This window comes from Globicephala melas, chromosome 9, assembly GCF_963455315.2.
Source record: "Globicephala melas chromosome 9, mGloMel1.2, whole genome shotgun sequence".
Classification (NCBI taxonomy): Eukaryota; Metazoa; Chordata; class Mammalia; order Artiodactyla; family Delphinidae; genus Globicephala; species Globicephala melas.
The window spans coordinates 80848631-80992809 of record NC_083322.1 but is presented as its reverse complement, the minus strand read 5'-3'; the positions used below and the strand labels follow the sequence as shown (position 1 = coordinate 80992809).

At 35.0% G+C, this 144179-nt stretch overlaps 1 protein-coding gene across 1 annotated transcript; it reads right to left on the bottom strand.

Annotated features, from left to right (window-relative positions):
* Positions 1–39577: 39577 nt before the first annotated feature.
* On the bottom strand, positions 39578–121437 carry HGF (hepatocyte growth factor). The gene is made up of 19 exons (XM_030834270.3): positions 121329–121437; positions 120937–121060; positions 113072–113237; positions 101251–101363; positions 99645–99759; positions 94140–94282; positions 88057–88177; positions 86543–86661; positions 71879–72053; positions 68043–68170; positions 59420–59522; positions 55210–55343; positions 50138–50176; positions 48823–48919; positions 46224–46298; positions 45224–45370; positions 44589–44695; positions 44322–44467; positions 39578–41715 (listed from the first exon to the last, which is right to left on the bottom strand). Exons 2-19 carry the CDS (start codon positions 121019–121021, stop codon positions 41539–41541), a joined length of 2190 nt encoding a protein of 729 aa, XP_030690130.1. The 5' UTR covers positions 121022–121060; positions 121329–121437; the 3' UTR covers positions 39578–41538.
* Between the last annotated feature and the right edge of the window lie 22742 nt (positions 121438–144179).

The window sequence follows — 144179 nt, the reverse complement described above, 5'->3', positions numbered from 1 at the left end:
CAACCCTTCTGATTCTTATTGTGATTACAGGATGTACCTCAGCAACAACTATCAGGGAATTTTGAAAAGCAAGTTTTATTACTCACAGGTCCTGGAGGGTACACAGGACACCTAGGGCCACTCAGCTAAGTCACAGAGAAAGACAGAGACATAGCAATGACCTAGGGTTCTGCCTTTATTGGGGTTGAGGGTGGGGTGCCCAGGATTTTGTGAGTTCACTCTTTATCAGTGAATTTAAAACATAAGAATAGGAATTAAAGCATGGGAAGGGAAAAGAGGGATCACTCAAGGGGTCAGTTATCTAGGTCACTCAGGGCTTTCTAAAAGTAACTTTATGGGTCGGGTGGCCTGAATCTTTATTTAGTTGTATAGCTGGCAATATGTTTATTTGAGATGAATGTCTTTGAAATGAATGCCTCAGCAATCAAAAGCTTGATGTTGGGCACTTACATTACAATAAAAAAAGCTAATTGTCAGGCACTTACACTAAATTACACTACCCTCATCTTTACTCAGTGTTATGTGGATCCGGTTCCTTCCTGTCAAGACAGACCTGCAGTGTGTCTAGTTCCTATGAGGAGACTGTAGTACTTACATCCCGTGACACAGCCTTATTGCCCTGCACTACCAGCTGAGGATGGTAGCTGCTTCCTGCTGTTGCTAATCTCTCTGTCCCCTGTTTGGACTCTCCTCCAGTTTATCCCCTGTGTAAACAATTTTTTCTATTAAACTCACTTTATTAAAACATGATTAGAGCAGTTTCTGTTTTCCTGTTTACACCCTGACAGTTATCTTGCTGAATTTCATATATTTCCATATAAGGTATCTTATCAATAAATCTTTTTGGAACACAGCAGAGTCTGGATAAAGAGGGAGAAAGGAGAGAGAAAGACAGAGAGAGAGAAAAAGAGAGACAGACATAGATTCAGGAACAGAGACTGTATAAATATTCTAAGTTTGTAATGGTTGTAAACAGATTTCTAAGGCACAATTGCTTTCAAAGTTGCATTTCATTATGTAATTCATTCAGGTTTTTAAATTCATTTTTACTTTATGTTCTTTATAAGATTGTCGTAAAAGGATGTTAAGGAATCTAATTTATGAAAAGAAACAATTAACTGTTTTTTGCATGACTGAGAGTAGCTGCAATTTTTTAATACTTTCCATTTCTCATTTGGATTTATTTAAAGCATTCTTCAGTCTTGGCTAAAATAACACATCTTACTTACTCTTACACTTTGAGTCAATTCAAAATTAATGTGCAAAATCTGATTTTTTCAGAGAAAGACACATTTGTTTTCTTTTTAATGTCATGAATAATAATCACTCCTAAAAATTCCTGATATTAATATATGGGGATTATAATGAAGATATTATAAATCTGTTTCACCTTAAAAAAGCAACCTAATTGCTCTCTTATTCCATATGTGCTCCAGATATTTTTCCAGAATCCTTTAATGAGACCTAGTTGTATTATTATGTACCCCTGATTTTAATGTGCTTCATAGGAGTTTATATTTTTTTAATTTTTCATCTTTTTAAGCATTCCTTTCTGACATGCCGTTTGTCAAGAAAAGACACATGATGTGTGAGTCACAGCTCTTCAGTAGCAGATGTATGTTCGTGAGAGACTTCAAGTTTCTTTTTGATAAATATTTATGTGACTTTAACACCACAAACTAAACTCTCAGCAGGCCACACTGATTTTTTTTCCTCCACAAAAATCATTTTTTTTTTTTTTTTTTGCGGTACACAGGCCTCTCACTGTTGTGGCCTCTCCCGTTGCAGAGCACAGGCTACGGACGCGCAGGCTCAGCGGCCATGGCTCACGGGCCTAGCCGCTTCGTGGCATGTGGGATCCTCCCGGACCAGGGCACGAACCCGTGTCCCCTGCATCAGCAGGCGGACTCTCAACCACTGCGCCACCAGGGAAGCCCCACAAAAATCTTTATATAATAAATACATTGACAAAGACAGCTACTCTCTTTTTTGACAATTATTATCAACAAAAAATCAGCAATTATTACTAATTATAATTTTTAACTTTTGAGACAAAGACCCTCTTCTCTCTTAAAAGAGAAGCTAACATTTTTCATGTTGATAATTATGATTTCCATTAGTAATTATTGTATATATTACATTGCAGGATTTATTTCTTTTTTCATGGTTTTTTTTTTTTTTTTTTTGCCTGTTTAACTTATTCAATGAAAGCCTTTTTTTAATTGAAGTATGGTTGATTTAAAATGTCCTGTTAGTTTCAGGTATACAGCACAGTGATTCAGTTTTATATATATGTGTGTATGTATGTGTATATATATATATATATATTCTTTTTCAGATTATTTTCCCTTATAGGTTATTACAAAGGTTGTAATAAAATACTGAGTGTAGTCCCTGATGCTGTACATTAGGTCCTTGTTGGTTGGAAGGTTAATCCCAACCTCCTATTTATCTCTCCCCAACCCTTTCCCCTTTGGTAATCATAAGTTTGTTTTCTGTCTGTGAGTCTTTCTGTTTTGTAAATAAGTTCATTTGTATCTTTTTTTTTTTTCAGATTCTGCATATAAGTGATATCAAATGATATTTGTCTTTCTCTGTCTGGCTTACTTCACTTAGTATGATAATCTCTAGGTACATCCGTGTTACTGCAAATGGCAATATTTCCTTTTTTTAAGGCTGAGTAATATTCCAGTGTGTGTGTGTGTGTGTGTGTGTGTGTGTGTGTGTGTATCACATCTTCTTTATCCATTCATCTGTCAATGGACATTTAGGTTGCTCCCATGTCTTGGCTATTGTAAATAGTCCTGCTATGAACATTGGGGTGCATGTATCTTTTTTTTTTTTTGCGGTACGCGGGCCTCTCACTGTTGTGGCCTCTCCCGTTGTGCAGCACAGGCTCCGGATGCGCAGGCTCAGTGGCCATGGCTCACGGGCCCAGCCGCTCTGCGGCATGTGAGATCTTCCCGGACCGGGGCACGAACCCGTGTCCCCTGCATCGGCAGGCGGACTCTCAACCACTGCACCACCAGGGAAGCCCTGCATGTATCTTTTTGAATTATAATTTTCTCTGGATATATCCCCAGGAGTGGGATTGCAGGATCATATGGTAACTGTGTTTTTATTTTTTTAAGGAACATCCATATTGTTTTCCAGGAGGGCTGTACCAGTTTGCATTCCCACCAACAGTGTAGGAGGGTTCCTTTCTTCCACATCCTCTCTAGCATTTAATATTTGTAGACTTTCTGATTATGGCCATTCTGACTGGAGTGAGGTAACACCTCATTGTAGTTTTGATTTGCATTTCTCTGATAATTAGCGATGTTGAACATCTTATTGTGGGCCTGTTGGCCATCTGTATGTCTTCTATGGAGAAATGTCAATTTAGACCTTTTGCCCATTTTTTGATTGGGTTTTTGGGGTTTTTTAATTAATTTTTATTGAAATATAGTTGCTTTACAATGTTGTGCTAGTTTCTGCTGTACAGCAAAGTGAATCAGCTATATGTATACATATATCCCCTCTTTTTTGGATTTCCTTCCCAGTTAGGTCACCACAGGGCACTGAGTAGAGTTCCCTGTGCTATACAGTGGGTTCTCATTAGTTATCTATTTTATACATAGTAGTGTATATATGTCAATCTCAATCTCCTAATTCATCCCACCCTCCCTTCCCGCCTTGGTATCCATACGTTTCTTCTCTACATCTGTCTCTCTATTTCTGCTTTGCAAATAAGTTCATCTGTACCATTTTTTCTAGATTCCACATATAAGCGATATTATACGATATTGATTTTTCTCTTTTTGACTTACTTCTGTATGTCAGTCTGTAGATCCATCCATGTCTCTGCAAATGGCATTATTTTGTTCCTTTTCATGGCTGAGTAATATTCCATTGTATATATGTACCACATATTCTTTATCCATTCCTCTGTTATGGACATTTAGGTTGCTTCAATGTCCTGAATATTGTAAATAGTTCTCATAGATAACTAATGAGAACCTACTGTATAGCACAGGGAACTCTACTCAATGCTCTGTGGTGACCTAAATGAACATTGGGGTGCATGTATCTTTTTGAATCATGGTTTTCTCTGGGATATGCCCAGGAGTAGGATTTCTGGGTCATATGGTAGCTCTATTTTTAGTTTTTTAAGTAACCTCCATACTGTTCTCCATAGTGACTGCACCAATTTGCATTCCCACCAACAGTGTAGGGGGGGGCCCTTTCCACCACACCCTCACCATCATTTATTGTTTGTAGATTTCTTGATGCTGGCCATTCTGACTGGTGTGAGTTGATGTGTCATTGTAGTTTTGATTTGCATTCCTCTAATAATTAGTGATGTTGAGCATCTTTTCATTGGCCATCTCTATATCTTCTCTGGAGAAATGTCTATTTAGGTCTTCAGCCCATTTTTGGGTTAGGTTGTTTGTTTTTTTGATATTGAGCTTCATGAGCTGTTTGTATATTTTGGAGATTAATCCCTTGTCAGTTGCTTCATTTGAAAATATTTTCTCCCATTCTGAGGGTTGTCTTTTTGTCTTTTTTATGGTTTCCTTTGCTGTGCAAAAGCTTTTAAGTTTCATTAGGGCCCATTTGTTTATTTTTGTTTTTATTTTCATTACTCTAGGAGGTGAATCAAAAAAGGTCTTGCTATGATTTATGTCAGAAAGGGTCTGCCTATGTTTTCCTCTAAAAGTATTATAGTGTCCGGCCTTACATTTAGGTCTTTAATGCATTATGAGTTTATTTTTGTGTATGGTTTTAGGGAGTGTTCTAATTTTATTCTTTTACATGTATCTGTCCAGTTTTGCCAGCACTGCTTATTGAAGAGACCATCTTTTCTCCATTGTATATTCTTGTCTCCTTTCTCATAGATTAGTTGACCATAGGTGCGTGGGTTTATCTCTGGGCTTTCTATCCTGTTCCATTGATCTATAATTCTGTTTTTGTGGCAGTACCATACTGTCCTGATTACTGTAGCTTTGTAGTATACTCTGAAGTCAGGGAGCCTGATTCCTCCAGCTCCATTTTTCTTTCTCAAGATTGCTTTGGCTTTATGGGGTCTTTTGTGTTTCCATACAAATTGTAAAAATTTTTGGTTCTAATTCTGTGAAAAATGCTATTGGTAATTTGATAGGGATTGCATTGAATCTGTAGATTGCTTTGGGTAGTATAGTCATTTTCACAATATTGATTCTTCCAATCCAAGAACATGGTATATCTCTCCATCTGTTTTTGTTATGTTTGATTTCTTTTATCAGTATCTTATAGTTTTCTGCGTACACTTCTTTTGCCTCCTTGGGTAGGTTTATTCCTAGGTATTTTATTCTTTTTGTTGCAGTGGTTAATGGGATTGTTTCCTTAATTTGTCTTTCTGATCTTTCATTGTTAGTTTGTAGAAATGCAAGCAATTTCTGTATTAATTTTGTATCCTGCAACTTTACCAAATTCATTGTTTAGCTCTATTAGTTTTCTCATGGCATCTTTAGGATTTTCTATGTTTAGTATCATGTCATCTGCAAACAGTTGCAGTTTTGCTTCTTCTTTTCTGATTTGGATTCCTTTTATTTATTTTTATTCTTTAATTGTCGTGGCTAGGACTTCCAAAACTATGTTGAGTAAAAGTGACAAGAGTGGACATCCTTGTCTTGTTCCTCATCTTAGAGGAAAAGCTTTCAGTTTTTCACCATTTAGAATGATGATTGCTATGGGTTTGTAGTATATGGCCTTTTTTATGTTGGCATAGGTTCCCTCTATACCCACTTTCTGGAGAGTTTTTATCATAAATGGGTGTTGAATTTTGTCAAAAGCTTTTTCTACATCTACTGAGATGATCATATAATTTCATTTTTCAGTTTGTTAATATGATGTATCACATTGATTGATTTGCATACATTGAAGAATCCTTGAATCCCTGGGATAAATCCCACTTGATCATGGTGTATCATCTTTTTAATGTTTTTTTGGATTCTGTTCGCTAGTATTCAATATATTGTTGCGGATTTTTACATCTATGTTCATCAGTGATATTGGCCTGTTATTTTCTTTTTTTGTGATATCTTTGTCAGGTTTTGGTATCAGGGTGATTGTGGCCTCACAGAATGAGTTGAGAGTGTTCCTCCCTCTGCAATTTTTTGGAAGAGTTTGAGAGGGATAGGTGTTAGCTTTTCTTTGAATGTTTGATAGAATTCGCCTGTGAAGCCATCTGGTACTGGAGTTTTGTTTGTTGGAAGATTTTAATCACCGTTTTAATTTCATTGCTTGTGATTCATCTGTTTGTGTTTTCTATTTCTTCCTGGTTCAGTCATAGAAGGTTGTACATTTCTAAGAATTTGTGCATTTCTTCCAGATTGTCCAATTTATTGGCATAGAGTTGCTTTTAGTAGACTCTTATGATCCTTTGTATTTCTGCGGTGTCAGCTGTAACTTCTTTTTCATTTCTAATTTTATTGATTTGAGTCCTGTCCCTTTCATCCTGGTGAGTCTGGCTAAAGGTTTGCAAATTTTGCTTATCTTCGCAAAGAACCAGCTTTTAGTTTCATTGATCTTTGCTGTTATTTTCTTTGTCTCTCTTTCATTTATTTCTGCTCTGATCTTTATGATTTCTTTCCTTCTACTAACTTTAGGTTTTGTTTGTTCTTCTTTTTCTAGTTACCTTCGGTGTAAGGTTAGATTGTTTATTTGAGATTTTTCTTCTTTCTTGAGGTAGGATTGTATTGCTATAAACTTCCCTCTTAGAATTGCTTTTGCTGCATCCCATAGGTTTTGGGTCATCATGTTTTCATTGTCATTTGTTTCTAGGTATTTTTTTATTTCCTCTTCTATATCTTCAGTGATCCATTGTTTATTTAGTAGCATATTATTTAGCCTCCATGTGTTTGTGGGGTTTTTTTACAGTTTTGTTTTTTTGTAATTGATTTCTATTCTCATAGTGTTGTGGTTGGAAAAGATGCTCGATATGATTTCAATTTTCTTAAATTTATTAAAGCTTGATTTGTGACCCAAGATGTGATCTATCTTGGAGAATGTTCCATGTGCGCTTGAGAAGAAAATGTATTCTGCTGCTTTAGGATGTAATGTCCTATAAATATTAATTAATCTATCTGGTCTAATGTGTCATTTAAGACTTGTGTTTTCTTATTAATTTTCTGTCTGGATGATCTGTTCATTGGTGTAAGTGGGGTGTTAAAGTCCCCCACTATTATTGTGTTACTGTCAGTTTCCCCTTTTATGGCTGTTAGCCCTTGCCTTATATATTGAGGTGCTCCTATGTTGTTCTTGGATTGATCCCTTGATCATTATGTAGTGTCCTTCTTTGTCTCTTGTAACAGTCTTTATTTTAAAGTCTATTTTGTCTGATATGAGTATTGCTGCTCCAACTTTCTTTTCCATTTGCATGGAATATCTTTTTCCATCCCCTCACTTTCAGTCTATATGTGTCCCTGGGTCTGAAGTGGGTCTCTCGTAGACAGCATATACACAGGTCTTGTTTTTGTACCCGCTCAGCCAGTCTGTGTCTTTTGGTTGGAGCATTTAATCCATTTACATTTAAGGTAATTATCAATATGTATGTTCCTATTGCCATTTTCTTAGTTGTTTTGGGAGTTTTTTGTAGGTTTTTTTCTTCTCTTGTGTTTCTATATGGGCTTTTTTTCTTTCTATATTCACAATGTATTTATTTCTCTCATCTCAGTTTACTCATCATGCATACTCCACTCTCTTCCAATAAGATTTTGGGAAGAATAAAATTAAATATACAGGAAAAAGGGAAAAACATTATGAAATTTAAAAATAAATTTAAGCCACAGATATAGGAATCATCAAGCCCTAGATTAAAATTTACCAATATTGTTATAAATGATTATACATTTTTGAAAATCAAGGCCAAAAAAGGCAAACAGATATTGTACTACTCACAAATTATAGTAATTCACATGTAAATATACATCTTTTCCTCAGAAATCAACTGGGAATTTTACTCCATGACATTTAACAATAGAGTAGAAAATATCTTTAACTATCACAAAGGTGTCTTAATTAATTTTAATTATTCTAGTAATAACTTTTTATAAAATTTTCTAGAAGATGCAGAATCACTGTTTTAATGGCTAGGACTTAAAGAATTCTTCTATGACTTACAGGGTATTATATTAAATCAATATAGAAGACTGAAACAGAAGGTCCAGACACTTTTTTTTATGTACTCTTAATACTGGGATAGAACTTGGAAAATATTTTCTGATGGATATTAAAAATGTCTTGTAGGCTGTCCTCAAATGTTAGTGTCTTAAAAGAGTCTTTGGCAGGTATTGAATGGCAGTAGACATGAATGAATCCCCTGATAAGTATATTTCCTTCACATATGTTGCTAAAGTGAAATTCAGTTGCTTTATATAGCAGAAGCAAGGGAGGGAAAGTCATCATACTTTGAATTTTTAAGAATTGGATGTTTAATCTTAAAGAAAATTCAGAATTGTTGCAGGCATTATGCATCATCAGTTAGATGCAAATCTGTACTCAGAAGAGAGCTTTGGCTCTTAAGTGCTATGAGAAAATGTTGGATGTATGAACTTTAAACCACAGGAGATATTACAAAGTGAAAACAAAAATTACGAAAGTGTTAGTAGCTCTGTATAACTCATAGAATGTCTAAATTGTATAAAGGATTAGGCCATAATAAACCATGAAGCCAAAGGAAAGTTTTGATGCTATCATTTAAGTCTACTGGTTTAAATGTTGGAGAACACACATGGAACACAAACCATTTTCGATTAAGTGGAATAGATACTGAGATGCCTTTCCAGTCATGAATCAGTCATGAAGCGTAATCTCAACACAAACCCACTACCAAAATGCAAGAAGTATGAGGGTGTTGCTTTGTCCTTTTTGTATTTTCATAGAGGAAAGGCATTTATTAAATTCACTAAAAGATCTAGTAAGTGATTATAGATTAAATAGTAAAAATATATGAGGAAACAGCCATTTGACAATTTAAGGTTGGGATTAATGTCTGGGTATAAGTGATATGGTAATGTAAGCATAAAAGTAACTAGTAAAAATTAAAAGAATAAATTAAAATTTGTACAGAAAAATTAGAATCAATGTTTAAAGAATCATCCTGATAAACTGTCCTCTGTTTACTAACTCTGGGAACTAGTTCAAGAGATCTCTGGGTATTATAAATAGCCAGAAGATAACAAATAGCTTGTAATGTTTCCAAGAGTAATTTTGGTTTAAACACAAGGCTTTACATGGTAACTGCCCCAAAGTACCTTGTTCTACAAATCTTAACTTCTAACTGGTTTGAAAGACTGAAAGAAGGTAGACCAATCCATTAGGTTGGATAAAACTCTTTCTGAAACTATATTTACTTACAATTATAACTCACTAGCGATTTTCCTCTTTGAAGATCTCTATTTTCTAATGAAGTAGTTGGAATTGGTATATATTTAACACCTACTAAGAGTGTGATTATTCAATGTATGGAAGCAGAGTGTTAAGAAAATTCAAGTCCTTTTGAGGGGAGGGAGAATGCCACAATTTAAAGAGGAAAATTACTTTAACAGCTCAGTTTTGATGACAGTAAGTCTTAAAGACTTCTCTTTAAGGAATTATTCTGGCTTTCTTTTTCCTGAATAAATGTAATTGTCTTATAGTCAGCTCTCAATTTCCTCCACCCAATCTGAGTGGAACAGAAATGTCCTACCCCTTCACGGCTATCTGTTGTCACTAATAATCTGAGTTAGAAAATCATAACTATGAAATGCATGTTTGTGCCAAGAAAAAGATTTCATAATTTTAAAGTAGTAGTATTACTTGAATTCATCTATTATGTATTTCTATGCTATGAAAACTGGGACCACAACTAAAATATGATACCAGACACAAACTCTTATTCAAAGATTGTAGCTCTCCCAAAGGATAAAGATAAAGCAAATTGATACCTTTAATCTCAGCATCAGCTATGGAGATTGTTAGTAAGACAGCTGAATTTACCCAAGAAAACCCCTAAAGTTGAAGTTATTTGTTCATATGCACAGTGCAGAATCCTCACATTTCAAATTTCTAACAAAATTTAACACTAATTCTAAAGTGTACTTTAAAGTTAATTAAAGGTAAAATGTCTGTCTTTAAGCCAAAGCTGAAAGAGTTAAAAAGTACTACAGTAACTCGGAAGTCAAACTTGGTGACTTCCATTCTGTGAAAGGGCAGAAAAATGATTCCTTGGCACTTAGATTCACACAAGTGTATATTATAGTTTAAGGCAAGTTAGCTTAATTAACCACTTGATCTTAATGTAAGTTAGTTAAAATATAGATACATATATTTTATAATAATTTATTTATAGGTAAGAATAATTTTTGCTGAACTGTGGTAATGTTCTCTTTTGCTCTGACAAAGAAAAAAGAAAAGAAGGAAGAAAGGGAGGGAAGGAGGGTGGGAGGAAGGAAAGAAATTTGAAAGTTATGTTAATAAGCCAACTTGAAAATACACTATATTTTATTATGTATCAGCCTAGTATTTGTGCAAGAGAAAACGTTGTTACCTAAATATCCCAAAGGATAAGCATTAAAAAAGAAAAAAGAGCCAATTTGTGTCAGCAGTTCAGTCAGGGAAGTCAGAACAGTGAGCTAATTGGAGCAAGGGAAGGTAACAGATTGGGATGACAATTTTCAAGTTTAAAATGTATTCGTCTATCCCTCATAATGCAGAGATATTTGTTTACTTGGTGCCTTCTTCACTGTTAGGATTTATCTTCTTCTCTTCTTCCGTGAATTTCTTTTTTCCTTCTGTAGTCCCTTCCGAAAGGGAACAGGAACGCTGCTCTTCAATTTCCTTCCTCCATTAAGAGCCAAAGTCTACTCTGAGAACCTTCTGGGGAACTCCCAGTTGCTGAGACATGAGTTAAAATCTAGCAAATGGATTTATTGATTGTTACAAAAATAAAATATAGATGTTTATAAGCTTAATAGCCTTACTACAACATTAACACTACTTCCTTGATCATATTAATGGCACAGACTGGACATTATTTCAATAGCCACCTTAGTTCTAAAGCCAAAAGAACTTAATTTATAAAATGGCCTTTTATTTATAACAGATAAATGTGCAGTACAGTTGCATTTGCACTTGATTGAAAGCTACATTGAATTATATGCCATTCTTTGGAGAGAATTCTACTTTAGATTTTTTTTTTTTTTGGAAACAATCAAACAGCTGCTTTTAGTTTAAATAGTTTATTCTTGCTAAAAGCGATGGCAGTCCAGAAACATTTTTCTATCAAGGTTTATCTCCACTTGTTAAAGTTTAGATAAGAGACTGCCAGATTTTCTGCTTCAAAAGAGATAAGAACAACTGTAACCACAGACACTGCTCATTTATCACTAGCATGTATGGTTCTGCAGAACAAAGTAAAAATGCATCTATCTCTGCTTAGAAAGAGGATACATTTGTATTAGACCAAGGAAGAAATATCAGATATTTAATTTCAAAAGATAGTGACACAGTTTTTGTGCAAGAGAAGAGAATAGTTCATAACTAATACAATAAAGAAATTTTAAAGATAAAGTTGATAAGTTAGTTTTGAACTTCACTAGATTCAGGTGTTTTTAAGGGTTTTTGGAGAAGAGTGAATGTGTAAAATTGTCACTTATTTTTATGCTAATGATCAGGATTGAAACATAGTGGTTTGTCTATTCACGAAGATTTGCAAATATTTTTAATGACTACATAGTATCCTTTTTCAATTCAGCCTCCAGTACTTATGTGTACTTAAATAAATAAATTATTGAGGATTACTAATTATTACAAACAAAATAATTATTAGCAATTACTGTTTAGGTAGTACAGTCTAGGCATGATGCTAACAGAGAATTAAAAGACAACAAATAAAGAATTCTAGAGGGAGAAGCTCTAAGAAAAATACAAATAATCAGAATATAGTATGAGAGGGATTATGGGAGAGCAATGAATAATTAATTTATGGATAAAGCAAAATTCATGGAAAGGAGGATATTGGACCTGGGACTTGAAGAATAATCAGGATTATACCAAATAGAGAATAAGAAAGGGTAAGGCATACTATTTAAGGGGCATAAGCAAAGGCACTGAATCATAAAATATTAGGAGTTTAGGGACAGAAATACAGTATGACTTGATCATACATTACCAGGTGCTGAAATGGTCTGGCAGGAAACACGTAGGAAATATAGATTTAATGAAGAAAATATAATTGAAGCTCTGGCAGAATTGCATGGTACATTTTTGTCATGGCAAATACATCACTATGGCTAAAATATTTTTGGGTAACCAAGGAAAAAAGAAGCAGATAAAAGCCTGGAGAGATATGTTTGTAGCAAATTGACAAGCACATCACATCATGTTGTTTGTATTTAACTTGAGGCAGTGAAGGATCACTGAATTTAAGCTGAGAAATAACGCCATGAGATGTTAATAGAGAAAACTACTCGTAATGCTGTGTAGTATAAGAATGTGAAGGAAGTGAATTGCATAAGACCAGGGTCATGTCGATTTTGCCTTCCCATCACTCTTCTTCCCCCTTTTAGTAAATGCGCCTTTTCTTTTTTTCTGAATCTGGAAAGAAGGAGCATCCTACCTTACCCTGGCTGGGTTAATTTATCATTTATCCATGGCTACAGCTAAAGGACCAGAGAAGAGTATGTATGCCAGCTGCCTGACAGTTACAGATTAGAGGTGAAGAGAAGAGAGAAAGAGACTAATTCCTGACAGAATTCTATCACCATATCTAATCTCTGAAAACAGCTCCATCCCATTTCCAAATTTTGTTTATGTGAGTATAGTATATTGAGTGTGAAAATGGCACCAACTCTTCCTCTCTCTCTTTACCTGTGCCCTTTGCAATGTGAATTTTCATCTCCTTCCATCAAAAATAGCATCTATTTCCCTACACTTTAAATCTAGGATAGGCTGTGACTTGCTTTGACCAATAGAATGAGGAAGAAGTGACTGTGTTCCAGTTGTGAGCCTTGGCCTCAGAAGGCCTACGTTCCCTTGAAACCCTGCCATTGCCATAAGAACAAACCCAGGGCAACCTGCTGAAGGTTGAGAAACCATATGGAAAAAAGTTGAGTCAGCCTAACTACTAGGCAGCCAACCTGCCAGTCTACCTCAGACACATAAACTAGCACAGCCAAGGTTATTCAGACCCAGTCCATGTGAACAGAATTGCTCACCCAACTCACAGACTTACAGAGCAAAATAAATTTTAGTGTTATATTCCACTGACATTTTATGTTTTTTTCTGATGCAAAATTATTGTGGCAGTACATAGTTGATACAATAAGCCAACAAATTTCCCCTTTTTTGAGTAAGTTACCTGGATTTGAGGTTCTGACACAACAGGTTAAGAAGGCATTTCGATATCTAGGTGAGAGTTCAAGCCAGAAATACTGTGGAACGCACAAGTCATTAACATTAAAAACCAATCTAATGAGTAATGCACAAAACATTTATGCAATTGTATATGGTTTGGGACAAAGTGGGAATTATTATGAATGATGCTAAAATTTATATCTAGAAAAATTGGATGATTTATAATTAAAATGGAGAATAAAGAAGCAGACCAGGGCTTTCCTGGTGGCGCAGTGGTTGAGAATCCGCCTGCCGATGCAGGGGACACGGGTTCGTGCCCCGGTCCGGGAAGATCCCACATGCTGCGGAGCGGCTGCGCCCGTGAGCCATGGCCGCTGAGCCTGCGCGTCCGGAGCCTGTGCTCCGCAACGGGAGAGGCCGCAGCAGTGAGAGGCCCGCGTACCGCAAACAAAAAAAAAAAAAAAAAAAAAGAAGCAGACCAGATAAATGTGCCCTAGGAAAACAGTAGTGTAATAAAGGTATTTTGCATCTGATGTTCTAAGGGAAGTGAGGAGAAGAGTGGAGTTAACATTTAATGTTTCAAATGTTTATGGAGTTCAGATGGAGTCTGAAATGAAGGCATTGTGTTTGATAATTAGCAACGCATGAAAGGTGGAACTTTTCAAGAGGAATTTCAGTGAAAAAAATACAGTTAAAATGTAGTAGAAAGTACAGTCTGTGTAAATCATTAACAGTGATTGTTATATTCTCTATATCTACACATATATATTTTTGAAAGGTAGGAATACATATGTATTTACTCATTAATTTAGCCATTCAACATTTATTTATTGCCTGCTCTGTGCTATGTTTATTGCTAGGGATGGAGATAGAGCCTCTGACCATAGTCTAATGGATGAGATAATTTGTGCATATACACCTGAAAAACACTAAAAATAAGATGAGAGAGGAAAATATTATATAATATAAAATGTCAGATTATCATAGAGGTAAAAATAACCAGCTCTACCTTTCATAAGACTTCCTAAAAGATAACAAATTAATTAAGTTTTAAAGTGTGCATGTAAATTCTCCATTTGTGTTTTTGTTTGTTCGTTTGTTTTGTTTTGGGGGATTGTTTTGTTTGTTTTTAAGCTTTTTTATTAAAGTATAATGCATACAGAAAATGCGTATATCATAAGCATATAGCTCAATGAATTCTCACAACCTGAACTTACTCAGTTCAAGAAACAGAACATAACCAGAACCCCAGAAGCACTCCCTGTGCTTGCTTCTAGGCCTTACTGTCCACCTCTCCTACCCCCCAGGTAAACACTACCTTGACGTCTAACAACATGGATTAGTTTTGCCTGCTTGGTATTTTATATAAATTGAGTCAAAGTTATATTTCATATTTTAGTAATATACTTTAGTGTCTGTCTTCTTTCATTCACCTTATAAATGTGAGATTCATCCATATTAAATGTAGTTGTAGATAAATAATTCTCATTGTTACGTTATATTCCATTGTGTGAATATTCTACAGTGTATTTACCCATTCGGAATAGTGCTGCTATAAATACTTCAGTACCTATCTAGTGGTGAACATGTTTATGAATTTCTGTTAGGTATATATCTAGGAGTTGAACTGCCAGGTTATAGGGTATCAGGATGCTCAGCTTTATTTTATAAAACTAGTTTTCCAAAGTGGCCACACCAATATACACTCCCCCCAGCACAGATACAAGTTCTAGTTACTCTATATCCTTTGCAGCACTTGATATTTACCATCTTTTTTACTGTAACCATTGTGGTGGGTATATAGTGACACCTCAGTACAATTTTAATTTTTATTACCTTGTCCTCCATTCCCACCGTAGTGTCTTCCCAAGACAGTTGACTGATATCTGAGACCTGAGACCCAGGTCACCCTTCACATGACTGCACCATTTTACATCCCACTAGCAATAGTAAGCAATTAGTAAATTTAAATCTTCCCACACAAAAAAAAAGCCTAAAGTCTGATGGATTAATTGGTTAATTGCATTAAGCATTTACAGGAGATATAACATCAACACTCCACAAAATTTTTCAGAAAATAGAGGAAGAAGGAACACTTTTCCACTCTATGAGGCCAGTACTACCCTGATACTTAAGCCATAAAAATATACCACAAGGAAAGAAAGCTATAGACTAATATGCTTTATAAATATAGATGTAAAAATTTTCAACAAAATATTAGCAAATAGAATCCAGCGACATATAAAAGGTTTATACATCATGACCAAATGGGGTTTATTCTGGTGATGCAAGACTACTTCAACATTCAAAAATCAGTCAATGTAATCTACCATATTAATAGACTAAAGAAGAAAAATCACATGATCTACAGATTCGGTACAACTTTATCAAATTTCCAGCAGGCTTTCTTTCCCAGAAATTGATGAACTAATCCTAAAATTTATATAGAAATAGAAAGGACCAAGAATAGCAAAAAGGAATTTGCCAAAAAGCAAAGTGGGAAAAGAGTCACCTCCCAATTTCAAAATGATTATAAAACTACAGTAATCAAATTACTATGGAGATAGAAAGAAGTAAAGATGAGGCTGGGGTACAAAAACAGTCCAGATAACATGTTTTTCAACCATCAGTTATTTCCATAAAAATCATCAAGATTTTTTGCATATCAATGTATTACCTATATATGTCTTTACTTATTGCTTTCTTTTGTATCAACTTGCTTTAAAATTCAAACCTATTCATTCAGAGAGAATACTTATATTATCTTAAAATAAAATAAATAACTATTTTTTTATTTATTCTTATATGCAATCTAAAATAATCTTCTGTACTACTAGTGGCGTGTGTACAACTTAGAAAACAATACATTATCATTCATTGGTAACAAAAAGGAGAGGATAGAGTTGACAGACAGCAAGAGAAAGATTCACCAAGGCCTGGTAACTGATTGAATGATGGTGGGAATATTAGCTAATTTTATATTAGACACTTAATATGTGCTGAACACAACTGTAAGCACTTCACTGTGAGAATACCATTATTACCTCCATTTTATGGAGGTATCCACATTTTATAGATGAAAAATCAGGCATGGAGTCTAGTAGGATACTTTTCAGATTTCTCATCCTGTTGATTTTCTCTAAAGATTCAGATGGGTAAAATAAAGAAAAATTCAACATTATTGTGAATAAGCAAACATTTATTGGGCACTTGTTTATTATTATTATTAGATATTATAATCAGATTTTGATGGTATATGTTGATAATTACATCCAGACACAAAGAAATAACCATATTCCCCCCTGCTTATGAAAACTAACCACTTGTCTTCTACTACCATGTTAATTTCCCTGTAGAATTATTCTTAAAGAATGGCAGCAAGTTAAAGATTAAAGTCCCCATTGAGACAGTGTCTATAATGCCAAGGGAGAACTCTGGTGAACTTGAATTGAAATGTACAACTTGGGCATACAACCTTCCGCTGATCTTTTTTAATCCCCCGTTCATGTGGTAAATGAATACTGGGTACCTGGTACACTGTGTCAAGTACTAGGATTATAAGATTAAACCTACATCTCTCTACCTTCCTGGAGTTTATGTTCCATTGAGAGAAGAGAGACGATTAACAAGCAAATTACATTTTCAGTATATTGGATGATCATAGCTGGCATGGGGGAATAAATAAAGCAGCGAAAAGCAATAGGGAGAGCCAGAGGGATAGGAATGCAGTTTGTAGTGAGGGTGGATGAGGAAAGGTCTCACTAAGAGCTGTGCTCTTTGACAAAGACCTGAGGAAAGTAAGTCATGATATAACCAAAGTAAAAGTATTCTAGGCAGAGGTAGAGAGTGAGGGCTGGAAGGCTTAGCTAGGGTCTTATCCGTTCAACCACCTACAAAGAGGAAGTGGAAGAGAAAGAACCGAACAATGGCAACCACCCTTTAAGTTATTGTTACCCCATTTGCTGGTTATTGCGGTTGATGACATCTTGTACTTGAGCTCTGATCAGAGACCAGCAACTAGCTCTTCCCTGAAGAAAAACTGAGAATGGGTTTAACAGAGGCAAGCATGACATGAGAAAAGGGTAAATGTATTCTTCCCAATGCCAATCTCAGATTATTGATAGATGAATAGAGTGTCTTTGAATAACTTCAGTGTGTGCCAGATTGTGTTCAAAGGATTGCTTTTCCAAATTAACTTCCCTGTGTTATCATCATGTATGCATCTACTTGACTTAATTCATCGCCGAAATAAAGCCAATCCTATGCTTAAATACAATAGCTGTTTTCTAGTATATTATGGAATAATTGAAGGTAAGAAGTTTAAACACTATAATAATGCAATTAATCACTATTTTGGTAGAGTTCTCTCACTTAAATGTAATCTTATTTTTAATAAAGTATTGACTTTCAGTTTATAAAAATCAATACCTCATTGGAAAAGAATTTTATGATAGTATAAATATGTGTTCAACCAGTAAAGTTGCTCATAAGAGGAAAACAACCTTCAAATATAGGATATTATTGAAATGAGTTTCTTATATCTGCACTGGAAAGTCCCTGTTTCTAAAATTGTAAGAAGAGGGTGATTGTAAATATGAATCAAAAGCTGCTGAAATGTCAGCAAACTTCAATAAAAGAGACGCTAGTCTGGTTTTCCAATATGGCTTTACCAGAACTGGAAAATTATAAATGAAGAAGGTATAGCTATCATGAAACGGTTTGGTGCCTTTAAAAGGAGGCCAAAGGGAGTCTTCCCTCAGGTCTTCTTCTTGTGGCCAGCAAAACAATATACATGTTTTGGACCTAATACCATAGTAAACTCTGGCAATATCTATTGGCTTCTTTGAATTGTCCTATAGTGGAAAGACATGTCTGTCCAGCATTCTGACCTTTTTCATATCAGCTCTGGAGTAGAATAAGCCACAAAAGTGATAAGTTTTAGACCATGATCAGTATCATCCACAAGGTACAAAAATACACTCCCCCAAAAGATGCAGATTTACACTAAATCAGTATTCTTTTTGTAGATTTAGTAATTTCTTATTCTGTTGTCAGAGTTGGTATATAACCTTAAAATAAGTATTTCATGAGATTTATTTAGCTCTCATTTCTTAAGCACTGACTATTCTAGCCAGTAGGCTAGACTGTTGGGAAGACAAACAGAAGCCTCAAACACAGATCTTACTTTCCAAAAGTCTGTGTTCCAGTGGAAATAAAAACATAATTGTGCTCTATTATGATATGTACTATGGTAAAGGCATGCAAAAATTTTTTTAGTAGCTCCTAGTAGGAAGTGATTTTTTTCTCTGAAGAAGTCTAGGAAGACTTCCCAGAGGTAGTGACAATTCAATGGTATATGAAATATGAATATATGTTCACCATTTGTAGAAGTGAAATGAGATAGCATGTGAGAAAGCATATGCAAAGTTGTAAAACAATATGTCATGTTTGGTGAATGAAAATTAGTTCAGTATGATGATGGTATTGGGAAGCAGGGGACAAATGTTTGAATGGCTTTTAAACATTGTTGATAATTTAAGACTAAATCCTTTAGAGAATTTGAAGACATTGAAGGTTTTTAAGTAGGATTATTACATTTTATTTTAGGAAGATAAAATGTGGAGCAGTGTAAAACAAATATTATTTATTACTAACACTTAAATAAGTGACATTAAATGGTTTAATGGAAAGATTAAAGCCTATGTATTTATACAGACATGTTCATATACTATCACAGCCATATTATCACCTTTACTTTTTAACCTTTAGAGCCAGTTTTCCCTCCCTTTTGTAAAATGGTGATTATATATCAACTTGCATGATAGCTGGAAAAAATTCACACAGTATCAGGTACATGGCAGGTGTTCAGTAAATATTTTATCACCAATGGCTTTTATTCACAGGGTTGTTATGGAGATAAAAAAATAATTTATACACTTCAAGTTCCTAGTATAAACCCTGGCACATATAAAGCACAATGTTTCATTTCCCTTTCTCTTTCTTTTTAAACTGAAATAAGAAATTTTTGATGGTTATGTTCACAAGACAAAACAAAAAATAATAACTCATTTTGAAGGTGCCATAAGCAAATCTTGCGGATTGAGCAGTGTGATTAAAAAAAGTGACATAATAAAGTTATGTGATATCCATTCAAACAAAAAAACGAATAGTTTTCAAGTGAAATGCTGACATCTATGTATAAAACTAAAATATAGAATGATTTCAGATATAAGAGAGATAATTTATCCATAAATGTGATCATGGAAACATGCACATGATATCGTGTTGAGCATACAAAAGTATATAGTATTATATGCATAAGATACAATTTGAAAGATACATGCCAAACTGTTAATATAATTTCTGTGATGATTGGTCACTTTCAATTATACCTTATATTGTTATATTGTTCTACATCTTTTGCATTTTTTATAGTTGTAGGCATGTTTTACATTTTTATTATAAATACGAAACTCGGTAATACAAACACACACAATTTATTTTACACTAAGATAAGACACAAAATATGGCATTAAAAATCAAAACGCCAATTCCTTTTACAAAGGGATCCAACTCACAAAAATGTAAAGGGGAAGTAGTGGCTTTACCTCAGTGATAAGGTTGACAGTGAGAAAGTCCAGGGGAGGGTAATTGAAGACACATACGGAGCCATGTTTCCACTCGTTTATGGTTGGTTACTGACTACCAACACTGCTGCCTTGTAAGGACCGCAGAGGCAATCTGTGTGGCTTACAATTAAGTAAGTAAAGATAAATCTCCTCCTTTATTCAACACAGAATTAGAAGCAAAAGGGGTCAGGGACTGAGGTGATAAACAGCATGAAATTAAACTTCAGTATATGGCACCTACAGTGACACAAGAAATATCTTCAGAGACTCCAGCTAGAGTTAATAAAGTTTTCATCATTTTCAAATGATAAATTGATAGTGTAAGATTATGAAATGGGTTAATATGGAGTTACAGAGAGTCTCGTTATGAGTTGCATAAAAGAATGTTGGCAATGTTAAAGGGGAAAATGCTATTTTTCATGTAGATGAGCACTATGATTTTCTCTTTTAAACACTTTATGAACATCTTGCATTTGTAATAGTATGTTTTTCTGATTAGAAAGCCCAAGGCTGAGAGGGAACATCTGGAAAAATACAAACTAAAATTACCTGCTAATCCAGTACATCATGTTTAATTTCTTTTCACCCTCAATTGAATCTTGTCTTTCTAAGATCAACTATAACACTCTACCTGCCAAATCCTATAGCCCCTATTTCTTCCTTTTTCAAATGTGTGTGTTTGCATACACTATAGAGTAATAAAAATTAGTAAAAAGTAGCAAGAATAATTTGAAATCACTCCTTTGTTCATCATCTTATGACTATAGTTGTCACCATTTTGGTTTCTTGCCATCCCACAGTTTTCTTTTTCACTTTTATTTTTACTGTGCTATATATATAGACTTCATAAGCAGAAGCATTTTACATGTAACCTCAGCACATATATTTTAATAGCAGCAAAATATATCTGTGAGTTTGTACTATATATTACATCATTCTCAAGCTGGCTATTTAGGGTTTTTTCAGTGTTGAAATATTACAAAATAGTTAAATATGATAAATACATTTGCATGCTTTTTTTCTCTATATATGTAATTGTTTCCTTAGGCTAGATGAGTTAGCCTTCTCGGCCATGCTATCAAGAATCAATAATAATACTTGTAAATAACTCCCTGACACCACTCACCCTGGCCGAAACCAGAGCTGCCTATGAGAGGTAGGTAAGCTCTAAGTCAACACCTCTTTATTTGGAGTATCTGCCTAGCTAAAATTTAATTTTGACTTCATACATGAAACCACCATTTGTTTTCTCATTCCATAGAATCTTTTTTCTTTTTTTAGCTTTATGGAGGTATAATTGACAAAATTGTCATAGAATCTTAATGCTTATTGTGTGCTGTTGCTGACTGACCTTTCAAGTAGGGGTCTTAGTGTATCTTAGTTGCTATCCTCTGACGCGTAATTCTGTCAGTCAGGATAGACTAGGTTATGTCATAGTAATAAACAAAATGAATATCCTAGTGGTTTTCAAAACAAAGCTTTGTTTCTTTTCACCCCACATATCCATTGCTAGTGGAAAGAGCATGGAAAGGGACATCTTCGGAGTGAGAGAGACTTGGTGGGGGTTGGGGGGCATTGAAACTCTAGCTCCTCTTGGAAATCAAAGTTGGAAAAAGTGTTCCTATTGTGCTATATGAAGAAACCAAAACACATGAAGCCAGAAAACAAACTACTCATGATGCTCCAGTGACACTTAAGTTTTCATATGTTATTGATGGACGTTTAAATTCATCCAACCCAGTGTGAAGGCAACTTGATTATATGTGTGAAGAGCTTCAAAAATAATTATCTCAATAATCCAGTGATTCTTTTTCTAGAGCTTTAAATAGAAATGTTGACCTGTTTGTCTGGCAGATATGTCTGTTACTGAAAGAGCTGGAACTTTGGTGGGGATTTTTGCAAAATTGAGAAAATTTATTTAAAATCATGTGATTTAAATTCTGTTATATGTATATTTGAAATTTGTTTGGGTGGCACAGAGGACCCTCAAAGTAACAGCTATTGTGGTACATTATGTTATTATTCATAAATGTTCCCTCCCACTCCCTGGGGAAGGACGCTCTCATCAATGAACTGAACAGAGAATTGAAATGTGTTACCTGTGGGCAGCAGCTTTAAGTCCTTTCTGCAGTGATATCTGGCAGGGGTCCAGACTGAGGCTTTTCCATCAAGCTGACTAGGCAGAGCTTCCTATTACGTTTAGAATAAACCCATACTCCTAACCATGGCCTACAAAGCTATACATGATCTGGCTCCTGTCTACCTCCAAACCTCATTTCACTACTCTCCAAACTCTCCTCCAGACACTCAGGCTTCCTTGGTGCTCTCATTCTCCAAGTACTTGACATTTCATGTCCTTTATTCTGTCTTCCCTCCCCATGGAGCACATCTTTTTCCTCCCTATATTTTCTATCTCTACTCAAATATGATCCTCATGAAGAGAGAGTTCTTCCCTGATTATAGGTCTAATACTACAGGCTTTTCTTCTTGTTTATCTTCCTACTCTTTTATTTCTCAGTTCTAAAACCATTGTTTTTATATTTTTAAAAATCTGTTTACTGGTTTACTGCCTGGATAGCTCACTGCTGGGTTCCCAGTGCTTAGAAAAGTACCTGACATATAACATCTGTTCAATAAATACGTGCAGGTTAAATTAATTAACAAATGTAACTTAGAGCAGGACCAAGGTTCACATTCTTGAATAAATTGTTTGTTGTCTTGCTGCAAGAAATTATCATGAATATCAACAAGCAGAAAATAACTTAACTCCTTGAAACATATACTTAAAACCCAGGAAGGCAGACCATATAAATACAGCAACAACACTAGTATATCTGTCAAAATAGATGTTTTAGCTATTTCATCCTGATATTATAAAAGACTGAGAATAAAGCTCATGTCATGGTAGAGCAAGATGAAAAAATCTGTGGTAAAAAGCGCAAATTGGTTGTGAACACTTAATAGCTATCAACCATGCCTACTTTCTAATGTTCCATTAACTTGCAGGTAAAATGAAGATATACAGATTATTTTAAAGATTAAATTAGAAAACTATATTATTTCTTACTCTAGTGTCTGTCATATAGGAAGCACTCAATAAATATTAGCTGTTTTATATTATCTTTAATAAATATGCTTTAAATTTTTGGGTATATAACACATCACTATTTTGAAGTAGATTACCTAATCATATTTTCCAAATCAAATGTCTATTTAATAATGAAAAAGTAGGCATTACATTAGATATACACTTTAACTTAAGAATTTGACCATTGTAGAATAAAACTTTCTTCCTCATAAGTACATAGACTCCATAAAAGAAATTCCTACAGTGTCAGGCTTTGGTGATATTTTTTTATCTACTACATGTTTTATCACAAGAATATAAATATGTTTGATTTAAATTGCAACAGCTGGGCTTCCCTGGTGGCGCAGTGGTTGAGAGTCCGCCTGCCGAAGCAGGGGACATGGGTTCGTGCCCCGGTCCAGGAAGATCCCACATGTTGCGGAGAGGCTGGGCCCATGAGCCACGGGCGCTGAGCCTGTGCGTCCGGAGCCTGTGCTCCGCAATGGGAGAGGCCACAGCAGTGAGAGGCCCGCGTACTGCAAAAATAAATAAATAAATAAATAAAATAAAAATAAAATAAAGGTCATATATGATAAACCCACAGCTAACATCATATTCAATGGCGAAAAGCTGAAAGCATTTCCTCTAATATTAGGAACAAGATAAGGATGCCCACTCTCACCACTTTCATTCAACATAGTTTTGGGGGTGCTAGAGACAGCAATCAGAGAAGAAAAATAATTATAGGAATCCAAATTGGAAAAGAAGAAGTAAAACTGTCACTGTTTGCAGATGACATGATACTACACACAGAAAATCCTAAAGTCGCCACCAGAAAACTACTAGAGCTCATCAAAGAATTTGATAAAGTTGAAGGATACAAAATTAATATACAGAAATCTGTTGCATTTCAGTATACTGGCAATGAAGTATCAGAAAGAGAAATTAAGGAAAGCTTCCCATTTACCATCACATCAAAGAGAATAAACTACCTAGGAATAAACCTACCTAAGGAGGCAAACAACCTGTACTTTGAAAATTATAAGATGCTGAAGAAAGAAATTGAAGACAGCACAAACAGATGGAAAGGTATAATGTGTTCATGGATTGGAAGAATCAATATTGTTAAAATGACCATACTACCCAAGACAATCTGCAGATTCAATGTAACCCCTATGAAAATACCAGTGACTGTACACTGACTGTACAATACATTTTTCCCCAGAAAGTACACATAATAAGAAGTAAACTGTATTAAAAAGTGAAATTTTAAGACTACGATCAGATGAAAACAATAAAAAAAAAAAGAATATAAAAGGAGAATGTGGGGGGCTACGAATTTTCTTTAGCATATATTCCCATTCTCAGTCTGAATAACATGGAATACTTATTTGAACTCCTTACGAATACCTGATTGTCCCTTTCAGAGCCTGATCCTGTCATTTAAAGAAAATGCTATTATTAGTGAGTTAGATAATTATGTCAGTATTCCTCTAAGTGTTAGAATAATGCTAATTTGTTATCTTTCCACCCTTCCCCTCTAAGCCCTACTACACAAGGAAGAGAGAGCTATATGTTAAGCATTCTCCTCAAAAAATTTAATTTTTTCCTTAAAAAAGTAAATCCTCCCTATCACAGAGTTTGCTAGCATTCCCCAAATCTGTTCTCCACTTCTCCCTTAGTAATAGCGTCTGCAGTATTTAGCTTGGCACATGGAGTCTGACCACATTATCCTAGTCACAGTTTCAGCTCAAGTTTGGCCATGTGACTACGTTATGGCCAGGGGACTCCTGGGAAGTGCTCTTACACGCAGGGTGCCTTTCCATCCTTCCTTTCTCTCTTCTGCTGTCTGGGACACAGACTTGATGATAGAACTTTGAGCAGCTATTTTGGACCTGAAACAGAGCTGAGTACTGAGAATAATGCAGCAATAAAATAGAATCCCTAATGATTTCCTTAATTTACCATGCCAACACTGGACTCCTACCTCCAGATTGCTTTTATATGAAACAGAAATAAAGTTATTATTTTGAATTTTTGTCAGTTGTAGCCAAACCTAATTTTAACTGAAAAACCCACACCCATGGGGTTTTCTTTTGTATTAATAAACAAAAATATTACTATCAGAATACTTGCAAACTATAACAACAAAAGTATCAAAAGTATAGACAGTTAATTACTTAACTGAAGAATTAGGGTGATCCAAACTACTACTGATTAACTAAAAATCTAAAACTAAAACAAACCCAAGGTCATAATTATTTTAGAAAGCATTTATGTGTATTGTTTTCTAAATTCCATTTCATGGAAGGGAAAGCAAAAATATCAGAATCTATGGTTCATTGATAAACACCTGTTTCCCCCTGCAGTTGTGAGCATATTAGGTGACATGATGTGGAAACAGAAGCTCCAAGGAAGAGGGATCAACTGTGAGAATAATGTCACAGGAGTTTTACATTTGACTGTTGTTCAAGCTCCAAGGGGCTAGGCCCAGCTAACAACTACAGAAATGAGATTCTGTTGCTTCAGGGAAAATAGGTTCTTTAAGGATATCCATCTGAAAACAGATGGAATTGATCTAGAGCAGTGTTTTGCTCCCAGACAACAGGGCTGGCAGAAACTGAACAAGAAAGTTGGACCCAGACAGTCAGCTGGTTGGGATAAAGGACAAGAGGAGGCTACACCTAGGGTCAACCTCAAAACTTAAGAAGTTAGCAAACCACAGAGATGGTAGGCAGAACTATTTCAAGAAGACAGACCATGCCAAAGTTATTGAGGAAAGAAACAAAGGAACAAATAAAAACAAACAAACAGTAAAACAAAACAAATCGCTTCTTTAAAGCAGATACCATGCTATCTGTTTGCCTGAAGCAGAGTTAACTAGGAGGGAAGAGGGATGGAGTGAGCTCTGAGGTCACTCAGAAGCTTGGGGTCTGCATCCTGGCAGATGGAGAGTCATATGTGTGTTCTGCCTTTGTCTTATGTGCCTTTTAAATGGATCACTCTATCAGGATGGAAGAGGATGGCTTAAGGGAGAACCAGTTTGGATTTAGCCTTTTAGGATACGGAGGCAGTGGAGGGAAATAATGAGGGCTTCAACCAGGGAAGAAGAGGTGAAAAGGAAGAGGAATGATCCTTTTCAAGGCATAATTAGGTGTTAAAATCAGCACACCTGGAGATCTGAGCGGTGGGGAAGGGGGAGAAGAATGGTATGAACCAGGGCTCTCACTATAAGAAGCCAGGGCTCTAGTTTGGTGGGTTTGCAGATGGTACTGCCACAACTGGAATAGAAAATAGAAAATATTGGAAGAAAATCAGGTTTAGGGGGAAAGAACCTGTTCTAGGTTTGGAAGATACTGTTTGAAGTACCTATTGGACATCCAGGTGGAAAGAGGCACAGGAGTTTTGTCTTTCTGAGTAAACCTCAAGAGAGCATTTTGCACTCTTGATACACTAAACTCAATGTAATGGCCAGTTACCCAGGTTTGGCTGGGGCCTGTGACAATGGCAAAATGATAAGACTACCCTTTCTTGGTCATAGCTATGGCAAGGGTCAGAGCAACGATACAGTGTGAGAGAACAACCGCTATATGCAGTCTATAATGCATTACAACGGATGGGAGACATTATAAAAGGCCTATGTGAGTCATCGAGCAATGCAGAAACCCACTATGCAGGGTCTAGAAGAGCTGTGCACGACATACAGGACCCCCATCGACATTGATAGTGACCAAGGAACCCACCACAAAGTTCAGGAATGGGCCTCTAAAAATGACATATGCTGGCATTTCCACCTGCCCTACAACCCCACTGCTGCTGGGCTAATTGAAAGGATGAAAGGACTACTTAAGCAACAATTGAGACAGGAAATCTATAACCGAACATTCCAGCCGCAATCATCCCAGGGCCTATGCCACGTTAACCCAGAGACAACTAGTGAACACCATCCGAGTTCAACTGTTGACCACCAAAGGACCACTGCCAATTATAGGTCAGGACAATAACTCACTTTTGCCCTTACCACAGAATCTTCCCCCCGAGGAACATATTATAAAATGGCCCTGGGACTGGCAGTATTCGACATCAGCTGTGGGGACTGAGTGTGGACAGGTGGTGTGGTACTGCAGGCCCGGACAAAAACCACAGACCACTATGGATACTGAAATGATTTGAGACGAAAGCACCTGCCAAGACGGTGTGACTCAGAAACATAAAAAGAAACCTGATGACCAAGGAGCCTTCATAGCAGCTTTGTATGAAGACCTTCAGCTCTCTTTCACATAAGAGAGAAACAAAATTTGTAAGTCATTTTATCGATAGTTTCTTTTATTTGCAGAAAAAAAATGTAATGCTATGCATTACAGTGCATAGCACTGTAAGAAAAATCCAAAAAAATTCAGTTGACTAAAATGTGTGGCACATTATTGTGAGGTTAATAAAAACATTTTTCAGTTTGTCATTACTATTGCCAAAAAAACTCCACAAAACTCAAGCTTAACCAACTCGACATCATTGACCATATGCTGAAGTGATAAAACTTGAAATGATCCAGAGGCCACATTTGCCAACCCTACCTCTTCCCCCAACAGGACTATTACATGATGCAGAGACTGCACATTTCCGAGGCAAGATCACTACACTAAAGTAGGCCTTTGTTATGTTTTTAGACGTGAATGTCCTGAGAATGCTCATGAGGTACATAGAGGCAGAGTTTGAAAATTCAAACTGATGAATTAAGGTAGCTGAGGAATATATAAATCATGTGTATAATATTGGGAATTATAAGTACTATTTTAATAAGCCTTTAATCCCAATGTATAACTTTGTATTTGGGAAGTTTAGAGCTAGAGTTTCAAACCCATCTCCTTAACAGGTTGCACAACCACAGAACAGCCCTGACCCTAGAGGAGGAACTGAAAGCAATTCTAATCTGCAAATAAAGCCAATCTTTTAAAAACTGCTTTAAAAAGTAAAATCTCTGGGTGAGGAACTCTTATCAATTTCTGAATTGGTTAGCCCAGTAGGTTTATTTCCCCAGGGGTTGGAAAGGACAGTCCTGTGCACATCATTTCATTTTATGCTACTGCTTGTTAGCATGTGTTTTTGCTTCTTCTGCATTTCAGTTCCATTTTTGCCAAAAAAATAATCCCCCAGCTTATCCTTAGAAGGCTTCTTCCCAGTCAGAGAACGGGTCAGATCACAAACTGAGCTAGGGAAGGAAGCCGGATGACATCCACCTTGGCTTACTCCTTGTGGTGGAGTTTTCTAGATCTCTACCTGGGATGGCCCTCTCTGCCAGGAATTAGGCCAGATCCCTTTAGGCTGTAAAGTAAATTGGACGTCACTTTTACTTGGGCAGTATTTTAAGTTTTTGTTAACCTTTCTTTTAAAATTCTTTTTAAGTACTGTAATTCTTTTGAGGTATTGACTAAATTTCAGTATTACGTATTTTATGACCTCAGTTCAAAATACGTAAATAATAAAACCAAGGTTTTGAATTTTAAAAACGAGTAGATTTTGTTTCCGGGATAGGCTCTACCTCTAGATGTGTGACCCTAGATAAGTAATTACACTTTTCTCTTTTGTTTCTCTGTAAATTGACAGCCTTTGCAGCTATCAAAGTCTATGGTTTCATGGAGTATAATGCAAAAAATATATATTAAATCAAGTTTTTCCCAGGACCGCAGTGGCCCTTTGTAAAAGATTATAATTTCCTTTGACGGTTTTTCCCTCTTTCATATAACACCCTCTGGTATCTGCAGTAAAGGACAAGCACCATTACTACTTTTCTTTGTTTCAAAATAAATTCTGAGTTCTTTTTCCCCATTGGGGCCCCTTTGAATTCTTACCACTACCTGTTTCTCTATGGTTCCTTCTATTTATATCTCACAAGGCTGTTGTACTTTTTTTTGTCAATAGCTATATCCACCTCCCCCATCAAAGATAAAGAAACCTCCCCTGCTGAACTAGCTCCTTACCCCACTGACCTTCAGCTCCATCGTAATTAGCATTACAAGCAACTCATATTTTAGCCATTCATATTTGAAGGTGAGGAGGCCATGCTCCTTTAGCTGATGCCTCACAGAGATTTGGGCAAGGCCTGCTTGAAAAGCAATTTGACCCCTGAATAGCTTTTTGCTCATATAGTTCCCAGATGATGGCAGCGTTTTCTTGTTTAAATAAGAGTTTCCCCCTTTGCCCTCCTTTGCTGGAAAATAATTAAATTAAATACACATTAGACAGGCTAGAGTGAAAGAGTCAAGCAGAATTAATATTGAAAATCTGCCCATAAGTATCTTCTTATTACAGGTTACTTGAACACTTCCTTTTCTCTAAAATGAATATAAAACCTGCCTATATAACTTTGTAATGATGATTAAATGAGATAAAACAGAGTCTGGCAAATAGAAAGCACAGAATAAACATTATTTATTTTTATTAGATCATCTTCAAATATAATTAAACACTTACCATGATAAAACATTTATCAATCTTGCACTAGCAAAAGAAACCTTTATAATTTCATCTCTTAATATTGTTAGTGTTCTCTCCCTTTGAGAACTTACTTTATTTCCTTGATAATAAATGCATAAACCTCTCTGAGTCTACCAAAAGTGTCATAAGAGTAAGGAATGTAAGGAAAATGGGGCAGAATTTAAAAGATTAGGAACCTGGAAAACTGAATAAAAAGGGGAAAGATGAAAGAAAAGGAACTGTAAATTTAGTTAAATAATTAGTAATGCAAGAGAAGCCACTGCAATGAGAAGCCCACATACAACAACAAAGAGTAGCCCCCGCTCACTGCAACTAGAGAAAGCCCATGCGTAGCAACGAAGACCCAACGCAGCCCCCCCAAAAAAAGTTAGAATAAAATTTGCAATATCACCCCTATGCTCAATGAGTACAATTATAAATCCAATAAAATTCTTCTGAAGTTTTGCATCAAAAAAATAATAATTAGTAATGCAATGATGGAAATGTTCATAAAATAGAAAAAGCTAATATTCAAATTAGCAGGATTTAAAGCTACAACAGTATAGAGGAAGATGAGCAAAAAGCTCAGTGAAATCTTACCATATGCTCCAGAAGTTATTCACACTTCTCAGTTAACACTTTCAGGTTCTTGTTTTATGCTTATCTCCCAGACGTGCCTGTATTTAGAATCAAGGTAGAGACCAAGTTTTATTTATTCACTATTGTATTCCCAGCACCTAGCCCTATCGTAGTAGGTGATCAATAAATATGTGCTGACATGAAACAGAAGTGTATGACAGAGGCCAGTAGAAACAACCTCCCCAACACTACAACTGAAGCAATTTGGAGATGTTACTATTTTAACAGCAAACAAAATTTAGAAATTATAAAGAGATTGTATTTTGGAGTTGAATGAAAAATAAAATATCCTGCAAGCAGATAATTACTGATACATTGACTTAAAAAATGTTTATTATGTAGTACTTAGCTGGTACTGAAGGTAAACGTGTGAAGAATTTAAATCTAGCCCATGTTCTCATGGAGCTTACAATCTAGTAGGAGAGACTATGCAAATAACAATTTAATTAACTGAGATAAGTGTTCTGAAATAGAAGTGCATCATACTTTAAGATGTGTAACTTGGTCAGGAGTGGGGGGGGGATAATTTGTGACATTTAAGCTGAAGGATGAAGCTGGCATTAGTCAGGCAAAAACTGGTGGGTGGGGGGTAATCCCAGGCAGAAAGAATAGCAGATGCATAGGCTTTGAGAAAGTAAAGAGTTTAGCCTACTCCCATAATGGAAAGAGTCTGATATAGCTGAAATACAGTGGACAAAAGGAAAAGAGGTAATGGATGAGTTAAACAGTCAAGGACAGTTCATATAGACATTTGTAGACCAATAGGTAAAAAGTGTCTTTCTGGACTGTAGTTTGTGCAAACCAGACTGATGTGCCTTTTATTGAAAAGAAGATTGAGGGGAAAAGAGGGAGTAGTGTTTAGTTTTGGATGCATTCAGTTCAGATGGTGAGATCACATCCAAGTAGTGATGTCAAAGGGACAGTTGAACTTTTGCATTTGTGCCTCCATTTGATACCTCAGTTCTTTCCTGTTGTGCAGTTTTGCTGAAGGTCCAGCCAAGTTCACTTGTATGTTATGGCAGAGGAGAAGATGCTAAAGCCCTTGAAGGTAAGAAGGGGGTTGTAATATTTTACAGAGTAACATTAATATATTGAGAATTTTGTTTTTCCCTGTTGGGTCACAGGTAAGATACAATCGAGGGAGGCAGCAAGTGAAAAAGGAATAGAGAAGATGAGAGAATAAAAATGGGACATTGACTGTGAATGTAGACAATCTATACTCATACTCTGTGTTTGTTAAGTTTAGGTTGACTCATTATATTTAGTTTTTACAAGTGGATTTAGGAAATACAAATGATTGTGACTAAGAAGGAAAGGGGATAGTAAAGAATAATGCTTTAGATGAAAAACAAATACCGTATGCTAACACATATATGGAATCTAAAAAAAAAAAAAAAAAGGTTCTGAAGAACCTAGGGGCAGGACAGGAATAAAGACGCAGACATAGAGAATGGACTTGAGGACACGGGGAGGGGGAAGGGTAAGCTGGGACAAAGTGAGAGAGTGGCATGGACATATATATACTACCAAATGTAAAATAGATAGCTAGTGGGAAGCGGCCACATAGCACAGGGAGATCAGCTCAGTGCTTTGTGTCCACCTAGAGGGGTGGGATAGGGAAGGTGGTAGGGAGACGCAAGAGGGAGGGGATATGGGGATATATGTATATGTATAGCTGACTCACTTTGTGATACAGCAGAAACTAACATGCCATTGTAAAGCAATTATACTCCACTAAAGATGTTTAAAAAAAAAAAAAAAATGCATCCCAGCATCTCTAAAACTTGTTCAAGCCCCAAACACTTTGTTCTCAGCACAGCTTTTAGTGTCCTGCAGAGTGGTGGTCCATGACAGACCAGTTTGGGTAAAGCTTACCCAAGTCAATGATGAAATATTCCCTATTTTAAGAAACGTCCATAGTTAAGAGGTTCTCAGTTTTCTTATTCATTTTTGTATTCTATAGTCTTCAGAACTAGGGAGTTCTACCTGATACTTAAACTGTCTGACAGAAATATCAATCTGATTTTTCCCAAATTCTTACTTTCTTAATCAGAAAAATCTAAGCATTTATTTCCTCTCAGAATGACTCTGAACAGCCAAAGAAAGCTGTTAAATCCTATGTGCACCTTCTCTTCTCTACTTTAAAGAGACCTAATTAACTTTTATCCATGGTGTCAAATTTCTACTTTTTAGATATTTTATTATTATTCTTTTATAGAAAATAAAGTTTTAGGGTATAGTCTTATATTCCATACTGTCATTGTATTTGGATTTTAGTCACCTAAAAAACAAGATATCTGAAAAGTAGACAATATCTTATAAAGTGCTAAAAATATATGGAAAAGAAACACAAAAATACTTATCTGCTTTTTCTCCAGTTCATTTTATTGTAACATATTACCTGAGTAGATTTGTCTCAATTAAGAAAGCTCATCAAATGAAAATCCTTTGCTAATTAAGTAACAATATTGTGAAACTTCTCAATGCACAGCAGATGGCATATTTGCACGTAAGTATTGAGTGGACTGTTGTTGAATCAGAATTTTTTTGCAGTAATTGACATAATCCTTTTCCCCTAAAAGTTATGACATCAAGGCTTCATAAACGAAAATCAGACAGTAAAATATTCACCAACATAATCAACATTATATTAGGTTGTATGAAGTAAATACCTGTATCCGTTGGCAAACTAAAATCTAGTTTTCCATTTTTATTTTAATAACTACATTTACAAATATAAATGTAAAAACTCTTAAAGTTAATAATTCCTCTCTTTTCCAGCTGTATGTTCTAGTGTGTGAAGTACAATAAACTATTTTTAAATAGTCCCACTTACTAATTCAAATCTAAATAATGCAGTTAAATATAAAACCCCAATTTCTTAACCTTCAGTGAGAGTTGCACAATTTTTACAAACACTACAAAATCTCTGGATAATACTGATAAGCCCTCAAAAAGAGGATGGATTATAGAATATTAATAATTATAAAATATATATTGGGTATTATGTGTAAGCACTGTGCAAAATAACGAATATACAAATATTAATAACAAGACATTGCTGATACCTAAGTGTATATCGACAGATGAATGGATAAAGAAGATGTGGCACATATATACAATGCAATATTACTCAGACATAAAAAGAAATGAAACTGAGTTATTTGTAGTGAGGTTGGTGGACCTACAGTCTGTCATATAGAGTGAAGTAAGTCAGAAAGAGAAAAACACATACTGTATGCTAACACATATATATGGAATCTAAAAACAAACAAAAAAAAATTGTTCTGAAGAACCTAGGGGCAGGACAGGAATAAAGACACAGATGTAGAGAATGGACTTGAGGACACAGTGAGAGGGAAGGGTAAGCTGGGACAAAGTGAGAGAGTGACATGGACTTATATATACTACCAAACGTAAAATAGATTGCTAGTGGGAAGCAGCCGCACAGCACAGGGAGATCAGCTCAGTGCTTTGTGACCACCTAGAGGGGTGGGATAGGGAGGGTGGGAGGGAGACGCAAGAGAGAGAAGATATGGGGATATATGTGTATGTATAGCTGATTCACTTTGTTATAAAGCAGAAACTAACACACCATTGCTAAGCAATTATCCTCCAATATAGATGTTTAAAAAAAAAAAAAAAAAGACATTGCTGATGTCTCCAAGGAGCTTAAACTGAGTGGAGGTGACTGCACATTAAAAGCAAAGCAGAATACGTCAGCTGACTTTATGCAGAAATTTTTCATATAAAATGATGAAAGGAAAAACCTAAAACCAAGAATACTGTACCTGCAAAGCTATCATAGAAATAAAGAGGATTACAGACAATAAAATGCTAAAAGAATTCAGCAGCACTGACTTTACCACAATGTTAAAGGAATTTCCCTAAGGGAAAAAGAAAAGACCAAAACTAGAAAGATGAAAATAATGAATATAGTTTAGCGTCCACAAAAACATGTGGATGCTAAACAATATGCTACTACATAACCAATGGGTCACTAAAGAAATCAAAGAAGAAATTAAAAAATACCTGGAGAAAATGAAAACAAAAATACAACAATCCAAAACCTGTGAGACACAGCAAAAGCAACTCTAAGGGGGAAGTTTATAGTGATACAAGCCTACCTCAGAAAACAAGAAAAATCTCAAATAAGCAACCTAACCTTACACCTAAAGCAACTAGAAAAAGAACAAACAAAACCCAAAGTTAGTAGAAGGAAAGAAATCCTGAAGAATAGAGCAGAAATAAATGAAATAGAGACTTTAAAAACAATAGAAAAGATCAATGAAGCTAAGAGCTGGTTCTTTGAAAAGTTAAATAAAACTGATAAACTTTTAGCCACATTCATCAAGAAAAACAGAGAGAGGACACAAAACAATAAAGTCAGAAATGAAAAAAGGAAAGTTACCATCAACATCACAGAAATGCAAAAGATCATAAGAGATTACTACAAACAATTATATGCCAATAAAATGGACAACCTCGAAAAGATGGATAAATTCCTAGAAACAGACAATCTCCTAAAAGTGAATCAGAAGAAATAGAAAATATGAACAGACCAATTACCAGTAATGGCTTTGAATCAGTAATAAAAAACAAATCCCCAACAAAAAAAGTCCAGGACCAGATGGCTTCACAGGTGAAGTCTACCAAACAGTTAAACAATTAATACTTATCCTCCTTAAACTATTCCCAAAAATTGAAGAGGAAGGAACACTTCTGAAATCATTCTATGACCAGCACCACTCTGATACCAAAACCAAAGACACCATGAAGAAAAAAAAAATACAGGCCAATATCACTGATCAACATAGATGCAAAAATCCTCAACAAAATATTAGCAAATTGAGTTCAACACTATATTAAAAGGATTATATACCATGATCAAGTGAGATTTATCACAGAGATAGAAGGATGATTCAATATCCACAAATTGGTCAACGTGACATACCACATTAACAAACTAAAGAATAAAAATCATATGATCATCTCAATAGATGAAGAAAAAGCTTTGCCAAAATTCAACATTTATTTATGATAAAAACTCTTAACGAAATGGGTAGAGGGAAATACCTCAACATGATAAAGGCCATATATGACAAACCTACAGCCAACATCACACTCAATGGTGAAAAACTGAAAACATTTGTTCTAAGATTAGGAACAAAACAAGGGTGCCCACTTCTGCCACTTTTATTCAACATAGTATTGGAAGTCCTAGCCACAGCAATCAGAGAAGAAAAGAAGTAAAAGGAAACCAAACTGGACAGAAAGAAGTAAAACTGTCACTATTTGCTGATGACATGATACTAGATATCGAAAACCCTTAGACACCAATAAAAAGCTATCTGAACTAATAAATGAATTTAGTACAGTTGCAGGATATAAAATTAACAAATAATTCTAAAATTGTATGGAAATACAAAAGACCCCAAATAGCCAAACCAATCTTGAGAAAGTAAAACAAAGCTGGGGGTACAGTCCTGCATGATTTCAAACTATACTACAAAGTAATGGTAATCAAAAGAGTATGGTACTGGCACAAAAAAAGACACATAGACCAATGGTTCAGAACAGAGACCCCAGAAATGAACCCACGCTTATATGGTCAATTAATCAATGACAAAGGAAGCAAGAACAGCCCCTTCAATAAATGGTGTTGGGTAAACTGGACAGCTATATGCCAAAGAATCAAACTGGACTACTTTCTCACATCATGTACAAAAATAAACTGAAAATGGATTAAAGACTTAAACATAGGCCTGAAACCATAAAACTTCTAGAAGAAAACATAGGCAGTGTGTCTTTCACATGGATCTTAGCAATATTTTTTGATATGTCCTCAAGGGAAACAGAAGCAAAAATAAACAAACGGTACTCCATCAAAGTAAAAGGCTTTGGCACAGTGAAGTAAACGATCAACAAAATGAAAAGGCCAACTGAATAGGAGAAGATATTTGGGAATGATGTATCTGATAAGGGGTTAAAATCCAAACTATATAGAGAACTCATTCAACTCAACATCAGAAAAACAAACAACCTGATTAAAAAATGGCAGAGGACCTGAATAGACATTTTTCCAAAGAAGACGTCCAACAGGCACATGAAAAGATGCTCAATATCACTAATCATCAGGAAAATGCAAATCAAAACTACATTGAGATAGCACCTCACACCTGTCAAAATGTCCATTTTCAAAATGATTACATATAACAAGACTTGCCAAGAATGTGAATAAAAGGGAACACCCATGCACCGTTGGTGGGAATGTAAGTTTTTACAGCCATCATGGAAAACAGTGTGGAGGTTCCTCAAAATATTAAAAACAGAATTAACATACGATCTAGCAATTCCACTCCTGGGTATATATCCAAATAAAATGAAAACATTAATTCAAAAAAATATGCACCCCTATATTCATTATAGCATTATTCACAATAGACAAGATATGGAAGCCACCTAAGTGCCCATGGATAGATGAATGGATAAAGAAGAAATCGTAAATATATATATACCATGGAATATTACTCAGCTGTAAAAAAAAGGAATGAAATCTTTCCTTTTGCAACAACATGGATAGACCCTGAGGGTATCCAGGGTATCTATCTGATAGAGAAAGTCAGATAGAGAAAGTCAGATAGAGAAAGACAAATGCTGTATGATTTCACTTATACGTTGACTCTAAAAAAAAAGCAATCATAATAAAACAGAAACAGTCATAAATACAGAGAAAAATTAATGTTGTTGCTGGGTTAGTGGGGGTGGGTAAGGGATCATGGGGGAAATAGCACAGTATAGGTTTAGGATAGAATGGAGTTTTAGAAAAGAGTGTAAAAAAATCAAAATTTAGAAAAATCGAACAGGATATACATTTGAAATATTCTTACTGACACCAAAAAAGATTGAGTACATATATTCTGCTTGGACCATAATCATCAAGAAGATTAAGTATTTTATAATGGGCTCTAGAATTAGATAACATTAATCATCACTTGAGATAAGTATCTATGCCAGAAAAATTAGTAGAGCAACGTTTTGTTTTTTTTTTCTTTTGCGGTACGCGGGCCTCTCACTGTTGTGGCCTCTCCCGTTGCGGGAGCACAGGCTCCGGACGCACAGCCTCACTGGCCATGGCACACGGGCCTAGCCGCTCCGCGGCCTGTGGGATCTTCCCGGACCGGGGCACGAACCCTGTCCCCTGTATCGGCAGGCAGACTTTCAACCACTGCGCCACCAGGGAAGCCCAAGCAACCTTTTGGAGGGAGAGGCAGTATAATATAACTTGAAATAGGCAATGGTGTTACAGAATTCTTTTTGTTTAGATCAGTTTATAATTAGTTCTTCCAATTTTGCTTCCAATTTGAATGAAATGAGTGAATTTGATTCATATTTATTCTGAATTTAATGCATATTTTGAAGATATATTCCAAATTGATTAATTGAATTATAATTCCCTTTGTAATATATAGTGATATGGTAAAGAAATTCAGATGATCATTCATGATGACACTATATATATATATATATTTATAAGCAAATTATATCATAGCACCACTCTAGCAAATATGAAGAATGAATAATTATATTTTGCAATGGGAGAAACTGAAGTGCATAGAGATTAATAGTTTACTGAAGACCACTGATATTACCATAGATACAAGTTGGAATAGAATAATATTTTTTTGTCTTAGTTCTATAGACAGGTTACATGACATTTCTTGCAACAAAGTATATGTTATTTCTGTCAATGAGATAATTGTTGTTTTCTGCGTTAGGCTCTAGAGCAGATTCAAATATATCCATGTATATAACTAAAATAAGAAAAAGCATTTTGATAAAATATTTTATTATTATTAATAATAAAATAATCATGGTTATAAAAATAACAACTTTATTAACTACAGAAAATGTATATACACGTCATAACCACAGTGTTCCCGTTTTGGGTAAGCGTCCAGCTATACCACTCAATAGGCAGATTATCTATTTCCTATTTACACACAAGACAGTCATAACATCCACAGTATTCCATTTTCAGTTTCCTAAAGACAGAAACTTTCTGTGCAAATGGAAATGAACCTACTTAAAATTACACTGTCAAGATTTACAGGGTCCAGAGAATTTTAACATCTTTTTTTGTATTAGTAAATTCTTAGCTGAAAATTCAGTTGAACGTTGAAAGATAAATTCTTATTGGATTTTATTGTGAGAAGTAATTTATTCACATAAAGACTATATCTCATTTAAAATAACTTTATTTCTCAAATGAGTTTGTCTATAAATATGGGATATAATTGATTGAAAGTAGTTCTTTTTTGGACCAAGTCAATTTAAAAGTTTTTTAGTATGAGAGTTTACTAAAATTCTTTACCTCATGATCCCTATATTGCAAAACCATTATTTCTTTTTAAAAAATGTTTAGAAACAACAAGAAAATTCCTGACAGCAATTTCTTATTTCTTGACAGTGTTTTTTTCAAGAGAATATTGTGGCTATAACATTCACTTTGTACAGTACCATTGGTACCAACAAGAAATATTCACAGGAATAAGTGAAATACAATTTTGCTATCACATGTCATTATTGTTATTTTTCTTGCCTTCCAGTGTCTCACATTTCCCATAGTTTGAAACACTTAGATAGCAAGCAAGAGCCTGTTAATACTAGAGATTGACTCAATATAAACCATTGTACTGAGGACCTGCCCACAGCAGATAGGTAAAAGTCATTACACATTTTACAATAAAATTAAAGAAGTATACAAAAGGATTATCATCCCTTCTGCACGGCAGAGGCATTATGACAAATATTTTAATTTTACATTACTATTCCTGGTAGACATAAGAAAATGTCCACAATTATAACAGCATATAACCATTATTCAAACAGCCAAAATAAAAATAACGTTGAAAACTTCTAATTTAAAAGATCTTTTTTCCGTGACTCGAAAGGGATTTTTAGATAAATTGGATTATTTATTTTTTTTTGTAGTTTATTAAGAAAAGAATGCCCAGGAAATAGTATCTTTCACCAGAGAAAAATGACATGATTATTCCCTGTTGTACCACCTAAAATAACATGGGTCTTGTTCATCTTGCTTTTATTATCAATTCCATCAATCTCCTCCTATTAAAAGGAAACTCTCAAAGAAAGAACTGCATTTTACACGTCTGATGGTTTATTGGTGGTCTTGTTTTTACCCTTTAATAAAATGGAAAACACTGAGTTCAAAATGTCTATAAAGTTAGCTTCATTTTGTATCTAGGTCATCCCTATCTCTCTGTGGAAATTTAGAGGAAAAGACATAAAAGAAATATTTTAAAATGTGAGTATTTAAAAGAATTACAATTCAGTAAATGTTTTACAAATATCATTAATATGTGACAATAAAATTTTGCCATTTAGCAAGAAGAAACTGAAAAATACTTTAATATTTAGACAATATGCCTTTGAAATTTCTGTATGTTGATTATAATGGTATAGTACACAAGGGAGAGAGAAATACAATCAGGTAAGCTGGTATGGACTAGCAACTTGTTGGATCTCTCTTTGCTTTCACTGTTTCTTGATACCAGCACGTATCTTATGACAGAGAATAAATAAATAAAATGGCACAATTTGGAAAAACATTTCTGGATTTGCTGCCCTATACTCTGTGGACTAAGCTCTTGAGTAAAGTTAAAACCGTTTTACTCAAGATTGAACATTGTCTTAGGGAGAATTTAGAGCATCATTTGAATCCCTGGCCTTAATTGAGACTATCCAAAAGAAACAAATTAGAGAAATGGAAATACTAGATTCAAAATATTCAAATAATTATTTTTAGAGAACTTTTATACAGGAATATTTTGTGAAAATTCAGACCTATCCTATTACTCTTTGTTATTTCATTTCTTGGCAAATACATGATCTTTAGCTAATCATGACTAATACAACAATAAGTATGATTTGGTTGTTATCATACAGAATACAAAATCTGAATATTTCCCATGCATTAGGAAAGATCTATGTAAAATAAAGATAAAATGAAGATATTTTTGATAAAATATCTCATTCAGCAGATTTAACTGTACTTTAAAAAATAACTGAATACAGAGTTTAGACAAGCTAGTTCCTTTCCTTTCCTTTTACATTTTTTTTCCTTTACTTGACTAAAGTTTTATTAGGCTAAAAGACTTCCAGGTAGAGAAAAGTGTTCTGACTTCTTTCTTCAATATATATTTTAATGCATAATTTGATGAAAAGCTGTTTACAAATTTTGGAGACATGGAAATTTTCCTCTTAAATATTGTTTTTAATTTAAAGAAGGTTAGATAGAAGCCAATCACAGCAGCAAGTCTTAGAGTTAAGATATTTACATACATTTTAAAGACCAAAACACTTTTAAACTTCAATTAGTCATCTCAGAATTTTTTAAATACTTTAGGAAAAAAGATCTAAAAACATCTTGCATAAATAATTGTCCCTAAATTTGAAGGAAAGAAATAATACTACTACACATATTAGCCTCTTCTCTTTAAGAATTAGAAACTACATAAAATAACTTGGATAATAAATATATGTAAGAACCTAGGTTAGGTGTTATTTAATTTCGTAGGTCATGACCACACCTCACGTGCCAACCAGTAGAGGTCATCTGCAGATTATGGATGGAGGATGATCTAGTCACTTCTATCTTGCACCTTTCTTTAATATTTCTACTGGTCTTTAGAATTTTTTATATTTTTATTAAGGAAAAACTATAAGTACACAATTTCAGAACATTTAGGGGCTATATTAGATACACTACAATTTGAACTGTAGTGCATGCACATGTGTACCCAGGCATTTGTGTATAGGTATATGCGTTTATAAAGGAGTATATGTACCAGTATTACAGGATACATGGTGAGGAGAAATGAATGAAATATAATGTATGGCATATTAAAGGTAATATAATTTAATATAGAGTTACAATTTAAGGACACAAGATATAAATTGTTTTTGTGAGGTTGAAATAATGTTTAACTTATGGCTTATTTATTATTGAGAAACTAACCTTGGAAAGCAGCCGAGAGAGATTAGTTGATCTTTTCCATTATATCTTTAGCATCCAGCAGTTATACCTTTGCATTTTTTAATCCATTCAAGTATCTTCAGGAGATATGTTACTACACTTGCATGTACCTTAATTCACTTCAACATTTACAAAATAACACTGACAAACGAAACAACAGAAAACACCCATAAATATTAGTGAGTATCTTAACAAACATGACACTCAAGTAGTTGTCTTGGGATTTTTTAAGTTACATTTTAATTCCATGTTCTCTGAAATCTTCATGTAAAGGAGAGTTGTATTATTGGAAGCTTCAGACACAGTTACATCAGCTACGACTGTGGTACCTTATACGTTAATATAATTTTGTGTATCCATTTTGCATAATATGCCACTCGGACAAAAATACCAGGACGATTTGGAATGGCACATCCACGACCAGGAACGATGACACCAAGAACCATTCTCATTTTATGTTGTTCACAAACCAGTGGGCCACCATAATCTCCCTAGGAAGAAGACATGCAACAATAACAACAACAAAGTATTATTTTAGAAATAAAAATTGACAATTCATTAACATTTCCTGTATCGATTTATATCTCAAATATACATATATGCAAAACAAGAGAATAACTTCCATTGAAATATGAAGACATAAAATTGATGTACTAGGCCATTGGTTGTCTTTCTGTTGGACTGAGATAAGTACAAAAGTTCAAAGTGTTCTATCATGTGTAGTTATCATTTAAGTATGACTCACGTTTTAAAGTGTTTTTTGCCTTTGTTGAATGCAGACTAATTAACACGTGACCATTGATAGCTCTTTAAGAAGGTAGATTTCATATTTATTTTGACTTACTTCTGATGGTCAAAGTATGTTCAATATAGAAAATTTGGAAAATGTAGAAAAATACACGTATCAAAAACTCACCTGTAATCATACAGTTTTAAGGATTAACCCACATTAAGTTTTCTCTTATTTCTAATTTTTTTCCTTTCCCTCAATCCTGCCCCCAGAATGATTTTAACAGTTAAATAAAAACTTGTAGGTGGTAAAATAATTCTGTTTACTATGTGGAAATTGCTTTCCCAGGCAGAAAGAAGGAATGTTTCTCCACTTAGTCTTAGTAGTTAATATAGTTATATTTATATTTTTTTCCCCTTTGTGGAAGGTAGTCTGTGACTTCATGGCATTTCTTGTATGGTAATCCTGTTGTATCATCATATATAGATAGGTGATAGATGAAAGATGAATAGATTGATAAAATGATTCGTGTGTATATTTTTATATACATATATGTTTATACATATTGTTATATATAATCATTAAAAAATGCTGCATCACTTTTTTGGGCAATGTAGCGTTCCTAGGATTGCAGTGACTAATTTTTGGCATCTTTGTATTCAGAAGAGTGCTTCCGACTATCTTAATTTTCCCCCAGTACTGATGTGATGAGATAAAACTAAACTACTGCAAAATTTAGTTCTGTAATACAGGTGGAAAGAAGAGAGCTATTAACATTCTGTGACAGAGAAAATCAAGGTGGGGGTGAAATAGAAGATAAAACACTAAGGAAAATAGTTTATTCAAAGAGACTTCATATAAACTCTGCCACAGGTGTTAATCTGTTTTTTTTTTTTTTTTTTTTGCGGTACGCGGGCCTCTCACTGTTGTGGCCTCTCCTGTTGCAGAGCACAGGCTCCGGACGCGCAGACTCAGTGGCCATGGCTCACGGGCCCAGCTGCTCCGCAGCATGTGGGATCTTCCCGGACTGGGGCACGAACCCGTGTCCCCTGTATCGGCAGGCGGACTCTCAACCACTGCGCCACCAGGGAAGCCCTGTTAATCTGGTTTTTAAATTAATGCACCAGTGATTACTGATATGAACTCTTCAAATCAATTCATTTTGAGAATTGATTTTGAGGGACTTTCACTAAATGTGATGCTATTGCTATTATACAAATGTTTAGGAGATTTTTTTAGGTGTCTAGATTTCCCTGGTTTGATTATTATATTACCCTGTTTCAAATATCAGTGATGCAAAAAAAAAAAAAAATCCTGGAGGATGAGTGCATTTTTGAGAAGTGGCTGAATCAATTTGATTGATTATATAGATAAAAATAACTATGTGATAAATTTTTCAGTGCTAAAGTTAGGAATCTAAGAATGTATAGATGACAAACCAGATTATAGGCTATTCCTGAAGAGCAGATGTCAAAGTAGTAATGGCAGTAGGGCTGGGATAAGTGCAAGCTTTCTAAATATCTCAAAGATCTGGTCTAGCTCAAAACTTGGTGTTTACAGAACTCAGTAATAAGTAAACAAACAGATAAATAAATAATTCTTTCTCCTAGTAGATTTTCATTTGTGATGAAAACCTTAGTGATACTGATTTACTGGAAAAAACACCAGATTTGAAAGTGGTTATAAACACATAATCAGTTTTTAATCGTATCATTTTAATGCAATTTTAAAATTCTTTAACTGAAAAACATCAAAAATAACAGTTTAACAGCTTGTGTATGTGAAACAGGGATAGGAACACTGCCAAGTGGAAAGAACAGTTGCTTAACAAATGAAAATGTCCAAGCTCTTAAAATCATAAACTTTGACCTTTTGGTTTTTTAAATAGAATTTGTTTAAACACACACACACACACACACACACACACACACACACACACTGGCTTAACCAAAAACATATTTAAAAGTTTAAAAGCAGGCATGTATCTCTTATTAAAATTAATAGAGTTAAGTTAGAATTTGGGAAGATCAGATACATTTAGAAAAACATTAGAAAAATGCAAGCTATTGTATCAAACTGCATATTGGATACTTCTAATTTGAACAGCTTTCTCTTAGAGTTTTGGCTGTATTCTTTTCTTGTTTCTTGAGAGACAAATGTCATCTTAGTTTGCTGCTAATGAAACATGGATTGCTTCACTATTTAGCTAAAAAATTGTACAAGGATAATAAGGGTTATCTTTTTCAATTCCTCTCTCTTAGAACAGGTTGGTTTATAATGATTCTCATTTGAGAAAAATAGAAAATATAAACACAAGAAACTATGCTATCCATCACATACTCCTTACATAAAAATATCTGTTTTTACCTCGCATGGTCCTGATACAATATTTTCAGCCCCAGCACATATTTCAGACTCATTCAGAGTCACCTTCCCTTGATGATATTGGCTGCATTTCTCATTCCCCATAATATAGAGATGTGCTACTCGTAATAGACCGTCCGAGTTGATCACTAGAATGGCGCAAAATATGTACAGTTAATGAGCGCAGGGTAAGGTGAGAAAAATAAAGAAATACAAAATATTTTTACAAAATACATATGATATTGCCTTATCTTTCTAAAAATAGCTTACATCCAGTGTAGCCCCAGCCATAAACACTGCAAGTGGTTTTTTCAGGAATTGTGCACCCATAATTAGGTAAATCAATTGTACTAACAAAGTCATCCAGAACAGCAGGCCTGAAAAGAGAAAATATAATGGTAAGTAACCTTGATTGGATTCAACACAAAATTAACATATTAAAATGTAGTGTGAATGTTTAATATGATTCATTTAGAGAGAATAAACAATTGTGCTTCGGAGTAGGTAGTAGAGAAATGAATATTTACTTACAAATATTTAAGAACAAATGGTCACTGCTATTTTTTTAATCATTATTTTACCTGTTAAAGTTATCATATAATTGCTCACTAACCTTTGGTTTTAGAGCAGGCTGATCATACTGTTGGTCCAATTTCATTTATTCACTTTTGAAAAATTTGAAAATGCCCCTCTCTCTGCCTCTGAACACACACACACACACACACACACACACACACACACACACACACACACACACACACACACACATACACACACACCCCCCATGTGACATATGCTTTTATAATACATCTACATGAGAGAGAAAGAATAAGAACATAGTTGAAGAAAAAGCTTCAACAATTCCAGTCTATATTAAAAATATGAAACTATCTAAAGGAACTCACCTAGCAAGCTTCAGTAATACCAGATCTGATCCTTCCGGCCCATATACCAGTTGGGTAACATTTAGAACCTGTTTGCGTTTCTCATCTCCTCTTCCATGGACATCATGAATTCCAAGCCAAGCTTCATAATCTTTCAAGTCTTTGTTTCTAAGTAAAAAATTAAAATATAAAAAATAACTTTAAAATATGTAATATTAATCACATATATTGTTATATTAGCTTATAAGGGCAGATAAATAACCTAAATTTAAACTTTAAAATATAATAAAGAGCAACACATTTGTTATGGGAGATTCTAAATACTACAAGAACATATAAGCAGGAAGAACCTTTAAATTGCTGAAATTCTAAATGGCTTTTTTTTTTGAAAACTTGCTTATTTTTGCTAGAGAGTAGGTCATTTATGAAACATTCTCAGGTAAAGCACATTACATGAGTTATAATTTATTGCAAATTTTCCTTTTTATCTCAAATGTGTGTGTTTGGTTTGTTAATAGGGATTGAATATTTATACTAACAAAATCAATGTGACCTTAATGCGAATCAAGGAGTAAGCTTACAAATGCTACCTCCTTATTTTTTCCTTAGGCTAATTTCCATTGAAAATTATTCTCAGTATTATTCTGAGGCTTGTTCTACATAAGAAAGAAGTGAGGATTGAGAGAAGTTTGTTGATAATTCAGAAAAAGAATATCTAGAAATATACAGTGCAAGAAGGAGGTTGGGATAAAAATTATTAACATAATTCTAGCAAATTTTTTCCTCAAATGAGAGTAGTGCCAATCGTGGAAAGAGGTGAACAGAAGTAGTACCCATAAGTAAGTATCAATTAAGTCAAGGTAAATTTTATAAGCTAAATCTAAAAAAAGAAATTAATTTGTTCACCCTATGCTGGTGAATCTCTGTTAAATGAATACACATTCTTAAGCCTAAAAGCTAAATGGAAGCCATACATATTTTTAAATGCTCAAAACAAATATTGGTTTCAGAAATACTTTACCGAGAAGGGAAACACTGTCTTGCAGTAAGAATCCAACTTTCCTTTATCAATGATCCTCCACAGATATGTTTATTTCTAAGAGAAAGAGGAAAGAGAAACAAGTAACCTCTGTGCAGAAAGGGTGCCTGCCAATTAATGCAAAACCTTTGGCTCCATTTGTTAAACACATTGAGAGAAAAATGTAGACATTAACCCAACTAGAATAAAACGAGTAATCCTTTTATCAGAAGGATGATATTTGATGATTATAGCATTAGAACTTTTTTCATAATGTGATTACAATTTTATGAAAGCAACTTTATTTTTGTATGAGGAACCCTGTCACTACACATGAAGATCCATTCCCAACACATATGTTCACGTGTGTGTGTGTCTATTCTTGTGTGAGAAAGTATGTGCTACAAATATAGGATAATTAGACCTATTTTAAATTCAGTGTTTGATTATGAAAACTGCAAATTTGAGTTTTTATTTAAAACCGAAAAACCATCTGGTGGTAACCATATATAATATTTATGTGCTATTCCCTTCTTTCATTACCATTATGTAGTTCTGATATATTAACTTAGAGTATAACTGAGTTTGAGTAATTTGTTTGTTCAGCTTAAGACCAACAATATAACATTTATTTATAAAATCCAAACAATTTTGCAAGAGAGATCTAGGAAATTATAAAATATTTGTAGAGAATAATAAATACTAGAACATTTATTTGATGTATCCAAAATCTGTAAATCCATTATTTTTTGGCAGACACATGGAAAAAAGTACAACTATTCACAATTTACATTTCCAAAGAGTACAGATGTTCAGTGCTTCAGAGGGTAATAGAATAAGATTCCCAGACTAAGACCACAGTTATTTATGGCCTGTACCACACAGGAGGTTAAGAATATATATCGAGTTTGAATTTCTATTCCTCTCTGTGAGTTTTGGAAGAATAGCTAAACAGCTGTTGTTACTAAGAACTTGCATTTAAAAAGAAAAGTACTTTTTAAAAAAAGTTTATACTACTCTGATCTGATGAAAAACAGTTTCACCTGCTTCTCCAAGGATGGTGACTTCCAAAGGAAGTCTCCTTTGAATAAGAATAAATTGAAAAGTATTTGCCTTTTTTTTTTTTTCTCGAGTAATGAGATTTGCAAAGATCCTCTAATTAGTTCAAAGATGTAGATTCTTGGAACATTTTCTATAATAAAGAAAATAACCCCCCTCCCCCCAGTTTTACAGCCTTCATTATGTCTTCATATTGCACAGCAGCTTTAATATTCTGGTGAGTTTCATAAATCTATTTCGGTACTACACACCCAGGACAGCTACCCTACAATTATCAACATAAATATTTATAAAAATTGATGAGTTACTCCTTGGAAGAAAGATACACTAAAAGAGAACTTTAGGCCATCTTCTACCTGGTATCTAAAGTCATATATATATCAAAGTATTTAAACTTCATGCTTGTTAAGAATTGACTTATTTAAAAAACACTTCAGTTTCAAGTTGTCTCTATTCTAATTTAATGCCACTGTGATTTGGTTATGGTTAAAAAAAATGGATATTCTTCCTCTATTCTAGGAGGCTAGAGGTAAAGGAACAGGGAGGGTTTCCAAAAAGAGGAGATATTACAGTTAGTATTTAAAGAATAAAAGATTTTCCAGGCATAAAATACAGAGGAAGAAAGCTACAACATACAGTGGGAAACACAGCACAAAGCCTCAGAGAGAGAAACATGGGGTGTCTTGAAAACAAGGGAAAATGTGGCTAAAATTCAGGTGCACTCTGGTGTATGTTGCATGATGAGGCTCCAATACAGACAGATATAGACAAAGATATTTTAACATTCTGATTACCATACAGTACAATATGTGTAGTACATAGAAAGTTGTATGATCAGGTTTTAAGCTAACTCCTGTTTTCAATATTTAATTCGTACAACATAATTACTAATCTTAATTTTGTATAATAGTATATTTTGAAAAATTTTACATAGAACATGGCATTGATCCTTACAACATTGAGAAATAGACATGTCAAGAATTTTTTTATCCACACTGAATATTATAATTTCAAGACTGTTCAACTATCAGTATAATTTGTTAATCTTTTCCTTAATGATGAAATGTCCTAGAATTTTAAATTATTGCTATTTTTCATTAGAATGACAATTAAAAAGTCAGAAATTAAAAACAAATATAAAATTTTTGATATGATTGTACATAGACAAGTTAAAAAATAATCTCATAATATACTAGATTGGGAAATTAACAACATAAGTATAACTATATGGTGATATCAAGGTATAGGTAGGTTCTCTGTGTAGTTGTCGTTTGCTTTACGAGAATTGAAGTGCCATATCAGGGACAATGCAAACACGTATGGGACCTTTGTAAGCATTTAAAATGGCACCATCTCTGGAGGCACAAATTGCAAAATCCATGGCTTTTGGCAAGCAGAATGTGATTAGTCCCCTCTTGTGCCCCCCCTCATACAGGTGCCTTGTGGAGGGCACAACCTGCACGACTACACGTGGCCATACTGCTGGGAATATAACTTTTGCAAATAATCCAGATATGTGTGATTTGTGTCTATTAATAATTACCTGTATTTCAAACTAACCATCCATCCTACATTTGTTCGTGTTGGAATCCCATTTACAACTCGCAATTGTTTTGTTTTGGCGCAAGATATTACAGGATCTAAAAAGAGGACCAAACATAACATTTTGATAAAACATTTTGAAATAATCCGTGCCTCTCAGCTTTCTTTAGTGCAATGGTAACTACACAAATGTAACTACTGTAATTGTGTCAGAAGAACATTTTGGACAAAAGAAGGTAAATAGCGTAACTACAGTGCCAAATCAGGCCCAAAATGTTTGCTATCCTCATCTAAGTAGATGGGTAGCACAGAAAAACTAATCAACTCAAGGTCAACAGCATTACCATGATAGTGACAGTGGCTTTGCTCACTAGGTACAAGTTCTTCAGGTCTAACATTAATTGTATTTCCCTTAACAACCTCAACATAAAATGGAACAATGTTATTTACAGTGCTTATTTCTAAATGTCAATGAAAAGCAATAGCCTAAGTGAAAATAAAAAAACTATATTTGGTTTATTACTCATGAATTTGTATAGTAAGAATGTAGAACCATTTTGCAACATGTTACCAAAGTTATATTAATTGAAATTTTAATCCAAATGACATAATTATGTCTAAATCATTATATCCAAAAGATATAATTTAGAATTCTTTGAAGTAAACTTCTTCCTGACCCTCCTTGGTGTTCCTTGCCTTATCCTTTCCACTCTTGTCCATGGTCTAAAATAGATTTCCATTTGCTCTTCAGCCTGGGACACAGCAGGTGGTCTCTTAAATCAAAACATTTGAGTAACTTCCTTCAGCCCAAGAAATGTGTGAAAATCGGATACAAGCAGCTCCCAACAGATTTCCTTAAGCTGAGGATTAACTGAACCTCTCAGATTGTGTCATCTTTTGCCTCGTAGAGCATGCAAAGAGCTTTAAAGATAGAGCAGGATAAAGACACTGCATAACTTTCCAACCTTCTGGTTTCATTCTTTCTGACTGTAGCATCCTGATTTAATTTAAAGGATGGTGAAAGTCCAATGGATACCTTCTGCCCCCAATTAGGTAAAAGCAATATACATGCTTTTTTCAAAGTTAAATATAACATATTTTGTGACAGAGCATTGAATTTTGATATTCAGTATGCAGTTGCCTTTGTAACACCTTTACACATGCACACAGAAAAAAAATGTTCAAATAAAATAAAATAGATTATTTTATTTTTATGATGGAAGTTTATATAATGATAAGTTATTTTTCTATGAAGAAAATAATGACATCACTTCTGACACATAGAGACTCATATATTATTTTGAAAGATTACTTACGGTCTAAATTGACTATTGTAGGTGTGGTATCACCTTCACCTGTAAAAACAAATATATAGGTATATACATAATTTTTACATACATATTTCTGTTATATAGAACCAGAATTGTGTATTGAAATCCAAATATCCATAAATGGATAATTTACTACAATTCTTTACATTTTATTCAAAAATAAAATGCAATAATACTCTTTTGAGTAATTATGTATCACTTTTAGACAAAGTTGAAAGCATGCACCTACTGGTAGTGGGTCATGTGAGGAAAGCCCTGTTTTATGACTGTGAAGGTTATCAGGTATGTGGTTTGATGGATGGTGGCAGTTTGAATTACACTGCTAGCACCAAGGAGCTGCCTCATTCTCCCAAGATGCCAAACATCGTACACAATGAACATTCCACCGAACAGCACTAATGCTTATTATTGTTTATTTGGGCCATTCATATAGATAAACTATGTAGCTTTAATTTGACCCATTTATATTTTTTCTGAAAATTACTTTTTTTACTTATGGTTAAGGATAATTAAAACTTCCTATGTTTCAGAAAACTTTTTTAAGAATTCGAGAAGATAGAAATCAAGGTCACTCATGGAAAAAGAGGGATAGCCAAATATAATTATGCTTTGTTAGTATATTTCAAAGACTGGTTTTTCTAGGTAGTAAGGGGAAAAGTATTTAAAAAAAAGAACACCAGAAACTGCCAATAAATTATAACTAAAATTTCATACTTACTACTTTTTTACAACCTCCCTACTGAGTGGGGTTTAATTGCTGCCAAGAGAAAGGCTTGGAGGATGCTAGGATTTGAAAATACTTAAGTAGCAATGAATGAAGTACATTTCCTGGAATTTAGTGTGTGACTGTCCAAAACTGATGACATAGAGTTTAGTCAGGCATTGTTTAGACCCAGCTGGTTGTTAGTCTCTGGAAGTGCCCTGAGCTCAAATAAACCGGCAACAAAACAAAAATGGCCTATGGATTCCTTTGTAATAGACGCAAATCTGATTTTTATTTATGGGAAATCTTGAGAAAATTAATACATGCTAAAGCGTTTTTATTTATGTCCATTTTCCAGATCTAGATATTTTAAGTGAATAAGCGTAAACATACAAATTTCATCATTTCCCTTTCCCTTTAGTTTATTCTTGGGGATGGTTTTGTCTTAGTCACCTGAGGTCATTGTTTTAGTTCACAGTACAAATTAGGATGGAGGCCGACTGTGGTCATTAAAACATCAAGGATATTGCTTTTTCCACTCAAGTTATTTACATAAAAATTCTAAAATAAAAAACTAGATATCTATTCTTTGTATCGTTTGTGGTGAGAAAGACTACACTATTCATTGTATTCTTAACTGCGTATCAAGTTTCCGATTTCTATGCATCAAGTTAATATGTCAACAAAGTATTTCGTTCATTATTGTACCTTACTAAAATATTTAAATTTTTTAAAATGTGTAGATCTTATCATTTAGGGGCTTTAATAATTAAGAGTATATATATATAGATTTTCCTCTAAGCCAACATTTCTCACAATTTAGAAGAAGCTGCATTACCACTTAAAATCAGATTTCTAGAGATTCTGGGTTGCTGGTTAGATTATGAATTTTTTGAAAGCATTCTAGTTTCTTCTGCTTTCTAGGCCTTTTCCATTTTACCTTAAAATACTATTTTCACTTCTCCTCTTTTACTTTTCCCTTACGTCTCCACCATAGTACTCAAATCTGAACAACTATATATGATACAAATCTTACTTTATATTGATTCACCTTAAATTTGAAGAAGGAAAACATGTCAATGATAAAAGTTTTTCCTATGGAAGTGTAGGAGTGTGTGTGTGTGTGTGTGTGTGTGTGTGTGTGTTTATATGGCCTCAGAACCAAACATGTGCTCTTACTGAAAACATAAATAAAACTTTCTTTTAATAGATCCTTAAAGTTTCAACTCAAATTTGAAACTTTATGAACAGCACACCTTCTTCCACGCTGACATTTGTATTCCCATTCTTATTATATATTTTAATATTAATATGTATGTATTTAAATGACTTTATTTGCGATTATGTATGTAAAATGTCTCCTCTGTACACTGAAAACGATTTGAGTGTAGGAAACATTGTTTATATTTTCTATACCTAGAATGATATATAGGGCTTTGCACACAATAGGAGCACAATTTAAAATTACTAACAAATTGAATAAATAAATACAAACTGAGGTGGAGGTAATTTACCCAAGGCACTTAAAGTGATAGAACTGAAATCCTTACCCAGGAAATCAGAGTTGAAACTCTAAAGCACTATGCTCTCTTAATACTTAAGAATTTTCTAAGATATACTGTGTATATGTGTATAGACAAATATAGACATTTCTACAGTTTTATTTTTGCATCTTGAGAACCTTAAAAATATGTTAAATATTATTTTGTAAGCATTTTTTAAAAAGGAATACAAACCTTTACATGTTTGTAATACAAATGTGCAGTATGAAAATGATATATAGTCTCTGAAGTTAAATAAATAAGAACTCAAATCTTCTAAAGATAAATTTTATTAGCCTTTCACCAGCAAGAAAACTGTAAATAAATCCTGGCTATAAATATTAGTTAGAAAAATGACAGTGTAGAAATATTTGTTGAAATTAATTAATGTTCAGAATACATTGAAATAAATGAGTTATCTGCAGTAGCATTTAATCAAATACTAGCAACACCCTGAAGTCTTTCAATAGCACATTACTTTTAGTTTAAAAATGTTAGTTGAAAATATGCTTTAAAAACTTTAAAGTTATTAGAGTCTTGTCTCAAATTTATAAGCCAAATCACAGTTCTCTATGGGAACATTTTACTCTTAACTATATCTACGTACTAAAATTAGGCTACTGTGATTTTTAGAAATCTGGAATTCTATAGGGAAAGCAATAGAACTTGTTTTAGAAGCCGGGTCATTGACTTTTATCCTTCTTCCTAGGTCATTGAAGAGACTATTAGCCTCCATTATTCTTAATCATAGAAACTTCACAAAGAGGTACCATGAAATAAAACTAATACTTAGAAAAAATAACAACTTTCACCATTAAAAATTTTTTTTTGTACACCAGAGAGGTTGGAAAGGTTGGTCTGTTTGCTTGTTTATTTTAATGTTAAAACCAGAAAGACATCTTCTATAAAAGAACATTTTCAGGACCTATGCAAACCCTAATCTGGGATAAGTTAGGAACATTAGGAGAACACTAATTAATTTGAAAGGCTATGATTAAAGCTGATGAAATGAAATATAACAATATGAAATACTATTTCTTTGTGAACATATAAGATATTTACTTACTATTATAGAAAATTTCTTAATTAAAAATAGATTGCGAAGTTCCAAGTTTTAACTATAGATATAATTGATTAACATCATATTTTAAAAGTTTGCTTTTATGCTAAAATTTCATGAAACGTGACTAGTGTTACAATTTATGGTGAGAAATTATCTCTTTAATTTAATGTATATTATGGAAAATATAGACTTGTGTTTGTGTTTTATGTTTTAAAGCAAATATCATTTCTTAATCTAATCTCTTTTAAAGTGAGTATTTTTGCTGCTATTTTCAAGGTACTTGCTACTGCCTTGTCTCACGTGAAAAATATTCTTAAAACAGGACTCTTATTGAACATATAAAACGAGTCTTTTTTAAACAAGAAGGCAGTTTAACATAGTGTTTAAAGATATCTGCTATAGGGCTTCCCTGGTGGCGCAGCAGTTGAGAGTCCGCCTGCCGATGCAGGGGACATGGGTTCGTGCCTCGGTCCGGAAAGATCCCACATGCTGCAGAGCGGCTAGGCCCGTGAGCCATGGCCGCTGAGCCTGCGCGTCCAGAGCCTGTGCTCCGCAACGGGAGAGGCCACAACAGTGAGAAGCCCTCGTACCGCAAAAAAAAAAAAAAAAATAGATACCTGCTATAAACAGAGCTGTGAGACATGTACTACAGTAAAATGGTCTCTTGCTACTAAGAGAGCTTTATAAGTCTTTTTCACTCAATCAATAACATATTGAGGATATATTTTCATCTCAATATACATTACTCTCCATTAGCAGTTCTCAGTGGAGGTGATACTATTGACATCTAGTGGGTAGAGGCCAGGGACACTACCAAACATCTTATAATGCATAGGACAGCCTCCCATAACAAAGGTTTATCCAGCACAAAATGTCAGTCGTGCAGAGGTTGAAAATCCTGATACGTTTCCCCAAACTGACTTCAATACAGGCTTCCCAGTACACAGAGCAGCACAGTATTGAGAGAGTCTGATTACCCAGGTTCTCACTAATATTAGGCATTAGCAATCACCTTCTTATTTGCCAACCTGATAGGTGGAAATGATTTCTTATGCTTTTATCTTTTCATTATAATTATTATATTTTCTTACTATTAAGTTTTAACATCTTTTCATTTATTAAGTTTATTCTTGAAGATTCATCTTCAGTTTTCTCGAATCATCTCATCTTTTACTTATTGCTATATAGGTGCTCTTTTACATGAAGTGTATCAGACATACATTATACATTTTACGTATATCTTTTACTTTATGTGCTAATACTTTTTAAACAAAATCATCTTGGGCTCAGAGAAGTAGATGGAATGTTTTAGGCTTCTTAGTCTTGGCCTAAACAGCTGAGAAGAAAATGGAAGCACAACTATCTCTGATGTGTTTATGGGCCTGTTAGTGGGCTGGGGACTTTGCTAAGAGCTCTGCTACTTTCAGAGGCTGAACAGTTAGTATTTATTGGTGGGGTGGGGGGCGGAGAGGTCTTTCTAGCCCAGTCAGAACAATGGCCATGTATTACTTCTGAATTCCAAATAGAAATCTTCTGAGGGAGGAAAATCTCTTTTAAAAGGTCAGCAGATTGTCCCCTTGTCTAGAGGAGAGATGAAGTTGTATGTGTGCTGCTGTCTGGAATGCATCCTTATTTTGGGATCAACTCTAGCCCTCCTATACTATTTCCACCTCTGGTTAAGGTATCATTTTAGAGGGCATGCAGTATATTTAAAATGGTTCACCTGAAAAAGATCACAAAATATACTTACAACGAGAAATAGGGCAGTAATCCCAAGGAATGAGAGGATTCCCCGTGTAACACCAGGGACCATGGGCATCATCATCAGGATTGCGGCAGTAATTCTTATTCAGCTTACTAGCATCTGGTTCCCAGAAGATATGCCTGCATAAACAACAAACTCTGAACATCACAAAATGCACATCTTGTCCAAGAGAAACAAAATGTCACGAAGAAGATATAATCCTAGTGCATAACTTTCATTACAGATACAACACAAGCTACCTGCTGTGAATTTGGGGTGTTTTTTTTTTTTGAGACTTATTTTGTTGTTGTTCTTGCAGTTTGGAAGGATGTTCTTTAACTCAGGAATAAGGCTGAATAATCAATATAGATAAAGTGATAAAAGATTTTATGACTTTGCTTCTATTTAATAACTATACTGGCAAGGTAACAATACCCCTGTGACAAAGATCTAAGTTAGAAAATGCGTAGAAAATGCAAGCTATTGCAAAAGTATTTTTTTCACGTTTCAGAAACATGTAAAGAAGCATCACTAGCAACATTACTATGACAACGTACTGGAAGCTACACTGAAAACAATAATAATGTGCTAATAAAATTATTCAATTCTAAAATTTCATTGGTCATATAGTTACAAAATATGATTTTTTGACAGATAATTGAGTAACACTTCAGCCTTTCTCATTTTACATCTTAACTAAATTTATTACAGAAGTAAAGCAAAAATACTGTATGTTATAAGACCATGCCCACTCATATAACATCAATATTTACATTTACCTCAGTAACATTAAAGAAGTCAAATGCCACATGGCCATCCTGACCATGTCATGAAAACTATACATCCTAACTTAATTTGTTTTGGATTACTAATTACTACCATGCTTGAACATAATTAATGTGTCATTTTAAAAAACTGGGAAGAGCTTCAACATAGAAACTTGAGCTATCTTACTAAACTTGGATTTACTTTTTGGACCAATACGACAGTAAAGACATACAATACTTACTGTGTGACATATTCTATTACAGATGACTTACATATATGCCCTTAGACCAACCTGATGAGACAGGCTCGAAGATTATGCAATTTTGTATTTGACGAAATTGAAATCCACAGAGGACAATTAATTTTTCTAGGGTCACATGGTTTTTAAGCTGTAGAACAAGTGTTTGAACACACAGCTCTTTCCAGAGTCAGTGTTCAAAACCACCACACAGTGTTACCTCTTTACTCAGTCATAGTTTGTACTTAAACCAAAATGGTACCATGCAACTTAATCATTCATCAGTATCCTACAAGTTGGTTCCAAATGACTTTTAACTATTTCCAAAGGCAAACCTAAACTCAATGAATTGAGTTATAACCATTGCATCCCTGAATAAATATGCGACGTGTTTCCAGTGGTATGCTGGTAAATGTTTAACAACTAGCACTCTGAAGTGTGTATGGGGGCAGAGGGTCTTTATTTGTTGTTCTTGCATATTTCTGTAGTGTAACTGTAACTACTTCCACCATAAAACTGTCAGACTTCTAATATGGAATCACTGAAGGCAGAGTTGGTTACAGTTGTCTTTCACAAGTCCGTGAAGAGCTAGATCCACCCCACCATATTTCTAAAAATGCTTTTAAAAATATCAGTGTTGAAATCAGCATTAATTTTAATCATGCCAATTCTTGCTTAAAATTCTTGAATGAATTCCTTTAATGCTTAGGATAAAACTCAAATTTCTTTTTTTTTTTAACATCTTTATTGGAGTATAATTGCTTTACAATGGTGTGTTAGTTTCTGCTTTATAACAAAGTGAATCAGTTATACATATACATATGTTCCCATATCTCTTCCCTCTTGCACCTCCCTCCCTCCCACCCTCCCTATCCCACCCCTCTAGGTGGTCACAAAGCACCGAGCTGATCTCCCTGTGCTATGCGGCTGCTTCCCACTAGCTATATATTTTATGTTTCGTATTGTATATATGTCCATGCCACTTTCTCACTTTGTCACAGCTTACCCTTCCCCCTCCCCATATCCTCAAGTCCATGCTCTAGTAGGTCTGTGTCTTTATTCCCGTCTTACCCCTAGGTTCTTCATGACCTTTTTTTTTTTTCCCCTTAGATTCCATATGTGTGTGTTAGCATATGGTATTTGTTTTTCTCTTTCTGACTTACTTCACGCTGTATGACAGACTCTAGGTCCATCCACCTCAATACAAATAACTCAATTTCGTTTCTTTTTTCTTCAAATTTCTTAACACAGTTTACAGGGTCCTGTATGGTTTTGCCACTGGAGAATTTCTTCTCTGGACATTAACCAAATTATACTGTTTCAACCTTATTAAAGTTATTTCTGATTTTTATACACTTCCATTTTGGGGCTTTTGAACAAGTTATTTCTTCTGCCTGATGGACTTTTCCTCCTACACTTCCTTTGACTAACTCCTTCTTATTACCTATGTCCCAACTAACATCCCTTCCTGTAGGAAAACTTCCTGACCATTTAAGTGTGGGTGTCACTTGTTTGCAGCCCCATAACATAAAATATGCTTTTTTCGTGGATTTTCTAATATGACATTGGCATTTGCTGTTTTCTGCCATTCCATACTAGAGTGAGATCCATGATGGCAGAATTCTGCTTAACTTTGAAGTCCTAGAGCTACAGTGTCCAATACAGTAGCTACTAGCCAGAGTAACCACAGAAAAGCTAGTGTGTGGCTCGTCCAAATTGAAAGGTGCTATAATTATAAATATACAACAAATTTTGTAGCTTTAATATAAAAATGTAAAATAGCTCATTAATAGTTTTTATGTTAAATACATATTGAAATGAAAAGCTTTAGAAATATTGGATTAATAAAAACATTATTTTAAAAATTTGCCTGTTTAATTTTACTTCTGTAAGTATGGCTACTGGAAAACTTAAAAAGTACAAGTGCGATTACATATGTCAGTTGCATATTTATGTTAGAGAACACTGCTTTATAACTAGCACTATTTGTTTGTGAAGTAAATTAGTCGAAAAAACATCATCCACTAGTGAGTAAATTTTGAAAGAGAATAAGAACTTTAAAGCTAAAGTGGAACCAGGAGCAAAATGACTCAACTTCTCTGGATCCTTAAATTCTTATTCACACATACAGAAATATCTTCCATATAGGATTATGATGGTCAAATGAGATAACAACTCACAGAAAGCAACCATGTTGTAGATACTTTATTAAATGACACTACCGGGCTTCCCTGGTGGCGCAGTGGTTGAGAGTCTGCCTGCTGATGCAGGGGACACGGGTTCGTGCCCCAGTCCACGAAGATCCCACATGCCGCAGAGCGGCTGGGCCCGTGAGCCATGGCCGCTGAGCCTGCGCGTCCGGAGCCTGTGCTCCGCAACGGGAGAGGCCACAACAGTGAGAGGCCCGCGTACCGCAAAAAAAAAAAAAAAAAAAAAAAATGACACTACCATTTTTCTTTTAATCCTGCTGTATATATTCCAGGATATTTAATAAAACTCTGTTCTATGTTGCAACTATGTCTCATACGTCTTTTGTAATTTCAAACACACTAGCACTACTGCTGGGGTCAAGTGGAAGATAACTGCTTTTGTTGTGAATATGTCCAATTCTCTGAAATATATAGATTTTTTTCAATTACATATCCGTTTCTTTAATTATAGAAAAATCATGTGTATCAGAATAAAGCTATACAAGGAAACATGTCTCAATAAGTTTTTAGTAGTTAACTGGAATTTTAAGGTATGTATATACATGAAGATGGTCACTTATCAATTTTATAAACTAATATTAATAATTAAATAATTATGAGAATATAATCCTATAATATACTATTTGAAACACTAGATTTGGCATTTCATTATACAATGTCTTATCCATTTGTGTAATTGTTTTCTCCGTATGACTATATCATGCTTAAAGGTGGAGCCCAAATGTATGTTAATGTTCTTTTTGTTAATGTTCCCGAGGCACCTGTTACACAGCAGAACACATAGTAAATCCTCAATAAATATGTACTGCTTTGAATTGTTTATTTAAGTTTGCCACGTAGAGAGAAAATGTTAAATTGAGTTGCACAGAACGATCAATCTAATGTTTTTATTAGCTTACTATAATATATAAATGAATAGAAAGAAATACCAATGTACCTCAATATACCTATTTGCTGTTATCACTACATACTATATATTGAAAGAAAGAAATTTACATACCGATGTAAATCTTCCATGTTCTTGTCCCACATCGAACATGTTAGTCCAGATCGTGTTTTGGATAAATTGCCCATATAGTTTTTGCCATTCCCACGATAACAATCTAAATATAAAATATATGGAAAGAAGACTAATGAATACTAGGGAGTATAGGACAAAGACTTCTTTTACAAGCATATGAATTCATGAAAATCAACATAAAAATTAAAACAAAGCAGTGAAATCTGTACAAAGCAAAGACACTTAACTATCTCTCATAAAATATCTTTATTTTTAGTCAGATTTATTCATTAAAATGAAAGTTTATGTATCAAATTACAAATTCAAAAAAATCAAAGAAAAAATTAAGTGAGTGGCTCTTAGGGACACCAAAGAAATGAGAATTTTGTGAGTGACATATATTTTCCAATAGTTTCTACTGAAAAATCTTACTCCACAGGAAAGTCACAAGAATGATATAATGAGCACTCGTATGCCAGTCACATTTGTTGTGTTTTGATTTTTGTCTTTCGTGAGATTGACATTCTGAGTCATCCAAGCCAGCTGTTTCACAAATGCTCTTTAATTTCATTTTGCCTGATTAGTTTCTCATGAATGAAATCAAATTAAATACAGAAATATTGCCTAGGTGATATTTTGTCCTTTTTTCAGGATTATTTCATGTGACACATGATGTCAGTTTGTTCAATTATTGTTGATGAGTTTGATAACTTGCTTAAGTGGTATAAAGGAAAAACTTCTCTTCATATATAAGATAAACAAACAAAAAAATTTTGAGGCCTTTGAGGCTGACTACATCCTATTCCCAAACAAATTTTCACAAAATGGCTTAGGCATACTTTGATTAATTTTGCATGAATCAGTTATTACTCTGCTGCTTTTAAAATGATTTTTTTATTTCCTACTTTTCTTTCTTTCTTGTTATTCTTCTGTAAATGAAAGTTTTTCCTTCTCCTCTACTCCTTCCATTTAAGTAGTAGTACTACTACTAGTAGTAGTAGCAGTGCTAGTAGTAGTCTTCTAGTAGAAGAGTAATGTAAATATGGACTCACGGATTCTCTTTTTATTCAGCATGATATATTATCTATTCCTGTTGTTCATTTTGATGCTCAAATTGTTCCATTTTTAGCCAATGGAAGCCATGTTAAGATGGCTCCTGTGTCTTTTATCATTCCCCATGTGGTTTTATTTTTTACTTTTTCTCAACTGAGCAGTTTGCGTTCTATTAAACATTTATAGAAGTGTCCGTATTTGGAATTTTAAAAAATAATAAAAAGAAGTTAAGTTCTTTCAAATATGTACGTTGCAGTTCTACATTTGAAAAGAAACACTATTCCATATTTTGAAATAATCCTGCATATTTTAATAGTAACTATTTAAGAATTCTGATTTTTATATGAATAAAAACTGTAGTTTTAACTATAAAATATATCTACAAACGTACGTTAACATTAAGATTATTCTCTGGTTTAAAGTTGGTAAGCCATAGTATATTATCATTGGTTTTAAATATGCTATGTGATTAGAATAAATAATATGTACAAATTCTAATAAAATTTTTAAATGAATAATAATTTGTCCAGGAGTTAGTTAATTTAGTAAAAAGGAAATATAATAATATATTCAATAGTCATGTTTTGATATCCATAAATTTGAACTTAGAAAAACTCAAATAGGATAGGATTTGATACAGATAATATATCAGTCATTACCATATACAATAAAATTGTTTTCAGAAAGCATAAATTTGTAAAATCCAATTTTTGTACATATGCAGAATATATCAGTTAAAATATTTTCCTCTGACAGTGCTATTTTTTTCTACATTAGGAAAGATTAAACTTTTGGCTGTTAGGTAGTAAATTCTTCAGATAATTTCTTACTGAAGAAAGCAATTGTGCAATGTGATATATTGGTACTGCTCTTTGATACATTTTTGATTTTACACCTGTGTTTTCTGTATTAGAGAAAGGGATCCTCCTTACCACTACCACCGTTTTATTTGAATATGAGCTAGGTGTTTTTTTTCTTAGCAAACTTTTTTTTAGAATAGTTTTTAATTTACAGAAAAGTTGTAAGTTGGTACAGAAAATTCTAATATACCACAGTTTCCCCTACTTTTACTATCTTGTATTAGTATGATAGATTTCTCACAACTATTTACCATACTGATGCATTATTACTAACAGAAACCTATATTTTGTTTAAATTGTTAGTTTTTTCCTAGTGTACTTTTTTGTGTCCTAGGATCCCACATGATACCACCTTACATTTAACTGTCATGATTTTTAAGGCTCTTCTAGATGTAACAGTTTTCTCAGACTTTGTTTTTTGATGATCCTGACAGTGTTAAGGAGAACTAGTATTTTGTAAAATGTCCATCAGTTGGGTTTGTCTGATGTTTTCCTCATGATTAGATCTGGGTTATGGGTTTTTGAGAGGAAGACATTAATTTTGAGTACTTATTAACTTGCTGGCATAAGATATTCCAGCTTTACTTTATGTTTTTCTTGCCCCAGGCCTGGAATCTTCAATTTCACCAAGGAGCCATTGTTTATGTTAGTGATGAAAGGTAAGGAGAAGACGTGGGTGCTATGTGTGCTCATTGCTATTTGGTACCATTGTTTCTAGTCCCTTTCATTTGATAGAGCTGGGAAGTGTGTGCATGTGTGTGTGTGTGTGTGTGTGTGTCTTCATGAGTAACTGATCCCTCTGACTCCAGTCTAGCACCAGAGTTCTTCCTTGTCTCCTCTTCATTTGTGTATTTCTTCTCCCATAGTGAGAACCATGATTCTAGGTAACATCAGTATTTTTCCTCATTTTCTGAATTCTCCAATGCACACAAAATAATGTTAAAGCTGCTACATCCTAATACAGCAAAATTACACTTTGAAGTTCAAAAGGTATTTAAAGTTATCTAACTTTAAATGTATTCCAGTGAGGCTATATATAGTCAGAAAACTGTGTTTAAAAATTATTTGGAATTTTTTTCTAAATTCTGTAGTAATGGTATCTATTTGATATACAGATAGGCACATTTCTGTGTTTTTTTCCATCTTTCTTGAGATTACTTTTTGAACATTTAAAACATTATTAAAACATTAATATTGGTTGATAGTCAAAACTATATGAAAGTGTGTATTCAGAGTGTTCTCATTTTCCCTCTTGCTTCTGTGTCATATTTCTACCCACTACTACCCACCGTTACAAGTAACCAATTTCATTAGTTTCTTGTTTATGGCTCTTGTATTTCTTTTTTTTTTTTTTTTTTTTTTTTACTTTTTTGGCAAAGATGTATACACACACACACATATACATATGTAATATAAATATATAATTATATGTATATATATTCTATATATGTATTATTATATCCCATTCTTTATTACTAGTAGTAAATCCCTTTATTTATTACTAACAGAATACCAAATATATATTTTAGTGCTTTGTTTTTTTTTAAATAATATATCTGAAAATCACTTCATATTAGTTCATGAAAAGTTTTATCATTCTTTCTGCAGATTTGCAGTATTCCATTGTGTGATTTCGCCAGCGTAGATTTGGGTTGTTTTGCTAGTACAGAAAATGCTGCAATAAAAAACTCGTGCATATGTTTTTGCATATTATTGGAGCTGTATATTCAAATAGTGCATTATTGGTCCAAAAGGTGAATGTATATGTAATCTAATTATTGTAATATTCTGTTCCATAAGGATTTTTATCATTTTGCACTCCCAAAAGCAAAGCATGAGAGTTAATTTCCCCATACAGCTTTGCCAAGATAGTGTTGTCAAGCTTTTGAATTTTTGTGAATTTATATGTGAGAAATAAAAGTCTCATATTATGAAAAATCTCAACACTTATATTTTAGTTTTTTCTTGTTACATGTGAATTTAAGCATAATTTTCATGTATTTAAGGGAATTTTTATATTTTTCTCTAAAGAAATCTTTCTGTTCATGTATTTTGTCCATTATTTAATTTTTTGGTCCTATACTTTTCACTTTCACAGTTTTTATATATTAAAAATATTTATCTTCATCTGTGATATACATTTTAAGACTTATTTCCAAATTTGTCTTTTGAATTTAAATATGATGGGTTTGTTTATGTTTTTTGCCATGGCAAGTTTTTGATGTAGCTTATTATTTTTTTCTTTTATTGCCTTTAGATTTTTAGTGTTAATTAAAAGCATATCACCACATCTAAGTTATAAAGGCATTTTTTCCAAGTTTACTTCTAGTATATATATGGTATCCCTTTTTACACTACATCTCTTATCCATTTGGAGTTTATTTTGGGGTATGGTGTAAGGCATGGATTTAATTTTATTGTTTTTCCAAACGGTACTTTATTGATCCATTATTATATTTTAAAAGTTTATTTTTACCCAGTGACATATAGTGCCACATTTTAAATATAATCTCAGTAAGGAGTCTATTTTTGGATTCTGTGTTCTGTCAATTTATTCATGTGCTAGAACTACATTCCTTTAATTATAAACTCTTTATAAAATATTTTAACATCTGATAGGGTTATTTACCTCTCATCACTCTTCTTTCTCAAGGTTTTTCTTAGTATAGTTACATGTTTATTCTCCTAGGAAAAATTTAGAATGAAGTTTTTGATATCAGAAAATATCACATTAAATTTATAAATTAGCTTAGATGGAATTGATGTATTTATGATGTTGAGTTCTCATATCAAGAACAAGGGATGTTTTTCTACATGTTAAAGTACAATTTGGGGCTTTCAGTAGTAATTTAAAATTTAATTACATAGATTTCAACAAGTTTCCTAAGTTTATTCCTAAGTTTTTCTCAGTTTTGTTTCCTATTATAGATGTAGTTTTCTCTTTAATTAGATTTTCAAAACCATATATGAATGCTATTAATATTTGTATATTAATTGTGTATCCTACCTTAGTGATTTTTTTATTATTTGAATTCAGATTTCCAAATATATTACTATTATATCATTTTCACAAAAATCTTTTGCCTTTTTACCCAATCAATAAATATGCCTTCTTATCTTATTGTAAAAAATAATATCAATAATGCAATGTTAAAGAGAAATATAATGTTAAATTATATTTACAATATTAAATAGTAAAGGAGATGCTAGACATTCTTGTTTTCTTTTTGACCTTAATAAGAATACCTCTAATGTTTTCGCATCAAGTAAGTGGTGGTTTTATGACTGAGATTACATCTACATCTATATATCTATATGTATATACTATATATATATATGAGTAGATATATGGGTGTGTGTGTAAGTATGTGTGTATTCCACAGATTCTTGAGTACTTTTATGAAAAATGCATGAATTTTGTCACAGTAATTTCAAAATCTATTAAGATTTGTTATATGGTTGTTTTTCTTACATCTAAGATGAATTATATTAATGGGTTTCTAAAACTGAACCATTTTTGTTCTCAGCCTAAACTCCACTCAATCATTATGTATTATTTACTTAATTTCTTTATTGAACTGTTCACTCAAATTTCATTTAAGATTTTTTATTAATATTTACAAATGAGATAAGTCTATAGTTTTTTTCTGTGATACCTTTATCATGTTTAGGTTTCAATATTATAATTCCATCATAAAAATAATTTGGAAATTTTACTGCATTGGTTAAGCTACAGAGCAATTTACGTAGCATTGAGATCACCTGGTCTATGAATTCATCTAGGCATGATGTGTTTGTGGTGGAATACTTTATTAGTAAATTTCCATGTCTCTTCTGTAGGAATGAGTCTAAGTTTTCTTTCTCTATCAGGGTCAATTCAAATAACTTGAATTATCCTAGTATATTACCCATTTAACTTTCATTTTCAGTTTTTACATGAGGTTGTATAAAATAATCTCATGTTTTCCTGTTTCACTGGTTATCTCTGCCTTCATAATTATTATTTCATATATTTTTCCTCTCTTGAGTCAGTTATCTGGTGGTTGTCTATTTTGTTAATTTTTTCAAAGAATCATCATTTGGCTTTAATTCATTAGTTCTACTGTTTTCTTTTCTTTACCTTATTAATGTCTGCTTTTATCTTAGTTGTTTTCTTTCGTGTGTTGCTTTTGTTTTACTTTTTCCTCCACCTCTTTGAGTGGGAAATTTCATTTCCCTGTCTTCATTATGTATATTATTGATATAAATATTTAAAGCTGTGAATTGTGTTTTGTTTCCTGCCTTAAATGTACCTTATATAGTATAATACACTGTGTTTTATCAGTATTTTTAAAGAAATTCTGCAATTTCAGTTTTCTTTTTTTTAACAGAGTTATTTAATATCCAACTGGAAGAGCTTTTATATATATGTTAAATCAGATGTTGCAAGATTTGAGCAAAAGTTTTTAACTCATCAACCTATATGTGGAATTTATATTTCCTTCTATATAGAGAAGGATAAGAGCAACATCCTTTTGTGTGTGTGTGTGTGTGTGTGTGTGTGTGTCTGCATGCATACATATCAAATATGTAACAATCCATACTACTATCTTGGCAGTATTATACAATGACATAACTCTCTGTTAAAATTTCACAGCTGTATGTTGAATTGGCTAACAGTGTCTCTTAAGTAGGACTTATTCATTTTCAAATTGCCCCACAGAGCCTAGCACATTGTTGCATAAATCAGGTATAATATATTGTTAAAGAAAAGGAATATAATATATTGTTAAAGTATTAATGAAAAGGAAAAAGCATGGAGTAATGGAAAGGTCATTTTAAGGAGAATTTGAGTGACTCACAGTTGTGCTAATTTGAGAGTTCAGGCAAGTTATTTAAATTCCCTACAGCTAATTTCTTCATCTATTAATGTGCAGCTCTATTATATAAGCAATAACATCAGCTTAACTTTCAAAACCCCAAATCCTCATATTCTATTACCTGATCTTTGATAAGTGATATTTATGTACATAAAAGCATCTTAATACACATCAGAAGCTTATAAAACAATTGTTCTCACTTGCCTCTATCACTCAGAAATTATCAGTAATTGTTTAAATGACTAAGGCAGGGACAAAGAAGATCCAGCTGGTACCAAACCTTCCTTAATCATTGGTTTCAACTTTATTTCCAACTGACCTTTAAAGTCTGCCCAAGAAGAGTGAAATTGATTGAAAAGGGACTCATCTCTTCTTCCCTCTACAACTGTTTTCCGAGTTGTTCACAAAAAATGGCACTGAGGAAAGTCAGGGGATGGAAGAAGTATGTACAGGGCAATAAATCCATGAAATAGAGTTTTAAATTTGGCTTGGACTTTTTAGAATGATTTAGGACTGACCATGGCCATGACCATCATAATTAAATTTATGTGAAAGAATGTGATTATTTAAAAATCATAACTCCTAATTCATTATATACCAATAAATGCCCAGAGCCCATTATTATTAATTTTTGACAAATGATTTTTTAAACCTATTTCAACGTGACTTTTCTCAACCACGGCTCCCTGAAACAATTATTTTCAATGGTGTCTATGTTTCCAAGCACAATGGTGATTTATCCCAAATCCCACTGTTACATAGCATCTCTACTACTAACACCCCAGTCCACATCACTCTCGTCTCTTGCCTAAATTACTGAAGCAATCATTCAGTTGATTCCCCTGTTTTGGCCCTTTGTCAGGAGTTCTGGCTATTTTTCATAATGCAGCCAGAGTCATCCAGTTAAAATTTAAGTCAGACAGATCGTTTAGTTCCCATCTTAGAATCCTACAACAGAGTCTCTCCCCTTTCAGAATAGAAGTGTAAATCCTTCCGTTTCTACTAGGCCTATGGAATTTTATCCCAGTTGCTCTCTAACCTTGCTCATTCTGTACCAGCCACAATGATGCGCTGTTTCTTTCTTTTAACTTTTCAAGCACTCTCCCATCTCATGCCATTTTCATTTGCAGTTTCCTCTACCTAGAATGCTCTTTACAAGTATGTGCACGTGGCACATGCTGCTCCCTGACTTATTTCAGGTTCTCCTTAAACGTTACCTTAATATGTAAGATCTTCTCAGACCATTAAAAGATAAAATAGCAACATCCTCCTCCCTCTAACTCTGGGACATTTATCTCTCTAGCACTTACACAAACTAACTTACTATCCCCACCTACTTTTTTTTTTTTTTTTTTTTTTGCATTACACGGGCCTCTCACTGTTGTGGCCTCTCCTCTTGCAGAGCACAGGCTCCGGATGCACAGGCTCAGCGGCCATGGTCACAGGCCTAGCTGCTCCGCGGCATGTGGGATCTTCCCGGCCCGGGGCACGAACCTGTGTCCCCTGCATCGGCAAGCGGACTCTCAACCACTGCGCCATCAGGGAAGCCCCCCACCTACGTTTTAATTTTGCTTGTTTTTGTTCCTGGACATTAGTTCAATGGGGTTAGAGAATTTTGTTTTGTTTACTGGTATATCCACAGTGCCTAAAACTGTCCCTGGCACTAGTATACATTCAAATAAATAAAGGGATATTGAACAAATTAATATATAAAAGAAATCCAACTTCAGGCTTGGTGACTTTGTTTGCTAACAGTGCAACAAGAAATAAGTCTTCTGCTGTAATGTGTACTCCATTTAGGCATTTCCACTGAATTTAATCATGCCCACACTGCAAAATGTCAGCTATTACCTTGTCCACTTGACACATCACATTTTGGAATTTGGGAGCAGTAGCCAACTCGGATGTTTGGATCAGTGGTAAAACACCACGGTGACTCAGCCCCATCTGGATTTCGGCAATAGTTTTCTCTTAGGTCCCTATTGAGAATAAACATGTTAATGTAAATTGCCAGGGTTTCTTACATTGGTGAAGTCAGTGTTATTACATTTCTAGAATCCTAGAATGTATGCATTCTATAAATAGAGCCCTACGTTTTAGATTTAGGATAGTTATAACAGTTTAGAATTCAGTATACACAACTGACACTGCCCACATTACTGAAATAAAATGCTGTCAGATGTCAGAATTCTTTTTCTTCCACAGACCTGGAGTTTCACACAAACACTACTGCTTCGTGAAAGAGAGAAATAGTACCACTTCATTCTTCTCACTCATTTTCAAGACGTGGACTCTCAACTGTTACAATTTTTAAAAACTGGTCTGTTATTACTTTTTCATGGACTGTATATAATGTAGAAACACATTCTCTTTACAGAAGATAGGCTATTATAATTAGTAGTCTTTAATTTCTCTTGTTTAAAAATGAAGTTCCACCTATTCAAACATTTGCCACAAAACACATGACAGATATTTCTTCTTTAAATTCTGTATTTCTTTGATTTATTTAATTCACTACATAGATTTCTTTTAATTCCAACGTAGTTCTTTCTTGATTTAGAGATTACAACATGCAATTTTATATTTCTGTAAAATTAAATCCTAGTTACAATATAGATAACCTAACTATAGAAAAAGTTGTCAATGTAATACATGTACTTCCTTTATTTTACCAGTGATATAGTTAGACATTTAGAGTTCACAATAAGGAAAAAGTCTAAACTAATATTATCTGTATATAAAAGGATTTTACCTTAATGCAAGGTTCATGTTAAATAAAATGTGAAATTTATGATTTGCTCTCCTGATAATGCTCTCTAATTTGAAGAAAGCATGTACTTTCTTTTTGTAAATCCCTGCTAATAATTTAACAAAATTAATATCCAGTCTATTGGAAGGTACATTATTTATTTCATTTAGGCCCAATTAAAAATACTACACTTTTATTACTATCCAAATTGACCATTAGAAACTGAAAAGTTTTTAAAGAAGAAGCTTGAGTTTGGTTATAAAATCAACAGGTAATAGTTTATCTAGCCAAAATAGGTCCTGACACAACTGTTATTTAAGGTTGTAAGAACAGTGAATGCCAATAGCTAAGGCCATTGTATAGCAAATATTCTTATTTATAACCTATATTCAAGCCTTTACCCTTCTTATAAAATTAACTGGAATGATGAAGAAAATCTTTTCTTTCTTCTGACCAATTTATACTCATGTTTAAAAAAACAGTACAAAATACATGCATTGAATTTTACATAAAGTGTACGCAAATTTGCAATTTTTTTTTTTTTTTTTTTTTTTGCGGTACGAGGGCCTTTCACTGCTGCGGCCTCTCCCGTTGCGGAGCACAGACTCCGGACGCGCAGGTTCAGCGGCCATGGCTCACGGACCCAGCCGCTCCGCGGCATGTGGGATCTTCCCGGACCGGGGCACGAACCCGTGTCCCCTGCATCGGCAGGCAGACTCTCAACCACTGCGCCACCAGGGAAGCCCGCAAATTTGCAATTTTAGATGAATAATTAGTTAAATTATTTCAAGTTGTTAATTTAAGGCAAGATAATTAAACAGAGATCTGAGGCTATCAAAAATCTTAGTTTAGGCCTGCTTTTATAATCTATATCTAGAAGCACCTCATTAATCTAGATTAAGCAAGAATGAGAGTCAAGGTTTGCTCAGATATTTTTTCTAAGTTCTTTCCCTTCACTTGAAGAGAGAAGTGTTTATAATTATTAAAGCGAATTAATGATTATATGATTCATGTACATTCACCACAGGCAGTATTGTTCAGTTATAGTGTTTTTGTTTTGTTTTGATTGGAGTAAAATTGCTTTACAATGTTGTGTTAGTTTCTGCTGTATAATGAAGTGAATTATCTATATGTATACCTGTATCCGCTCCCCCTTGGACCTCCCTCCCTCCCTCCCCGCCCCCCACATCACGTTCATCACAGAGCACCGAGCTGAGCTCCCTGTACTATACAGCAGATTCCCACTAGCTATCTATTTGACACATGATAGTGTATTTATGTCAAACCTAATCTCCCAATTTGTCCCACCCTCCCCTTCCCACCCCGTGTCCACATGTCCGTTCTCTACGTCTACGTCTACGTCTCTATTCCTGCCCTACAAATAGTGTTTTAAAGATCGTCATTTGTAAAGAGTCTCAGTTTTGGGGCATATCGTGTTTAGTACAACCAGAGATACCCGACCAGTATTCCATTCTCTGCTAGCCCACAAACAGTAAAGGCATCAATACTCTGAGTAAAATGTTGAGTCAGATTTTATCAGTTTTATAACACAGCTCACTTTTTGTTTGTTTGACATTTATGTTTGGTTACCTTGACCAAATAACCAATTAAGAAAGAATGGCTTAAATTCCAATAACATGTAAGCTAAACTTTTGATCATTTTTAATTGTGAAATGTGTGGATTCAGTTTCTATAATTATTATCTTTTTTCTTACAGATGAGGTTCATTTGGGTACTTACACATACACAATCTCTAACTTGAGTATTACCAGTCATTAGAAGTTGACAAAAAGTGTGCATGGCACTGACACTGTCTCCTTTGTCTCCCTTAACTATTTGTTTCTCATTTTCTTTTCTCTCTCTACTTTTATGTTTATTTCTGAGGTATGAAACACATGGGTCAAAAATAGAGAGTGAATTGCTGTGAAGAAAATGAAGGAAATAAACCCCAGAGTGGCAACTCTAAATTTGTTATTATAAAATAATTTTAAAAACATAACAGATGAATATTTACTGTCTAAGCAAAGAACTCTGAATTGACTTTTAAAATCTAAAAATAAAATAAAAAACCATAGACTATATCCCCTCTCCAGTGGATGGGCCAACTAATGTTCATAGTTCTCCATCTTGAAATGTTAAGCTCTCTTATTAAAAGCCAGTTACATAAAGGCAATACATGTTATTTATAGGTGCTATTTCAGCAAAGCCACTATGAATGACACGTGTGTTATAAATTTTAAAAGCAATCATTTTATGTTCCTAATAACAAGGTGGGCAATTTAAAAACACATGGCATTGTGGCCGTCTGTCTAACAAAAGTCAAGTGGTGAAGAAAAGCAGCCGTGGAGAAGAACATAACAGCTATGTAATTGATATTCAAGGGCAGTTTCTTCTGCTTGGTTCATCTAAACAGCTGTTGTATTTCCCCACTTTTTAAAGAAAATTTAGAAACAATAAAAATCACTCATTCAAAATTTTAAAAATAATTTTTTTCAAGGCTGAAAACTCATCAGTTTACAATGTTGGTTGAAATCAAGGTGTGCCTTGTAATCTCCCCTAAAGTTAATGTGAAAATTTAAGAAGGCACTAGTTTGAAACTTGCCTGGTTATCATTACCACTAATAGGTTTATTAAATAGACCTGCAAGAGCAAAGCTGTGATCAGAAACCTAGGGATGTGTTTCCCAAAGCATGGATGGTACATCAACCATCTGATTCAGAATCACCAAGAGTGCTTGTTAAAATGTATTATTTCAAGTTCAAATTTCAGACCTGAGCAATCAAAGTCTCTAGGGGGATGTATCTGCCTTTTCATTGCTGAATTTTCCCTAGGCACACTAAAGTTTAAGGATCACTCACACAGAAATTAGTAAAAAGCAACCACTCTGCCTCATTTCCCCCAGGGCCTACTGAAATTTATATTTCTCTAATTTACTCACTTGCACTTGAAATTTTCAGGAGTTATGTCATGCTGGTGAGGATACTGGGAATCCCAACGCTGACAGGGAATTCCATTCCAAATGGTATTGATGATGCCCCGGTAACCTTCTCCTTGACCTTGAATGCATTCAGTTGTTTCCATAGGGACATCCGTGTCATTCATAGTACTGTGAGCTATTGGTAAAAAGAAATATAAATTTAAATAAAATATTTCAATCTGTCATCTACCTCTTAGAGTTCACTTGCATTTTATTAGCAGGGTTTTCTGTCACATAATTTTTATAATAATTGAATGGAATAAAAAATTCAATTTATCACTACTGTCTCACTCAAACGAAAGGAGGAATTAACATGGTGGACTCAACCATGGAATTTCTCTGCTTATAAAAAGAACATTCTGGCTTGACTTTATCTAGATCTGTTTTAAAAAGCATCATTTAATAATATTTAAATTTCCTGGATCTATCTACTCATTATTAACAATAGGTGTAAAATCTCTCTATTTATTAATGCTTAAGTATTGCGTATATGTTTTTTAAAAATCACTTTTCTTACTTTTGAAATTGGAAAACATCTACAAATAATATAATGACCAAGTGGGGAAATTTTAGCACTGTGCCGTAAGTTTGGCCATTAAAAAAAGTACGAAAAAGAAAATTAATGCTAGTCTAGAGAACAGAGTTATTTTTTAAAAATCAGTTTGTCACTATTACTATCTCCATTCCAATTCTTTTCATTCAAACACTAAATTAGTTTATTCTTGAAAAATTCTTTAAAGGCATTTTACTTCCGTATGTCACTGTAACTTATACATGCCAAATATACAGTATTTCTGAAATGACTATACAGTTACTCCTAAAATTAGTTTATTTAAATAGTTAAAAAGTTGGTAATGGTATTAACCGTGGTTTTCTTCTAAAATAATAAATATATTCTAAGCTGATATGTTACATTTTTCTTCTTAATCAACTTGTTGGCATTTAAGAAATATTACTTGCTTCTAGGCAGATTTATTTGTTGCCTTTTTCCTAGTCCAACTGCAGTGCTTTACCATACTTCATGAAGATCCTGAAAATCTCAGTAAGAAAATTTTTAAAGTACAAAATTAAATTTACCACAACTTGAACTCTTGTCTTTTGTCTTAAGGTTTACTCACTTGCATAAAATATAACTCAAAACATTCTGGAGCAACTAAAATTCATATACCTTCTCAAAACATTCATGAAAATGTTTGTTTCCATGTAAACTCCCCAATTACCTTTATAACCTAAATGGTTATTCAAGGTGCCTCTGCATAAAACTGAAGTTGACAGCCTCTAGGATAGTTTAAGAAGTGAATAAATAAATGTCTTTGATTCACCCATTCTGGAATTCGGTGCATCATTTCTCCAAAGGAGAGGTTAGAATTAGACATGCCTTCAGAGGCTAGGGATGTCTATAACAGTGTTCCATATTTAATGGTGTAAATTCTTTTAAAGTGGCTCTTTAACTTTATTTTAAATTTCTTTCTTTCTTACAAATAATTACTACCTATGTGTCTGAATGCTTTATTTCATTGAGTTCCATGCAAACTAAGTAGAGGCTAAGTTTGGAGTTATTCTGTGAAGTTTTGTGGAAAAAAAAGGAGGATTAATTAATGACCATCCCAATCACTAGAATGTTTTGTGTACAGATTTCCAAAAATTGCCCTTTTAATAACTCTTCTTTTTAAAAACAAATCTCTTCTTCAGCTCATCTTAAAATGTGTTTTTATTTCTTATGTATCTACTTTAGGGAATAGAAATGCAGCTCAGAAATATCCTAAATTAAAAGGAAATTCAAATGGACATGAGGAAATGTCCAGAGATTGACCTATAGAATGGTCATTGAGAGTTGATGGCTTAGAAAATTTATATGTATTGATATTTGTAATATATATTGATTTAGGAAGAACAAAAATTTTGGACTGAGAGAAATGACTTCTATAGAAGAAGTTGGTGCTGTTTAACCAAGTTCATTACGACTGTAATATTACCTGAAGCTCTTTGATGAAATAGAAAATAAGATGGATTTCATAGGTTCTGAGGGTTAGAACTATATTTCATTAAAACAAATGCTACTAAGCTATTTTTCTGATGATTTGAGTTGATTGTTACATGATTTGAGGAAAATGAGTATGTGTGGGAAGTCTTTAAAGGGTGACAACTCTAAAACAGGAAAAAGTTCAAGCTTGTACTGACATATATCATTCTAATTGTAAAACTATGATGTGAAAGAAGACAAAACGAATGTCCCCAGGAATCTCTCAATTCATTAGCTTAACGTTTTAAGAAGAAAAGTTTTGATTCCCCCACTTCTTGGGTACAAGCTCCTGGGCAGCAAATTTGTGACCTCAGTTAGGACTCAGAATACTGACAATGGGAGGAAGGTCAGAGTTAGGGCAGCCAGAGCAAAGCACTTCCACTAATCACAGATTTCATTGCCTGACTTGGGTACTACAGCTCTCTTACTTTCTTAGTTATTTGTGTGTGTTTTGTTTTATTCGTGTATTACTGATCCATTCTTCTCAGTACTGTTTTAGCACTGTGAACTTGTAACCAAAGGATCCAGTCTTGATGAGTCAACCAGGGCCACCTTTGGCTAGATATGGGCCTATCACATTTCACTAAGTATCTAGTTCAAGGCTAAGCCCATCAGAGATTAACACACTGAGCTCCTTGGACTCTAGTATGATTTTCCAGACATCAACCTAAACAATGAAAAAAGAGGAATGATACAATTTAAAAGCTAGTAGAAGATTAAAATTTTTCTAATTTAAGGGTAAAGTTTTCAAATTTTAGGAGTCCCTGTGAAAAGAAATATCTATATTACAAAAACCTTAGGTCAGAGAAAAGAGTGCCTATATAAGAATACTGAGGAAAATATTTCACTGCTGATTGATACACTAAAATTTCAGTGTCAAGTTCAGAGATCTGAATTGTTGTACTAACTTTGCACCTCAACTGCAGAGGTTCCCAGCAAGATTTAATTAAAGAATCTTTCACTTTAAAAGTAGCTATCATAAAATCCTCATTTGAACAATTATGTCAAAGATTTTTTTCTAAACTTTCATTATTATATTTTAAAACTTTGATATAAACTTATTTTAAGGGGGTCACTAAATATTCACTAAAAGACAATATAAGTTAAAATGGTTAGATTGAAAACCAAAATTTTGGATTTGGATTAAATAATTTGGATTATTTAACAGATTCTAATTTGGAGGTGGAAACTAGAACCTTTTGAAATTACAAAAATTACAGAATGCAAAGAATTACTGCACATTAATAAAATACAATATTGTACAGAATAAATACAAATTTTCATTAGGCCTTGCTATAAACTGAATGTTTGTGTCTTCCTCAAATTCATATGTTGAAATCCTAATCCCCATGTTATGGTATTAGGAGTTGGACCCTTTGGTAAATGTTTAGGTTGTAAGGGCAAAGCCTTCATAAATGGGATTAGTACCCTTATAAAAGAGACCCTGCAGAGCTTCCTTGCTCCTTCTACCATATGAGGACACAGGGCAAAGTGTGAACCATCTGTGAACCAGGAATCAGGCTCTCTCCAGACACCAAACCTGCTGTCACCTTGATCTTGGACTTCTCAGCCTCCAGATCTGTGTGAAATACATTTCTGTTGTTTAGAATCCACCCTGTCTATGGTATCCTGTTACAGTAGCCTGAGCTGACTAAGTCAGGCCCTATCAAGATGTAAAGAATCTAAATAATATTATTATTTTTGTCTCATTTTAATAAGCATCTGTAACTTTGAAATATATAACTAAAACAACTTGACAATGTTACTTATTGTTGTGTTTTAATTCAGTGGAAATATTTATTTTGATTTTAACTACAAACTAGCAGTATTCACATAGTATTTTTCTTTATTTAAAAAGTACCCTCTGAAGTTAGTGCATCTGTATTTATCCCATTTCACATTCAGCTGCTAAAAGTAACCCCATAAACAAAAGCTACATAATTCTGGTGGTAATGTATAGAATGAATAATATAGGCAAAAAAAGATATATTAGTACAACAAGGTAACTACAGTTTTCATCAATTAGTAAGAGTTATTTTGCGACTTCATGCAGCTGTTTAATAAATATTATCTGATGGGGACCATGATGAATGATTTGTCCATAGACCATTTAACTGTGATATAAATGTCTGATCTTTGTTGCCTGCTTGAATACTTATGATTCGAACAAAAGGAATTATTCCTGAACCGCAATAAAACAGACTCCTTCAGCTGTCCCACTATATAAACATCAAAATTTGGTGCCAAAACAAAACAAATGTTTCATGCCAATTGATTGGGAAAGGGCTATTAAATGTTGGGAAAGCTATTCCTTTGGACTTAATACTTAAACATGAGACCTGAAAAAGGGAAGGCTCTGAAGAGTCTCCAGTGGCCTAGTGAAGAGTTAAAGAAACACAGAAACATCCCCAATATCAGCTGAAGATTATCAAGTTTAGCCAAAGCAACATGTTTTTAAAATACTGCATCCCCGCATCCACAAATGTTTTTACAAGTATGTCTACCAAGCTCACACTGAAAATACCAGGAACTCTTCTGAGAGTTCCTCACAAAACATTTTGCCAGGGGTGTCAGTGGTGGTCACCCTTTGGAAGCAGATGCAAAGATATTTATATGATCCTCAGTGGCCTGTGAGTGAAGGAATGTTTTTCTTTCATGACTGACATGAAGTTTTCTATTTGGAAATGCTTTAAAGAAAACAACATTTGCTCTTGAAATTTTTCAGTGTCCTGTTAGAACATGATCAAATATAATGGTTGCCTCTTGGAACACTAATTTCACTTTGCTGGTGTGGACCTGCTATGATCTGATTGCTCTACTATTTGGTAGAGAACTTTAAGGTTTGAATACATTTGTTGAGAGAATGAACATTAACTGTTATGTAATTGTTGGGAAGACCCTCTTGCCCCCCAACAGAAAGAGATCAACACAACAAGACAACATAGAATAAATCGAACCTTTTTCTCTGTGAAAGACTAGCCAAATCCTTGTGGAGAGGCCACAAGGCCCTGACAGAGGTCCGTGAATGGCAACTGGAGAATGTGAGTGCAAATGTATATTACAGAAAACCACACCTAGGGATCCATAAGCTTTACATGGACAATAAGTAAATCCTTATGTTTACTGTCCCCTTAACCCTCCAAAAAACCTGGATTTCTTAGTGGTGACAAGCTATTGCTATTCTTTTGCCTGTAGTTAAGAACAAGTTGCTTCTTAGGCCATTGGACAAATACCTGATTATTCTTGGAATAATTCAACCCAACCCACTTCTTATTCCCAGCTACTGAAGAGCAACTGAAATATAGGATTTACTTTATGATGGTCCCTGGATATTTAGAACAGTGTGTAAAGCTACTCTCCCATCAACAGACTTGTGCTCTTTGGGCCACAGAGGGCAGGATCAGGCTCAATGTAAATTTAAAGAGCTTCTTGTTTTAAAATTGACGTGGGAAAATAGTATAAAGACCTCCAAAGCACAAACCTCAAATTGCTTGCACGTTTTCTTTCCATGTGGACCTGGGATTCCTGTCTGAAACTTTTCTCTGGACTTTATCCAAGACGTTTCTGGTATAAAATACTCAAAAGACAAGACTTTCATGAAAGGTCTTCAATCCTATACTCTTACTCCTTAGAAGATGACTTGGAAAAGACCTCCAATACAAGATCTTTCCCTTGAGAAAGGATATTGATAGCATTGTTTTTTCCTGACACAGAATACAATAAGAGGATTATATTTCTATGAATCTCTGTTCTGGCCTTGGATGAATTAATAAAATTTAGAGAAATAATCAGCTTTCTTTAAGAAAGAAAATAATTTGCTAAAATTATTTTCCCAACACACAAAGACACTGAAGTTTAAAACGTTACATATTCCTTTAAAATGATGCCAGCATACACTAGTTACTAGGAGGAAGGATTATTTTTATGTAGTACCAATGGCAACATATCTTCTTAAGCTACTGTAACAAAATAAGACTGGGTGACTTAAACAACAGTAATATATTTTCTCATAATTCTGGGAGCTGTAAAGTCCAAGATTAAGGTGGCAGCCAATGGTTCCTGGTGAGAGTGCTCTTCCTGGCTTGTAGATGTAGGTATAGACATACCTTTTTGCTATGTCCTCATATGGTATGGAGAGAGAGATCACTCTCATCCTCTACTTATAAGACCACAAATCCCATTGGATTAGGATCCCGCCATTATACTTCATTATCCTTTATTATCTACTAAAAGCCCTAGCTCCAAATGCATTCAGGGCTTAGAATTCAATATATGAATTGTGGGTGCTGGGGAGCACAATTCAGTCCACAATGATAATTTTGATAGAAATCTTAACTATCAAAGATCTGCCTCAGCCACACTTCTGCAGTGGAGAGTTGTTCAACAGGTAATAAAGTTTCAGTTATGCAAGATGAATAAGTGTTAGAGATCTACTATGTATAGTAGATCTACTATACTATGTTGTACATAGTACCTATAGTTAGCAATACTGTGTTGTATACTAAACAGTTGTTAAGAGAGTTGTATTCTTACCACACACACACACAAAGGCAAGAGGGGGCAGGAGGAAATATTTGCAGGTGATGGATATGGTTATAATCTTTGATTGTGGAGATGGATTCATGGGTGTATGCATATGTTCAAACCTATCAAACTGTGTACATTAAATATGTGATGTTTTGACATATCAATTATACCTCAGTAAAGCTCTTAAAAATATAAAATGGCTGTGGACACTTACATATCTAGAAGTTTAAAAAATAAGAAGGAAAAGAAAGAGGAAGTGAAAAATAAGGTAAAATATGACAAGATTTGTTTATTTTGTTGAATGAAAAGCCATCAAGACATCAAGCAATGAAGGAACAAAACTAGCTCATGGAAGCATGAAAACTGACAATGAGTTGAGGTGATGGGAAGAAGGTATGAAGCAAATCTTCCTGGTTGGCAATGTTTGGGAAAAGCCAAGTTTTCATATGAAAATCAAGAAGCATAGAAGAAATTCCAGGAGACACTAAAAGAAAATGAAAACTACCACTGAGCAGGAAGGTAACCGTGGTTCATTCAACAAAGACTTATTGAACTCCTGTCACATGCAAGGCAATATGGTAACTCTGTGGAATACAAAAACGACCTGGTCCTTACTCTTTTGGAGCTTACAAATTTTGATAGAGACAGCTATTAACCAAATAACTTCAGAAATAAATGTAAAAACCAAATTCTGAGAAGTACATGGAAGGAGAGGTTTATGTTGCTATAAATATACAATAAGGAATTTGACCGAGTCAGGGGAAGTCAAATGAAAAAATGATAACTGACTTGAAATTTGAACAATGGGTAGCTGTCAACTAGGTGAGGAAGGAAGAGAAAATTTTTCAGGGGAGAGGAGATGGCAGGGGTGAAGGAACTATAATGAGAATATGGAAAATATGAGGTATAGGGAGAAAACTATTCTGGCTGGAACAGAGAGCATGGAGAGAAATGTATATGAGGCTAAAGATAGGGGTGGAGGAGTAAAGGATGGTTTTGTTTTGTCTGTGTCCTAAGATCAAAGAAAATGATTAAAGAGTTTTAAACTGTTGTGTATGTGTGTGGTATGCTAGGCATAGGGAATGATATATTCAGATTTTTTTTTAAATGTCATCCTGTTTGCAGTGTGGAGAAGGGATTGGAGGGGAAAGCTGGTGAACGTGGATATAGCTCCACTCAGAAGGCCACCCAAATATTCAAGATGAAAATATTGCTGTCTTGGATAAAGGAGACTGTGATGAAGTGAAATGGAGATTTGATAGATACATAGAAAATAAAATTGACAGGACTTAATGATGGATCAAATGTGAGGAGTGAAGGAAAGAGCATGTTTAGGATTGTTCTAGGCTTTTGGGTTTTAAACTGTGTAAATGGTGGTACCAATCATGCAAAAGAGAGCTTAAAAAAAGCAGATTAGACCATCCTATAGGATAAATGAAGAAAATCAAAGAAAAAGATAATAAACGATAAAAGTCTCCAACCAGGCAAGTTGCTGGTGGTAAAAGGTGGGGAACAATTGGAACAGCCAACAGGTATATCCTAGCAGGTGTACTTTAATGGGACATCAGCCTTACACGTATGACATGTAGCAAGAAAGTTGTTCTCAGAGGGATACCTGGGGTTCCAGAGATCTTTTCAGGGATCTAGGAGGTCAAAACTGTTTTCATAACAATGCTAAGATGTCACTTGTCCTTTTTACAGTGGAATTTCCAGTTGCACTTGATGTATGATATCCCAAAAGACTGAATGCGGAAGCAAATATGAGACACTCAGCTATCGACTTCTAATTAAGGTAAAGAAATTTACAAAAAATCTAAAGCAACGTCATTGTCCTCCCTATTTTTCTGGAAAAAAAGTCATTTTTCTTTTAAAATGTTATATTTATTAACATCCAATGAGCTTATTATTTTTAATGAATTAAATGTTTTTAATTTATGTTTTAATTTCCAATACAGTAGATATTGATGCATGTAACCCACGCAGACAATTTGGGGTTCTCAATAATGTGTAAAGATATCTTCAGTCCAACTGATTTAAATACTCAATGGGATATCTAAGGGACATCAACCACAAGATAAGGGACATTAACCACAAGTTAGCTTTTCAGTTGCCAAAGAGCTACTAAAGTTCACTTCAGAAAAGCACGATTAGTCCCAACAAATATTATTTCTCTCTGAAAAGCAGTGAACTAATGTATAGAACAAACTCTTATTCAGAATATGAAATTATTATTATAGGGGAAAACCATAAAAATATCAGTACTTCATTTAAGCACTGCATGGGACTTCCAATCTTGCTATATGTTTGCAGTGTCTTAAAATTTCATATTCTTGGACGTCTGTTAAAAGTTACACAGCCAGAATATGTGTGGGCTGCTGCCATTTAGGTAGACATCACCTTCTGAAGAACATGGTGTGAAGGAGGACTGAGAAGGCCTGTCCCAGAATACCCTGCTACACACTTGTCAGGGGATGAGCAATGTTCATCCTTCACTTTCAATGTTATACTAATTGTAAGATTGAAAGTTGGAAGCAAAGTGACAAGAATAAATTTGTAGTTCATTCAGCTTTTTAACAAATAAAAGGAATTGAGAGCAGTATTCAATTCTGGATCTGGTGTAAACAGCCCAGTGTCAAGGCAGTGTCAGCTTTTACTTTACTAGTTCATGCTAAAATTCTGAAATTTTAATTTTATCATAGATCTTGGTCTGTTTTGTTCACTTCTAGGAAAGTTCCCAGCAACTAGAAAAGCATGTGATGTATAAGAGCTATTCAACAAATATTTATTTAATGAATTCTATAGAAAAGGGGCAAAAACTCATTATGCTCTCTCTATGCTTCCTGGGATTGCTACTATGTCCAAGGCTTCTGCTATCACATTCACTTATGACTCTGCATGACCTTCAGGGAAGACTGAACTTAGATGTACTTTGAGCACAAACATGAAGCACCTGCATCTCAATATAAGCAGAACCAAACTTATTATCTTTCTCCTCAAATTTATACCTCTCTTAAATATGTATCATCTACCCAATAACTTAGGAAGGATATTAGACTTTACCTTTTCCCTCTCATTTCCCACATTATCCAATTCATCATTATATATGGGACATTCTAACTCTTTAATATTGCTCACATCCTCCTCCACATTGTTTTGTCCCTGCTTACTGCCTTAGTTCACATTCTCTTTCTTACTTGCCTGTTAAAATGAACTCTTATCAGATGCACCGGCCTCCATGCTAATTACCCAGAATACATAGTAATTCTTCTGGACCAGTAGTCTTCAAATGTTGTTGGTTTCTTTAATTTGTTTTTGTTTTTGCTCCTGTTACTAAAATAATTTTGAAAAAATATTTATATTCCCTCTCTTGTTTTTAAAGTTGACATCTACATTTTTTGTGCTAAGTTTAAATAGCTGCAAAAGATGTGGTTTCTAGCATGTTTTAACTATCGATAGTTTTAAATTGAAAATTTTTATATCACTCTTCTAAATGGATTTAATGGACTCTAAATACCACAGTGATTTGATACCTATACCTTTTTCTGGATAAAATGTACATTATCAAGTTCTTTTTCTCCTTGAATCATTTTTCCATTCCACTTTACCCACAGAATGTTATTTTAGTGTAATGTATTTTATTTTATGTTGGAGAATCTTTTATTCCTCACCTATCATACTTTCCTGAAAGATTTTTATATACTTAAATTTTTAAAAAATTTCTTGTGACCACAAAATTCTAAGAGATAAATGTACACTATACTAAACACACACACAGCCACAAACACACAATTATACATATATATGTATACATGTTATGGATAGAGTTATACAATTATTAGCAGAACGTAAATGATAAACAGCATTAATATATAGTATTTTCAAAGGTCTCTTTGTTTAGTGTCCCCAGGACAGTGCACCACATTAATATTCAGGAAGGATTAGCAGTTTGGCTTTTTTCAATAAAGTAGCAAAGGGCAGTTGTCAATGGGCAGGGAAGAAGTTGAACTTGACTGACTCCTTGGGAACACATGCATCTCAAGCAGAAGACTTTGGAAAAGAATTCATATAGAAAACTAGGAGCTGGAATTTCAGCCCTTTAACCTATCCATGCCCATAAACCCCTAGGACAGTCTTTGTGTTCCCCGGGGTTTCATCGATACCGATTTGGAAGCTACTGTTCTAGATGACAAATCAGATAAGACCACTCTCCCTGCTTAATTTTTCGGTGTTTCTCATGGCAACTGGATGGGCTACTCTTGGATCTTACTTCATCTGCCTCACGTCAATCTTATTTTTCTTATCTTCTTCCATTTCTCTGTCTTTACCCCATCCCTACCCATATCAACCTAATTACCATGTCTTGAATATTGCCGTTCTGCTTCACCCATCATGTCTTTGCACACCTTTCTCACTGGCCTACGTAATCACATTTTGTACAATTGAAATAAGGATTATTGACAGTAGATGGAAAGCACCTTTCTGTAGATGTTAAATAAATGGTAGCAATTATAACCTTCTTATACAGTTATTATATAATTTTAAAAAAGAGTTTTAAAATTCCCCTTCAGCTTTAGAGGAGACAAGTGACACAATCATAAACTCTATTCTTTTCTTCAAACATATTGAAAACTCAGAATGAATTCAAGCAATTGGGACTGAGAGAAAACCAGAAATCTCACCGAAGAATCAAATGATACAAATAAAAAGTGACAATCAATATTCTCTTACAACTAGTGCATGTAAATATGTGTGTGGTATACAGAATTCTAATACACCCCTAAGATTCCTATCCACTGATGTAAACTCTGTAATCCCCTCCCCTTGTGTGCGGGTAGAACTTGTGAATATAATGGGAGAGCCACTCCTGTAATTAGTTTATATTGTACCACAAAAGTGAAGAGACTTTGTAGACGTAGTTAAAGTTCCCAGTCAGTTGACCTGAAATTAATTAAAGGAAGACTTCCTTGGGTGGGCCTGACCTAATCAGGTGAGCTCTTTAAAAGCAGGTGCAGAGCCTTCTGCATTGAATCACAGTGTGGAGGCAAAAACTGACCAGTTATTTTTCAATCATTTTCCCAAATAAAGATATACTATTTTCCCAGGAAAACAAAACACTGTTATTTTTACCTTTCACAACTCTGTGTTAAGGGGAAAGAAATTATATGGAAGTTCTAAAGGATATGATTTCTGAACAAGTCCTTTTGACATTCATTCCCAGTGCAGAATCTTGGGTAAAGTTGGCTTATAAAATTTTAATACCTTTGAAAAATATTCTTAATAAATAAATGGAAGAGGGTGCAGATGTCAGAGGTTGAAAGTAACAGAAAGCTATCCTGTTGGCCTTGAAGAATTAAACTGCCATATTGTGGATAGGGTCATGTGGTAGGAAACATCAGGCAGTATCCAGGAGTTGAGGATCTCAGCACTACAACCACAAGAAACTGAATTAGAATATTGGAATGGGACACCAAGTCTTAGATGAGACAATAGGTCTGGTGGGCACCAGGACTGTGGCCTTGTAAGATCCTAAGCAGAGGACACACCTGACTCATGCCTTGACTCCTGACCCACAGAAACCATGAGATAAGAAATATGTGTTATTTTAAGCTACCAAGTTTTTGATAATTTGTTATGCAGCAATCGAAAATTAATACACAATTGAAACCATCACCAAATTCCTTAGTTTTGCACTGTAGCCTTTACTATATGTATAAGCCAAAATATCTGGAAGACATTCTCTCTTATGCTTTCCAAAATTCCTGAATGTCACTTTATTTCATTAATTTTAATAAAAATATAGTCTCTCTATATAAATTAGAAACTAAAATCTGTCCTGTAATAAAACATTTTTAAAATATTCCCAAAGCTGAAAATATTTTTATCTTAACTACAATTGACCCTTTAACAGCATGGGTTTGAACTGCATGGGCCCACTTATACGCTGTTTTTTTTCTATAGTAAATGCTATAGTACTACATGATCCCAAGGTTGGATGAAATCACGGATACAGAGGAACCCAGGAGGTTCAGCACCCCCTAATCATCATGTTGTATATACTATATACTGTATATAGGTTGTATATATTAATACTATATAGGTTGTATGTACTATATAGGTTGTATATACTATATACTGTATATTGGTTTGGGTCACAAATTCTGCCACCATTTTCTCAGAATTAGCATCCTATAAACATCACCCTCTGTTTAAAAAAGCCATCAGAATTGTTGCACGTTAGTTGTATAAATAGCTAAATGTGGACAGAAAAGAAAAAGAAATTTATCTAATAGTTAGAAGTGTCATATTCATTCTATTTTTTTCCTCTCCCAATATCTTTTAAAAATAGCCAGGCTTATGCATGCCAGTTGAAAGGTGAACGTGCCAGTGAATATGCATGTGAGTGTGTGTATGTGTGCATGTGTGTGTGTCTGTTTATACTGGTCTTATTCCAGAGATGATTTTTGAGTGCCTAAAACACACACAAAAAGAAAAATGGACGGGAAACTATTGGTTTATTGTACCTAGCTGGTCTAGAATTATGGACAGATTAACAAGATTTAAAAACTCATTGAGTTGAACTAACCAATCTATACAGAGAAACACTGTCACAAGAGTCATCCCTCATTTTAAAGAACCAAACAGATGGTTCAATTTCCTTGGAACACTGTGTTCACATTGAGAGCCTTCCAGATTCTGCAGTTATTTCACATATGCCAGACACATCTCCTTTCTGTGGGCTTTATTTGAGTCGTCCAAAACATTTCCTTTTATTAGCAGGTCTAAGTGGAGAGATATTTACCTTGGCAGTATCATAGTGTAGATAATACTGAATAAGTCTGTTCAAAGAAAGAGCCTCATCATGCCAATCTAGGGAAATATGCAAATCCCTATCCATAGCCTCATAGTTGTACATTTATCATTCTGGGTGCTGGTACCTGATTGTATGTCTTTACATTTTTCTCTCTAGATATACATATCTTTATATTAGCCAGCCAATTTATAACATGATTCCACCTTACTAAATTTATGCAATTCTGATTTGAAAGCATTTTAGGATCCAGTTGAAAACATAAGACTGTACACATAGAAATAAAAGCATGTTTATGTCTAATTATTATCCAGGATTATTTCAGAGAAGAATAAAAGTGTGTGAGTTAACTGTGGAGGAGAGGACCAAGATTTAAAGGGATATCACAAAGCAAGTAAGAAAAGAAGCTTTTATCATAAACTCAGGAAAGTTGGGTAAAGGCCAGTATGTAGAAGGATAGTAGGACTGCTAAAAAACAGGTTGAGGGCTTCCCTGGTGGCGCAGTGGTTGAGAGTCCACCTGCCGATGCAGGGGACACAGGTTCGTGCCCCGGTCCGGGGAGATCCCACATGCCGCGGAGCGGCTGGGCCCGTGAGCCATGGCCGCTGAGCCTGCGCGTCCGGAGCCTGTGCTCCGCAATGGGAGAGGCCACAGCAGTGAGAGGCCCGCGTACCTCAAAAAAAAAAAAAAAACAGGTTGAAAGAGAATGCAGGCTGTTATAAGGACAGCCAGAGAGGTGAGGATCAGCTACTAGAGATTAAAGATGTCTGTGAGAAGCTTCTGTTAGACTTAGTTTTCTACATTGCAGCCTCTGTCATTCACCAGAAGATGTGCATAGTCAGTTGACAGCTCATGTTATGTTTGGGAGGATAGGTAGGGAAAGGATACAGGATTGGAAGGTAAGAATCCGAGGTCCTAGCTCTTATGGCCCTAATGACATTATGATACTGCACATAATCCCTGATCATTTTCCTCCCTCTGTAGATTTTTTTTCCCTTTTTCTTGGTAACATGAGAATGTTTGTCTTTACCATAAGTATAAATGTTTTGTGTGTACGTGTGCACTTGTGTGTGTATCTCTTTCAAAATAATGGCTCTCTGAAAATGGAAAAGATTGGGTAGGATTATGTAACACATTCTAAAAATGTTAAAACCTATACACGTTAAAGTATCAAGTAAAATAGTTGTTAACCTGTCTCACTAATAATCGCCTGCTTAGATCCAGTCTGTGAGAGGAAAAGGAAGCAATAAATTTGACCCTAACTTACCGCACATTTTAATTGCACAGTACTCCCAGGGGGTGTCAAGGTCAAGAGTATAGCACCATGGCCTCGGCTTGCCATCAGGATTGCGGCAATAATTATCATCAAAGCCCTTGTCGGGATATCTGCAAACCACACCAAGAAAAGTGTCATGTAAATCTGCCTGGAACACCACCCAGCTCTCAGCTCACAAAATAACTTTTGACTTAGCTCGGATACTGTTAGCTGAGGAAAGAAGAGATTTTCTATGTTTTGCCTTACAAGGACTGCTAATCATTAACTGCTGAATCTATTACTGTGCATATTCTACTAAGGCTAGAGTACCACCCCCTTTGCTAATAAGTTAGGTCCACTTGGTACCGGTCCACTGGTTGAGGTCCCAAACTGAATCCCCTTCTTACAAAGCCCAATTAAGGACAGATTACATAAACATGACCTCGTGTAGAATGCTCATTAAGAAAACAGGTCCTCTTCTAGGGCAGACTTAAAGTTCAAACTGAAAGTTAGGTTTCAATAGCTATGTTACTAATGATAGCTCAATTTTAGAGCTAGAGTCTTCCTAGGTCATGCCCTCACCTCCAGCAGAGCTAGAGACACACTCCATCACACCACTTTCTCTATACCCACCTCCCTTTAAATTAACAGGGTCCTGAATTGGTGAGTTGTTTTTAATTGCTACCATATTCCTTCTGCTCTCACTTAAAAGACAAGAGATGCACTAAAAAACAAAGCAGTTTTAATTTCATCTAGAAGAGCAAGACAAAAAGAGAAAGAAGAAAGAAAAAACACCTTTCAGCAATTTCAGAAGAAAGGTGGGGATAGACCTTCTTCTGTAGTTATTTGTATTTTTATTCTTTATAATAAAAAGAAGGAAAAATTTTTTTCAACTAAAATGTTTCCTGTGAAATGAATGGGCGAAAATACACATAATTTTTAAACCATTTAAACTCAAAACCTACTCCTGAGGAGAAAAGTAGACTTGGTTGCCTGACTTTTCCAGATGGGCAACTTCAAAATCCACCACAAGAAAGCAGCCAAAGAATTGTTTGCTCCACCTTTCATTCCCTCTCTATGGGCATGACCTGCATCACGGTGTCACACATTGACCCCACTTTACCTAAGTCACGGAAGGTGTGGCATTAGAAGGAGATTCACATTCACTTTTATTTAACAGTAATGCCGCCCTCCCCAGCTTGGGCCTGTCAAAGTGCTTATTATTGAATGAGCTTTTCTCTTTTCGCTGCTGTGGAAGGGAAAGAGGAAGCTTCTATTACTGTTTTCCTTCTCCAGCCACTGATGCTTCTGTGTTCAGGACCATCCTGATTTCAGGGACTCTTAACCTAGTCAGCCAAGCCCAGTTGGAGGTGAAGCCAGCACTCTCATATACCTCATCATAAATCCCTGTGCCCCAAGACTATCAGGAAAACATTATATCAAGAGAATTTCCATGGTAACTTGCCATGGGGCAAATAACAGTTTGTAAATAGAATCACTGGACGCAGGATTTGGTGGTATTTTACCTTTCTGGCAAGAATTTATGCCGATGTGGCGTCTGATGATCCCAGCGCTGACAAATCTTGCCTGATTCTGTATGATCCATGGGACCTCGATAACTTTCCCCATTGCAGGTCATGCATTCAACTAATAAAATTAAAGCATGGCATGTTAATTGCTTCTGACAGCAAAATCAAGAACACCACTGTTCCATTTAAAGAACAGTAAATCACCTATTTAGCAAGGATATTTTTAGAAAAACTTATATACCCTTTTAACTTTAAATTAGGGCTTAATATCCATTAATAGTGGTATAAAATACTCCCTACTGAACTTTTCATACAGTTTAAATGGGAATTTTGTCGTTAGTGTCATACAGATTTACCATAGGGCCAAGATGCTGCCTTTCTAATTTTTTCATAACTGTCCAAAAGGTACCTAGAAACTGAAAATTCTTGGGGATTTTCCCTTTGTTGTTCTAAAATGCCAGGGCTCTCAATATCTATACTGTCAACACGATAGTGCTCTTCTCTCAACTTACCCTGCAACACATACACAGAAAATACACAATTTAAAATGAGTACACATCATACTTCCACAGTTAATGCCAAGATCAGGACCAGACAGATCTGAGAATGTGAATATTTTACAGGACGAAATCGCGGTTCCTTTCTATCAGTGAGTATCCACATCGAATAACTGAGCAGACTTGCATACTTATCTAGCTTAGGATAGAACATGACCTGCTATTGAACTTCTTGTACTCACTGTTTTTAAAATGTGTAAGTTGATCTAATTATGCTGGATATTGCTGATGACTCTGTGAAGTTAATTAATAGTTCTCTTCTGGCTGGCCTCTTATACCACACTGAAAACTCTGAATCACATCAACTAGCTGAAAATAAGGCTTCTCAAATGGACAGGTTGATTTGTAGCACGGCAGGCATCCTGTGGAATAAATCATTGCTTGGCTTTCCTACAGATCCGGCAAACTTCCCCAAACACATCATTTGTATCTTGTGATTACTGATTGTCTAACATTAGCTGAAGTGGGAAAAGATATCAGTGTTTAGTTTTATCCACCGGGATCTAGCCTAATGAGTATTTGTAGAAGTTTGGGATATATTATTAGAATCGTCACTTTTGAACTTTGATTTTTATAACCTAATAGGCCGTTAATAACTAAATCCCTAAAACATGAAACCATTTGGCCTGATCCATCTGCTTCTTTTCATGCAGGTTGATCTATGAACTAAGACAAGGGACCAATTCAGCTTCCTCTCATTTGATACTGAGATCCCCCAGACAACAGTCAGTAAGCTCCTGAAATATAAATGACAGGGATCCAAGAGCATACCGATAAAGGTGCTCCGGTTGGCCAAGGTCAATCCCACATAGGTTAAGTAGTATCACGTTTCAGCTTTCCATCTGAACGGGGGTACAAACTTAGTTCCCATTTTAAAAAGAATGCAAGGTTTGATATGTTCACAGAAAATGATACAACATTGATCATTGTTGTTTGCTCCTTTGTATTGAATGAAAGAGTAGAATAGAATCCTGTGATCACAAATAAGGGGATAAAATATCCACGCGTACAATTTCTAATCTTGTATAGTACTCAGGAATCAAAATACACCTATTTTGTCTCAGTCAGAAAATGCAGTTTATAAGAGTGCATCCTTTTCTAATTAGAGTGAATAAAAGTATTTTCCGGGAAACTGTGTTGGGGCATTATTTAAAAACACTTCTCCTGAAACTTTAGAATTTTTAATTTTCTTAAGGAAACATAGCTACAGAAATGAAACAGGTGATTCTATAAGGTGACTGCTTTCCAGCATGAGCGGTAGATCAGTGCTTCTCCAAACTTTAATGTGCATAAAAGTTACTTTGAGATCTTGTTAAATAAAGGGCAAGTTCTGATTCAGTGAGTCAGGACTGGGGCATTAATAACAAGCTCCCAGAGGATGATGATGATGCTGGTCCTTGGACCTCACATTGAGTAGCAAGTTTGTAGATAATTTATTCAATTCTGAAAGTTCTTAGTGTTTGGCTTTTAGGAGAGAATGGATTTTACTTAGACCTTGAAGGATGGATAAGATGTGGATAAACTACAAAGGGGCAAAATAACATAAACGGTACAGAAACATAAATTAGTATGCTGTTTATAGTGAAGTGAAGAGAGAGTTATGAATGCAGGTGCAGAACTAATGAGATTGAAAAATAATAAAAGTTAACCCAAAGAATGTTAGGTTTTCGAAGGCAATGAAAGTTGCTGTTGGGGTGGGAATTAAGTGAATCCTGTGATAGGACTGAGATGCTAAGTATATTATAGTTACATATTCTTTGATTATTCAGTAATTTTAACATATAAGAAATCATTTGACCCTTGCAGTGAGGAAAACAAGGCCCACAAAAGTTTTAAGGGACTTACCTAAAACAGAAAATGCCAGATCTGTGCCTGGAACATAGGTCCTCTGACCTCCAGTCCAGCGCTCTTTCCATTCTCCCTAATTGCCTCTTTGTTCTACATATTTTAACTTGTTTCCTACACATTCTTACTGGTCATACTTTAAGATAGGCTGAAAGCAAAACTTTTAGAAAGTCAGTCTCCCTGCCTTTGCTCAGTATTGTCCTCATTACCCTCTTCGCTCCTGTTTATAGCAGTAGGTTGCCCGCCTGTTGGATTCTCACCTATTGAGGGCTAGCAGAAACGAGACTGGCCATCTTATTCAAGGATGAAAAATTTGTGGTTTCTCCATTGCATCAAACCATCAGGTTAGTCATAAAAATTACTTCGAGAAAGGCAAATTTTGAACTCATATTTACTTCTCAAACTTCAAGAATTCTAAGACTCTTTTAAGTTTTCCCAGCTCAAAGTCAAGCCGTATAGGTGGAAACCAAGTCCACCTACCTACCAAGGACTCAGGTGAAAGCATTATCTATATAGGAGTGCAAGAGGGTGAGGACTGCACCTCCTGCTGTATTTCCTTTTGACTCTCTCTATTGTTGCCAGTGTATTATTTAACCATTCCAGCAAGTTCTTCCCTTAAAAAAAAACAAACAAAAGCAAAATACTGTCCCAGTTCACAAAAGCTCAAACTAAATAAATGTTTATATTCATAAGTAAATGAATACCTTTTTCTAATTATAGTTCTGCTCTAATTGTTAATAGAAAACCCCCAAAACTACACATTAATTGTAATATAACTAGGATTAATTTAACACCTTTCTCATATACTAACTAAACTCAAAAATTACTGTGTTCCATTTTTATCAATCATAAAACCACAAGTGATCTGGGTTTACAGACTAAAACAGCTATTTTGAAAATATCTCTCAGACAAATCCACTCTAGTGATTACTTCAGCAAAACCGAATGTTTAAAATATGAATAGTCTCACAAATCCACATTTATAAATAATAGTTTTATTTAAATCTTTGTTTTTAAAAGTCTTTTGCCACACAGTATGGAATTACACATTTAAAGTTATGGCAGTATTATTTGGTATTTTAAGTGTAAGGTATTTAAAAATAATGATTATGGCTTAATAAAATGCATTTACTTGAATATTTATCATTTAAAAAATCTGTTTCAGTGATTAGTGATTGCTTTCTTTTAAATCCCAAGCATATGTTAAAGCAAGAAGTCAAATTTTATATACCTCTGTTTTCCATAATCTTTGAATTAAACATTAATGGTAATATTTTCTTACATAATTATGTAAGGTTCTAAATGTGATAAACGAGTATTCATTTTGGAATGCTTTATATATTTCAAAGGTTTAAATTAAAAGAAAATAATTTTAATCTTTAAATACCAGATATATTTTTATGAACCAAAATTGCAGACAAATTTCAGGTGATTATTTAGCAAATATTTTAATATAGTTAAAAAATTTTCAAAAAATATATACTGTTCTACTTGTCCTTTTCCAAAGAACAGTCCAAAGTTGACCACATACTTTTCTTATTTAATTTTAAAATATACAAAATGATGTGATCATTAATATTTCATCCATAATAATATAACCTTTGGAACTTGACATTTACAATATCCATAGATTAAAATGTCTCACCCATCACACTATTTAAGCATTGTGGATTTTGAGGCTTTTTCCTCATATATGTATTTTAATAGAAATTTACATCATATCAACATTATTTTGTATATTTTGTATTACCCATTTTATAAATAGCTATTTTTCTTCATTAATGTATTGACAATGCTTCTTCTTATTTTAGATCCTCTTCATTAAAATCCTGCTAAAACATTGTTTATGTTAGCATGAATTTAAATATGACAGCTCAATTCACAGTCCCTGAAATATGTTTAGCCTATAGGACAGGTGTTGGTTTACTTCTCTCACAGGAGGGTTATTCTACTCTTTCAGACTTCTAGTTGTTTCCAGAAAAATCATAGCTGCGACCTTTAATGCCACCGTGACCAATAGCATCATGTGCCATTCATACTAATGATCAATGCCCTTTTCTAAGGGAGGTGCGATGACCTCAAATCATTAAAAAATATTAGGGATGTATACTCTAATGAGCTAAGGAATACCAGAAATTTTTCCAAGCATTTATTTTTTATCACATTTATTCTACATTGCCTGTCATTTTAGATATATGCCAATATAGTTTGATGAAGGTTCTTCTTTTAAATCAGGGGTTGAAAAATCACATTCCCACAGACTAGGCAGGCAAGGTAAATGCTAAACTGTTTAAAGTTTGACCAGTTTACCTTCCCTTGTAAACACTGTCCCAGATCAAACAAAACCAATAAAGAAAACTCCTTGCCAATATCTTTCAACCTCAGAAAACTGTGATAGCGGAGAGTTCCCTAAAAGTAGGGTTTTCTTCCATGTGTAAATTTAAGACAAACATTACAGACTTATTCATACAAAACAGACATTCATAACGTTATCACAGATCAGTTTATTATTTTTAAAAGAAAAGAAAAACAATGAAGAAGTTATAGTGAACAGAATATGATATGGAATGGAAAGTAAGAATTTACAAACAGATGGAACTGGCTCTAGCACATGAATTCAAGAATGTTAAATTAACTAACAACAGAAAACAAATTCACCTTCTCTGTGACAGTTAGCTAACAATGGCCTTTTTATGTGATAAATATCAACCTAATACTTAATGAATATTATGGAAGAAATAGTTCAAAAAATATCTGGTTAATAACAAACAGGTAAAATACCTTACTATAAAAATGGGACAGCATTCCAGCCGTAATCCCCACCCCAGGTACTTCAAAATGCTACTAAATTTTTATCAGAATTCAATCCATGTTTCATTTTGATTTTCAGTATTTTAGTTTCTGACAGAACTAAAAAGCCAGCTATTCAGTAGCCAGATAACCAAGAAAAATGAAACCATATACAATGCTGAAATGGTTACTCTTCCTTCTTGCCCGTCATTCAGTTTCCACTGTAAAAGTAAGGACAGTGCCCTTTCATGCTGTGAGAGGAGGTGAAGACACAGACATGGGTTTAGAGTGCCTGCCTTCCATACAGCCTGTGATCTACTGTTTTGATCTCTTCAGATACCATTCTGAATGGTATTCAGTTCCAGACTATGTATCAAATTTGGTTCACCAAAACACACACAGGGCACTCGGACTTTCAGTGACCCCCTTCCTTTATTCTCTTCTGGGTCCGTATACCCTTGCCACACCACTTCAAAATAGCTTTGACAAAACTTCTGCAGAAGTGGGTTCTGGATGAGTAGAATTAGCGTTACTCATAAAGGGCTAAGTGTCATTCTGCTCCTTTCAGGTGATGTATGGGAGCAGATTTTGAGCTATTATGAGCTCAAAACAGCAGATGAGGAAGCCCAAACTTTTACTCTCCCCGAAGAGATACCTCAGGCTCTTTTGAAATTCAAACTGATAACTTGCTCCATTATTTTGCATTAATCTGATGATAATCAGTTTTTAAAACATCCTATAAAAATGCTCGAATTATGATCTATAGTTGCAATTGAATGAACATCATATTCATTGTGATTTGATTCAATTCTGTTAACCTTTAATGTGAGTTGCAGTTTTACACAAAGGGAGAGCAGAGTGCCCCACATGGCATTCAGGTTCATTTACCTTCTGAACACTGAGGAATGTCACAGACTTCGTAGCGTACCTCTGGATTGCTTGTGAAACACCAAGGTCCCCCTTCTTCCCCTCGAGGATTTCGACAGTAGTTTTCCTGTAGGTCTTTACCCCGATAGCTCGAAGGCAAAAAGCTAGTTTTAAAATGATAATCATTACAGTATAAGAGCATGCAACTTTTGGGGGGGGCTATTAATTTTACTAACTAGTGGGTATGTTTTCCCAAAAGTGGAGAATTCCTTTATTCTATCTCAGACCTCCATAGATATTAACTTGAATTCTGTCATTTCCATCTATGCTTAAGATACTTAAATTTTATAGACATTTACCTAACTGAATTCTCGTATTCAGCAGCCTTAAGAATGATTCATCTCTGGATTCACTAAGAGCCAATCATTCTAGAGCCTAATTGACATTGGTTGAGCCACAATTTCAAAGTTCCACTCAAAGGCAGCAAATGATTGAGGAAAGCCACTTAGGAGAGGACTGCAGAAACACTGCCCTAGACCTTGAAATCTCACCATTACACTGCTTATCTGAGATAATTATTTGTTTGTTTATTGCTTTTCTTATGAATGATAGCCCCCCATTTTTCTGCACAATTGAGAAATAGATTGATAAAGTAACAGGAACAAAGGGTCTAGAAACAAATTGAATCTGGACTCAAATTTCAGCTCTGTCTTACTAACTGGAAACCCCAGCGGGCAATTTAGCCTCTTTCAGCCTACTAGCTTACCTATACACTGAGTATAACCATAACTTATTACATCTTACACCTATGTGGTTGTTTTGAGAAGTTCAAAGAGATGAGAGAGTAATTGACACTTAATAAACTCCATCTGTTATTAAGCACACTCCACTTAGTAGTCTTTAGACTGTCATAGTAAAAAACAGAAATGCTTATTCTCGTTAAAAATTTTAAAAGTTTTCCCTGTGACTGGGGCTTGGTGCTTTCAGGTTTAGTTCATAATAGTTGGCCATTGCATGCAGACTGCAATATATTACCTTCATTTAAAATGTCTAATGCCCTGGTTATAATTTTGTTACCAGCACACAGTACTTCAACATAAGAGCAGAAGAGTTCAAAGCCCTTTTTATTCTTTTGTACTGCTTGTACCTTGGCCTCAATGATGCTGCAAGTGTCTGCTAGACTGCACACAAAAAAAGCATAAGTAAACAATATATATCTATAGGTAACATTAGTAAGCACTTCTTTTTGAAAATCCAGTTACATTTTCAATATTCAGTTCAATTTTTGCTATAAAGCTTAATTTCTACTTTTACTGACCTCTGAGATCTAAATGGTACTTAAATTACAGTGAAGTCCAAAGATCTTAGTCTCTCAGTAAATACCATTCAAATATGTTTCCTACCCACTGAAACCTCTAGTTAAGAAATAATCATTTTTGTTATGCTGTGGCATAAAATAAATATGGACATGCCTTGGGTACCAAGCAACATTTTGCAATGAAATTATTTAATTTGGACAGGAAATACACCAGAGTTAAGTGCTCAGAAAATGTAAATTATTGGTCAAAAATAAAGAGTCCAAGAGACTTACTACTAACCAAACATTTTCAAGATATCTATTAAGTATTATAAACATGAAATGCCAAAATGTCTTTACATAAAGAGTTTATATCCCTACTTCACTAGCATTTTAAATATTGGGGAACAAAAATTAGACATTACATCTTATGACTGACAAAACTTATAATATAATGAAAACTTATCATGACTTTACAGTTCCTAACAGTAATTTTCAAAGGAAAAATAAGTCATCTTTTGTCTTAATTTTAGCCCCAGAATAATTTAAGATAATCTTTGTGCCATTGTGTGAAAATTATTTCCTTTCACTTTGCCAGTTCTTCAATTTTTCATACTAAATTTATAATGAAATACACATTTTTCTGATAGAATGAAAACTGACTTTTACTTTATATTTTTTTCATAAAGTACCACATTAATCAAATTTACCTAAGAAAATCCCCCTATAACTCTATTTTCTGAAAAAGCTTGGTATAGTATAGTACTGAAAATAAGTTATTGTTGATCACAAAAATCTACATTGTTGCCCCATATGTATCACTCGACTAGTATATGACACTAGCCCTTAGATAATTTACTTACTCTTTGGGTTTTCAACTTCACTTACGAGATGAATGGAATGAATTAGATTATTATAAGCTCCTTCATTTTATATCATTTTATGTATTAAGTTTAAAAAACTAAATAATGATTTAACACATGTTAAATGCACACATATAAAATATCTACAGTTTTAGAGATTTTGTTACACACACATACACACACACACACACACATATACATATACACATATATACCTTTCCAGGGGATTTGTAAAGCAAAGAAGAAGCTGTGAAGAAGTAGCGAATGGGACTTCCCTGGTGGTGCAGTGGTTAAGGATCCACCTACCAATGCAGGGTACATAGGTTCGAGCCCCAGTCCAGGAAGATCCCCACATGCTGTGGAGCAACTAAACCCGTGAGCCACAACTACTGAGCCTGCACACCTAAAGCCCGTGCTCCGCAACAAGAGAAGACACTACTATGAGAAGCCCGTGCACCGCAATGAAGAGTAGCCCCCGGTCGTCACAACTAGTGAAAGCCCACGCACAGCAACAAAGACCCAACACAGACAATAATTAATTAATTTAAAAAAAATGAAGTAGTGAATGAATAAGTCAACAGTTTAGTAGGAAAAATGCAAGTAGGAAGGGAAAGAGATAAAGTAGAAATCAAAACTAGCTATGGTTAAAAGATGAATAAAGTTTTCCCACTGGAGTTAATAAAAATGAAAAATGAAGAGAAAAAGGTGTGCTGCTTCCCACAATTCTATATCAATGCATATCACATTCCTCTTTAGGACATGCAGGGTAAAGAGCAGTCTGGGTCATCTCTTCTCTTCAGTCTTTGGTGTATATGACTTTTTACCCCGATTAACTGGTTTTCTTTTGTATTCTGAAGTTTTCAGCCTGCTTTTCTTTAGTATCCCATACTTGACCAAGCGATGAAGCCTAGCCCTGATCTTTGCACTCTATGTGTTCATTCAACACATGTTTATGAGAACCTATTACACACACACACACACCCTGTGCCAGTCAATAGGCTCTGTAACAAACTTTTACTCACATATATACTATTTTTGGTTCTCTGTCCTTGTGAGCAAGGCTTTATTTTTAGAGAGATAAGTGAAGGAATATTTAAAATTGAGTTATATCCAAATATACTTTGAAACATAAATTAGATCTTCTGGGTGCTGGCCACCTTTTCTTTTCTTTTAATATGAACTGTGTTCATAGGAAACTTGATCCATTCCATCATCTGCTTCTTTAATGAATGCTGGGTGGCCAGTGAAGGATATAGATGTAGATATCAGGTCACCTGATTTTCTAGTTAAGCTTCTGTACTAATTTCATCATCTATCATCATCTTCCCATTAAGCCATTTGTAAAATATTTCAATTTAGGGAGTTGACAATAAATCACTCCTCTAGACAGATGTATATAGATATATATTTCTCTTTCAATTTTCCATAGAGTTAATCTTTAGTTAACACTTAAAAGTATTAACCTAGCATGTAGATATTCCAATAAGTTGCTAATTGATGAAAATGTGTTTCTCCCATTGAATAAAAAAAATTGATTAATGTACAAGGTCCTCTCAGCCCTAAAGCTTTATATCACAAGGAAATGTTTGTTGGTAAAATAGCTGATTGGACTGGGAAGCCAGTTCCCAGGGAGATCTATTTCACATGTACTCCTGTAGCAGAGAATGACAATCATAGAGAATTTGGGTTGAAATAAGACCTCTAGTAGGTCATCCAGTGCACTCTCCTCAACTAGGGTAGGATTGATTTCAAACACCATTCCTTTGTTCATGAAAAACTTAGATCCATCTATTTAAGCAAAATGTTTTCCTCACTATGCAGGGAGTGACACCATGCAAATCCTTATGAGAGGACAAAACCAATTACATTGTTTTGTAATGTAAAGATAAAACTACGTTTTGGAGGTACTCATGTAATTCATAAGTAATGAATTTGGAAAAATTAGTTGTCTTCTGTTATTGAAACACTGTAAAGCTGATCTGCTTGGACACTTACTAGCTGTTGTTAACAAGGCCAAAATCACAGGTTTGATCCCAGTGTAGAGCAACCAACTCTTTTTGTTTTTATGTGGGCCAGTGAACTCCGTTTCTGTTTACTGAAGTAAAATCATCTTGCATAGTTTTGCCCCCTACCAAATGAATGAAATGGAATAAAAAGTGAATTCATCAAGCAAGTTACTACCTCTATTGCAAAAACAGGTCACAGCATGTATCCTACTGATTTGCTGGGTGTTTAAGGCCCTGGGGTTGTTAAAACATAGGATACAGAGTGACACTGGCTGGCCTCAGATTCTGGCCATACCACTTGCTAGTTGTGCATGACCTTGAAAAGTTACTAAGGATCTTTGCTCTTCAGTTTCACCATGTAAAAAACAGAACTAATAAAATCACCTACTTTGTGGTTCTTGAGAGGATTAAATGAGATAAACCAGGTATACTGCTCAACAAGGTACTTGGCACATGGTACACTAAGTCTTCCAATTCATCTAATAACCAGGGAGAGCTGTTTTAAACTACTTTAGTTCCTGTTAAAATTCTTTGTGAAATAAATCTTGAAAAACTCTGGCTATATATGGCTCTCTAGTGAGTAGATATCTATACTTCTCCTCCATGATGATTAAAATTCTCAGACTAATGAGCCTAATGAGCCTAAATAGCATTCATCTGTTATAATGAACACAATTCTTCTCTTCACTGTAGACATTTAATTTCCAAGGAATAAGAAGTTTTCTCTAGTCATTAGGCACTAGGTGAAATGGGAAAGTTGGTCAATCTGAGGCATGAATTTTTAGCAGAGGTTCTCAATTTTGACTGTGATTTAGAATCACCTGGGGAACTTTTAAAAAAATACTGGTGCCAAGTGATTCTGACTTAATTGGTCTGTGTTGACGACTGGGTGGTAGGATTTGTTAAGGGCTTATAGCAGGTGATTTCAATGTGCAGTCAAGTTTGAGAACCACCATGGTTAAAGAACATTTGGGCCCTGGTTATGTAAGATCAGAATCTGTTCCATCTCCAACTTATCACAGGCAACCTCTCCACTCCAGCTGCAGAGTGCTGTGCCTCTTTGCAGGCAAAGAGAGAGAAAAAATTTTTTTAATTATTTTTTTATTATTTCTTCCCAAACATCAAGATCTATAAATTGAGGTTTTGAGGTGAAAAAATGTTAGGCTACATCTTAATGATAATTTTTTTATTCTTTGGCTAAATAGCAGTTACAAATTCAGATAAGCTTTGGCCTAATACACTTCTGCAGAGTTGGCTAAATTATTATAGAAGTGTAGGATTATTCTGAAGCACTAACCTGGGATTGGTGGTAAACCTATAAAAGAGAGGCTCTATCCTCTTTTCTTCATGCTATTCTTACCTGTGTTCGTGTGGTATCATGGAATTCCAGGGCTGGCATTTGATGCCACTTTTAGTGATAGATACCGTTCCCTTATAGCTACCTCCTTTACCGATGATGCAGTTTCTAATGTAGTCTATCAGAAGAAAGCAGAGAAAAATGCTATCACTATGTGTAACATATCTGCTGTGTATATTAAAAATAAAAATGATAAAATTCCATGCAAATCTTTAAGTAATGCTTATAAACCATCACAAATCATAAATTTCTTGCCTAAAAGTTCTACTAATATTTTCAAAATAATACATTTCAGAGTAATCCAAAACAAAAAAGACCATTGAGGAGTTTTAATTTTGTGAGTATATACCTGGATAACTGTAGAGATTAGTCTACCTACTTAATGTAGATTATTCTATATACTCAACTGGACAGGCAAATTTAATTTAGCATAATGATTTGCTCAAATTCACAGACCATTTTAAGAACATATTAAAAACAAAAATTTGTAAACCTATATTGACTTCAAAAAGTTACTTTAAGATAATGGAAATAACTGATTTGTCTTTATATCAGTAAAATTGTGTGGGTTTTTGTGTATGTGTGTGTATGTGATAATTACATTATGCTGATTATTATTTTCATATTTTTGCTAACAGATCAGCTGCTAAATTATAGGACAATCAAATTGAAACAAGCTGTATATTTCTATCCAATAATAGTATATACAGTTGTTAGCAACCTAGAAGATTAAAGATGGTTTTATACTAGATTATGAATTATGTTTAGGATTTACAGAATTATTGGGGTGTATAGAGATCATCTTGTTTTCTAACATGAATTAATTTTAATTTCATTTAAACATTTTCCCTATTAACAAAGAAATGTCTGTGTATATTACTAAATACCTAAGTTTAATAAAAAACACAGTATGATTTAAGAAAACATTAAAATTGAAATAAATAATATTATCATAAACATAATTCATGATTATTATTTTGTGTAATGAGAGATTTATTCTGTAAAATACACATTTAGTAAACATTCTTCAATTATTTTATTATTATAAATCCACTGTTGAACAAAATAAACACCTTGTGAATATAATATCAAACTACCGAAGTAGACAAATTAATAATATGGTCTCAATTCTTTCAAAGATTTTTTAAAAGTATGTAACTAGGAATAGATCCAACTAATTTTTCAAAACCTCCACGTTTTGTTGTTATCAGCAATCATCACTATGACTTAGATTAATTATCCAAAGTTATTAAAATTTAGAATACTTTAGTAAACTCAAAATTTGCTGTTATATAAAATGTCTTAAACTAATAACTTAAGGTGGCACTTTCTAAAACGACTGTGGAGAATATCAGTTCCGGGAGATGTTACTAGAAATAAACAAAGAGGGGAGGGATAATCTAACTATGGAAAATTTGGGAAAAGCTCTCTTTAAAGTACCATACTGAAAATAGTCAAGGCAGTAGTGTCATCTGTCTTAATAGATGAATTGACTGCATAATAGATCCATGATATAATGAAAAAATCAGTTAGAAAGTGCACTGTGGCAGGCAATTACATATATTTTATACTGGTTTCATTAAGAAATATTTAGGGAGAAGGAAGTTACCTTTGTTTTCATAGAGGTCAAATTCATGGCCAAACTCCTTTTTCACTCCACTTGACATGCTATTGAAAGGGAACCAGAGGCATCGCTTTCTTGCTTTGTCAAAAACAAAGGCCCTGAAAAAAATATCTGAATGAAAAGAAGGAATACTACTATTTATACAGTTTTTAAAGAATAGGCACCTGGTTTAAACAAGGAAGGCAATATAAAAACAGACGCATTATTACATATACAGAAACATGAGGGATATTTGAACCTACCATTTTGCTAGCCAAATAAGACAGAACAAAATTAAATTTTTATAGGTGTAGATTTAAATATCAGATAGAATAAAATTTGAAATGTTCTCATGTTATTCTCAATGACACATAGAAGAATGAGGTCTTCAACAAGCAAAATCAATATATAGCACAACTACTTGGAATATTTCTGAAGACTTTATTTTTTTTTGTAAGTACACAGCAAGTTGGAAGATATTTTTGCAGTTATATACAAATTATTATATTTGAAATATCATGATTAACTTCTAAAGGTTGTAATTGTATAAAGCACATTCTAAAGTGACATGTCCTAAAATGCATTAGACAAATCACCACCCCAGGAGATTCTCCAGCAAAGAAGGATCTAAAATCAAATGTTTGGGAAATTTTGCATATAATATCCCTTCTTGGTGAGTTATAAAGCATTTAAGCTTATTATACGTGATGAAAATCCTGCTCTTAGGTAACTTTGCATAAGTCAATGTTTCCTAAATGGATTTGCTTGCATAAGCATTTTTAATTTAAATAAAAAACTAATATCAGAGAGAATACAGTTTTGATATATCATCTTGACAAAAATTGCTGAAATGTGTTAACTCCTAAAATTATCATTCCTATAGCTAAGTATTACATTGGTATTTTCTTGCTCACTAAAAAAAGTATTTCTAAAGAAAAATGATAAATACAAAAATCCCTTAACTGAGAATATAAAGTACTTAAAATTTTCAACACATTAAGTGTTACCATTTCTAAAAATACAGGAAATAAAGTTCGAATTCTGAACTATTTTCTTTCCATTAAGAAATAGTATTAAAACTCCTTCTTAACCATGTTCATGCTAATTATAATGTCACCATGTATAAGCATCTACTTAAGAAAAACACATAGATTTTCTAAGAATAAAGATTTTTTGCTTCCAGACTATATATATTATATATATATATAATATATATATATATTATATATATATACTATTTTAACATCTTTATTGGAGTATAATTGCTTTACAATGGTGTGTTAGTTTCTGCTATATAACAAAGTGAATCAGCTACATGTACACATATATCCCCATATCCCCTCCCTCTTGCGACTCCCTCCCATCCTTCCTATCCCACCCCGCCAGGTGGTCACAAAGCACAAGCTGATCTCCCTATGCTGTGCGGCTGCTTCCCACTAGCTATCTATTTGACATTTGGTAGCATGTATATGTGCATGCCACTCTCTTACTTCGTCCCAGCTTCCCCTTCTCCCATGTCCTCAAGTCCATTCTCTATGACTAAGCCTTTATTCCTGTCCTACCTCTAGGTCCTTCATAATTTTTTTTTTAAGATTCCATATATATGTGTTAGCATACAGTATCTGTTTTTCTCTTTCTGACTTACTTCACTCTGTATGATAGACCCTAGGTCCATGCACCTCACTACAAATAACTCAATCTCGTTTCTTTTTATGGCTGAGTAATATTGCATTGTATATATGTGCCACATCTTCTTTATCCATTCATCTGTTGATGGACACTTAGGTTGCTTCCATGTCCTGGCTTTTGTAAACAGAGCTGCAAAGAACATTGTGGAACATGACTCTTTTTGAATTATGGTTTTCTCAAGGTATACGCCCAGTAGTGGGAATGCTGGGTCGTATGGTAGTTCTAGTTTTAGTTTCTTAAGGAACCTCAATACTGTTCTCCATAGTGGCTGTATCAATTTACATTACCACAAACAGTGCAAGAGTGTTCCCTTTCTCCACACCCTCTCTAGCATGTATTGTTTGCAGACTTTTTGATGATGGCCATTCTGACTGGTGTGAGGTGATACTTCATTATAGTTTTGATTTGCATTACTCTAATGATTAGTGATGTTGAGCATCCTCTCATGTGTTTGTTGGCAATCTGTATATCTTCTTTGGAGAAATGTCTGTTTAGGTCTTCTGCCCATTTTTGGATTGGGTTGTTTGTCTTTTTGATATTGAGCTGCTTGTATATTTTGGAGATTAATCCTTTGTCCATTGCTTCATTTGCAAATATTTTCTCCCAATCTGAGGGTTGTCTTTCCGTCTTGTTTATGGTTTCCTTTGCTGTGCAAAAGCTTTTAAGTTTCATTAGGTCTGAGTTGTTTATTTTTATTTCCCTTTCTCTAGGAGGTGGGTCAAAAAGGATCTTGCTATGATTTATGTCATAGAGTGTTCTGCCTATGTTTTCCTCTAAGAGTTTTGTAGTGTCTAGCCTTTCATTTAGGTCTTTAATCCATTTTGAGTTTATTTTTGTCTATGGTGTTAGGGAGTGTTCTAATTTCATTCTTTTACATGTAACTGTCCAGTTTTCCCAGCACCACTTATTGAAGAGGCTGTCTTTTCTCCATTGTATATTCTTGCCTCCTTTATCAAAGATTAGGTGACCATATGTGCATGGGTTTATCTCTAGGCTTTCTATCCTGTTCCATTGATCTATATTTCTGTTTTTGTGCCAGTACCATACTGTCTTGATTACTGCACCTTTGTTGTATAGTCTGAAGTCAGGGAGCCTGATTCCTCCAGCTCCGTTTTTCGTTCTCAAGATTGCTTTGGCTATTCGGGGTCTTTTGTGTTTCCATACAAATTGTGAAATTTTTTGTTCTAGTTCTGTGAAAAATGCCAGTGGTAATTTGATAGGGATTGCATTGAATCTGTAGATTGGGTAGTAGAGTCATTTTCACAATGTTGATTCTTCCAATCCAAGAACATGGTATATCTCTCCATCTGTTTGTACATCTTTAATTTCTCTCATCAGTGTCTTATAGTTTTCTGCATACAGGTTTTTGTCACTGTAGGTAGGTTTATTCCTAGGTATTTTATTCTTTTTGTTGCAATGGTAAGTGGGAGTATTTCCTTAATTTCTCTTTCAGATTTTTCATCATTAGTGTATAGGAATGCAAGAGATTTCTGTGCATTAATTTTGTATCCTGCTACTTAACCAAATTCATTGATTAGCTCTAGTAGTTTTCTGGTAGCATCTTTAGGATTATGTATGTATAGTATCATGTCATCTGCAAACAGGGACAGATTTACTTCTTCTTTCTGATTTAGATTCCTTTTATTTCCTTTTCTTCTCTGATTGCTGTGGCTAAAACTTCCAAAACTATGCTGAATAAGAGTGGTGAGATTGGGCAACCTTGTCTTTTTCCTGATCTTAGTGGAAATGCTTTCAGTTTTTCACCATTGAGAACAATGTTGGCTGTGGGTTTGTCATATATGGCCTTTATTATGTTGAGCTAAGTTCCCTCTATGCCTACTTTCTGGAGGGTTTTTATCATAAATGGGTGTTGAATTTTGTCAAAAGCTTTCTCTGCATCTATTGAGACGATCATACGGTTTTTCTCCTTCAGTTTGTTAATATGATGTATCACATTGATTGATTTGCGTATATTGAAGAATCTTTGCATTCCTGGGATAAACTCCATTTGACCATGGTGTAGGATTGTGCTGTTGGATTCTGTTTGCTAGTATTTTGTTGAGGATTTTTGCATCTATGTTCATCTGTGTTACTGGCCTGTAGTTTTCTTTTTTTGTGACATCTTTGTCTGGTTTTGGTATCAGGGTGATGGTGGCCTCATAGAATGAGTTTGGGAGTGTTCCTCCCTCTGCTATATTTTGGAAGCATTTGAGAAGGATAGGTGTTAGCTCTTCTCTAAATGTTTGATAGAATTCGCCTGTGAAGCCATCTGGTCCTAGGCTATTGTTTGCTGGAAGATTTTAATCACAGTTTCAATTTCAATGCTTGTGACTGGTCTGTTTATGTTTTCTATTTCTTCCTGGTTCAGTCTCGGAGGGTTGTGATTTTCTAAGAATTTTTCCATTTATTCCAGGTTGTCCATTGTATTGGCATACAGTTGCTTGTAGTAATCCCTCATGATCCTTGTATTTCTGCAGTGTCAGTTGTTACTTCTCCTTTTTCATTTCTATTGGTTTGAGTCTTTTCCCTTTTTTTCTTGGTAAGTCTGGCTAATGGTTTATCAATTTTGTTTATCTTCTTAAAGAACCAGCTTTTAGTTTTATTGATCTTTGCAATCATTTCCTTCATTTATTTTTCCTTCATTTCTGATCTGATGTTTATGATTTATTTGCTTATACTAACTTTCGGTTGTTTTTGTTCTTCTTTCTCTAATTGCTTTAGGTGTAAGCGCAGGTTATTTATTTGAGATTTTTCTTGTTCCCTCAGGTAGGATTGTATTGCTATAAACTTCCCTCTTAGAACTGCTTTTGCTTCATCACATAGGTTTTGGGTCATAGTGTTTCCATTGTCATTTGTTTCTAGGTATTTTTTGATTTCCTCTTTGATTTCTTCTGTGATCTCTTGGTTATTTAGTAGTGTATTGTTTAGCCTCCATGTGATTGTATTTTTTAGAGTTTTTTTTTCTGTAATTGATATCTAGTCTCATAGCAGTATGGTCGGAAGAGATACTGGATACGATTTCAGTCTTCTTAAATTTACCAAGGCTTGATTTGTGATCTGAGGTGTGATCTATCCATAGAATGTTCCATGAGTACTTGAGAAGAAAGTGTATTCTGTTGTTTTTGGATGGAATGTCCTATAAATATCAATTAAGTTCATCATGTTTAATCTGTCATTGAAAGCTTGTGTTTCCTTATTTATTTTCATTATGGATGATCTGTCCATTGGTGAAAGTGGGGTATTAAAGTCCCCTACTATGATTGTATTACTGTCGATTTCCCCTTTTGTGGCTGTTAGCATTTGCTTTATGTATTGAGGTACTCCTATGTTGGGTGCATAAATATTTACAATTGTTATATCTTCCTCTTGGAGTGATCCCTTGATCATGATGTAGTGTCCTTCTTTGTCTCTTGTAATAGTCTTTATTTAAAGTCTATTTTGTCTGATATGAGAATTGCTACTCCGGCTTTATTTTGATTTCCATTTGCATGGAATATCTTTTTCCATCCCCTTACTTTCAGTCTGTATGTGTCCCTAGGACTGAAGTGGGTCTCTTGTAGACAGCATATATACAGGTCTTGTTTTTGTATCCATTCGGCCAGTCTATGTCTTTTGGTTGGAGCATTTAATCCATTTATATTTAAGGTAATTATCGATATGTATGTTCCTATTACAATTTTCTTCATTGTTTTGGGTTTGTTATTGTAGGTCTTCTCCTTCTCTTGTGTTTCCTGCCTAGAGAAGTTCCTTTAGCACGTGTTGTAAAGCCGGTTTGGTGGTGCTGAATTCTCTTAGCTTTTGCTTGTCTGTAAAGGTTTTAATTTCCCCATCAACTATGAATGAGGTCCTTGCTGGGTAGAGTAATCTTGGTTGTAGGTTTTTCCCTTTCATCACTTCAAATATGTCCTGCCACTCCCTTCTGGCCTGCAGAGTTTCTGCTGAAAGATCAGCTGTTAACCTTATGGGGATGCCCTTGTATGTTATTTGTTGCTTTTCCCTTGCTGCTTTTAATATTTTTTCTTTGTATTTAATTTTTGATAGTTTGAATAATATGTGTCTTGGCATGTGTCTCCTTGGATTTATCCTGTATGGATCTCTGCCCTTCCTGGACTTGATTGACTATTTCCTTTCCCATATTAGGGAAGTTTTCAACTATAATCTCTTCAAATATTTTCTCAGACCCTTTCTTTTTTCTCTTCTTTTTCTGGGACCCCTGTAATTCAAATGTTGGTGTATTTAATGTTGTCCCAGAGGTCTCTGCGACTGTCCTCAATTCTTTTAATTCTTCTTTCTTTATTCTGCTCTGTGGTAGTTATTTCCACTATTTCATCTTTCAGGTCCCTTATCTGTTCTTCTGCCTCAGTTATTCTGCTATTGATTCCTTCTAGAGAATTTTTAATTTCATTTATCGTGTTGTTCATCATTGTTTGTTTGCTCTTTAGTTTTTCTAGGTCCTTGTTAAATGTTTCTTGTATCTTCTAAATTCTATTTCCAAGATTTTGGATCATCTTTACTGTCATTACTCTGAATTCTTTTTCAGGTAGACTGCCTACTTCCTCTTCGTTTGTTTGGTCTGGTGGGTTTTTACCTTGCTCCTTCATCTGCTGTGTATTTCTCTGTCTTCTCATTTTGCTTAACTTACTGTGTTTGGGGTTTCCTTTTCACTGGCTTCAGGTTAGTAGTTCCAATTGTTTTTGGTATCTGCCCCCAGTGGGTAAGGTTGGTTCAGTGGGTTGTGTAGGCTTACTGGTGGAGGGGACTGGTGCCTGTGTTCTGATGGATAAGGCTGGATCTTGTCTTTCTGGTGGGCAGGACTGCATCCGGGGGTGTGTTTTGGGGTGTCTGTGGACTTCTTATGATTTTAGGCAGTCTCTCTGATAATGGTTGGGGTGGTGTTCCTGTCTTGCTAGTCGTTTGGCATGGGGCGTCCAGCACTGTAGCTTGCTGGTCGTTGAGTGGAGCTGGGTCTGAACATTGAGACAGAGATATCTGGGAGAGCTCTCACCAAATGATATTACAAGTGGCCTGGAGGTCTCTGATGGACCAATGTCCTGAACTTGGCTCTCCCACCTCTAAGGCTCAGCCCTGACACCCGGCTGGAGCACCAAGACCCTGTCAGCCAAACGGCTCAGAAGAAAAGGGAGAAAAAAAAGAAGAAAGAAAGAAAGTAAATAAAATAAGTGAAGTTATTAAAATAAAAAATTAAAAATATTATTAAAATTAAAAAGTAATTTTAAAAAAAGAAGAGAGCAACCAAACCAATAAACAAATCCACCAATGATAACAAGCACTAAAAACTATACTAAAAAAAATGGATAGACAGAACCCTAGGACAAATGGTAAAAGCAAACCTATACAAACAAAATCACACAAAGAAGCATACACATACACACTCACAAAAAGAGGAAAAGGGAAAAAAAAAGAAAAAATATATATATATAAAGGAAAAGAGCAACCAAATCAATAAACAAATCTACCAGTGATAATAAACTCTAAATACTAAACTAAGATAAACATAAAACTAGAAACAAATTAGATGCAGAAGACAAACCCCAAGTCTACAGTTGCTCCCAAAGTCCACCGCCTCAGTTTTGGGGTGATTCGTTGTCTATTCAGGTATTCCACAGATGCAGGTACATCAGCTTGACTGTGGAGATTTAGTCCTCTGCTCCTGAGGCTGCACAGAGAAGTTTCCCTTTCTCTTCTTTGTTCACACAGCTCCTGGGGTTCAGCTTTGGATTTGGCCCTGCTGCTGCATGTACGATGCCCTCTGGCGTCTGTTTGTCGCCCAGAGAGGAGGGGCTTAAAGGAGCAGCTTTAAGATTAGGGGGCTCTGGCTCACTCAGGCTGGGGGGTATGGAGGGGTATGGAATTAGGGGCGAGTCTGCGGTGGCAGAGGCCAGTGTGAAGTTGCAACAGCCTGAAGCGCACTGTGTGTTCTCCCGGGGGGAGTTGTCCCTGGATCTCAGGCCCCTGGCAGTGGCGGGCTGCACAGGCTCCTGGGAGGGGAGGTGTGGATAGTGACCTGTGCTCACATACAGGCTTCTTGGTGGCGGCAGCAGAAGCCTTAGCGTTTCATGCCCATCTCTGGTGTCCATGCTGATAGCCACGGCTCGCGCCCGTCTCTGGAGCTCATTTAGGCGGTGCTCTGAATCCGCTCTCCTTGCACCATGAAACAATGGTCTCTTGCCTCTTCAGCAGGTCCAGACCTTTCCCCGGACTCCCTCCCGGCTAGCTGTGGCGCACTAGCCCCCTTCAGGCTGTGTTCCCGCAGCCAACCCCAGTCCTCTCCCTGTGATCTGACCTCCGAAGCCCAAGCCTCAGCTCCCAGCCCCCACCCATCCTGGCGGGTTAGTAGACAAACCTCTCTGGGCTGGTGAATGCCGGTCAGCCCTGATCCTCTGTGCAGGAATCTCTCCACTTTGCCCTCCGCACCCCTGTTTCTGTGCTCTCCTCCACGGCTCCGAAGCTTTCCCCCTCCGTCACCCACAGCCTCTGCCCGTGAAGGGGCTTCTAGTGTGTGGAAACCTTTCCTCCTTCACGGCTCCCTCCCCGAGGTGCAGGTCCCGTCCCTATTCTTTTGTCTCTCGTTTTTCTTTTTTCTTTTGCCCTACCCAGGTACGTGGGGAGTGTCCTGCCTTTTGGGAGGTCTGAGATCTTCTGCCAGCATTCAGTAGGTGTTCTGTAGGAGTTGTTCCACGTGTAGATGTATTTTTGATGTATCTATGGGGAGGAAGGTGATCTCCATGTCTTACTCCTCTGCCATCTTGAAGGTCCTCCTCCAGATCATATATATATATATATATATATATATATATATTTTTTTTTTTTTTTTTTTTTTTTTTGCGGTACGCGGGCCTCTCACTGTTGTGGCCTCTCCTGCTGCGGAGTACAGGCTCTGGACGCGCAGGCTCAGTGGCCATGGATCACAGGCCCAGCCGCTCCGCGGCATGTGGGATCCTCCCGGACCGGGGCACGAACCCATGTGCCCTGCATTGTCAGGTGGACTCTCAACCACTGTGCCACCAGGGAAGCCCCAGATCATATATTTTTGAACGCACATAATTTTCTTATAATTTTATGTAGTTCAAATTAGTCATTTATTTCTTAACATTGTAACAACTTTTAAGTAATTTTAAATAAGGGGAAATAACTTTTATAAAACAAATATTAAAAAGATGTTATAAAATTAAAGTATTTTAACTCTTATTTTATATTTTTACATAGTGCATTTTATTCTATATCTAACTAACTTCAAAAATTATATGTATAAACTTTGTGCTTTGATTTACACGTAGACATTTTGAAATGTCCACCTACAAGAACATTTTACAGTTGAAATAGTATTAAAGAACAAACATAAAAGTCTGTTTTTTGCAACTGTGGCAGAATAACTTGAAAAGAGAAAAACTGGCTGATAATATATTTGAATTTTGATCTGGTAGATAGTAAACTTATGCAATACATGTAAAATTTCCTATATCCCTATTGTAGGGTGTTGGGGGGAGAGTTAAATAACCTTGAAAGCACGGTAATTAGATAAAGAATACATATGAAGATAACTAAACGAACATCTAAAAAGAAATTTTAAAATTACAGACTCAAATACCTACTAGTTAACATTAAAATAAAAATGTACCACACATATATAAACTACTACTTTTTTTTTCAGTAATATGGCTTTGACATGAGATTGCCTTGCAAGTGACTCATAAGCCCCATCAGGAACATGTGAGATTTGCTTCTGTGAATACAAAGGTGATTCCATCTGGAAAGTGGGTGACAGGGTTTCCAGTTTGCTGATTTCATTCACCCTTTTCTCTCATTCCATTACAATTCCATATACCCTCAGAAAATTGTATTTGCTTGTATCATTTTATACCTCCATATGGACTGGATCCAAGCTGACAAATTCCATGAGTTGCATATCTTCTTTGAAGTTTGACTTTAGGAGTCTTTCTCTTATCCTTATTTTAACTATCATCTTCCTTTCAATAATTTATTTTGTTGAGTTGTTTATGGCAGAAGGGCAATTCCAGTACCAGTTACTCAGTCATGGTTAGAAATTTTCATCTCTTGAGTCAGTTCATGTACAGTAATTTTTTGAAACGCTTAGAATCAGGCATTCTGGTCATCTTTCTCATCCAGCAAAAAACAACTTCAGTCTCTATAAAGTCAATATTGTTGATGCCTTCTCAAGAGGAAACAAAATTTGCGACCTCCACCTCATGCCCACTGAATCACAGATGCTTTCACACAGCATTGTTCATATTTTCCAAACATTTTAGTGTGTTTGCCATTGTTTTTCAATGATTCTAGTTCATGTAACAAGTCCTCAAAAAGATCTTTAATTCATTAAGAATCTACTTTCAGCATATCACAAGTATGTCCATTGAATTCTGAATAAGAAATGTATTTAGTGATTCCAAATAAGTATGTATATATATTTAGGATACACAAGTGTGAAGGATGACACCATTTCTGAGCAGAGAACTTTAGCTGTACATTGGTATTACTACATGTGGTTTTCTGCACAGGTTGCCATAAATTTGGAGACTAAATATAACTCAACCAGAATATGGTTGAAAAGCATGAAACCTCATATATATGGGATATGTAAAGTTTTATTAATCTGGTCACATATGTTCTCCAATGCAGCAAAATCATTTTAGTTTCTCCTAAATAAAACAAAGGGAAAGCTGTTTTGTTTGGGTTTTTTTCTAGGCATAAGGCTGACTAATGTGAAAATCGAGGCTTAGCAATACTTTCCTTACTTGTGGATCCAGAAGAGTGTATTTTCAAACTCAAAGTTAAAAATCAACAATGAGATGTGGTTCTTCCATTCCCTTTGCCCTGCCCTTCTAACCCTGAAAGGGGAAAATACAATAAATCCAACCTCCTCAATTGCCAGAAGAACATCTCCATAAATCTACACAGCTGAGTTGTTGATTGAGAGTAGTTTTCTCTAATTTATTTTTTTTAATCTCAAGGCTTTTCTAGGAAAGTCAGGGAAAGAAGGAATTATCGTAAGAATTACTTGGAAAGTTAATTCCCCACTCCCAGTGCCAGGAAATATCTCCCTGAAAGTGGCAGTTTGGCTATAAAAATACTTCCAGAGGAGATCTAAATGAATAGAAAAGAGATAGTCTTTCCTCCTGCTAAATCTATCGAAGAGCTCCTCTAACCATGTCCCTTCTCCTCGGGCCCATAACACTTACTTCTCTGAGAAAGGCAAGACGAATTTAGGACCTCTTGCCATGACATTACTAAAATCTGTGTTCACATTATGTGTTAACTACCTAAATGTAATAGAGTAGAATTCAAAAGTGACAGGATACCATGTGCACTCCTGTTAAAGTGGGATGAAATAGGGAATAAAAAGGTGGAAAGTAAGTGTGGGGAGGGAATATTTATGAAGAACTAGGAAATGCATTTTCTTCTGGCAATTTGGAAAACTATTCAGATGAAATTGTCACCTTCATGGCCCAAAACTCCAAGTTTTATCCTTTGGCATACTGGCAAAGTTGTAAGGAATTTTTCCCTGGGAGGTCACAGAGAAACTTTCAAAAGATAAGAAAACTCTCCATTTGAGTCCCCTCATGCCTCTTTGAATTGCCCCAACACTTTTCACCTAAAACTTCATCATCACTACCCGCTAACTTCTTTTAAACAGTCCCTCTAGTTTTTTTAAACTAATTATCTCAATGTTTTTTATTTACATCCCTAAAGACAATGATACAAGTTGCAGTAAGTTTTGGTTGTTGGCCAACTTCTATTCTGAAAATTCCTCCACTCCTCTTGTAAGAAAAAAAAAGTTTACTCTGAATATTGTAAAATATTAGAGAGATAAAAAGTTAATCTAATTGAATTTTAGTTCTTAAAGTTCAACTGTTCATAAGATGAGAAAATATAAATTCCATAACTAAAGCCACTGTGGATTCTAAAAGATCTCAGTTTATGTGTTCTCCCTTACTCATATTTCCATCAAATAGAGCTAAGTCTGCTGTTGCAATGAGTTAAAACTAAAATCAAGCTTACAATTTTAAGAGTACATTGCATTGAATACAAAAAAAGATGATGATAATGAGTCCATACTATATTTGGAAAATTATTCTAAGAACGAAATGAAGCAACTTACTTGCAAGTGAATGGAAGTCCTTTATTCCTAATACATCTGTTGGCACATTGGTCTGCAGTGTTCATTTTTTTTGTTTTTATCTTCAGTAATGGGTCTTCTTTAATTAGAGTAGTCTTTGCTGACTTTTTGAATTCATGAAGTGTGTTTCTTCTTTTCTTCTGTCCTTCTATTAATAATAATATTTTTTTAAAAACATAGGGGAAAAGCTTTTAAGGCTCATATAGAAAAAAATATCCCTAAGAATCATCTACGAGGTAATGATTTTATCTGACAACATACCAGACCTCCAGGGGTTGGGGGGTGGAGTAATGTGGGTAATGATACTCTCAGATACTTAAGAGCAAGAGAGGAATAGTTAATCAGTGAAGAAAAAATAACTTCACATACAGAGTCATTCATCTACATTCTTTCAAATGAAGGATGCTTTTAAAAATTAGGACAGAGTTCACTCTTAAGAAATAAATAACATGGTATTCTCCAAACAGTATGAAAGGAAGTGCCAGGACATATCATATCATGCTCTATAATTAAATCTGTCATTTCCTTCTACAATTGGTCCTTATGTAAATTATAGTACTCATTAGATAAGCCAAGTCAATGACAGGTGAGAAACTTCTCACTAAAAATGGTGCACTGGGTAAATTCTTCTGACTTGGTCTTTAAAGTATTTCATACTATTCATATTCTAGCCCTTTCATTTCCTACATAAGTGTTTTCTGTGCTTTTGGGCACTATTTCTCAGTATCACTGAAGTGTTTGTTTTGAAATCAAGCCAAATGTTGTAAATCAAATGTATGTAAAACTTCATCCTTTAATGTAGCAATATCATTTTTCTTCATCAAAGTATTGTACCAGGCCCCTAGATAGCATGAAGCCTCCTATTAAAAAGCTGAAGAGCAAAGCTAAAACATCCCAAGAGACTTAATCTTATGGATAACTTCAGAATATGAAGAACTTGCTTCTTCATTCTTAATTTGCCCAAAGTTACCTAGTTTCTAATGATAATCATCTCTTCACAATGAGGATCAAATTGTCTAAGAGACTGCAGCTGTTGTAGAACAAGGATGGATATAATTGTGCCCCTCCCCTGCCTGTCAATTCATTTGAATACCCTTATAACAAAGGCAGTAATAATACGTACATTTTTAAGATATGAAACCAAGACACGGGAAAGTTGATGACTTAGAAGATCTGATTGAAAATCCAGCTGCCTGGCTTCAGAGCCCCCACTCTTAAACACGTATGATGCCATCTCTCTCTAAGACTTGCTAAGAAAGCATGTGGAAATAACGGCTTGTAAACAGTTTCTGAAGATTTGCTTAAAGCTATCAGTAGAGAAGTGACTTGGATGGCAGAACAGGAAATCAATTCTTGTCTTTAAACGTGGTGAAACGTGCCAAGAAAAGAGGGTGAAAATTTTTCTGCAGAAAATTTGGAAATATGGCTTAACAGAGTGAGGTACCAAGAATGCCATCATACTCTTAGGTCTGCCAGCAACCACTGGCTCCAGTTGTTTTATTAAACATGGAGATGCTACCCATTAATATCTATCCTAACCTGAAGTCCACAGTAAATAAGAGAAAACATGAATTCCTCTAAATTTTGGTTCTCTATAAAACTCCAGAACACAATCCCCAAAAGACTGGTACTAATTTCTGTAATAATGCTTTCATTTTCTTTTCTTTTCTTTTCTTCAACTTTTCTTTGCCCTATAAGATGGAATGGCTATGGTAGAACAGGTATAATTTAAAAGACATCTTAACATAGAAATTCAGTCAACCAAATAATCCTTCAACATGTTATTTATTGAGTGTGGACCAAACGCCTTGCATAACGTTGGCAGACTGATGATAATTCTGGCATTCTTATTGACTTGCCAAGTGACTTTGTTTAATTACCTTAAATGCTAATATCCCATTACTCAATTTACAAAATGAAAGTTATATGTGAACTAAAAGGAGCTATTTAAACTACAATCATTTGGAAATCAATTTGGGTTAAAAATGTTATGAATATGCAAAGTTTTAGTTTTGTTTTTGAAATTTCATCCTTTAATTTCTGGCATAAGAGAAGAAACCGTTATTCTCCCAAGCAAAGAAGTGGTATTAGTCTTTTCAAATTTTGGTTTCTGCCACAGGACCATGTTAATGGGAGATACGTTTCTTCACTAAGAGTTTCCACTTCTTTTGACATTAGTGCACTTTTTCTTAGGTGCTGTGAAATGTTTCACAGCATAAAAATCATTTGAGTTCCTGTATAAATTGGAATACTTCTCAGAAACAAATAGTGGTTAATGGACGCAGAAAATCTATTCAAAAAACTATCTGCCAAAGTGGAAAAATTGTGGTATATATATATATATATATATATATATGTATGTATGTATGTATATATATAATATGTATATGTATGTGTGTATATATATACATATATATGTGTGTATATATGCACATATATATAAAATAAATTCAATTAACTAAAAGTATAGGATTAAAATTGGCCTAATGTATTATGTATTTATTACCTATGTTTAAGTGTGAGAGAAGAACATAAAAGTAAATTTTAAAAGTCTAAGACAAACATTGAGTCCAGACATGTATTTTACCAATTACCAAATAAAATAGAATACCTGGTCAATGCTCTGGTTTCTTTTCTCAGAACCATACAACATGAAGGAAGGCACTGAGGATGACTAGAGAAAAGTGGTTTCTGTGGGATCGTTGATTATATTTAATTCTGCAGATCCTCAGCTGTCCTATTGAAATGTGTTAATGCCTGGCTGTACGTCATAAAAATAGTCTACTCTTGCTTGCTGATAAACTTTCGATCACTACCTTTCATCTAAAGATCAAAAAGTATCCTGAAAAGCAAATAAATCTATGATTTCCCTTTACTAGATAATAAATAGGAGAGAAAAGCTTGTCTGGGGCTACAAATCTAATCAGGGGCAATCAGAACCAGATACTAAGATTCCCTTCTCACTCTTTATTTCTCATGACTTAGAAGCTTTCCCTTATAATTCAGTCATATCATTAGGTCAGTAACTAATTATTCAAAAATGCGAAGTTCAAGCTAGTTGTACGTCATGTAATCCACACATCAATAAAATTAATTCCTTCAATAAAAGAAAAATTCAAAACAGAAGTCATTCAAAAAACAGCATCTGAAAATAAAATTCCTTTGCTGAAAATACTTTTAACTTTCTCTTCCATATGTATTAACAACTGATGCTTGTTTTAACAACAGTTAAAAAACAAGCTTAATTTGGGAAGAAACTCAAAAATATCTTTGGATCAGATTTTTCCCTACTATTTTTTGTGCATGACTGCTAGTTGAAGTTTATAAACAAAACATTGAAATGAAATCAAAGGGTAAGAGATCACTGCAACTTTGTCATGCTTTCTTATATTTTAAATTGCAACTCCTTTTCCCTCTTCCCTCAGTATGGGAAAACATTCTGTAGCTATATTTCCTGAAGAAACCAAAGTCCCTATTTTAAAACTGAAATCATTAGGCTCTTAGTGAAAAGCTACAAACAGAAAGTAGGGTCAAATGTATCAAGGTGCTTGAAGAAAGACACATTTCTCCCTCTGGTCCCTGGGCCTCACACTCATTTCTCTCAGTACCTCATATATTTTCTTCTCTGTATGGACTAACCATTGACTTCAAAGAAAAATCATGCAAAGGAAAGGATTTGCAGGGTGTGGAAAGAAGCAGGAATCTGGCTCCACATATTCTGAGAAATCTACCCACATGATTAGTGATTAACAGCTTGAAGTGGCAAGATGTTAAGATGAAAGTACACAAATAATTAATGGAAGGGAATGGTGGTGACTGGAGATTTACTTCCCAAAGGCAAAAATCATAAATACAAGTCCAAATCTTCATTTCTATTATCTAGGACTTGGGTTTCACAAGTGGACAATTTTCATCCCTTCTTTAGAGAAGGGAACAATATCATAAATAAAGATGTCAGGAAGGGATCAAGTCAGATTTAAATCAAATGTTGGTATTTGAGAAGCAGCATAAGTATCTCTTCCAAAAAGATTTACAAATGAAATGATGTTCAGTGTGAGAATAGGGACCTCCCTAGATATTTCCCTCCTCCTACTTCCATGCCACTTCCTCATTCATCCTCCTCCTGGTCTCTTCCTTCACTGTCTGTTTCTGCCTGCAGCTCTCCTCCACACACCAACTAAAACAACCACACTTCAGTCAGGTATCTTGTCAACTCAGAACCTTCCAGCTGTGACCCATAATGTTTAAAATAGTGTAATTTAGCATGATATTCAAGCGTACGTGCTAGTCTCTCTTACTTTTCCAAACCCAGGCCATACTCCTCCTCAGGTACTCAGTACACCAGCCCTACGTGATTGCCTGTCCTCGCTTCGGTACCTTCAGCCACTTTGTGTTCCCCTGACTTAAGTAATGACCGTACTACTACCTGTATTTTCACACTCAACTTGAGTATTGCATACTCCCTAAACCTGGTTCGATCTTCCGAGCTAGAAATGAACTCTCAACCGTAACATAATAATACTTCTAACACAGAATTGTTCTTACTTAGCAAAATGGATTTTTTAGAGCGAGTTTCAGTTGATTTCATCGGGGCTGTATTCAATATAAATAAAAGGGAAAAATGCACATTGCATATTTCATTCACATAGATTTGGGTAGGAATCTCAGCTCTATCCCAATATGTAAGATAATAAGAAAAAAATTAAGATCTTTAACTTCAGTTTCCTCATGTAAGATGAGTCAATCCAGTAATGCCAATCTTATTAGAATTAAATAAGCTTTGTTTTAGAACTTGGTCCATAACAGTCGCTCAACAAATGTAGGTTTCATCATCAAAAAATCTACAAACAATAAATGCTGGAGAGGGTGTGGTGAACAAGGAACCCTTTTGCACTGTTGGTGGGAATGTTAATTGATGCAGCTACTATGGAGAACAGTATGCAGGTTCCTCAAAAAACTAAAAATAGAGCTATCATATGACCCAGAAATCCCACTACTGGGCATATACCCTGAGAAGACCATAATTCAAAAAGAGTCATGTACCAAAATGATCATTGCAGCACTATTTACCATAGCCAGGACATGGAAGCAAGCTAAGTGTCCATCGACAGATGAATGGATAAAGAAGATGTGGCACATATATACAATGGAATATTACTCAGCCATAAAAAGAAATGAAATTGAGTTATTTGTAGTGAGGTAGATGGACCTAGAGTCTGCCGTACAGAGTGAAGTAAGTCAGAAAGAGAAAAACAAATACCGTATGCTAACACATATATATGGAATCTAAAAAAAAAAAAATGGTCCTGAAGAACCTAGGGGCAGGACAGGAATAAAGACGCAGATGTAGAGAATGGACTTGAGGACACGGGGAGGGGGAAGGGTAAGCTGGGATAAAGTGAGAGAGTGGCATGGACATATATACACTACCAAATGTAAAATATATAGCTAGTGGGAAGCAGCCGCATAGCACAGGGAGATCAGCTCCATGCTTTGTGTCCACCTAGAAGGGTGGGATAGGGAGGGTAGGAGGGAGACGCAAGAGGGAGGAGATATGGAGATATATGTATATGTATAGCTGATTCACTTTGTTATAAAGCAGAAACTAACACACCATTGTAAAGCAATTATACGCCTACGCCAATAAAATGTTAAAAGAAAAATGAAGGTATTGGGGTGCAGAGTCAGTAAAAGAAACAAAACAAAACAAAAAAAACAAATGTAGGTTTCTTTCTCGCTTGTTCATCTGTACATCTCCCACAGCCTCCTTGATAGTAGGTGCTCATTTAATGTTTTGTTGTTGTTGTTAGAGGGGATTGGATATTTGTATCCAGTGTAGGTGGGAGTGGACAGAGGATAATCCTATGTAAACCAATTCCTATAAAGATGGCTTGGGTCTATTATATTGAACATTTCTTTAAGTTTTTTGAAACTTCTCTAAAAATATCTCCATAATATATTCTGCTCATAACTGGTTGTCACCTCATTATAGTATCCACTTCTTTTCAAATATTGTCTTATTTCACAATAGGTAAAAAAGCAGACTCATAAGCTAAATCAAAAAGTATAACCTAAGCAAGTAACAACAAAATTCTAAATGTTCAATGTTAGATGATATAAAAAAGAACAGACTTTCTTTATATGTTCTAAGAGGACTATCCATGTTTTCCACTTTGAGGAATGTAATTTTTTTAAAAAACTATCAAAATAAAGTTGCCACCCAGACAAAGGCAGACCCTATTTTGTTAACAATTTTAGCATTATCCACTTTAGGAATTATTCTATTACTTGTAATTCCCAACTGGCCCCTCCTTGCCTGCGGCATACTCTTGGGCTGCATTCCCCCATCCTCAGGAAACGCAGTCATTTCAACATTAGCCAAAATGAAATATAATTACAAATGTATATCTCCTGCCAAAACTTCGCAATGCATGCCAAAAACAAATAGACATTGTCTATGGTTGATCTACTGTTTGGGTTTTCCACACTGTGTTCCCCATGCATAAGCACAGATGATTCCAGGTAACCATATTCTACTTCAGCCCATCAACATTTTGATCTTTGAAAATGAAACTCCTCAAAATATTAGCTGTCATTTCAATTTATACTCAGAATCCCACAAAGCAGCAATGTCATATAAGAATCAATTTTAACATGACCCATCTCAAAGGTGATAACCTGCTAGATTGAACTTTTTTTTTTTTCACCTCTTCAGAAATCTAACATAAATGTTCTCGAACTGACACTTCCCACACAGCATTGTTTTCCAAAAGGGACATCACAAAATCGAAGAAAGCCAGGTGGGACTGATTTTCCTCATCATTTTGCAAATTCTTGGTGTTTTCAACCTTTGTATTACATTGGAAACTAGATTGGAGGTCTGATAAATGTCATATTTAACTTATCTCAAAAGATATAACTGAGATATTTCTCTGTCTTATTTAAAAAAACTATGTCTACTGTCTGGGCATTTATTCCATTCTTTTATTCCCCTGTGCCCACCTATGATGCTCACTACCTTCTCCCGTTGGCATCCCAGCCACGACAATGATAATACAACCAAATACAGATGTTTCCTCTTGCCCTGATAACAACAGAAAACTTCCCAAAGCAGCAAATGAAACCTCTAAACTTCCAGGCAATATGAACTCCCAAGCAACTCCTTCCCAACCTGTAAATTCTGGGGAGAAAATGGGAGACTGAAAGGAGCATTTCTACAGCTATAATCAGAGTCACACAATTTTTGCCTCCTTGGCCCTGCAGTTTCAAAAGGGCAGGCATCCATACCCAGAAAGAATGAGACCTTAGGAGAGAGGCTTTCTCTTTCATTTTTATAACATGCATATACTCAGACTTTAATCTGCCTTCTCCAAATGAAAATTATTAAGTCATGATTTGGCCCTGAATGTTGACTGAGTGATGTGGGGTAGTGGATTGTCATGGAAAATTCTCCTCTGGGAAAAAAAAAAAAACCATGTCCCTGCTGTACTGACCATCACTTTCCCCCCCTCTCTTCAGCTTTAAATTTATCCAAACCAGCAAAGCTCAGCCAGTGTTAGCATCTCGCTCCCATCCCACCATCCCTATCAGGCTAAGTGAGAGGGGGCTGGATCAATGGGGAGGGGGATGGAAACAACAGAGGGGATGCTAAGTATCTTTTTAAATGCTTTTCAAACAGAAAGAGAATGTCAAAAGAAAGCTGAATGAGAGATTTTAAAAACCCATACCACATACAGAGTTAAGGAAGGATGCTGGGAATCGGGTAAAGAGAGAGCATTAGGAAAAGGAGATGTTAGCAAGAGAGAGTTAAAGAAGAAGAAGAAGAAGGAAGAAAAGAGAAAACTAACCTGCATAGGGGATGGCAATGGGAAACAGGAGGTGGAGGAGGACGTGCTGCAGCAGTAAGACTGGCAGAAGTTTGGTCACCCACATGGTGCTGCTGGATGTGCTGGCGGATCCCACTGGCGATGCCTGCGTGAAAGAATCCTGTTCCGACTCAGTGCCTAGAAGAGCCCGTCGGCTCTGAGCTGCTTTTTATTGCGATGAGCTAAGTTTGTTGTGTGATTAACTGGAAAGATCTAGGTCTGAACTCCCTCTTACGGTAAGAAACTGTTTAACAACAGCCCTTTACTCTCTTCCACCCCCCTCCTTTCCTCACCACCCCCCACCCCCCAACAGCACCAAACAGATCCCAGCTCCCCACGACCCCACCCCCACTCTGCTGAGGAAAGAAACTTACAAAGAGAAGGTCACCTGGCCTGAGGCCAGCTTCAATTTGGAAGTTGGAGCTCCAGATCCCAGTGGCTCCTATCTGAGCAGGGAAAGGAGCTGCAAGGCTCAGCCCAGTAGCTAAATCAAGGCACAGGCAGAGGACCAATTCGCTAAATTTAAAACAGGAAAATACACGTGTTTACATCTCTATTTGGGAAAAGAGGAAGGGGAAGCAGCATAAGAAGAAAACAAAGCACTGCCTTTCTGTCAAATGTGCGTCAGCTCCTAATCTCTCTCGTTTCACTACTGGAGCAATCCAGGGATTCCAAACACGGACACAGGCTCCCCAGGTGGTCAGAGCCCGGGAAGGAGGGGGGAGGCAGGCTGGCAGGCAGAGCGCAGACAGGTCCAGCCCAGGTAGCAAGAGGTCCGGTGAGAAAAGGGTATGTTATTGTGGGGTAAAAATAAATAAACAAGCAAAACAAAAGCACCCACATTGTCAGGCAGGAAAATTGCCCCTGCCCAATGGGCTCAAAGCAGGTAGCTTTTTTCAGAAGCTGAGCTAAGCTCCCCAGTCACCACAAAGGTACCAAAAGCACATAGAAGAAATGTGTCTGATTTGGGGTCTGTGATAAAATCTGGTCATGTACTCCTCTTAAAACGTCTAAGACATTGGGATCACCCACTGCCTCTCCCTGACAGATAAATGTGGCATGGATTAGATGTCCTTGTGCACACACACACATACACACTCACACATGTGGGTAACTTCTAAGACTGACTGTCACTGGAAATCTCTTAAGGGGGCTGAATTCATAAATAATTCATACCCCTCTCTTCTCTAGCTCCGTCCCACCTGCATGCGCTCAGCAGCCTCCCTAAATCTAAGCGGAGAGAGGAGGCGCTTGCACTGGGGTGGCGGTGGAGATAAGGGACAGACACTTGTTATCTAGAGATTTGTCTTTGCACCTTGAGGTGATGCTTTGATTACTTGAGGTAAGAGCTTGCTTTATTTTTAATGGATTTGGGAGGATAGTTGCCCCTGTGTATCTCTGAAATGGGTACAGGTAGGAACAGTGTCTCTGTCCACAGAAGAAAGGAAAGTGGGCATAATGTGGAATGTCTCTGGAGCAGTGTGCAGCTGTACAGAGATGGTAGTGGGCGAAATTAAAACCATCCACAGACAGCCTTCCCTGCACAGTGCTCACTCATCCTCCAGTTCAGTCCACCCCCACCTCCAGAAAGAACCTAAGGTTGGGGGAGAGCTAGAGAAGCTAGTGATTAAGAACTAGTTTTGAGGAATCCACTTCATCTTACCTTTTCCTATTGTTAATCCTTCTCTTTGATCATTTTCTCCTTATAGAAACAAAACCAAGCAAACTTAAAAATCATTTGTCAGCCTATTTTACTTTCCTTTTCACTTTCTATTACAATGCTCAATTTCAGTATATTGCGTGACCATGATTCTGAATTGCCCCATGGTATCTCCTGTGCTTTACTAGGGATTCAGAGGCCTTTTAAAGAAGCTAGATTTTTCTGTAAGTAAATTCTTATAGGTAAAGAATGAAGACCAGTCTTTCTATTTGTTTTCTCTTTCTCAGAGAAAACAGAATCAGGGCCATAAGCATAATTGCAATTATCATTATAGCTTGGGGCAAAATCTATCCTGGATAAGAGATTCAGGGCACTGAAAAGACATTGAATAAACTTATTTAACAGGTCACATATTTTCACAATTTTTTATTGGCACATTAAATATAATAAATGCTTAACCTTATTTAGAATTATTTACTTATATTTCTATTTTGACAGGTTATTTGGTTTATCTATATTGAAATGACAGCTAATATGCATTGAGTTTTTAGTGTATGCTAAGCATTGTACCAAGTACTCTTAAAAAGATTCTTATTTAATCCTTACAATAAACCTACATTAAAAAGAATTGTTATAATTCCCACTTTATAGTTGAGGAAACTTAAGTAAATTATTATTATTATTAAATAACTTGTTCAAGATCCCAAAGGAATAAAGACTCAGGTGGGAGAGTTGAACATTGTTGGTCACAACCCATAGGATGGGGTTAACTTCTGTAAACCTCATAAGAAGAACCACATGTCTTTTGTACAAGATTATAATCACTAAAATTAGCCTAAGACCAAACATAGGAGATGCTTAATAATAATTTACAAAACAAACCAAAATATAAACAATTTAAAATTTCCCAAAATTATGATAAATTACACAAATAAAATAATGAATTGTGCTGTTATTTTACTTTGTCTTGATAATACTTTTTCTTTCTAAATTATAATAATGATGTTTTCCCCATGCCCTGCTCTTACCTTTATACTCCTTAGGTGTTAAACTGTGTAAATCCCCGAAACTGTTTCTGAAAAATTTTTGATGAAACAAAATATAAGGAGAATACTTTAAATGCTATAATTTGTGTAATTACTTAAATACAGGATGGATATTCATTGCCCATATAATATCATTTTAAATCTTTCATAAGTTTAAGGTCTCTAGTATTCCATGTAAACTGGATTGATTGAATGGAAAAATGTACGCCCCTGTAGTTTTTTTTTTAAGCCTGCACTTGGTTCCCCCCCAAAAAGAAAAGAAAGGTCCTTGTCGTCAAAAGCCTCCTGTTTCTCAAGCACCAGTGATGTTTGCATTTACATCAGAGTGAAACTGATAGGACTTTGTGCTCTGCAGACCACTAATGAGTTCTGCACTCTTGGACTAGTCGTTTCATTTATTAAGTGATTGGCACATACGTGATACCATTCTGTTTGCTACTGCTACTCCTGTAGACTCAGTTTAGTCGTATGCCTGGTTTCAAATCCCAGTTACAATTGAGAAAGTTAATTAATCTCCCTAAAACTCAGTTTCCCTACCACTAAAGTGGGATACTCTGTAGCAGGTATTGATACTTGGCTCAGCATTTCAAATGTGTTATCTCACTTACCCACCCACCCCTGAACAGAAGCTATATAAGTATAAGACGTAAGTATTATTATTGTCTCTGATTTACAGATTTAAAAAACTGAGATTTAGAGATCATAAGTAACTCGCTTTAGGTTAAATTGCCAATAGCATGCGATTCTAAGCCACAGCTATCCAGGTGTCAAGTCACTGCTATCAAATACTATGCCACACGGACAGATCCAGACTGAACGATTTCCAACCTTCTTCCTAGCTTTAAAATTTCATTATTCTACTTATATGAATTCTTTAGTGGTCACTATACTTTTATGCAATTCTTGCCTTCAATGTAAGAAAAAAAGTACCTGTGTCATCTTTGAGATGGCTTATCTTTCCCATGCAACCATATCTTCTCATTCTTTCCCTACTTATTTGTTCCACCCTCTAAATGGTAATTTTTCATCTGTAGGCCTCACCACTAAACAATTGTGTTGATTACCTTTAATGTAGGAAATATTGCAAAATTCATTATGATTTGTATTGATTTCCTTTAGATAATACAGCTCATTTCAGAGCACGTACATAAAGTGTTAGTCGACACATTAATTTGCCTTGACTTATATCCAAGGTGCTACCGTCTGAATGTTTGTGTCCCCCAAAAAATTCAAATATTGAAATCTTAACTCCCAAAGATGATAGTATTAGGTAGTATTAGGTAGAGTCTTTGGGAGGTGCTTTGGGAAAGGGATTAGTGCCTTTATAAAAGAGACTCCAGAGAGATTCCTTGCCTCTTCCACCATGTGAGGACACAGCAAGAAGGCACCATCTATGAACCAGAAAGTAGGCCTTCACTAGACACCAAATCTGCTGGTGCTGTGATCTTGAAATTCCAGCCTCCAGAACTGTGGGAAATAAATTTCTGCTCTTTATCACCCACCCACTCTGTGGTGTTTTGTTGTAGCTGCTCAAAAAGACTAAGACACAGGTACCTTTAACAGTAGCTCCTAGTGAAGGAGTATATGTTCTAGGGATAGAAAATGTTTATTGGGTAATTGCTGTTCAGAAAACAAAATTTAAAAGTGTCTAATGTCTAACACTGAGTACTAGTTCAACTAAAACTTTGGAGCAGATAGAAAACATTTATAAATAAGTGAAGCAGAATCAGAAAACAATATGATAAAAGTAGGCATGATAGCATGTTTATTTGAAAATTTCTTCAAGACAGGGTACAATGGCCATGTAAAAACCTCACCCTGTGCTGTCAGCATGTTAGCCACAAGCCATATGTGGCTATGTAAAAACTTAAGTAAAATTAAAACTAAACTTTCAAAGTTGCACTATCAATGTTTCAAATACTTAACCGTCAAATGTATGTCGCTCCCATCATGAACAATGCAGATACGGAATATTTCCATCCTTGCAGAAAGTTCTATTAGATAATGTTTATCTAGTCTAAGATGTCATTTAAATGTCCTTTTAATGTGATTGTAGGCTCAAGCAGAGGGGTAGAGCAAAACAATGGCTGTTAAAGATGAAAGAAAAAGAATACTAAAAATTAATCTGTACGTTGGTGACATTTACTTTGAAATCCCCCAACTTTCTTTCTATTAGTATTTTACATAGTTTGAACAAGTATAACAGGACTCCAAATTACTTTGTCTTTTGAACAGAAGACAGGTCATTGTTCGGAGGATATATCAGGCGCACAGGACAGACCAAGCACAGAAAAATTTGTCGTGAGAAAAAGTTTTTAAAATAGGTATTTTTAACAAAACACCTGTCTACTAAGGAATGTGATACAACCCATACATTCAAGTATAGGGTCTCTGGGAAAGTGGTAGGTCTTTGTCTACCACATTTTTTAAAAAAATGACCTAATTGAAAACGGCTGGCAGGACTTTAGGATGCATTATAGATGTAACGTAAGGTTTTTAAAGTTAATTCAACATTGATTTACCACTAAAAAGGTTAATGTTTACTCAATCAAATCATAGGCTCAACCCTTACCCCTGACTTTTGCCACACTCCCAGGAAATCTGCTGCAGAATTTGTGGTAAGACCACAAGGCAACATCCAGGAAAATGACAGTAACATCATCACAAGGTAGGAATGGTCCAGTGTGTGAAAAAGCAGGGTTATTTTTTCTGTAGAAATGTATCATACATACTTAAGCAGAAATCTTCATTTTTCTTCATGCAGTTCATTAATGTCTATAAAGCAATTGCAGGGTATGTTAGAAAAAATTCCTCTGAAACCAAAAGGACAGTCATGATTAGAGCTATCCCTTGCCTTTGGGGAGTAAAGAGAAGATAGGCATTGAGAACACCAGGAAATCTGAGCTAAAACTAAACTATGATGCTGCATTTTCAGTTTTCTTTTTTGAGCCACGAGGGGCCATTCTTTGAATCCAGGGGGCCTAGTTAACTAACACTTATCACCTTGTGTTTAGAGGCCAGCTTTTATGTATTTCCAGGTGTTGGCTGCTTTGTTAAATGTGGAGTGCCCCCAAACTTATAAAGCCTAAGTATTCCACACCTGGTACATTGGACACTGACGTATTAGTAAAATGTATGAATTTAGGGAATCATGTCTTTTTTCTGAGTTTAGAATCCCACAGTGATAAAATCATTAGTATAAGAAAACAAATATTCACAGTAAGGAATTTTTCAAAGCGACTGTTTGATCCATTTATTTTTTACATCTAAAAAGCCACACAATAAAATTGAGGTTTCCTTTTTATTATATATACATGTTGCATGTTTATTGTGGTCTTGGGGATATCTGAGGGCAACTCCGTTTACCAGATGGCACTCAATACCAGGAATTATATTTCAAACTTGAGAGAAAAAGGCTTCACCTGGTTGAGTACTGCTTTCATATGAATGTGGACGTATGTGTGTTGGGGGGTGCGGGGGGGGGGAGTGTTTTTTCCTTATAATATTCTATACTGTACACAGCTCATCTGGTCTATTGGCCCTACTTATGAGTTACTTAAAGAGCTATTTAACTAATGCTATGATAGCATGGTCCTATATAACATAATAACCTTGGTAATTTTTTTAAATGACTGAATTTCTATCTAGTTTGTTTGTAAGGCAATGGGGTTTAGGTTGTTAAGCAAGCTTACCCTTAAATTCCTAATCTATGAGCCTGGGACTCCTTACTCTAAACGGTAGGGTCCTTGGCTGACTTCTTACCCCTTTCAAGTTTGGGACTATTTGTACTCACTGGACCCCTGGAGACTTTATAGAGCCAAATCCATCAGAAACATCACTTTTTACTGGCAATGCGGCATTGAATATGAGGAGGCAAATTCATGGTTCCTGAAACTTTTTTTTTTTAATTGCTAAATTTATATGCTGTTTCAATTCACAATATTAGGGGAAAATAACAAACTTATGTAAAATGCCAGCCTTAAAGGACAGATGAAGTATGTTGCTGGATGCTTTAATCTAATCCTGAATGACGGGAGAAAAATAACTCTAGAATGAACCAAGTGTTCTCACCCTGAAACTCTAAAACAGAATTCCACCTCATTTATTGAATAGGTGATGACATTTAGCAGGACACCCACAATGGAGAAAACTCGATTATAGCTATCTTAAACTTTTATTTTTTATTTTTATGAATAAGAGAGGTTATAACCTCCTTTTAAAAGTAAATAAAATAATTTCTTTAGCTATTCTATCCAACCCCAAAACAATATATTTATCATAACATTTCTTGTGTTTAAAGGTATACTAATATTTTTTCCAGGTTTTAGGTTTTGTTTTGCTTTTTTTCTCCCTAACTTTTTGCTCAGAAACAACTTCCTAACTCTCCGAAGTGCTATTTCATGTTATGGTTATTCTGCATCATCTGACAAGTTAATTATCAGAAAAAAAACAGTGTCTTGCTTAATTTTTAATTCAGGATTTCTATACAATATATAACCTTAAGGCCCTACAATTTAACATTCCTTATTATGGATTTATTTAATTCTTTCTTAATGTATGCAAAGAGTGCAAAGTCAAGACTAGCTAGTTCAAGTCCTAATTATTTCACTTACTGAGCAAACTGGAAAAATTAATTCACTCTATTCATTGGCAAACTGATTAAAATTAGGGTTGTAATAATTTTTTTAAGTGAAAGCAAGTTTATTCAGGGAGATACACACTTCATAGATAGTGGGTGGGCCATCTCAGAAGGCAAGAGTCCCCGAAATACGGGGTGGTTAGTTTTTACAGGCTGGGTAATTTCATAGGCTAATGAGAGAGAGGATTATTCCAGCCATTTTGGGGAAGGGGAGGAAATTTCCAGGAATTGGGTCATTGCTCAGTTTTACAAGACCCTGAGGTGCTTCATAGGCCTTTAACCCATGTTCCTCTCCACCTCCTTTTTTTTTTTTTTTAATTTTTTAAATATTTATTTATGTATTTAGGCTGTGCCAGGTCTCACTTGCAGCATGTGGGATTTTTAGTTGCGACATGTATGTGGGATCTAGTTCCCTGACCGGGGAGGAACCCGGGCCCTCTGCATTGGCAACGAGGAGTCTTACCCACTGGACCACCAGGGAAGTCCCCTCAATTTTTGGCCTTTTATGGTCGGCCTCAGAACTGTCCTGGTGCCTGTTGGTGTGTCATTTAACATGCTAATATATTACAATGAGCATATAATGATGTTCAAGGTCTACTGGAAGTCATATCTTCTGCCATCTTGGGCCTAGTTTGTTCTAACCAGTTTTTGTCTTATCCTCAATGGCTAATAGTTGTGCCCTGCCCCCTTCCCGCCTGTCTCATTCCCAGCTCAGAGATTTTACTCCCATAATCTTATGGGAAGCAGAGGGGCAATGGTCTGTCTTCTGTAGCTGTTTCAGGGCTGAGTAGGAACATCGACTCTGCCTGTCAGAGAGTAAAAATCTCGTGATGCCTGATCTGTGGGTCCAGGGAGAGGACAACTTCTTGTAACAATTATTTACAATTATATTTATTTTATAATTATTAATTATAGTAATTGTTGCTGAATTGGTTGACTGGCCCCCACGCCGGGGCCCTAGCCACAGCCTAGACCTCCTTGTCTCAGCCAGGGAGGTTCTTTTTCCAATTGGATTTCCATAGCCAGTAATGAAACTGATGCTGAGACTAAAACAGCACAAGCTTTATTCGATGCCCAAAGAATTGAAAAGCAAGAACTTAGTTCACAAATCAACTTCTCAACCCAATTTGGGCAGAGACACCAAATTTATAGGAGGGTTGAGGTAAAGGGTGGGGAAAAGGAAAAATTGGAAGGAATAGTCATGACTTATTCACATGGGTGTGGTTTGGACCCGGAACTGATGCAACCCTCCTTTTCAGTCCTTGCTTGGGCTTTTCTGGTTGTTGTCATAGCAATTGTCAACTGTCATGGCACTGGCGGGTGTGTCATTTAGCATGCTAATGTGTTACAATGAGTGTATGAGGCTCAAGGACTGCTGGAAGTCAAGTCTTCCACCATCTTGGGCCTAGTTGGTTCTAACCAGTTCTTGTTGTTTTCTCTTTGCAGTTTCCTCTTGAAATTTAGGTAAGAGTGATTGGTTTCCATTCAAGGGAGAGGCAGGGGTATGATGCTGGGGCAGTAGCCTTGGTAACAGTGATTAGCGAATAGTCATACAAAGCACGTGGGAAATATTTAGGAATGCAATACAATTTTAATTATTATTGTCCTTTTAGACGCTCTTGTCATTTAATATCTCAAACAGAAAATACCTAAATTAAAATTCAGTGGGAAGACATGTTCTTGGCATGATGATGTTAGGAAAACCCCTAGTATTTAACAGTTATTTAATCCGAAGTGTCTGTCAATATTTTGTGATAAATTTTAAGTGGCACTAAGTATGAATTTAAGTTTTCCATATGTATCCATGTATTAAATAATCTAGGGAAGTAGAAAGAGCCACAGAATTCCATAGTATAAAGTAATGTGAGTGAAAATTAAATATAAGTAAAATAATTTGGTAATTTAAAATGTAAAAAGTTTTGGGCATGCTCAGCTTTGCATTGGCATCTTGCTTGGATAAATATCATTAAAATAAATTCCTTGAAGTTACTTAAAGGAAATACAGCATCAAGAAACTAACAGTATTTGTGTTCTGTTCCATTAAATCAGTAAAAAAGGTATTAAATGCCAGCATGTTTTATCCAAAAGATTCTTATCAACTCCCTTTCTCAATGCTAAAATGTTCACTGCTTTTTTCCTATTTCCAAGTAACTCAAGCTACCCACTCATTTTACATTCAAGTCTGCAGAGGAAATGGTTGAATAGATATTGTCCACCTTGCCAGTTAGAGCCTACAGCACTGTATGGAATATCTTAGTGACTACCAAAAACTATTTAGATTCTGAATAAGCTTTATGAATTTTCACCTAACGTATCCAAAATTTTTGACGTTTGTCTTCAAACAGCATGACAAAATAGTAGTAAATTCACCATTTAATTTTATGCACATAGGCTTACAGATACACACATGAGTGCGTAAATAAAATCTATTGGTCAAAACTACCATAAACTCCTCTAAGGAAAGCCAGTTTACTGTTTAGTAGACCGCTACATTTTTAAGTGACCCAAAGTCTGCTCTTTACAAAAAAAAAAATTTAAAGTGAAAGCAAAGTTCTACTTTTATAGAACACTCAAATATCCCCTGTTCTCTGACATATATCTTTAGACATTGATTTAAGGCAAAACCCAAGATCTATGTCCGTTGATGCTCTATTGAGATTGATTTCAGCTCTAATAAATACTATCTTAACAGTGCATGATTTGTAATAGCAAAACTTAGGAACTATTTACATGCATCAAATTAGATTTATTTTTGATAATTTAACAACATCCAATGACATATCTATAAGCATGTACTTATAATAAATTCTAAATAGATATCTTTGAATCTTTTGACTTAAAATCTTTTCCTTCAAACAACTATATATTTCTGTAGCCATAGCCAGGTCTTGTAAATTTATGTACAAGTGATATCTGTTTCCAAAACCCAAAACACACTTTCCTTGTATCTTTAATATATTGCTTTATAAATCTTTCCATTCATTGATTCAAAACATTTATGGAGCACTCTGCTAGGTGCTAAAGATGCCACAGTGATTACACATGTTGTGGTAGGCAGAAGAATTGCTCCCAAAGATGTCTGTGTCCTAACCCATCAACCCAATGAATATACATAGCAAAAGAGAAAAAGAAACTTTGCATATGTGATTAAGGTTAAGGATCTTTTGATGGGAGATTTTGTTTGGTTATCAAAGTGGGTGCTATCTCATCACAAATGTCCTTTAAATCAGAAAAACTTTCCCAGCTATTTCAGAGAGAGAGCCATGATGACTGATAAAGAGTCAGAGAAGTGCAAATTGCTGACTTTGAAGATGAAGGAAAGGGGACACAAGCTAAGGAATTGGGGTAGCCTCTTGAAGCTGAAAAAGGCAAGGAAACAGATTCTCCCCTAGAACCCCCAGAAAGAACATCGCCCTGTTGTTATCTTGATTTTATCCTAGCGAAACCCATGTCAGACTTCTGACTTACACTAACTAAGGTAATTAATTTTATTGTTTAAGCCACCAGGTTTGTAGTAACTGGTTACAACAACAATAAAAACTAATACATATGTGTATGTCTAACCTCCCTGAGTAGTTTGTAAACTCTTTAAAGGTAGGAGTTAAGCCTTGTGTTTCCTTGTATCTTTCCAAATTACCTTTGGAAAGGTAATTTGGAAAGATGCTTTCACTTCATATATATTTTCACTTAGTAAGTATTCAAGAAGTCCTGATTGAATGATATAATATGGAAGTTTAAAAAAAAAAAAAAAACCATCTGTACTAACCAGTCTGTGATGGCAATCTTAACCTCATAGTGGTTTCTGCCTTGCCCTGCGCAATAATGCACTAACTACTCTCTGAGAGAGACGTTTTGCAATGTGCTGTCTATTCAAGTAATCAGGAGAAAGCCCAAAAAAATCACACTTGACAGTGCAGGAAGATTAGCAAACAATACTGCTGTTTTGAAAGACAGAGATCTGTATGTTTGAAAGGGGAAGTTGCAAAGCTATCTTTTCCTTTATCTATTCAGATTCCTAAGGAAGGAGGATTTTACAACTAGTATTATCCTTGTTGGAGACTCTTTTATATGTCTGGCACTCCTCCAGTCCAAGTTTATCTGATACCCTAAAACTTCCCAGAGCCTCCTCTGGGATGTAAATCCAAAGTTCTTGTGCAAAAGTAACTGAAAAATTGACTTAGCAGTGCAAAGAAAAAGCCAAATAATTTATTAAAAAGGAGCAGAAAAATAGTTATAGGAATTACACAAAGTCTGTCAAACACAGATGGATTTTGCTAAAAAGCCTGGCCACATACTCTAGGACCTATGGGTGTAAAGTGGGTAATTGAAAGTATTTTTATCCCCTCCAACCCATTTACAGTTTCTTGGATGACTGTTGTATTTACACATCTTACTACAAACATAAAATCGTATGTCAAAACCTACTCCAATTCTTGCACCTGCTGGGAAATAACGTTAATAATCTTTGACTGCCCAATGTGCTAATAGATATGAGACCATACAAAGGAAAGGAGATATGATCCCCATCCATAGGATGAGTTATCTTCTACCAATAAGCCTAGCAATGATAACCTTAGAGAGCCACTAGAGATATATTACATTATTTCATGTATTTTTACATTTCATTTTGTGTTTCCATTCTTTGTATTACATTTCCTGTGATTTTTAAACTGTTGAGTAAGCAAGTAGAACTGGGTTTATTCTCTTCCTTTCTTCCTCACTTATCATAGTTTTTGGTCATGATGATGGCTAGTCAGTACTATCCATCCATTTCCAGTTTCTGCAGCCTTAATATTTTCACTGTATTTTCTAATTTAAAACTAACTAGACATGCCATTTTCATTAATTTAAGAAATGTGCATGGGAAATCACCAGGTTATCTCCCTTATTAATTTTGCCGTAAGTTAAACGTATTAACTCCAGATCATAAATAATAATAAACATTTATGGGAGCACTATTCAAAACACAGCTGATTGGCTTTGTTGTACAGCAGAAACTAACACAACATTGTAAAGCAATTATACTCAAATAAAGATGTGGAAAAAATAATATGAGACAAAATAATTTAAAAAATCATCACAACAGGGGCTTCCCTGGTGGCGCAGTGGTTTAGGATCTGCCTGCCAATCCAGGGGACACGGGTTCGAGCCCTGGTCTGAGAAGATCCCACATGCCGCGGAGCAACTAAGCTGGGGCACCACAACTACTGAGCCTGTGCTCTAGAGCCCGCGAGCCACAACTACTGAAGCCCGCGTGCTTAGAGCCCGTGCTCCGCAGCAAGAGAAGCCACCACAATGAGAAGCCTGCGCACTGCAACGAAGAGTAGCCCCCGCTCGCCAAACCTAGAGAACGCCTGCCTGCAGCAACGAAGACCCAAGGCAGCCAAAGTAAATTAATTATTTTTTTTAAAAAAAAGTATAAGGCACAGAGTTATGTGAAATAGTATGTTTGAAAAATATAGAAGATATTTAAAAAAAAATCACAACAGACATCTGGATAGGTACTATTATTATCTCCACTTTACAGATGAGGGTCTGAGTTTTACTACGTAAAACTAGTATATGGCAGATATAGGATTTGTACCCAAGCATTCTGCTTCTGAAGGCTACATTACTAGCCTCTATCAAAACAAAGCAAAACAAAACAAAAAGAGTAATATACTGCACGGTTGTCTAAGGACAAGGGATAAAGGGTTTCCTCTAATTTGAACTTGAATTAAATGTGGGAAATGGGGAGAAACCTGTCCATTAATATAACTGATTTCTCCATCTGGTGGATGGCAGTGGGATTAGTCATTTCTCGTAATCATTACTCAGGACTGCCCCATTCCTGTGTACGTCTATATAACTTTCCATTTTTTCTGAACCCTATTAGTGGTTACAGGCTTCTTCGATATTGAAATAAAATATCGATTCCAAAATCCCAATTACCCATTGTTGCAAGCGACACCTTCAACTAGTAGTCATTCATCCCCTCTTACTTCTTCAAAGACAAGAACTCCACCATCATTTTAGGTAGCTCTGTCTGTTGTTGAGCATTTGTACCATTAGATAATTCTCTTTCATCTTGATCTGAAGTCTACCATTTATAACTTTCATGTATTTGGTCCTGATTCTGCCTCCCGGAGCCAGAAAAATAAAACTACTCCCATTCAAACACATAAAGATGTGTACTGCTTCTTTAAGCAGTGCACCTTATTCCAATCCTTTCAAACACTCACTTCAGCTTTTTCTTAAGTTCAACTGCCCTCGTAAATCACCAAGTCCAGAGGAGAAGGGAATGCCATAAACATGAACCAATCCACACAGAGTGAAACTCAGCTTAACTCTATTCATGAATTAAAAACTAAAGAGATGTCAATTGGATTCAATTCTTATAATGTAGACTCTGCCATCTATTGACAAACTATTATGTGCCCAGAACTGGGAAAGAATTTTGTATAACAACATACCATTTAACCCTCCTAACAACCCCAGGAGATGGATACTGTGGGGATCAAAGCATACCAATTCTATCCAGATGCAAATTTTCCTTCTCCACGTTTTGTTCACTGTGGTCTCTCAGTGCCCACTCAGTATCACTTCTTCAAGCAGCCTTGTGAATATTCACATACTTCATGGATATTTAGGAACAATAAAATATAAAATGTACATAAATATATTTTATAGGAGTATTAAAACGACGTAGTAAAACTATTCCCACATAATAAATCCTCATAAATGCAGTAATTTTAAATGGTTATTTTCCCATGTAATCCATGCTTTAACTCATGCTTATAAGGTTATATCAGCTCGTATATTTACATATGATTTATGTAATATTTACAGATAAATATTTGGTGTTAGAATTTTTATCTTTTGTTCAAAATTGAAATCCACCATAATTAGGGAAAATGCATATCATTAAGTAAATGCTGTTTGGAACACAAAAATTAAAACAACTATGCAAAAAGTATTCATAAATCACAAAGAAAAACCTTTGAAATATTCACCCACATCTAAAACTAAAGATCCTGTTTTTTAACTGGAATAAAATTTAATTATGATACCGTTAGGATCAGGAATAACTGTCCAATAATGTGTTTTAAATTAACAAAATGACACCTTACACTCTTTCACATCTACTCCAGGAACCCCTGATCTTCATAGTTCACAAAAATATAAACAGACTTGTCAGACCTCACTAAATTTATTAAGGTTTGGCAAAATGCCTGTGGGAGAAAAAATCATATTTCAGAATAAAGTTTAAAATGAGTAAGAAAAATAACCTCTTGAAAGTCGAGCAGCAGAGCAAAGCAGGTTGCAGCTAACTGGTGAAATAATGAGTTCCTTTAGTATTTATCTATCATGTGCTTACCATTCTTTTTTTTTTTTTTTTTTGAAACAAAGTTCTAAAGCAGATTTACTGCAACCTGAGTTCTGTTCATTCTGGCAGATGTAATCAAAATCTTACTGAAGTAAATCTGTGTCATGAAAATGAGGGAGAAAGATGAAGATAAGCATCTTAACTAGATGATTCTGTCACCTACACTGATTCTTAAAATTTGTGTTCACCTAAAACTTGAATCTATATAGAACTTGGTGAATCACGCCTGTATTACTGGACTTTAGGCATGGAACATTAGACTGCAGCTGTTTCAAAATAAACAATAAAACAATGGATAAGAAGTCTTTCATAACATTTATAGAAATAAAATGCATTTAAATCACCATTCTTTATTAATAAATTAAGAAAATATTAATGAAAAATGAATGCACATGTATAAATATTTACTCAAAATGTGTGCAGAGAAATTACTGTGTTGCTTTTATTTACCAAGATTTTGATAACTATTCGTTAAAGATTTCTGGAAGTGTAATATTTTAAAAAGATAAGTCCATTTTAAAATTTAATGACTCAATACATTTAAGAATGAAAAATAATTGTTTTCAATAGAATAAAAATTACCCAAGGCCTTACTAATGTGGTACATTAATTGTGTTCATGATTAACCTAATTTTCTGCTACTATGGTTAAAAATGTGCATAGGATCTAGTCATGTAAAAAGAGGATATGAATTTTCTAGATGGATCTATAATTTAAAGTGATTGTTGTTAATGACAGAAAGGAAAATGACTTCTGAAAGAAATAGAATTGTTTTGTAAGTTCTTTATTTTAATTCTTGAAATAAAAACAGAGAAGTCAGTTTTTTACCTCCCATTGAATATATCATAACAACAAAGACATTCAAGATAAAATAGTCAAAACTCAAACAAATTTGGAGACTAAACTAACTATAAAGTACACAGTGGCCCCATGAGTTACAAACTGAGTATAACTTTCACTAAAATAAAATTTTAGTGGTAGTAATTAAAATGTAATTTTAATTTTCTGCCAAGAGAAATATTGTTTTCATTCTTGCTAATCTTTTCCAGCTATTGAACTACCACTAATGTTACACATATCTCCACATAGGGCCACTGATTTCAGAGGAAAATGATAATATGTAACAGGCCAAATAATGTGTTCTGCTGTAGAGAAGGATAATTCCACTTAACTGTTCAGATGTAGCATAGATTATTATATTTTTTCTATTGTTATTATATATTTATTATACTACGTAAATATGATCCAAAAAGCACAGGCAAATTTGTATTTCACACATTACCATTGAAACATTTCAGGAATGTTAGGGGCCAAAAGCAAAATTACTATAAATTTTTAACGTATTACTTATTTTTGAACAAGAAAGACTGAAGATAGAGTTAATAACTTAGCATCTAACTAGACCCTACATATTTTTGTTATCTCTGAAATTAATCAGTGAATGCAATTTAATTTTTTATCCTGTATCACAAATGTTCACCACAATGCAATTTTCTCACTTAGTTTTTATATTATTCTATCATACTTTTCTTTTTCTTTTTCATTGCATCAGTTTTGTCCCACACACCATGTCTTTGGCTGCTCCCCAGAGTTTAGTCTTTCATTTTTTTCTTATACCTAAATACCTTCTCACAGAAAACTGCTTTATAGTCATGCCTTAACTCCTTAACACCAAGTAATAAGCTTCACTAAATTATGAATCCTCAGTATTTAATTCAGAGACGCACATATATTTCGGTTTAATTATTTACATTTATTCCTTCTTTCTTTCACTTATTTTTTCTATAAAAATTTATTGAGTGCCTTTCTTCCAATAATAGTTCTAGGCTCTGAAGATACACTGGTAAACAAGATAAGCAAAGGCCCCTGGTCACCTGGAGATTATATTTTAGTGGAAAAGACAACATACAAGTAAATAAATAATGATTAAGGTTATTTCAGAAATAGTAAGTGCTATGAGAACATAAAAAGATGGTGATGGGTAGGTAGGAATGGAAAATTTAGATTGGACTAGGGAAGGCTAAGTGGAAGAGCTAACCAGAGAGTTAAGACCAGAATATCAAAAGGAAATAGCAGGTATAATTTCAAAGCTGTATGTCCAGAATAAGCCTGTCACATAACCTACCCTCTCAATTATCTTTAGTTACCTTCTGGTCATCTCAATAAAATATTTGTATATCAACTCAGAGTCAGTTTAACAAATCACCATATTAACTTCCTCTTTAAACTTACTAACCCTTCTACCTTTAAAACGTTTTTGGTGACTTTACCATTTTTCATATCAGGTTCAGAATCTTGAATTAGCTGACACCCACATCCTTTCTTTTCAGGAAGCATCAGCTACTATTCTTTTGCCATGCTCTCCTATCTCTCTTCTAACTTGCCTCGATATGTCAGCCTAGACCAGTTCCATGACTTCCTTAAAACAATTTTTCATCTGTAAAACAGAAGTAATGATTGTATACACTTCTAGAGGAAATAACAAGGGTTTTGGAAAGAGGTAAACAAATTTAAAATGTAGCTCACCACTTATTAGCTATGGCCTCAGAAATGCGATAACTTGTTTTTACTTTTTTTTTTTTTTTTGGCTTTTTTTTTGTGCCAACTTATTTTACTTCTTAAAAATTTTTAATTGAAGTATAGCTTTTTTTAAATAAATTTATTTATTTATTTATGGCTGAGTTGGGTCTTCGTTGCAGTGCACCGGCTTTCTCTAATTGCAGTGAGTGGGGGCTACTCTTCGTTGGGTGCGCGGACTTCTCATTGCGGTGGCTTCTCTTGTTGCGAAGCATGGGCTCTAGGTGTATGGGCTTCAGTAGTTGTGGCTCAGCGGCTCTAGGGAGCAGTCTCAGTCGTTGTGGCACATAGGCTTAGTTGCTCTGTGGCATGTGGGATCTTCCTGGACCAGGGTTCGAACCTGTGTCCCCTGCATTGACAGGCGGATTCTTAACCACTGTGCCACCAGGGAAGCCCCTACTGAAGTATAGTTGATTTACAATGTTATGTTAGTTTCTGGTGTACAGCAAAGTGATTGAGATATATATAGAATATACATATATTCTTTTTCATATTCTTTTCCATTATGGATTATCATAAGATATTGAATATAGTTCCCTGTGCTATACAGTAGGACCTTGCTATTTATCCGTTCTATATATAATAGTTTGCATCTGCTAATCCCAAACTCCCAATCCATCCCTCTCCCTCCCCCCATCCCCCTTGGCAACTACAAGTCTGTTTTCCTTTTTTTTTTTTTTTTTAATTGGGGTATAGTTGATTTACAATGTTGTGCTAGTTTCAGGTATACAGAAAAGTGAATCTGTTATACATATACACATATCCACTCTTTTTTAGATTCTTTTCACATATAGGCTATTACAGAGTACTGAGGAGATTTCCTTGTTCTATACAGTAGGTCCTTATTAGTTATATCTTATATATATAGTAGTGTGTATGTGTCAATCACAATCTTTCAATTTATCCCCCACCCCGTAACCATAAGTTTATTTTCTACATCTGTAACTCTATTTCTGTTTTGTAGATAAGTTCATCTGTAGCCTTTTTTTAAAGTTCCACATATAAGCAATATCATATTTGTCTTCTTCCATCTGACTTACTTCACTCGGTAGGACAATCTCTAGGTTCATCCATGTTGCTGCAAATGGCATTATTTTATCCTTTTTTATGGCTGAGTAATATTCCATTGTATGTGTATACCACATCTTCTTCTTTTTTTTTTTTTTGCGGTACGCGGGCCTCTCACTGTTGTGGCCTCTCCCATTGCGGAGCACAGGCTCAGGCTCCAGACGCGCAGGCTCAGTGGGCATGGCTCACAGGCCCAGCCGCTCTGCGGCATGTGGGATCTTCCCGGACCAGGGCACGAACCCATGTCCCCTGCATCGGCAGGTGGACTCTCAACCACTGCGCCACCAGGGAAGCCCTGTACCACATCTTCTTTATCCATTTCTCTGTTGATGGATATTTAGGTTGCTTCCATGTCCTGGCTCTTGTAAATAGTGCTGCAATGAACATTGGGGTGCATGTATTTTTTCTAATTATGGTTTTCTCTGAATATATGCCCAGGAGTGGGATTGCTGGGTCATATGGTAGCTCTATTTTTAATAGTTTTTTAAGGATCCTCCATACTGTTCTCCATAGTGGCTGTACCAGTTTACATTCCCACCAACAGTGTAGGAAGGTTCCCTTTTCTCCACACCGTCTCTATGTGACAACTTAGTTTAATCTCAGTTTCCTTATCTTATAAAAAGAGAATTCATAAAATAGAAATGGTGTACTTGCTTCACAAGAGTTTTATAAAGAATAAGGGGAAGATATTACACCAAAAAACCTGACAAACAGTTAATGAGTGTTAAGCAACCTTCCTTGTCCTTTTGATTGTGGAACTGAAGGAATTAATATAGAAACTACTTTCCTGTTGATGTAAAATATTTTGTCAGGTTTTTTTGTTTTGTTTTGTTTTGTTTTGCTCTTATCTTCTCAATGTCACCATCTGATTCAAATCCTCATTTCTTCTTACTTGAATTTTTCTCTAATTCTTGGCTGTTAAGTGAAAAATTCAGAATCCTTCTGCCTTTAGCTCTCTTACATCAAGCAAATGGAAATTGGGACACAGGAGCATACAGCCTGGAGATTTTGACTGGAATTGGTTATAGGGGACAGAAACTGTCTTTGAGAAGAGTTGTGGCAGTTCAAGTATCATTTGATTTTGCTCCACCAGAAATAATCCCTTGGGAATGAAGGCCTAAGCCCAGTGCAAGTTAGAAGGAGGATTCCAATCTCCATTAGAAGGAGAAACTTCTCCATTTAACTGTGATCTCCTGAAGGTCAAAGCCAGATCTCATTCACCTCAGTATCACCAGTGCCTAGCGTAGTTCCTAGAACATTGTAGGTGCTTAATAAATGTATTTATTTTCAAGTGATGCTGATACAGTCTTGAGTAAGTTTTCAAATAAGAGGAGGATGTATTACTGAATCTGAAAGTTCATCATACTTCTCATGATTGAGTTTCTAAGGGTGCAGAGGTTCACGTGGGGAAATCTGTGACCCCTGGCACTGTGTGGTTTGAGTGACTGGTTATTCTGAAAGGACTGTAGTCACTGAGCCAATTGGGAAGGGAGTCCTCGCCCAGTCCTGTAAACCCCATACCACCCCCTGTGATCAGGAGCCTGGCAGCTTCCTTTGCAGATTTTGCCAGCAGAGTGACTATAATATCATAGAGCAGGTCATAGCCCTCAAAGATCAAGAGAGAATCTCTTTCTGAAGCTATCATTCCCTGCACTGGGAGGTCCAGCAAAGAGGGTCTTTTGCTGTGGTCGTTTTATTTGTTTTTGGTTTTGTTTTGTTTTGTTTTTGCTTTTTTTAAAAAAAACCAAATTCAAGGCCAGAGAAGTGTATCGCCCATAAAGTTACCCCAGAACTTCATGCCAGGGAATTTCTGACAAAATGAATGGTTTCAAATGCAACAGCTTGCTACCAAGTTCCCAGCTTGTGATCTCCCTGGAATCTGCAGTTTCAGATTAACCCTCAGCTAAAAGCCCCTCATTCTGATGCCTCTGCCATCCCAATAGTCTGCTCCAATCCTAGGGACCCTCCAGGCTGGGTAAGCTAATTTGGACAACTAGATGTGTGATCATACTTAAAAGCCATCTTGTTGTATTCCTTCCAAATATATTTTTTAAAGAATGTAAGGAAAAGGTAGCAAAGCCTCTTTAAATACCCAAATTCAAAAAACAGCAGAAGGAACACGAGAAGTTTTACTGAGTAACTGAAGTGATTACATGCAAAGCACTTTCCCATAATCAAGGAGTTTCAAAGGAGGGTAGAGGTGATTGACAGTGTTGGCCACCCTTGAAACTACATCCGGATTGGAGGAAATAATTACAAGCAGGGAGAAAGAGACCCAGTACTCTACATTTCTTTATTTTCAGATCTAATCTGGCAGAAGAGAGACAATAGTGGAAAATAAACTTTCGAAAGTTTAAAATCTTGTTCTTGGGGAACAAGAAAGTAGGAGTGCCTGATATATCTATGACATTTCCTTTTCCTTTTTTCTTTTTTAATTCATTTACTGAACACCTACTATGCTCCAGATTGTAAGAAATATTAAAGGATATCATGTCATGAAACCCATTCATGTGAACTGTAAACCTAAAAAAAGACATAAACTGTCATTGTGGATATTAACTCTTCAAGAAAAGTGATTAGGGCAAAGAAACAAGCCATGAGGCTGGATTAAGCTTGCTGTGTGTCTGCCAGAATGTACATCTGTATCCACATATATGCAGATAGATGCAGAGCAATTTCACTTGAAGCAGTCATGGTGTCACTTGACTCCAAGAATTTTAGAGGTCAGGAGAGCCCTTGGAAGCCACTGGGCTTGAGGAGTATTCATGCATCTTTGTCTGCTGTTGGTGCTTTGGCCTTTCAGAAGGAGCCAGGCTGTTTTCTTGATGTCTTTGAAATGCTTCCTCCTTTTTACCCTCTAACTTGTTTTTACACTCCAATGCTCCTACCTTCAATTCTTGATTTTTTCTTTTCTTCTTTTTTTTTTTTTCCTAAAAAAGCAAAAACTTGACCATCTTCCCTGAAGATTCCCAGATTCACATTTATCTTTTGATTTCTCTCGGTTGTCTGTGGTAACTACTAAAAGTACAGTATTTAATTGTATACATTTTTATTACTTACTCAATGTATGAGTTTCTCATAAGTCCCAAGAAGCTCATGAGATAATTATCTACATCTTTTAAAAAACTTATCATGAGTGCCCAGTCTTTGGAGTCAGCTTGTGAAGACTAGAATCCTGGCTCTACCACGTTTTGCCAGGGCCTAGAAGTAAGCTACTTACCATCCCTACACTTCATTTTCTTCATCTATAAAATGGCGATAATACTAGCATTTACTTTTTATGGTTGTTTTAAGTGTTAAATAAAATAATAAATGTACAGTGTTTAGCACCGTCCTGGCATGGATTACATACTCAATACATTTCAGCTATTATTGTTATTGTCAGTACTATAATTATTTTCTCAGGAAAATCATACTAAATGGAATTCTGTTGAATAAAAATTAGAATAGCTCTATGTTCCACATTCTTTCCCAAAGAGAAAAATGGAAACTTTTCAGAATGTCCCCCACTCACAAGAATGCTTTGCCACAGCCAAATGGGAAGGAACTAGAAAATCCTGAATGGAACTGGCTAAGCAGAAAGTATATTAGACTAAACAACGAGCCTGGTGATGTAGGGGGATAAGGCATTAATAAAAAGAGCATTGGCTTTGAAAACCCTGGTAACCCATGGTCAAGTTGGATGAACAGAAAGTGATGCAGCCCAGCTGCCTTCCTCACCACGGCTTTGTCCATGTTGCAAGCATTTTCTTATGATAGATATAATATCAACAGTATTTAATCCTACCTCTAGGTCTTCCATTCCATTTAATGATTAATCATTCTCTAAGGTTCTTAGTGGATTTTGTAAATTAATTATAGGTGGCAGAATTTAATTGGTCTAGAAACAAATGTGGAACTTGGATGTTTTAAGAGACACAGGTAACCAACTACTCTTGGTATAGGAGCTGGTCCACCAGTTCTACTGTGTGCTTTTTAACTGTAAGAGAGTTGTGAACCATTAATGCTGAGCAAAACTTTAGATTCTACCAAACAGAAAACATTATGACATTTACAAAATGAAATATTCCATAAATAGCATATACAATGAAACACTTTAAAAGGATTTCTCTTTTTAATCATGTTTAAGTAAATTATTTAATCTTGTAAATAATCTTGTAATAATCTTGTAAATCTTGTAAATAATCTTAAGTAAATTATTTAATCTTTTTCAAATTTGGTTGACATTCTCTCAGCAATCCTGTTAAGTAAATATCTTGGCTATTAGTCCAACACCATCTTATGTGTAAAAAGAAGCTGTTTTAGGGCTTCCCTGGTGGCGCAGTGGTTGAGGGTCCGCCTGCCGATGCAGGGGACACGGGTTCGTGCCCCGGTCCGGGAGGATCCCACATGCCGCGGAGCGGCTGGGCCTGTGAGCCATGGCCGCTGAGCCTGCGCGTCCGGAGCCAGAGGCCACGACAGTGAGAGTCCCACGTATCGCAAAAAAAAAAAAAAAAGCTACTTTATAAATAACTGAAATTTTAACTATTTCATCCCATATGTGACATACAAGATAAAAGCAAAATACTAAACCCCCTTTTTAAGAATATAAACTGTATAAATTGCATAATCTACTAAATACATTTGTGATCACAAAAGTAAGTAAATTTCCCCAGGCTCAATATATCATGGACATTATTGGGGGCAGAATAGAAGAGAGAAAATTTTTTATTTTTAATAATTTCAGTTATTATCCCTATTTTTAGAAGCCGAAGAATCATAGGACAGAATTCAGCCACTCATTTAACATATATTTTTTGAATTCTCTCTATGGCCTTAGCAGTTATAATCCTCTGGTATGCAAAAAATTATTTATGTTTTATTATATAT

Excerpts from the sequence above, each read along its gene's own strand:
- HGF (XM_030834270.3), bottom strand. The coding sequence starts at position 121,021 with ATGTGGGTGACCAAACTTCTGCCAGTCTTACTGCTGCAGCACGTCCTC. Across the intron at positions 72,054-86,542 it reads CTGTGCAATTAAAATGTGCG|CTCACAGTACTATGAATGAC; the intron begins GTAAGTTAGGGT and ends TTTTACCAATAG. Across the intron at positions 59,523-68,042 it reads TGATGTGTCAAGTGGACAAG|ATTGTTATCGTGGGAATGGC; the intron begins GTAATAGCTGAC and ends TTTTATATTTAG.